Source organism: Coffea arabica, chromosome 5c, assembly GCF_036785885.1.
Source record: "Coffea arabica cultivar ET-39 chromosome 5c, Coffea Arabica ET-39 HiFi, whole genome shotgun sequence".
In the NCBI taxonomy this organism is placed as follows: Eukaryota; Viridiplantae; Streptophyta; class Magnoliopsida; order Gentianales; family Rubiaceae; genus Coffea; species Coffea arabica.
In genome coordinates, this window is record NC_092319.1 from 44,699,856 (window position 1) to 44,841,344 (window position 141,489).

At 37.3% G+C, this 141,489-nt stretch overlaps 13 protein-coding genes and 1 non-coding gene across 15 annotated transcripts in view; 10 read left to right on the forward strand and 4 right to left on the reverse strand.

The window, feature by feature from the left end:
- The first annotated feature begins 1,834 nt into the window (after positions 1 to 1,834).
- Positions 1,835 to 3,504, forward strand: LOC140007546 (uncharacterized). The gene is made up of 2 exons (XM_072050218.1): positions 1,835 to 2,311; positions 2,504 to 3,504. The coding sequence occupies exons 1-2, from the start codon at positions 1,850 to 1,852 to the stop codon at positions 3,398 to 3,400; spliced, it is 1,359 nt and encodes a 452-aa protein (XP_071906319.1). The 5' UTR covers positions 1,835 to 1,849; the 3' UTR covers positions 3,401 to 3,504.
- Positions 3,505 to 13,642: 10,138 nt separating this feature from the next.
- LOC113689556 (callose synthase 7) lies at positions 13,643 to 33,157 on the forward strand. Its single transcript, XM_027207317.2, has 42 exons — positions 13,643 to 14,466; positions 15,983 to 16,083; positions 16,863 to 16,969; positions 17,075 to 17,162; positions 17,256 to 17,366; positions 17,495 to 17,617; positions 18,065 to 18,154; positions 18,290 to 18,381; positions 18,485 to 18,608; positions 19,419 to 19,553; positions 19,638 to 19,714; positions 19,803 to 19,890; positions 19,982 to 20,107; positions 20,840 to 20,957; positions 21,152 to 21,483; positions 21,567 to 21,619; positions 21,847 to 21,907; positions 23,396 to 23,477; positions 23,568 to 23,617; positions 23,700 to 23,786; positions 23,888 to 23,992; positions 24,195 to 24,289; positions 24,493 to 24,574; positions 24,660 to 24,823; positions 24,956 to 25,079; positions 25,187 to 25,290; positions 25,406 to 25,508; positions 25,614 to 25,765; positions 27,378 to 27,487; positions 27,573 to 27,692; positions 27,794 to 27,862; positions 27,964 to 28,150; positions 28,235 to 28,346; positions 28,549 to 28,671; positions 28,734 to 28,852; positions 28,950 to 29,033; positions 29,713 to 29,825; positions 29,897 to 30,126; positions 30,872 to 31,669; positions 31,759 to 31,809; positions 32,182 to 32,367; positions 32,614 to 33,157. The coding sequence occupies exons 1-42, from the start codon at positions 14,256 to 14,258 to the stop codon at positions 32,851 to 32,853; spliced, it is 5,727 nt and encodes a 1,908-aa protein (XP_027063118.2). The 5' UTR covers positions 13,643 to 14,255; the 3' UTR covers positions 32,854 to 33,157.
- Positions 33,158 to 34,273: 1,116 nt separating this feature from the next.
- On the forward strand, positions 34,274 to 39,533 carry LOC113690324 (conserved oligomeric Golgi complex subunit 5). The gene is made up of 3 exons (XM_027208169.2): positions 34,274 to 35,567; positions 36,886 to 37,359; positions 38,245 to 39,533. Exons 1-3 carry the CDS (start codon positions 34,443 to 34,445, stop codon positions 39,169 to 39,171), a joined length of 2,526 nt encoding a protein of 841 aa, XP_027063970.1. The 5' UTR covers positions 34,274 to 34,442; the 3' UTR covers positions 39,172 to 39,533.
- A 6,636-nt stretch (positions 39,534 to 46,169) lies between these two features.
- Positions 46,170 to 46,242, forward strand: TRNAR-ACG (transfer RNA arginine (anticodon ACG)). The gene has a single exon. It is a non-coding gene; the product is annotated as a tRNA-Arg (tRNA).
- A 1,153-nt stretch (positions 46,243 to 47,395) lies between these two features.
- On the reverse strand, positions 47,396 to 50,380 carry LOC113690953 (GDSL esterase/lipase At4g10955). Its single transcript, XM_027209100.2, has 2 exons — positions 49,759 to 50,380; positions 47,396 to 48,566 (listed from the first exon to the last, which is right to left on the reverse strand). Exons 1-2 carry the CDS (start codon positions 49,935 to 49,937, stop codon positions 47,594 to 47,596), a joined length of 1,152 nt encoding a protein of 383 aa, XP_027064901.1. The 5' UTR covers positions 49,938 to 50,380; the 3' UTR covers positions 47,396 to 47,593.
- A 1,312-nt stretch (positions 50,381 to 51,692) lies between these two features.
- On the forward strand, positions 51,693 to 52,936 carry LOC113690842 (uncharacterized). The gene is made up of 3 exons (XM_027208916.2): positions 51,693 to 51,956; positions 52,308 to 52,373; positions 52,474 to 52,936. Exons 1-3 carry the CDS (start codon positions 51,788 to 51,790, stop codon positions 52,773 to 52,775), a joined length of 537 nt encoding a protein of 178 aa, XP_027064717.1. The 5' UTR covers positions 51,693 to 51,787; the 3' UTR covers positions 52,776 to 52,936.
- A 410-nt stretch (positions 52,937 to 53,346) lies between these two features.
- On the reverse strand, positions 53,347 to 56,126 carry LOC113690840 (cytochrome b561 domain-containing protein At4g18260). Its single transcript, XM_027208915.2, has 4 exons — positions 55,033 to 56,126; positions 54,726 to 54,887; positions 54,019 to 54,167; positions 53,347 to 53,903 (listed from the first exon to the last, which is right to left on the reverse strand). The coding sequence occupies exons 1-4, from the start codon at positions 55,153 to 55,155 to the stop codon at positions 53,594 to 53,596; spliced, it is 744 nt and encodes a 247-aa protein (XP_027064716.1). The 5' UTR covers positions 55,156 to 56,126; the 3' UTR covers positions 53,347 to 53,593.
- A 1,969-nt stretch (positions 56,127 to 58,095) lies between these two features.
- LOC113690836 (protein VACUOLELESS1) lies at positions 58,096 to 66,373 on the forward strand. The gene is made up of 15 exons (XM_027208909.2): positions 58,096 to 58,997; positions 59,113 to 59,403; positions 60,413 to 60,552; positions 61,667 to 61,772; positions 61,870 to 61,962; positions 62,749 to 62,838; positions 62,918 to 63,031; positions 63,173 to 63,280; positions 63,418 to 63,491; positions 63,630 to 63,684; positions 64,358 to 64,539; positions 64,902 to 65,031; positions 65,202 to 65,304; positions 65,442 to 65,539; positions 65,828 to 66,373. Exons 1-15 carry the CDS (start codon positions 58,224 to 58,226, stop codon positions 65,990 to 65,992), a joined length of 2,523 nt encoding a protein of 840 aa, XP_027064710.1. The 5' UTR covers positions 58,096 to 58,223; the 3' UTR covers positions 65,993 to 66,373.
- Positions 66,374 to 66,780: 407 nt separating this feature from the next.
- LOC113690838 (3-hydroxyisobutyryl-CoA hydrolase-like protein 5) lies at positions 66,781 to 71,570 on the reverse strand. Of its 2 annotated transcripts, none has more exons than XM_027208912.2 (16): positions 71,168 to 71,570; positions 70,815 to 70,887; positions 70,646 to 70,729; positions 70,483 to 70,551; positions 70,260 to 70,323; positions 70,091 to 70,164; positions 69,898 to 69,981; positions 69,692 to 69,776; positions 69,478 to 69,563; positions 68,789 to 68,910; positions 68,654 to 68,714; positions 68,476 to 68,574; positions 67,573 to 67,674; positions 67,440 to 67,481; positions 67,151 to 67,257; positions 66,781 to 67,053 (listed from the first exon to the last, which is right to left on the reverse strand). In XM_027208912.2, the coding sequence occupies exons 2-16, from the start codon at positions 70,845 to 70,847 to the stop codon at positions 67,008 to 67,010; spliced, it is 1,158 nt and encodes a 385-aa protein (XP_027064713.2). In that variant the 5' UTR covers positions 70,848 to 70,887; positions 71,168 to 71,570; the 3' UTR covers positions 66,781 to 67,007. The 2 variants fall into 2 exon arrangements, with proteins under 2 accessions (XP_027064713.2, XP_027064714.1); XM_027208913.2 differs by having other exon boundaries at positions 70,828 to 70,887; positions 71,168 to 71,247.
- A 28,375-nt stretch (positions 71,571 to 99,945) lies between these two features.
- On the forward strand, positions 99,946 to 100,844 carry LOC113688893 (disease resistance protein RGA5). Its single transcript, XM_027206713.2, has 3 exons — positions 99,946 to 100,099; positions 100,196 to 100,367; positions 100,515 to 100,844. The coding sequence occupies exons 1-3, from the start codon at positions 100,094 to 100,096 to the stop codon at positions 100,775 to 100,777; spliced, it is 441 nt and encodes a 146-aa protein (XP_027062514.1). The 5' UTR covers positions 99,946 to 100,093; the 3' UTR covers positions 100,778 to 100,844.
- Positions 100,845 to 113,923: 13,079 nt separating this feature from the next.
- On the forward strand, positions 113,924 to 115,068 carry LOC113689706 (heavy metal-associated isoprenylated plant protein 16). The gene is made up of 3 exons (XM_027207447.2): positions 113,924 to 114,063; positions 114,167 to 114,245; positions 114,397 to 115,068. Exons 1-3 carry the CDS (start codon positions 114,058 to 114,060, stop codon positions 114,696 to 114,698), a joined length of 387 nt encoding a protein of 128 aa, XP_027063248.1. The 5' UTR covers positions 113,924 to 114,057; the 3' UTR covers positions 114,699 to 115,068.
- A 3,854-nt stretch (positions 115,069 to 118,922) lies between these two features.
- Positions 118,923 to 120,069, forward strand: LOC113688986 (heavy metal-associated isoprenylated plant protein 16-like). The gene is made up of 3 exons (XM_027206815.2): positions 118,923 to 119,055; positions 119,159 to 119,237; positions 119,389 to 120,069. Exons 1-3 carry the CDS (start codon positions 119,050 to 119,052, stop codon positions 119,688 to 119,690), a joined length of 387 nt encoding a protein of 128 aa, XP_027062616.1. The 5' UTR covers positions 118,923 to 119,049; the 3' UTR covers positions 119,691 to 120,069.
- Positions 120,070 to 132,328: 12,259 nt separating this feature from the next.
- LOC113690960 (subtilisin-like protease SBT5.3) lies at positions 132,329 to 138,132 on the forward strand. The gene is made up of 11 exons (XM_027209109.2): positions 132,329 to 132,565; positions 132,687 to 132,796; positions 132,910 to 133,007; positions 133,110 to 133,274; positions 134,705 to 134,813; positions 135,460 to 135,994; positions 136,090 to 136,187; positions 136,300 to 136,545; positions 136,828 to 136,942; positions 137,058 to 137,271; positions 137,371 to 138,132. The coding sequence occupies exons 1-11, from the start codon at positions 132,485 to 132,487 to the stop codon at positions 137,907 to 137,909; spliced, it is 2,310 nt and encodes a 769-aa protein (XP_027064910.2). The 5' UTR covers positions 132,329 to 132,484; the 3' UTR covers positions 137,910 to 138,132.
- A 334-nt stretch (positions 138,133 to 138,466) lies between these two features.
- LOC113690196 (cytochrome P450 724B1) overlaps positions 138,467 to 141,489 on the reverse strand; it is a 3,918-nt gene continuing 895 nt past the window's right edge. Inside the window, exons 3-9 of the mRNA XM_027208022.2 lie at positions 141,404 to 141,489; positions 140,985 to 141,236; positions 140,771 to 140,857; positions 140,078 to 140,156; positions 139,794 to 139,900; positions 139,235 to 139,356; positions 138,467 to 138,844 (exon numbers count right to left, since the gene is read on the reverse strand). The exon at positions 141,404 to 141,489 is cut by the window's right edge and continues 67 nt beyond it. Coding sequence (XP_027063823.2) covers positions 138,751 to 138,844; positions 139,235 to 139,356; positions 139,794 to 139,900; positions 140,078 to 140,156; positions 140,771 to 140,857; positions 140,985 to 141,236; positions 141,404 to 141,489 — 827 coding nt within the window. The 3' untranslated portion in view covers positions 138,467 to 138,750. The remainder of the gene's footprint in view (positions 138,845 to 139,234; positions 139,357 to 139,793; positions 139,901 to 140,077; positions 140,157 to 140,770; positions 140,858 to 140,984; positions 141,237 to 141,403) is intronic.

Here is a 141,489-nt window from a genome sequence, read left to right on the forward strand (position 1 = left end):
TTGAAGAAGGCGCAACCGCAAACTCCCACGAGAGCCATATTATGGCTTGAGGAGTACAAAGGAGATGGCGCAACCAAAATTTGAAGAAGGCGCAACCGCAAACTCCCACGAGAGCCATATTATGGCTTGAGGAGTACATGAAGAATGGGACATGATTACCTAATTCAATGAAAACTCACCAAAATTCAAGAAGCCTTTTTACTACTTTCACTCCTGCTATTTTAACCAAATTTTCCTTTTCTTGCTTTCGCTGCAAGTTGATCTTGATACGATGGTGATTTTCAAGGAAGTCATGTCTTCAGACGAAAAGTATTTCCTTATCGCCGACAGCGATGGTGACTCTGGTGATAAAGGAACGAAATTATTGGTGCATCCCCCTATACAAGGATCTTACTCGGGTAAGTGGCCTTCTCACCAGTACCCAGAATTGAAGGACTGGTCACTTGAACTTTCTCAGGATGACGGCACGAAAGTCCACTCCTTGAGATCCCTTATTCACAGTAAGGAGCCAAGGACAACTCCCTTTCAGACCCTTGGCAGGCGGATCATAGACGGAGATGCACACTGGGGTCCTTCCTTGAGACTCAATGGTGCATTTGGTTACATCGAGAATTACTGGAAGTGGTTGGAGGATATTCTCGGCAGAAGCAAACAAGTGCTCCGTGAAAATTACTTGTTTGACGCCTTATATGCTTCACTTTTCACATATGACAGGAATCCCCATGTACTTAGGGCATTCTGCGAGGCGTGGTGTTCGGATACTAATACCTTGCATACATCTGTCGGGGAATTGTCTCTCTCACTTTGGGACTTGCACAAGTTAGGAGGACTTCCAATCATTGGGGGTATCTATGAAGAGGTAATTCCATGCGCGGAGGAGTTGACTGGAATAAATGAAAAGAAATTAAGGCATATTCCACAAAACTGTGAGTATTTGTTCGCAGCCTTACATCATCTTCAACATGGAGAATCCAACAAAACTGGAGTTTCTGCTGCCCAATGGATTAAGTTTTGGTTTAAAGGCAAAAGCAGGTACTCAAAGCCAAAGCAGAGAAGGATAAAGAGGGCATCTCGTGCTCAAGCGACCCAAAATTCGGATGGCGAAATTGGACAACCACGCAAATTTTCAAGTCAAGACAATGGCGTATTTGACACCATCGGAGTTAAACTTCACTTGCGGGAAGAGACCTATCTTGCAGCATTTATATCTTGCTGGCTCTGTGTCTTTGCTTTACCTGATGAGGACCTCCATTATATTAGACCATCTACTTTTAAAATGACTAGTATGATGGCTGCCGGTTGTAAGACTTGCCTTGCTGTTCCTGTCCTGCTAAACATATACCGTGGGCTTGATAAAATTTCAAACTCAACTACCCCAGGGTGTGCACGCGCGGCTTTTCCGGTGCACTATGTATATGCTTGGTTAGCGAGTTATTTCTCCACCCATTATTCGACTCCCAATACCATGCCTGGACCCACAATGACCAACTTTTCTGGAGAGGGTGGTGCATGATATTTTGATGAAAATAGTGCTCGCGACCTCATTCATCATGGAGACAAAGCAACTTGGGGAAACACTTTTCTTGTGAAGAACCGCAATGAACTTTTTATTGACAATGGCAAATTAGCGAATCTCGAACTAAGTTATTTTGTAAGTGCCTGTTCAAATTACTTAGTTTCGCATGCTGAAGGGGATTTCCTTGTTGAGCCATACAGTCCATACAGATTCGCGCAGCAATTCGGATTTTATCAAGTTCCTCCCCAGGAACTCGGGGCAGATGTTCGTTCCACAAATTATGACTTGAGTCGAATACTCTGGCGCACTGCCATTCGCAGTAAAACAGAGTCAATGGTACTTTTTCCTAGCTATCCTTTGAATGCTAGCAAACACGCATCTTCGGGCTTTCGGACATGGTGGGCTATGGTGCATGATGATCATCTCCTCAAAGGGCGTGATGCTTTGATTAAGAGTGTCCAATCAAATGGGGAGCAGAAGAAGTCGAAAGGGAAGGAACTTGCAAATCTGAACAATGCTTCCAAGGTTGGCAATAGTTTTGAGATGAAGCAAAAGACTATGAGAAGCGAGAAGGAGATTTTGACGAGTTCGAACAACAAGACTACTTCCCCTGAGGACCTTACTCCTAATGAAAGATTTTCGAAGGGTACTTCATTTCATCTTTCTTCAAACATTGTGGAAACTGTTGATCATGATTCTTGCAATTCACATGAGAAGAAGAGGAGTGAACCTTTTAATGAGGAGGATGAGCAATCCACCAGTACGGACCAACATTGGAAGCGCAAGAAGTCCAAGGTAATGACTCTCCCATTGGATGACATTGGTTTAGATCCTAAAGAATTTTTTAAAGACATTCCAGATATATCCGTGCCCGGTATAAGCCGTGCCAATATTGTAAGGACCCTCCTTGCCTTCTTTAATCTAGCATTTGAAATTTGCTTGTTAATTTCATATTCATGCTTTGTCTCACAACGTTTTTTCCTACAGTTGGATGATCAAGACTTGATTTTTATTGATGATGGAGAACCAAGTCAAGTATCAGTTGAAGGACCTACTGCATTTGAACTTTTGGCCAAACAAGTGGTCGGTTCTACCCAACAAAATGGTGCTAGTGAAAATTCCAAAAAAGCAATAGATGATGAAAATGTGACTCAGCAAATCATGGCACAGAAGGCGGAGCATATGACTCCACCGGCCAAAAGGAAACTCAAAGTTTTTGATCCACCATCGTGGCCAAGGGCACCTCGAGTATCTGAATTTTGCTCCCAAAATGTGATCTCAACATGCCGCCGAAACTACATCCAAATGTTGTGGAATAACTTGAGGGTGATGATATCTCAAACAGTCTTGGAGCGCATGCCAGCTCTTGAAATGAAAGCCAACGAGATCATGGAGAAAATGCAAAGCTTCAATGCCACGGACATCTCAAATTTGCAAGGCCTTTTAAAGGCTTTCTTTGCAAATGCAGCTCGTTACGTTGCAGTGAAATCTTCTCTCTCAAATAAAATTCCAGTTGAATCATATGATGAGTTGCTTTCTACGGCCACCCAACATCTTAGAGACGCTCAGAGTAAGGAGAGACAACAGGCGGAGAAGATCTCAACACACATGTTGAAGCTTAAGGAGATCGATCGCGAAGAAGTAGAGTTGAGAAAGCGACTTGAGTTCTTGGATACTCACAGGAAGGAGACGCTTTCATTGTTACGAGAAGAACAAGATGAACTTACCCGAGTGCAAGGCGTGATGGTCGACTTACAAAACGAAGTTCGAAAGATTGAGAATTCCCCGCCCCTACTTGCTGAGGAGAGTCAAACTTTGGACAAGATGCAAGCATTACTTGAAAACAACCGAAAGGGGCTGTCGTCATTTGAATTCGAGGAATAGTTGCCATCTTTTATTTTGTTTCAAATTTCATCTCTTGTTAATTACTCAAAGCGTGCAGCTATGAGTACAAGCACTTCATAATGAAACTTTTTTTTTTCTTTTCATCACATTCTTGCAGACGTCCTCGTCTTTACTTGCTTTTTTCGATAGCCACCATATTAGGCTATCAACCGTAGTATGAACAATTCTATCTTTGCATAATTTTGATCACACTTGAAAAGATAATTATACAAATAATTTGGTAATCTGAATAATACACTTTCAAGTATATGTCACAAAATAATTCGAATTGTCTTAAAGATGAACGTTCTTTTTTTTTTTATCAAAAGAATCATCCGGGCAAAAACTTTTAGTTTTATAAGGTTGTAACTGAACTTAGAAATTGTCTTCTAAGCTGCCTACGTATCCCAAAAGGGAATCAAGTCACACGTAGTTCCTACCATTCACAGTTTAAACTCTTGCGGGTCAGGAGTATCCTTTTGTTTACCACCTTAGATTTGGTGGAGTGTTTCAGCAGTTTAACCACGTGCTACACTATTGGTGGTTGTTATCCACAGTTTTAGCTCATGCGGGTCTGGAGCAACAGGCAGTTTAGACTCATGCGTCGTGGAGTATTTTACTTTTTTTTATGGCATGTATAGCTTCACGAATTTCCCATTTATAGGACCAACTTTCACGCCATCTTTGTCCACCAATTTGTACGCACCATTCGTGTAGACTTCTCGAACAATGTACGGCCCATCCCATTTAGAGACAAATTTATCTTTAGTGCGATGAGTCATAACTATTGACTTTCGAACGGCAAGTACCATATCCCCGACTTGAAAGGAGCGACGTCGAACTTTCTTATTAAAAACTCTAGAGAGACGGGCTTGATAGCACTCCAGATTTTGTTGGGCCTCCAATCTCTTTTCATCCAAAGCTTCCAATTCTTCAAGGCGCAGGCGAACATTTTCTTCCTCCGTGAGCCCTTCTTGGATAGCAATTCTCAAAAAAGGAATTTGTTGCTCAAGGGGCAGAACAACTTCTACACCATAGACCAACGCATATGGCGTGGCTTGCGTCGGAGTTCGGTATATGGTGCGATAGGCCCAAAGAGTTTCGCCTATCCTTTCGTGCCAATCCTTCTTTGACTTTGCCACCACTTTCTTCAACAAGTTACATAAAGTTTTGTTGAATGCCTCTGCGAGACCATTGGCGGGGACATTATACATGGAGGACTTGCGTCGCTTGAGATTAAATTTCTCATATAACTTATCCATCAAGCCATTGGAGAAGGATTTTTCATTATCAGTGATAATGTACTGGAGAACTCCATAACGGTAAATAATATTCACACGAATAAAATTCACCACATCTTCCTTTCTAACTTGCTTGAGCGGTATGGCTTCTGCCCATTTAGAAAAGTAGTCGGTCGCAGCCAATATATATAAATGTTGACCGGACGACTTTGGTAATGGCCCCACAACATCAAGACCCCAAGCATCGAAAGGCCAAGAAGCAACGGTCGGGTGTAACGGCTCAGGTGGTTGATGAATGTAATTTGCATGAAACTGGCAAGTTTGACATCTTTGAGCATATTCTATGCAATTTTTGAACATAGTAGACCAATAGTAGCCCATCCTTTTAATCCGAAAATGCAACTTGGGACCGGACTGATGAGCTCAACATATTCCAGAATGTGCCTCGTGCATCGCCCGATATGCCTCGTCTTCGCTCAGACAGCGCAACAGTACACCTTCAAATGATCTTCGGTACAGTGTGTCCTTGTACAAAATAAAACGAGGGGCACGGCGACGGATGTCAGTTCTCCTACGTTGCTCCTCAGGTAATTTTTGATACTTGAGATAATCAACGAGGGGTTGTCTCCAATTTTCTTTGTCAATTTCATAGGTTGAGACCACATGAGCGTCGCCTCCTTCAATACCTTCATCATCAATTAATGATGGGACTACCCACTTTTGGCATACACGAACTTGTATCTCATGATCCGGCATGGCAAGTGAAGAGGCTAGCACAGCTAATGCATCAGTTTGCTTATTTTCCCTTCTAGGAACATGCTTAATACTTGCACCTCCAAGCCGCTTCATAAGTCGCGTTGCATATTTGTGATACGGAATTAACTCGGACTTTTTGACTTCATAACTCCCCAAGAGTTGGTTGACCACCAATAGAGAATCACCATAGATTTGAATGTCCAACTGTTCCATGTCGACCGCTATTTCAAGTCCGAGTATGAGCGCTTGGTACTCAGCGACATTGTTTGAACAATGTTGATTTAGAGTAAAGGAGTATAGCAATATCCCTCCATCAGGAGTCATGAATACAATCCCTGCTCCAACTCCATGACGATGAGCCGCACCATCAAAATACATCTTCCATGGTGGACGAATCTCAATAAGGAGTACATGCTCATCTGGTAGGTCATCACTTAGTTCCCATTCAGCAGGTATCGGGTGATCAGCAAGAAAATCTGCCAAAACTTGTCCTTTCACAGCTTTTTGAGACACATAAATAATTTCAAACTGTTGTAGTTGAATATACCATCTAGCTAGACGGTCGGAGAGCACTGGCCTGCTCATCACATATTTTATGGGATTCGCCTTAGAAATGAGCCTCACACTATGCGCTTGAAAGTAGTGCTTTAACTTCTGTATTGCAAAAATAAGGGCTAAACACAACTTTTCAATTGGCGAGTAATTCAGTTCGTTGGGGGTCATCATTCTACTTAAATAATAAAGTGCAACCTCCTTTCCTTCATTATTTTCTTGAGCGAGCAATGCCCCCACTGACCGTTCTTGGGCAGCAATATAAAGGAGTAATGGCTTTTCATGAATAGGTGCAGCCAACACAGGTGCTTTCATAAGATAAGACTTAATGCTATTGAAAGCATTACTACATGCCTCATCCCATTGAAATGACACATCTTTCTTCATCAAACAACTAAATGGTTGACACCTTCCTGCTAAATTTGAGATAAATCTTCTCAGATAAGCTAATCGCCCTTGAAAACTTTTCAATTCATGAATGTTACGAGGTTCAGGCATCCTCAATATAGCATCAATTTTGGCTTGATCAATTTCAATACCCCGATGGCGAACCACAAAATCAAGAAATTTTCCCGACGTGACTCCAAATGCACACTTGAGAGGGTTCATTTTAAGTTGATACCTTCTCAACCGATCAAATACTTGTCTCAAGTCCTCCAAGTGACTACTTTTTTTCTTTGATTTAACAACTAAATCATCCACATAACACTCGATATTCTTATGAAGCATGTCGTCAAAGATACTTTGCATTGCTCTTTGATATATGGCTCCAGCATTTTTGAGACCAAAGGGTATCACTTAGGAGTACGAAATGCAGTGAGCTCCTCATCCTCCGGTGCCAATCGAATTTGATTATATCCAGAAGAGCCATCCATAAATGACAAAACTTCATGCCCCGTAGTTGCATCAATCATGAGTTCAGTGATCGGTAAAGGAAAGTCGTCTTTGGGACAAGCATTGTTAACATCCCTGAAATCAACGCAGATACGGATTTGTTCATTTTTCTTTCGCACAGGCACGATACTCGAAATTCATGTGGAATATTTAATTTCGCGAATAAACCCGGGTTCAATGAGTTTATTGACTTCAATTTCGAATCAACGGAATCAAATCGGGTCTAAATCGCCGTTGTGCTTGCTTCACACGTCGAACTCCCTTTTTAACAGCCAAATGGTGGACGGCCACTTTTGGGTCTAAACCCGGCATTTCTTTATAAGTCCATGCAAAAACATCTTGATACTCCCGCAAGAGTTCAATATATGCCTTTTCTTCGTCAGGACCCAATGAAGCACTTATATATATTGGACGTGGGTCCTCTGAAGTACCAAGATTGAACTCCTTTAGGTCATCCACAGTGGCCCTAATACCTTCCTCCAATTCAAGTGGAGCGTCTTCAGCATCTTCTTCTTCTTCAGGCGAGTCACCGTCGATTATGGTTATATGATTGCATGAAGCAACACTCTCTTCATCATTCTCCTTTGGTCTTGTGTACACCACTGTATGCTCCCTGACCCTCAATTCAGTCCCACACATTATTACAAGGTCTGTGCATCTTCTCATTCTCGAAGGAATGATGCTACCGAATTTATGAGGATAATCAGAAGGTTCTTCAAGATTTTGCAATGACTTTGCCATTTCTCCTTTGCTCTTATGTAAGTTTTGAGGTTTTCGTCTTCTTTTTGGTCCTAATCTCTTAAAAACAGATACCCGTGGAGTTTTATTCTCCTTTTCGTGAAAAGTTTGAAATTTACCAACTATTTGAGAAGACTCATCCTCCACAGCAATACATTGGCTACTAACTCTATTGATCTTGATGCGGACTGGTGTAGGAGAGGAGTAGCCAAGGCCAAATTTGGGACTTTCAACGGTGTATCCCTTTTCCTTCAACATCTTTTGGGTAGGATTCAACCCATGGATCATGTCACTAGTAGATTGACGAGATGAAACATTTAGCACCGCAGATTCTTTGAGATCGTATCCAGCCTTAGCGAGAAGCTTATAAGCGATAGGATCAAAACCTTCTTTGGTTCTTGACTTTGGTATGGTGTCTTGTTCAACTTCAGATTCTTTGGTTAAAAAGTTAGACCTTTTAAGTTGAGAAGATGACACCTTTTTTGTATCAAGATGAGCTATCGGAAGAGTCAAATCTTTTAGAGTTTCATGCTGAATCGCAGGTGACTGTCCCTGTTCCATTCTTGATTTGGGAGGGCAGCAAAAGACAACTGATTCATTATTTGGCAATGAAACATCAGTTTCTTCATGAACTTCCTCTTTTGATTTCGAAGTCATCACTTTCTCCCCTTTTGCATTTGGAGATTCGGGGTTCTGGATTTTATCCCCAGATAGAGGTTGTTCAGTTTTATCTTTCGCAATGTACCTTTTGATGTAAAATTTAGCATCTGCGATATATGCTTCCGCCTCAGTGAAAGGATTATCATCAGTTTTCACACTTCTTGCCACCCCGTTTTGACAGTACTTGAAGCATTGATGAAGAGTTGAAGGTACAACTTCATTTTCATGAATCCAGAGCCTTCCCAACAATACATTGTATGTTGTTTTAGCATCTATCACATACAACAGTGCTCTGGACGTCATGTCATCAATGACTATCTCCAAATTTAGTGACCCAAGAGCTATTTGCCCTCCTTGATTGAAGCCTTGAATCATCAGTCGGCTATTGGAGAGTTCATCAACCGGAATACCAAACTCCTTCAGAGTTTTTAAAGGGAGAATATTGACTGCGGAACCTCCATCTATCAACATTCTATTCACTTTTTGCTCCTTTGCATAACCAATCACAAATAAAGGACGGTTATGCGGTATTGACCCAAGCAACAAGTCTTCACTAGTAAAAGTGATACTTGTGACATTCACCTCTTCATTGCTGGTAGGCACATGACCTTCTTCATTGCCAATGGACGCATAGACCATCTCACAGAGAGATTCACAAGCATTATCTTTTTGTTCCTCGATATGATCTACTCGCGTTATGTGACTTGCGACTACATCAACATCAAAGAATTCTTTTGGCAAAAATTCTTTTAAAGTGATAGGAGTTCGCGACTTTTGCTTGAAGATTCGACCTTCTTGAAGATTACGACAGTCATTAGTTTTCTTCACGCCCTTCTCTCTTTCCTTCCAGGTCACCATACTTTTTGTTAAGACCTTGCTCGCCTTACTGGATGGATAAGACTTTCGCCTCCTTCTTCGCATGACTAGAGTCCACCCTTCATCATCCACATCAGGCTGTAGCGTCTTTTCATCTTCATATACATGTTCCTGAAGAGTTGAATGAGCACCTTCTTGTTTGATTTCTATAGGATCAAGTGATCCAAATTGAATTATTGGCAATACAGACACCATGACCCTTTTATCCTCCATGGACTGCAGGGAACCAATGGACGTTTGATTCACACTCGCCTTGTCTTCTTCAAGGAGAATTTTTCCTTGTCTTGCCAACTCCATTACTTTGTCTTTGAAGACAAAGCATTTTTGAATGGGATGCCAGACCAATCGGTGATACTTACAGTAATTTGGATCGTCAGTATTCCTAGCCTCATCGGGTCGCTTCATCTCAGGAAGCGTGATCAAGTTTATACTTAACAGATCATCAAACATACCAGGGACATCAGAATCAAGAAAAGGGTACTCCTTATCCTGCATCTCCTTGAGAGTTGGTTTCCTCTTTCCTTGTTCTTGATGTGCATTGATCTTGTTGTCTTCTCTCCTGGTAGTTTTGGGAATAACCTTAAAGGGCGTTACACTTGTAGCCATAGCCTCCTTCTTTTCATTTTTAAATGGTGGCTTGCCCCCTTTCCTCGCTTCTTGTCTCTTTTTGGCCTTGTGAGGGTCAGGAACTGGCGGTTCTTGTCCATCAAGATTAATCTCTAACTTATGGGCTTTTGTGGACAATTCATCAAATGTTTCTGGTTGTACACCTTGTAAGATGTATCTAAGTCCCCAATACATACCTTGAATGCACATTTCGATCGCGAAAGATTCAGAAATTCGATCTTTGCAATTTAAGCTTAGTTTCCTCCAACGGTCGATAAAATCAATGACAGGTTCACTCTTCCATTGACGTGTATTAGAGAGTTCAGTCATGCTGACAGTTCTCTTTGTGCTATAGAAGCGACTAAGGAATTCATGCTCTAGCTGCTCCCAACTGTCAATGGTTCCAGACTCCAGATCCGTGTACCAATCAAAGACATTACCCTTTAGCGAGCGAACAAACTGCTTAACGAGCAAGTCACCATCAGTGCCCGCATTGTTACAAGTTTCCACGAAGTGTGCTATATGTTGCTTAGGGTTGCTCTTGCCATCAAATTGTTAAAATTTTGGAGGTTGATACCCCACAGGCATTTTCAAACTTTCCACTCTAGCGGTGTAAGGTTTGGTGTAACCACTATATGACTTGGTACCTCCACCAATCTTGTCCTTGATTGTACCTTCGATAAATTCCTTCAGATTGTCAACATGAATGGTGCCATCAGGGGAGATCGAAAATTCCTTCGCGGCTTGTGACTTCGCATCCTCTTTCTCCTTCTCCCTTGATGATGAGTCACCTTCATCTGGCACTTTGGATTTCTGTTTGGACATACTAAGGCTACTTTCGCCTATATTTTTCACCATAGTCATTAATTTGACTATTTTAGCATCTTGACTTTGAGCATGCACTACTAGCCCTTCGACAATTTTGGTTAGATTCGAAATCTGATCTTCCACAGTAGTGGTGTTAGTCATCATGACGGGCATCACCACAGAGGCAGCCGAATCACTTGGGCTATCAATAGATTCATCATGGGTTCCTTTCTTATTGGGAAGCATCTTGAGGTTTGCTTCTTCAGTCACAACGTTCGCCTTGGCCTTCTCTGCTAACTTCTTGGCCTGACTCCTTGTCAGAGGTGCAGTATACTGCGTCTCTTGAGTGGTTGAGACATCAGCAACTAAGCCTTCAAGAGAAAAGTTCACCTTCTTGAACTCCATTGAATTTTGAAACTGGTAAGTTGTTGGAAGAAAAGAGATGAGAGGCAGAAATGGTCCCATCGGGCGTGCCAGAAATTTGTAAGCACAAATTTTGTTGCCTAAAATAAAAGACAAGAAAACTTGCACAAATATCAAATTGATTAAGTCAAATAATAAGCGGGTTACAATCTCTGAAAATTCTTGAATCAAAGAAATTAATCCCCTGATTCTTTTCTTCGAATAGCTTCAATTGAAGGGGCGAAAAGACTTGTTCTCCAATCGAAAGGGTGTTTCCTACAATTTCGGCGTAGAAAACGATTGATTTGATGATGGCGTCAAACACTTGGAACTTTGAGTCTTCAACACTGACAGCAGGAGGATTTGTTTGACTTGACTTGGACTTGGATTTGAGGAAGAAAGCTCTTGAGGGAATTTGACAGAGTTTCTCCGAATGTTAGGGATTTTTCTATCTCTTTGCCTTGGGGGAAGACCTCTATTTATAGCCAAAATATGTAGGCTAGGTCTTCAAGAAAACCCTCAGAATCTTCCTGGCTTTTGGATCACTTGTTACCCAAGAAACCCATTTAACTTGGGCTTAAATAATGGGCCAACCCAAATAGTCCATTATGAATTAATAAATCAATTAATTCACTCTAACTTAAATGGGGATTACAAATTTAATTTGATTTAATAGCCCATATAATATTGGCCCAATTTGCCAGTCCAAAACATGATGGACTTCTGTAATTTAATTTAATTTAATCAAGATCGATTTAATTTAAATAAATCTTGACTAAAACAAATTAAATAAATTTTCTTTGTCTACAGTTAGAAAAATAAAAACTACTAACATTTGGTTAGATTACATCCACATTTAGCAAGACCTCGCCTTAGACCCAGATTAAGTTTTTTAGTTTCAATCTTAACTAATAGATTAAGAATTCATCGAGGAACTACGTAAATTTTATACAACAAAAATTATTTAGATAAGAAGGGTTAATGATTAAGTTTGAAGCTGTTTGGATTGTCATTTTTCTCTAAAAAAATGACAATGTAGCATTGTATTCTAAAAAATGACATATTTTAATAAAATCTCTTGAAAATAACAATACAAAAACAAAGCTCAAATCGTTTTGGGCAAAAAACTCCAGCGGCCATTAAACTGTTGGCTGGATCATGTTTTGACCATCGAACTATTTTTTGTCAATAATTGACCACTAAACAACTTAATCAGTAAACTCGCAACCATTTCGTCGGTAATTGCTCTTAATTTCTGAAATTAGCATTACATGTGGCAAAGTGCAGGGTCAATTTTGTCCAACAATTTTTCGACCGTTTACTTGCATAAATCCATCAACTGATAAGAAAAAAAAAGTGTAAGCCAATTAAACTAACTTCCATTCTCAAAATTCTCAGCCACTGCTCTCAAATGATCGTTGTCAAGATCAAGAGGCAACCTCAAATCAAGTTTTTGCACGTCAGCCCTGCTATGACTAATGAATTGAAGCAAGCCCTCTTTACTACTGCCATCGTAGACCAACAAAGAACTTAAAGAAACAGAGCCCCCTGCTAATTTTAATAAAACCCCATCCGCTAGAGTCCTAGAAGTCCTCAATTCCACTTCTTTGAGAGTCTCTAATCCCTTGATAAATGCTGAAAAAGACACGTTATCTCCCACGAACTCACAGCTTTTCAGCTTCAATTTCTCCAGTTTCTTGCAATTCCTCCATAGAAAATTGAGGCCATAATCAACCCCTTGAGTTCCACACAGGGAAAGAGAGTAAATTGAGTTTAGCATCAAGAACTGGAGCGAAGCCATTGTAGCTGAACAATTCGGTTTCACTTCCAGTTATAAAGACCGAGAGGTCTTTAAGAGGGCGGAGAGGTGCAATCCACTGGAAACAGAGAGGTCTGGAGAGACTGATGGGGAGCGAAGAGAGATGAGGGCAAGAATTGGAAAGGGAAAGCAGAGAGAACCCAGAAACGAGCTCAGCCAAGAAGCGGAGGTGACGGAGGTTGGGGCAAGAAGAGGCGAGGGACTGAAGGAGGTGATGGGAGAAAGAGGAGGAGGAGGAAGAAGAGGAGTCGGTGAGCGATAGAGAAGAGAGATAGGGATGGTGGGAGAGGAAAGAGGAGAGAGAAGGAATGGCATGGGGAGTACCGATGAAGGCGAGAGCGAGAGCGACGGTGGAGGAGCAGAGTAGACGGAGCCACCGCTTCGAGACTAAGAGACAGACACACTGCAAAAGATTTTCCCTTTCCTTCTCTTTGATGGTTTAATGAAAACTGAGTTATAGGGTCAGTAAATTGTTAGACAAAATTGCCCTTACGCTTTGCCACGTGTAATGCTAATTTCAGAAACTAAGAGCAATTACCGACGAAATGGTCACAAGTTGACTGATTAAGTTATTTAGTGGTCAATTATTGACAAAAAATAGTTCGATGGCCAAAACATGATCCGGCCAATAGTTTAATGGCCGCTGAAGTTTTTTGCCCAATCGTTTTTGTATAAAAACTCTCGAAATCCGAGTGCTTTAATTCCGATAAAGATAAAAAAGTAGTGGCCCAAATGGTATCCACATGTTGAAACAGATGGGCCCTATGACAACAAAATCAAATATAACAGCCCAATGTACAAAATCACCATTCCACTCCTAACCTGATCCAGTAATTCAAAAGTCACAAACTAAAGAAAGAGCAGTATCAAAACCGTACGAAGGTCAGCGCAGGTCTTTAGCTTAGCTGGCTTAGTTTAGTCTTCCCCAATCAACTAACCTCCGGACCCTGCTCAGGAATGCAACGGACAGTGACAGATTTCACACTTGTCCACTCCCGCCATGGTCAGAGCAGCCTTGAATCCCCAAATAAAGCTCCAATTGCTTTTCCTGTCTTTATAATATCCCTTCTTTTCTCTTTCTCAGTGGGCAATGTCCTTTGCATAACTGTACAAGATTAATAATGAAGATTGCAATTGCAGACACATTTCTGACTAAAAGCAAAGCACACAGATGCACAAAAAGCACTTCCTCCCACTCCAGAAAAAGCACGTATGACCAATCAACCAAAGAAAAAAAAACCAAAGAAAAAAGGGGAAAAATCCCATCAAAATTCGTTTCTTGCTTCTTCAGAAACCGAAAGAAAAAGAAAAGCCACTATTTGCCATTGCCCCGCCTTTTCGCCAAAGTATCTAGTGCTCATATATATATATACTTTCATGTTCATGTAGAGATGGGAATTTGCACTTTCTTGAGCATCACTCTAGTTATTGTTGCTCTGAATCTTCATCATCTCGATTATCATCATAATCATTTAGTGGTGATAGTGGTTGTGGTGGTGGAGTTATGGCGAGTTCGAGTGGGACGAGGAATGATGAAGGGGAAGGCGGGGGGCCTCGGCGGAGTTACACTAGGCTTCCCACATATTTGGACCAAAATGACGGCGACAGAAACGTAGCCGACAGCGAGTTGGTGCCATCGTCCTTGGCCGTCATTGCTCCTACTCTCAGGGTCGCTAATGAGATTGAAAATGACAATCCCGGGATTGCTTTTCATTGTAAGTAACTTTGTTTCATACTTCATACTTCATGCCCCACCAATATTGATTATACTAATGATATTGATAATTGCTGTCCACACTTTTATTCATTGATGATCAGGTCGCTTTTTGGTGCATAGTTTTGCTTTGTTTGTTTGATTAAGGGAAATGTTAGTGCTCAGTTGTAATGCGTAGAATACAGCGGTCATAAAAGTGTACATAACTATAGGAAAGCAAAAGGGAGTACAATCCGTGGATTAGTTTTGGTTTAGTTAGTTGATTTGTTTTAGAATTAGATTGTTTTAATAAATTGGTTCTGTTGAGAAGGCTAAATGAAGTGACAATGAGCATGTTAATATGTTGATGTTTGTATAAGCCAGGTCAATTTCCTCAAATTCTCAGTATCTAACAAAATCCCCTCTTGAAGATGGTTTGAGAAAATTATAAGCATGACGTCCGATGATGCTTGACTTATTGTGAGATTTCCGTGTTCATTACTTACTTCCAGGATCAGTTATCTTTTACCTTTTACAGGATTTTGCCGATCATGTATTTGTTCATGCCTTGCTGATGTGATTAACTTCCTTTAATCAAAATAATAAACCTATATGTTGTTGATATGTTTTACTTGCACATGGTGATTCATCAACATGTCTGTGGTATCACTTATTACAATGAAACATGCTAAAAAGGCTGCACAGAGATGCAATTTTATTCTTTTGTTAGACAGATTTGTTCATGTAATAACATTATGAAAGACAAAAGGAATGATTATGCACCTGAGGATCTTCAATTAACCCCTTATCATGAGTTAAGAAAGACTTTTGTACGATTGTGTTTAGGACTCTTGACTGGGCGGTGAAGCAACTAATCAGACATCATCTTCCTGAAGCAGCAATATCTTATAGAACCAACATTCACAAAATGTTAATTCAGGATTGGCTAAATCAAACTTCAATCACTCTTGTCTGAGCATTTTGAACTGCTGCTATAGAACTGATGATTTGGTCACTGTCTTTAAGCCTCCTTTTTAAGTTTTGTGCTTGTTAAAATTAAGGATGAAAGGCATCTGAAATGCCTTTTTAGAAAATAATTTGAGAAACAACGGTGCAATAGTGGTGCCTCTTCCTATGGGGAATGGATAATGGATAGTCTACAAAAAACCAAAAGGTCATTCTTGTTACAACCTTAGTGGGTTTACCATAGTAGTTTTACTCTCAGAAAGGATGTTAGATGTGGAGAATAATGCTTTGGGCCTGTGCACCTCTGAAATGATATAGAGCAAACATTAATCTTTAGTGATTAATTTTGTTTTTTTTTGGTGGCGGCCTGTGCACCTCTGAAATGATATAGAGCAAACATTAATCTTCAGTGATTAATTTTGTTTTTTTGGTTGCTTGCCTTCCTAAAATGTGTTGTCAGTTAGCCCATGTAAAAGTTTCATAGAAGGCATTTTGCTTGTAAGTACATCTCATGAATCGCTTATTCCTCATCAATATGTTTTCAGTTTCTTATGATTCTATTTTGGGATCAGGCCGCTTCCGTGCATTCGAAAGAGCTCACAGGATGGATCCAAGTTCAACTGGCCGTGGTGTTCGTCAGTTTAAGACCTACCTGTTGCGCAAACTTGAAAGGGTAGACCTGATATTTTTGGACTTCTTTTATTATGCTAAGCGTGGTCTTTTTCTTCTTGGTGATCATTCACTAGACATATGCAATCTCATTGTGCTATTCAAGTATCCCAAGTGTTGGTGTTCTTCCTCCTCATGTTTCATTTGGCTTAAAATATTTTCTCAGTGGAAGTTACTTCTAAACTTTGACCACTAAATGCTTATTCAGCTGTCATGAAAAGTGTAATTGTCCTCAATCCTTTCCTACATGTCCACTTTTACATTCTGCTAGCTTCTCTCAGAATAAAAATGGCTATATGAAAATGCTTAGAAACTTTGTAATCTCAGCCTTTTTTTTTTTGCTTCTTTTCTTTACCACTTCATTAGATCTTGAAGTACGACAATTGTTCTACCTGTGACATCGTCGAGGCTACTTCATGGCAGATTGGTTACAGTCAAAGGGTGCCACACATTTTAGATTTGGATGATAGTCAAGTGTATGCAAATGCTGAGCTTGGGATGGAAGAAATAGAACTTTGTTAGAATATTCTTAGATGCTTGATAAGGTTTTAGGAACAAATTTTCGGTTTTCCCAAATCTATCAAAATACTTCTCACAAAGTGAACTCCTTCTGATGAGACATGCACTGTAGAATAAGGTAGATGATAGCTCGGAATAGACATCAGTAGGCATCCAAGATGCGGTGCTTCCATTAAGTTGAGCACTTAGCTATAGTAATTTACACTTCCTGACAAGAGGGATAACGTTGAAACTGGAGCACGTCTAAATTTTTATTGTTTTCAGGATGAAGAACAGGGTAGAGGACCAGAAACTGATCCCAGAAAAGTCCTAAGATATTACAAGAACTACTATGAGCAAAACATTAGAGAGGGCCAGTATACAAAAAGACCGTGAGTAGTGATTAATTTTTGTGGAACAAAAACATATATTCTCTTTGATACTTACTTATTTTATTAATTGCTCATGAATTCTTTGTTTATCCCTGCTCTTTGAAGAGAGGAGATGGCTAAGATGTGCCAGGTTGCAACTGTATTGTATGATGTGATCAAGGCAATGCTACCTTCTCACAGGATTGACCCTGAGGTATGATTTATGTAGTTTTGCAGCTCTTCGTGAGTTCAAAATAATGTTCAGCTTGTGGTTTGAGAGTTAATAAGAACTGTTTGAGGCTTGTAGATACACCGATACGCTGAAGATGTTGAGCAGAAGAGAGAACAATATGAGCACTATAACATTCTTCCATTATATGCAGTTGGAATTAAACCAGCGGTTATGGAACTTCCCGAGGTTGTATTACAACAGTGCATGATGATCTTACTGTTAATAGTACCTTTTGACCAGCTCATTTTGAATGTATCTATCCGTGCTCTTTCTCTGTTATCCATCGTAATAACTTTTCTTATTTGCTTCATTAGATTAATGCAGCACATCGAGCTTTACAGAATGTGGTTAATCTTCCTCCAATCCGGATGCCAGAGAACAAGTATAAATCAGTTAACGATATTCTTGAATGGCTTTACCTCGTCTTTGGCTTTCAGGTAACTTCAAGAGCACACTTTAGACGACTCTTCCAGAATCAAGAATGCAATCACTAGGACCTGGTTTTTCATTTTGATGCTAAGTCCACTGCTTTATGGTGTTAAGTTACTTTCAGACTTCATTCCTTGTTTCTGGCTGTGATTGTGCTAATTTATTCAGAGCATATTGTTTCCCAATCCAGAACAACAGAGCTGCTACCTTGCATATGATTATCTGGAGAAGTCATAGGTTTTTAGGATTTAATAAGCTAATGTCAGTAGCATATTCATCTCTGTTTCAATGAGTTTGGCTTCCTGATCTGGTAGTGAGGATCAATACTCTTAGGATTGTTCATTTCACTTTATCTCTCTCTGTGAAATTCTTATTTAACTTCCCTGTTGAGTTTGACATTCAATACTGGTCAGCTTATCTTTCTATGTTGGCTGACCGCATTTTGGGGAATGTAGAAGGGAAATGTAGCAAATCAACGAGAACACTTGATATTATTGCTTGCAAATATGGACATACGAGATAGGGTGGATGACCATTATGAGCTGGTAAGACTTAGTTGTTGCTTCATAAGCATCAATTTGAACAAGTTTATAGAAGCAGGGAGAAACTATTTCCTTCTCTATTTTTCCCTTTCAACTTTCATTTTCATGCTTTGATGGTTCAAACAAAAATTGTTGCAGTTGGGTGATGACTCAGTCCAGAGACTACTGGATAAAATCTTCAAAAATTATCAGTCGTGGTGCAAATATTTACACTGGCCCTCTAATCTCATGTAAGCTGCTAGTTGTAGCTAAACGAAGCGGATACTAGATCCTACAAATTCAATATGGTCTGCCACAGTTCATTTTTTGACCTTTACTTTGTTCCTATCGCAGATTTCCTGATGGTTCAAACAAGCAACAGTTGCAGCTGCTATACATTGGACTTTATCTTCTTATCTGGGGTGAAGCTTCGAATATTCGTTTCATGCCAGAGTGCCTCTGTTATATTTTCCACAATGTATGTTTTTTGTTTTTTGCATATATTACCCGGAGTTGTATGTATATGACTTTTTTCTTCTTAGAATTATTTTGCCTTTTCTTTAGTTTCCTCTCTTATTTAATTGTTTCTTTCCATTGTTCTTCTCAACAAAATGATAGTTAACGAAACTTGACATCCTATTTCATTTACTAAACTTCTCCAGTGTAGTTCAATTTCTGATAATTGTAGCTTCACCCCATTATTTGATGCTGCAAAATTATCGAACTTCTTTGTCAGTGTAGGCATGACTCTTCTTGTTATCAAATTCAGTAGTGTTTATCTTTGTAATAGATTTCTCTGTTAAGAGGAAATCATCATTTCTTTCTTGGTATTTTACTGCTTGTTTTCTAACCATCAATCTGGCTTCACAAAGTACATGGACCTATTAAACCAGTAGGGTGTGTTTCTGGTTTGGTCTGCTTGGATGCCACTGGACAAGGGTGTCCATTAAGATCAATTCATCCTGTTGCTGCAAAAGATGCTTTCTATGGATACTAGGTGTAGTACAGTATCTTGATCGTTAAACCAAGAATCTTCAGTAATTGGAATTTGTTAGTTGAATTTCTTTTTAATGATTGCATCAGAACATGGATGTCAGAAATTGGAATGAAGTTGATGAACTATTGTGGTAAATGATTGCAGTTATATACAAAGTTTCAGTTTTAGTCTTTCATCTTGTTTTTGGTTGGAAAATCTTACTAGCTATCAGCAGAATCAGTCATTAATTCTGCTTGTTGCTTACTTTTGTCTCTTTTTATGGTCCTAATTTCTTGTTTTCTGAAAGTAAAGATGGCAAAGGAGGTACAAGGAATTTTATTTGATGATACTCACGCTGTCACTGGAGGTGCATATCAAGTAGCATCACGTAGTGAGGAGCATTTCCTGCAGGAGGTTATAACTCCTTTATACGATGTCCTGCGGAAGGTGATTAACAGAAAATGCTACCTTTTCTTTGATTTATGTATTAGCATGCTTTATCACCTAACGGAAATATCTTCACTGGAAAAGGAAGTCAGGAGAAACAGAAATGGAAAAGCAAGTCATTCAGTGTGGAGAAACTATGATGACCTAAATGAGTACTTTTGGTAATTTCTTTGACTAGGAGGATTGATCTTGAGCTTCATGTAAACTCTTGTTGTTTGATTTGTAAATTGGCCTTCCTTTCTTTTTTAGGTCAGGAAAATGCCATAAGTTAGACTGGCCATTGGATAAAAAATCACATTTTTTTGTGCATTCGGATGATAAACAGCCAGAAAATGTGGTATGTCTATATACATGGTATGGTGTTTTTGACATAGTATTTCTTCTCTTCACACCTTTTCTACTGTTACTGAGTGAGCATCTACTTGCAGAGTGGTGGTCACCATGTTGGAGCAAGAAAAAGAAAGCCCAAGACGAATTTTGTTGAAGTCCGAACATTTTGGCACCTTTACAGAAGTTTTGATCGACTGTGGATCTTTTTTATTTTGGCTCTCCAGGTACTGCCGAGTGCCATAAATATGATTTAAGTAACTTGAATAATACTTTGGGTAATTTTTTTTGGCCATTCCATCTTCTCAAAGTCATCAGCATAACAAATGAAAGAAGATGACACGAGAGAAAAACAAATACTCATTGTGAGGCAGAATTGGAAAAAACAATCTTGAATAAATAATTATAAATGTATATGGACCTATTAAACCCCTTATAATGTTTGAGAGATAATACTCATGGAAGCACTTCAAAGCTACTCCTAAAGCTACCATATCTTCTGGTTGAAATTGTATCGTCACCTTGGCAGGTAGACTCGATGACTGATAATACTTAAATTACTATTTCTGATGATATTGGCAAGCCTTTTGATATATAGGACACAGTACGGTCAGAGGGCATCTAGCAATGTGATTTGATGATGGTGCAACATTAGAATGGTAGCTCTGACAATCTATTAAACGTCCATAGATGGGACAGGGTCATCTTCCAACAAGCCTGTAGGAATCTTCCTGGTTTTAGAAGCTAAGCAAAATATATTGAGATGAGGAAGAAAGAGAAGCAAAATAAATATACGGCGATATTTTGAGAATAAAAATGCACAGAATAAGAGATTCATGAATTGATGTCTTAGTAATGTAGTGGAGAAAAGCATTCAAACTCCTTTAGTTTTGACAGTTTTCTTCTTATATTAGCTGACTCTTTTATCCTTCTTGTTTTGCTTTTAATTATGGTTTCAGGCAATGATTATTGTTGCATGGCATGGGGACGGGTCCTTAGCTGGAATTTTTGATGCAGATGTGATAAGGAGCGTTTTGAGCATTTTCATTACCGCTGCTGTTCTAAATTTTCTGCGAGGTATCAGCTAAAACTTACTCAGTACTTGTGTTTGCCTATGTCTTATATCACAATTTCAATTTGGTGATACTCTTCTTGTTTTCTTCTTACCATCGGAAGCCTTAAAGATTTTCTTCTTTATGAGTGTATAATGCCTCATTCCTCTTGAGCATGGATAACATCATTTTGTTTTCTTTCTGCCATTATTACTGCAGCAACTCTGGATATAGTTCTTAGCTTGCGTGCATGGAGGAGCTTGAAATGTAACCAGATATTTCGCTACCTCCTGAAATTTGCAGTTGCAGCTTTCTGGGTTGTAGTCATGCCAGTTGCATACTCTAGATCTGTTGAGAATCCAACTGGACTTGTCAGGTTTTTTAGTAATCTTGGAGGATCTTGGCTCTACCAGTCACTCTATAACTATTGTGTTGCAATCTACTTAATACCAAACATATTGGCTGCTGTCCTATTTCTGGTTCCTTATTTGCGGAGAACCCTGGAGCGTTCGAATAATTATGTCATTATCCTTCTAATGTGGTGGGCTCAAGTAAGAACACACAGCTCTTTTTGCATCTAGTGAATGTAGTTTCAATATGTATGGTTTTCATATGTGGCAACTTTGACTTCCAGCCAAAGCTATATGTTGGAAGAGGCATGCATGAAGACATGTTCTCGCTTCTGAAGTAAGATATAAGATTCTTCTATTTTGTCATATATACATACCATCATGTAAAATGTGTACTAATTTTATACCACAGCAGCAAGGATACGCATGTCTTACTGCTTCCTACTTTTTTTTTTTTTTTTTTAATCATGCTGTTGTTTGGATAAATATTGGGGGTTGGGGAAGGGTGTGTGTAATCATTACTTCTCTATAACCAAAAAATGAATATTTTCTTCCTCCACTCAGGTACACATTTTTCTGGATAATGTTGGTGATAAGCAAGTTAGCATTCAGCTACTATGTTGAGGTGATAATGTCCGCTTCGCTAGTTATTCATTTTTTTGACAAGCAATACTCATTATTTACTACCATAACCTGTATACAGTTAATATAGCATGAATATTTATAACTTCTCTTAGAAAACCGTTGGCATATACCTTGATGTGGAGATTTACCTAGGGGGCCAACATATGAACCAACGATGCAATTTTTTTTTTTAATCTTTCCAAATTGGTTTTTAGTTTCAAAAGCTATTCTATTCCTTTCTGGCTAGTCTTCAGCAGACTCAGGAAGCTAGTTGCCAAGCTTCTTGTCACTCTGATTCTTCCAAACTAGTTCTCCAGAACCTGAGTAGGTTCATTGCCTCACTTGGCTTCAGAAGAAGTAGATTTAAAAATTAGACCTGTCAGCTGCTTTATGATGGTAGACTAATAGATGGTCTGTATCTTCTCCAAGCATTTTAGACCAACCCCAACTGATTGGAATTGCTTTCCTTTTTCTCAAGTTCTTGGCCATATGTATGGCATACTTTGCTGCAGTTCTGCAGACAGATTTGCAGGGAAGGATTTCCTCCCTTCATTCCACTAAACTTCTCAACTGGACTTAACTGAGACACTGTCCACCTTAATCTCTTTCAGCTCCATATATAATTCCCCGTTACGTATACTGAGCTTCATTGAGAAGGCCAACTGAGCCTGAAAACTGCTCCTTTCTCAATCTTGTAATGCCCATCTGAACACCACACTCTGTCCAACTTTTTCTGCTTTGTTGTTCAATTATCAACCCTGGCTACCTTGTTACGGACAATTCTGCAAAGATTTGGAAGGGGTAGTTCAGACTTTATTGTCATCACTGCACATCCTTAGCAAACCTTATTCTAGCCCTACGCCTTACCATCAACTTGACGTCAGCTGTGAAATTTCCTATTGCTTATGTTACTCATCCAAAACTGCAACAAGTTTCAGTTGTTCTCCATCCTAATTGAGTGCCTTATCTTTCTGTGACCATTTTTTTCCATCAATCCTCTTGTTCTTTGGAAAATTTCCATGGAAGTTATGTAGAAGTTGAATTTTTAAGTACTTGCCTAAATGTTATCATTGTTTTGGAGTTGTTCAGGGGGCACTTAGTTTTTATCAATAGTCATGATGAACAACGAAGGATTTGTGATGTGAGGATCATGGTTTGCTGAACTATGGATACCAATTTTGATGCACTAACAATTTATGTTAGAATATAAAAAGGCATCTGACTCAACTGGATAGGTGTGAAGATTGGACACCATTTATCACCTTAACACTTAGATGAATTAAGGTTGAGGCTCTAAATTTACATTATCTTTGGAGCAACCTAACCAATTGTCGAAAAGACATCTATTATCCAGCAAGTCTTTAGAAACTAAAAGGAGATGGAAGTGTTTATTGGCACTTCAAAATGTTCCATATAACCTTCTGGATTTGCAGTTATGTCAAATTGCTCAAGTCTGACTTTACTCCATTGTTTTGTTCATTTTTGGTAGATTTTGCCACTGGTTGAACCAACTAAGGTCATAATGGATCTGAGAGTTGGTAATTATGAATGGCATGAGTTCTTCCCGCATGGTAATGTCTTTGTGGCCTTTTTAGCTACTCTGTACTTTGCTTTTCATTCTCAGGTGCAATTTTGTGAACTGGGAATTGGACATGATGCAGGTAATTATAATATCGGTGTTGTGATTGCTATCTGGGCTCCAATCATCCTGGTAGGTGCATAGGAGGATCATTTATCAGGAGGAAAGCTATTCCAGCATCTATAAATCATTAACAAAATTGATTGGTTCGTAGGTTTATCTCATGGATACACAAATTTGGTATGCTATATTCTATACAATTATTGGCGGTATATATGGAGTGTTCAGCCACCTTGGCGAGGTAAGTGCTATTTCTTGCTTACTTATTCCTCCTTTATATCCCTTGGTGGCACTATAATCTTGCTGTTTCCATCCTCTAAAAATACTTTTTTCAATTCTTAGATAAGGACATTGGGAATGTTAAGGTCAAGATTTGAAGCTATTCCTTCTGCTTTCATTGACTGTCTTGTGCCATCTTCAGAAGAGGAAATCAAACAACGTAAGCAGGTAGTTCACTTTCTCCTGACACTGTCCTTCATATTTCATGGTAGGCTTCAAATGGTGTAAATTGTTAAATACAGTGACAAGCATTTTTTCCCTTTGTTGCATCAAATTTTTGGGTTTAACATTTTCCTTTCCTTTCCTTTCCTTTCACTATTACAATTAGCCATCTGTTTCAATTTGATTGAGGCCCAATGGGTTCTGACAGGAAACTTCATTGGATAGAAAGAGTGTTTCAAAATTTTCTCAGGTGTGGAATGAGTTCATACTATCGATGCGAATGGAGGATTTGATCACCAACAGGTTTGGACTTGTTCTATAAGGTTCTTCATTTTCAATATTGCACATCATTTGCTTTTTACTCAAGTTCATCACCTATTTTTTAATCAATTCCAGGACTATCCATCTGCTTTCTCTGGCTTCTTGTCATTAGATATGCATCACATAAAGTCATCTGAATAAGGTTTTAGGAATAAATGATTTCTGTTTAAAATTCAAATTGTCAGGGAGAGAGATTTGCTGCTTGTACCATATGTGGCAAGTGACATCTCTGTGATCCAGTGGCCGCCTTTCTTGCTTGCTAGTAAGGTGAATAGTTGATGGTTACTGCATTTCATTTTGATAATACAATTCATGTATTTGGAAATCTCACATTCTTACCTATACATGTTAGATTCCGATAGCGCTAGACATGGCAAAAGATTATAAAGGAAAGGATGATATTGACCTGTTCAACAAGATTGCCAGTGATGACTTTATGCGTTCAGCTGTCACTGAATGCTATCAGACACTCGGATATATATTAGAGAGCCTTTTCAGAGAGAGCGAGGATAAACAGTATGGCACATTATTGGGATTTGAATGCTGAAAAGCTAGATCCATCTTTTCTTTCATGATAAGAGGCAGTATTTTTCATTTGCCTCGCGTTCATAATGCTTGTGACTCTTAGAGCTTCTTTTCTTATTACAGGATCATTACTCGGATACGTGAAGAGGTAGATGATAGCATGGAGGGAGGGAGATTTTTGAGCGAGTTCCAAATGAGTGGGCTGCCTTTTCTCAATGATAAGCTAGAGAAATTATTATTTCTTTTGGTGAGTTTAGCATTGTAGTTTTTCTGTTCCCTCAGCATTCAAATCTATTACCAGCAAAGCAATACATTAGGATGTTATCCTTATGCTTCTACTAATATGTTTTGCAGACAACAGATCATGAGGACGGGGAGCTATATAAATCCCAGGTTATCAATGTTGTTCAGGATATTGTGGAGATTATCACTCATGACATTATGTATAAGGGACATGAGTAAGCATGTTATCAGTAAATATGGGTTCTTAGTTGCCATATTTTGTATTTAACTATGTCTGCATTTGAGAAGTGCCCCTTATTCTTGATATGCTCTGGGTTTGTTTTTGTCTAGGATCGTAAGTAGAGGTCCACCAGGGAACCAGAATGAGAGAAAAGAGCAGAGGTTTGAAAACATGAACTTTGAGCTCACTGGGCACAGAGGTTGGAGAGAAAAGGTTTTTGGCAGTCAGTCTTTTGCTTCTGTTATAGTTTCCTTTTCTTCTATTGATCCTATTTATACTTAGGCTTCTACTTCATCTACATCCTTCTTCTGTGCATAGGCTGTCAGGCTTCATTTACTTCTGACTGTGAAGGAGTCTGCAATAAATGTGCCTACGAATTTGGAAGCTCGTCGTCGAATCACTTTCTTTGCAAACTCCCTTTTTATGAACATGCCAAGTGCTCCAAAAGTTCGCAACATGCTCTCTTTTAGGTTAGTTTTAGTTAAAGTTGTTTTGAAATACTTGCTTTTATGGTGACAATATCTGTCACTTTTATTGATTGTGAGTTCTCTTTGGTTAACGTCCTGAATAATAGCTGTCAGAGCGGCAAAATTGTCTCCATCTAAGAAAATCGAATTAAATTGTAAAGAAATAAAGAAAATGTAGCTTTACCCCTTTATATTGTAGATAGCAGAAGATATAAAATACAGGTTTTTGAAATAAGAAAAAAAAAACTGAAAATCTTCCCACTCTTATGAATGAAGTTTGTCTACAGTCTGTGCCATATTATCAACGACGTTGCCCTTTTCAATAGAAGGGAACGGTGAAGGTGTTTCGAACATTGAACCTGCGGGAAAAATGTGTCCTATGTTGCCTTACTGTCTCGAAATAAAAGGGACATTTTTCCTTGAAAGAGATCTTATAACCATCAAGAAGAGAGAAAAGCTGTAGTGTGATTACTTCTGCAGTGTAAACAATAATTTCTTATCAATTTGATATACGACTGGTAGCTTTTTACACTGCAAGAATACTACCTTGTGCAGCACTTATCAAAGTCACCAACCGCTTAAGTGTTTCTCTACTGACCCAAAAGCCTGCCAAAAACACATGTAAAGGACTAACTACAAGTATTTATGTAAAGCTTAAATGTGTGACTGGATGGATGCCTGTGGGCCAAGCAGTAGTTGCTTCCAGCTGGTAAAGTATTTATGAGAGTCAAAATATGTACGTGGGACTTTTCCAGAGTTCTGGAATGTTGATCCTCCAACTTTCAACACATCTCTGCAGTCATAGTGGGTCGACCTTAGTTGTTGAGACAAAGTATGGCTAACTGTTGTTGCAACTGCTTACAAATCATCCTAGGATCACAAATGTGAAACATGAACAGAAAATCAAGGGAATTATGCTTTTCATTTGTAGCTTTTTGGCTTTCCTCTTTGCCAGTTTTAGCTTTAATTTGGGATGGGAGTTTCATGGCAGAGATAGATACTTTAAGATTTAACCTTAAATCTTGTAAATGAGATTCAGAAAGACAATGAGCATTAAACTACCCCAAGTAAACAAGGGAGACTGAGTCTTTATAAATTATAACCATAGATGCAGATGGTTTCTGACTTGTTTCTCAAACCAAAACTAGGGTAAGCAATCTGTGGCTTATTAAGTGGGCAAAGTGCTACAAGGGCAATCGTAAGATGATGGAAAAGTTTGACACGAATTATGTGCAGCATGACTTTGTAGGCAGCATTTACATATTTTTTGTAGACCAAGCGTACTGGAAATCTGACATGGGAAACTTTTGAACAAGATCCCCCTGGTGATGCTGTAGAGTTTAGATTAGAGTTCCTGATTTGGACTACTGAAACAGCTTCCTGTTGATGAGAATATTTTAAAATGACTTTGTTGTATTTTGTGGCTTAAGAAAATATAGGATTTTAAAGAGTGAAGACATAACAACTATATAGGGACTTTTCTTTCCATCCAGAAATCCTCGCATCATTTGCTGATTTACTTCTGGGTCATCACAGATGATTACCCCATGCATGTCACTTTTGGTGTATTGGAGATTGGAGCACTCTCTGACCCAAGTTCTCTCTTGTTATTCAGCATCTTGACTCCATATTATAGGGAAGATGTTTTCTATTCAGAAGAGGAGCTTAACCAGGAAAATGAAGATGGAATCTCAATTTTATTTTACCTTCAGAAAATATATCCTGGTAAGTTACAGTTTGACAGCAATAAAGTGCAGAAAAATTATTGGTTAAACAGACATTTTCATCAATTCATGTTGCATCTTCACAGATGAATGGAGAAATTTTGAAGAAAGAGTCAAAGATTCAGGGTGGGGATATACTGAGAAAGACAGACCAGAATTGATACGCCAGTGGGTATCTTATCGCGGGCAGACGCTATCCAGAACAGGTTCATAAATAGAGAACTCTTGCGTTACTTTCTCTTTCTTTCAGGGATATGATTATGTATTTCTTTATCATGCCAACTTGTTTCTCTCCATCTGGGGCCAGTCAGAGGGATGATGTACCACAGGGAAGCTCTAGAGCTCCAATGTTTTCTGGATGAGGCTAATGAGAATGGTTGGTGCTTCAGGAATCATGTTTCAAACGCTGGTTCATGTTACTGTGTGCTCATATTTGTGTAACACACTCATAAAACATAATGCTCGTTTCACTTGCAGAAATATTTGCCAGTTATCGTGCAGTTGTGCGCCATGAATCTCAAAGGAAGCTTAAGAGGCGTTCACAAGCTTTGGCAGATTTGAAGTTTACCTATGTTGTGTCTTGTCAAATCTATGGTGCTCAGAAGAAATCCAGTGAAAGTCGAGATCGTAGTTGTTATGTTAACATTCTCAATCTCATGTTGACGTAAGTGTTCAAGGTCTAAATTTAAATGCCTTATAACTGCAAATAATGGTTAAAATATTGACAGAAGTGTCCAAACTACTACAGGTATCCATCTCTTCGTGTTGCTTATATAGATGAAGTAGAGGACACAGTTGCTGGGAAATCTGTCAAGCATTATTATTCTGTTCTTGTTAAGGGAGGGAATAAGTTGGATGAGGTATGAAGTCTAACTATGCCAAATTGCAAAATCAAACACAGTTATTTAAAAGTTATGGTTAAGTTTTTATAGGATTATGAATTATTATATCTTCATTTTTTTTTTGTGAATTATTATATCACTGGGTTCCAATAGACAAATGCTCACCTTTTGTCATTATCAAGGAATATCTTCTTAATTTCATCATCTATTGGAACATCAGGAAATCTACCGTATTAAACTTCCTGGGCCTCCAACAGAAATTGGTGAAGGGAAACCTGAAAATCAAAATCATGCCATTATATTTACCCGTGGAGAAGCCTTGCAGACTATAGACATGAATCAGGTAGGTTCCTCATTTTTCCTTTATTTATATAAAGTGCCAAATTGCTTACTGTTTTCCTGTAGGACAACTATTTTGAGGAAGCATTCAAAATGAGAAATGTATTGGAGGAACTTCTAAAGATTCATCATGGACAACGAACACCAACAATATTGGGACTGAGGGAGCATATATTTACTGGAAGGTTGGCGTGCATTTTTGTCACCAAAGTTTGTCTTAATCTGAATATGTATTCGATTATAGATTGCTATATACTCACATTGGCTCTTCCCAATTTGCAGTGTTTCTTCACTTGCTTGGTTCATGTCCAATCAGGAAACAAGTTTTGTGACTATTGGACAGCGAATTTTGGCTAACCCTCTCAGGTAATGTTTCTTTGAAACCTCTTATTGCTTTAGTCCTCGGAAAAAGGATGTACCACGTCCAGTATGAACCAGGTCAAATGCTTCTGTCAATGTCTGCATATAAAAAAAAATCACAAGAAGGCGGTCTGAATCTGGTTTTGGTTTTTGCTGCGGTTTCATCGGACAAATAAGTGGCCACATAATCTCAATTCACTAGGGATATGATTTGCAGTACCTATTTCATGTATTTCTGCTGATTAATTTGATTCTTGTTTCCTGTCCAGTACACAAATTCTATTGCTTAGATGCTTCAGTGGGATTTTGGTGTGTACATGTACCAGGAGAATTTTAGGATTATCATTTCCACAACCATATGGAGGTTAAATAGATGCACAGTGTGTAACGTTGCAATGAATTCTTTATAGAATATTGTTTCATATTTTATAGCTCCCTCAACTTTTAATTTCTTGAAAGTTGGCAAATCTTAGATATCTATGATCTAATCTACTTGTTTCATAGGCCAGCTCTATTTGTAAAGTTATATATTAGTCAATTAGCTTATGAGAAAATGTGATATTTCTGGCAACAGAAAGTGCAATAAATCTAATGTAAAATGGCATTAAGTGATTAAAGTAAGTTGATTGACAGTATCTGAGCGTTGTTGCTTTCAGTTGATGTGATTACGTTTTATGTCTCACAGGGTACGGTTCCACTACGGACATCCTGATATTTTCGATAGAATCTTTCATATAACCAGGGGTGGCATAAGCAAGGCATCAAAAATTATTAACTTGAGCGAAGATATATTTGCAGGTTGTTTTTATTCTTTAAGACTAACCGTATGATAAGCATTATTGGCCAGCTGAATGGGTTGATTGCTTCAGGTTACAATTCAACTCTGAGAGGGGGATATGTAACGCATCATGAATACATTCAGGTGGGGAAAGGGCGTGATGTGGGGATGAATCAGATATCTCAATTTGAGGCAAAAGTTGCAAATGGAAATGGAGAACAGACGCTCAGTCGTGATGTTTATCGGCTTGGACGTGGATTCGACTTCTTTAGGATGTTGTCATTCTACTTCACTACTGTTGGCTTTTACTTAAGTAGCATGGTAAGTAATAGCTGTCTCAATTGCACTACTTTTCTTCTTTAATATCTAAAAATATACAGTAAATCTTTAGATTCTGACAATATAAAATGTTTAAATCTGGAAAAGTAACTGTTGTAATTTCAGGAGCTAATTTGCTGTAAATTATGCTTCTTTCCTTTAGGGTGTGGCATATATGAATTAAGTACGTTTTATATGGATGTCGCGTATCAACCGATAAAGAAACAAAACAGAAAAAAGAAATCCATAAAGAAACGATCACTATGAAAATGCTTGTCCAGCAGGACCTCTACATCAATTTGGATGACTGCAGATTTAGTCTGTGAGGTGTTCTATGCATCAGTCAAGAAATTAACAACCAAATATTGCTTTTCACACATTGTTCAGCTCATAAAGTTAATCTGACAAGAGCATTAATAAGACTCAATATTTAGCTAGTTGCTCCGTGAAAAATGTTACAATGATTCCTCTTCCTCACGCGTCCTTCCATTAAATGGCAAGATCAGCATATGATGATGGTTGTTTACTTCCAATTTGCTGCTTTTGTTTCTTGAAAACTTTATTTTTTTCTTCAATCAACTAGTCTTACTAAGCTTTTTCATTGCTTTACAAATTAAGCTTGATCCTTTACTTCTTGAACTTGCTCATTTTAAGAATTTTTTGTTCTACATTTTACTTTATAGTTTTCTTCATGCTGAATACTTAGGTTGTGAGTAGATCTTTGATTAAAAGTTTATCTGTTTTCCAGGTAACTGTGCTCACTGTATACATATTTCTATATGGGCGTTTATACATGGTGCTTAGTGGGTTGGAAAGACGTATTTTGGAAGATCCAACTGTTCGCCAGAGCAAAGGACTGGAAGAGGCTTTGGCTACACAGTCTGTGTTTCAGCTTGGTTTGTTACTAGTGCTGCCCATGGTTATGGAAATTGGCCTGGAACGAGGATTTCGTAATGCCCTGGGTGATTTTATAATCATGCAGCTTCAACTCTCGTCAGTGTTCTTCACATTTCATCTTGGAACAAAAGCACATTATTTTGGTAGAACAATTTTGCATGGAGGTTCTAAGTACCGGGCTACTGGTCGAGGTTTTGTAGTTTTTCATGCAAAGTTTGCTGAAAACTACAGAATGTATTCTCGCAGTCACTTTGTGAAAGGCCTAGAATTGTTGATATTACTGATTGTTTATGAGGTCTATGGGAAATCATATCGCAATTCAACTCTATATTTGTTTGTTACATTTTCAATGTGGTTCGTTGTTGGTTCCTGGTTGTTTGCCCCTTTTGTGTTCAATCCATCTGGATTCGATTGGGTGAAAACTGTGGATGATTGGACAGACTGGAAAAGGTGGATGGGAAATCGTGGTGGCATTGCAATATCACCAGATAAAAGTTGGGAAGCATGGTGGGATGGAGAACAGGAGCCCTTAAAATCCACAAATATAAGGGGCAGAGTGATTGAAATAATCCTTGCACTTCGCTTTTTCATATACCAATATGGAATTGTTTATCACCTTGATATATCTCATGGAAGCACAAGCTTTCTGGTAAAAATTCTCTGCTTTTTTTTTTTTATCTCACCTCTGTACTCTATATGTCACACCACCTTACAATTTTCTGAAAATGATGTTTACAGGTTTATGGACTGTCTTGGTTTGTCATGGCAACTGTACTCCTTGCTTTAAAGGTTCGCATCAATTTTTACAGCTTTGCTAAATAGATGAATCTAATTATGTCTACAGATACTTTTAATACTGTCTGATAAGTTAAGGCTTATTGACAGTCAGACCTTGCCATTTCACACAATCCCATGGCATCATTTCTCCTTATTATACTGTCCCTTTTTGACATAAAACTTTCTTTATCTTTTTGGATCACATTTTAACTGTCCATATGTACGCAACCACAAAAATGCATGTATAATCCTGAGTGCTATCACCTTAGCCTTTATGGACGAGGAGCATGCACTTTCTAAGGTTGCTTGAAACTTATTGTTCGTTTTATCTATTAGTCATTTGGGCAGCTCTTAGTTTCTTTTTGCGTAATCTTCTTTGAGCAGATGGTATCGGTGGGCAGACGAAAATTTGGCACAGACTTTCAGCTCATGTTCAGGATCTTGAAAGCTCTATTGTTCCTTGGATTTGTATCAGTTATGACCGTCTTATTTGTCGTCTGTGGCCTCTCCATAAGAGACCTATTTGCTGCTATTCTTGCCTTCACGCCTACAGGCTGGGCCATCCTTCTAGTAAGTTCAGTTCTTTTTTGCTTTTAGGTACTTTTGCAGAAAATTCTGTAGAAATACAAGTATAAGGTTGGTTTCTTGTAGCTATCAAACATGACCTGCATAGTTAGTGATATTCCAGGAACACAACACAAGTATTAGACAATATTTGCTCGCAACCTTTCAATTTATGAATTCGGTCAGTTTTTACCTATTGAACATGCTGTCACGTCATTCGTTGTGATCTAACGCCTTGGGTTCTCCTTTAAGATCGCTCAAGCAATCAGGCCCTGTTTAAAAGGAATAGGCTTTTGGGAATCAGTGATGGAGCTGGCTAGAGCATATGAATGCATTATGGGCCTCGTTTTATTCGCGCCGGTTGCTGTATTGTCCTGGTTCCCTTTCGTATCAGAGTTCCAAACACGGCTGCTCTTCAACCAAGCATTTAGCAGGGGGCTTCAAATTTCAATGATTCTTGCAGGAAAGAAAGACAGAGCATTATCCACTTGAATACTACTTACTATGTTTCGCTTGCTATCGTTTCGAATTCTTGTCCCACTTTTTCATATCAAGCTTATGGATTAGAAGATCCTGTACTCCATAACTACAGAAGATGAATGAAACATTCTCAAATTTCATTAAGATCTCTGGTTGAGAGTAGGCACTGTCATATTCTTTCGGATGAGATATACATCGTCCATGCAGTAGCCAAAAGCTGTTATTACTTCTGAACAGAGAATTTTACCTGCATATCTGGTAAGCTATTCCTAAGCTGATGTATCCGAGAATATACTACTTTCCACTTTCCATGGTATCCCATATCCAAACTCTTTAGAGAAAATTCAGACTTGAAAACATTCTACATATCTGCTTGTCGTTCCAAGGTTTATACTACAACTTTTGCCCCCTGTTCGTACCTCATAGCATCCCTGGTCATAACATTAGAAGAAACGTTTAAACGCATGCAGACATCCATCCATGCATAGACCTTTTTTACTTGTTATATCAACGTAGATCCTGTCATTTGCGTTGCGTTGATCCTTATTCCTCAAATCAACCCTGATAAGATTATTGGTGTTGTATGCCTTGGAGAAAAAGGAAAACCACAAATACAATTCGGATTCATTTTGCCATCTTTGCTTGAATCAAGGCGCTGATACATTGCTGCAACACATTAGTGTAATAATCTACTGGTTAACATGGTCGGTTTGTTATTATCAGAATCAATTAAAACTAGTATGATCACTCCTAAAGTGCTAGTTAATTGGTGCTCATTGTTTGCTAGTCTGAGACCAGACCAAGTTTTTTGCCACCAAAGTGAAACGGATCGCACACAGCCGCGCGCGACCACGAGGTGTTGGCTTGTAAGAAAACAAGCAGCCCGTGACAAGAGGAATAAAGGCGTGCTTCATTCTTTCTCACCACTATCATGCCAAACTAACGAGGAAGGCTTCAGACAATACATTATATATATTATAAGAGAAAGCAAGCAGGAGTATGAATCAAGAATGAGTCTAAATCCTTGTATGAATCAAGAATGAGTCTAAACCCCCTTTTCTTTTTTCTTTTTTTTTTTGCTTTTTCTTTGTTTTCAAATGTTAGTACAAAATCCACCACAAAATAAGAGCACTTATTCTTCTTTATTGTAACTATATATTATATTAGGATGTGTAATATTGGGATTTGGGATAATGCACATTTATTTATGCATAGTTTACATACTTAACATTTGGTAATTTAGTGAGACTGCCAATTTAGCTTTAACGTCTCAAAAGAAAATACTACTGACACTCGGGACTTAACCACTACTCATTACCTAAACCCTTCTTGAACACACAAGTAATTATTGGTAATTAGTTAATTACTAGTAATTATAAATAATAGTCAATAAAACCCATTTTCCTCCTTCAAGAAAATAAAACTCTTCTTCCTCAGAAAAAATAAATAAATAAATGACAAAACTTTACATAATGGAGATGGACTCCTCTTACTAGTACTATAAACTTCCCGGACCACCACCGCCATCACCACCATCCGGTCCACCACCAAGTTCCACCGCTCAAATTGCTCCCTTTTGGCTTTGAAATCCCAGATCAGGCATGGCCTCTCCGGCCATCCAAAGATCCCCACTTCAACGGCTCTCCACTTTCAAAGACACCCCTCCACCAGTCACCACCACCGCTACCACCGCCACCCCAACACCGCACAGCACCACCCCAACCCCACTGTCCCCTGCCCCTTCCGCTCTCGACTCCTTCTCCTCTGACCCCATTTTCTCCTCCTTCCTCTCCTCAGATTTTGATTCCACCCGCTTCTCCTCCGCCGCCCTCTCCTCCGGCTCTGCCGCCTCCCGCATTGAAAAGCTCCAAGAAGGCCTCCGCCTCCTCGACTCTCAGCTCCGCCATGATGTCCTCTCCCGCCACCAAGACCTCCTCCAACAGCTCTCCTCAATTAAAGCCGCTGATTCCGCTCTGTCTTCTCTCCGGTCGTCTGTCTCCTCTCTCCAATCCTCCGTCAAGAAAATTCGGTCCGAGTTATCCGAACCCCACCGGCTAATTTCGACAAAAACCCTTCAACTTTCCAACATTCATTCAACTGCTGAGCTGCTCCAATCTACAATTAGAACTCTCAGGCTATCGAAAAAGCTCCGGGATTTATTTGATTCGGCCCCGGATCCTGAAAAGCTCGATCTTTCGAAGGCGGCCCAGCTGCATTTTGAGATATTAAGTATGTATAATGAATCCCATTTGTCTGGGATCGATGTTGCGGACTCTGAGCTGAAATGGGTCTCCGAAATTGGGCAGAAATTGCGAGCTGAGGGAATGAGAGTGCTCGAAAGAGGGCTTGAAGGGTTAAATCAGGCGGAGGTGGGGGCAGGTTTGCAGGTGTTTTATAATATGGGAGAGTTGAGAGGGACTGTGGATGGATTGGTGAGCAAGTATAAGGCAATGGGAACTAAGAGTGTGAATGTGGCATTAGATATGAAGGCAATATCAGGTGGCGGCAGTGGAGGTGGTGGATTTGCAGGGCCGGGAGGGGTGCAGAGGAGTGGAACACCTCAGATTGGCGGTGGAGCTAAAGCAAAGGAGGCTCTTTGGCAGAGGATGAATGTTTGTATGGATCAGTTGCATTCTATTGTCGTTGCTGTTTGGCATTTGCAGAGAGTTTTGTCGAAGAAAAGGGACCCTTTTACGCATGTTTTACTCCTTGATGAGGTCTTGCAGGTAGTCAATTGTGGATAATGTTCTTTTCAAGGATTCATTTGTACCAGTTATGTTGTCCTCTTCAATTGTTAAAGTTAGATAATTGCTGCCTGTCCTACATATTAAATTGTTTATGGACATTATGTTGTTTGTTGAGCTTTACATGCATAGTATTCTAGCTGTTCAACTTAATTGGTAGTGTGAACTCTTAAGATTTATGAGTAATGGTTTTAGCAAGGTTGCAGTAATGGGAATCTAATATGCAAAATAGTACATGTATAGTCCATAAATTCACGATGAAGGGACCAATGAAAACGAGTTCTTGGAGGAAGGGGGTGAACAGAAGTGGCATTTGACTTAGGGATGTGAAACATGAGATTGGCCAGTACCTGGTATTCATCAATTTGTTGCTTCTGCTTACTATTGAGGATATCTAGGCTAACCAGTAGAAAGTTGAATCAGAGATAGGTGACAGATTATGACTGAATAATAAGTTTAAATAATGTTTAATGTTGGGAAGATGCCTCATATATCAATATGCAAAACAGGATGTGAATGTAGTTGTATAATAGCTTGAAATGGCACCCTGGAAAATAGGTTACTAGGTTTAGAATTTAAGAAGATATCATGCTAAGAAGCCACGTTATGTAAAGTTGAGATGGAGATCTTCGTCTGGTCAGATGCACAAGGAAAGGCGAAAAGAAAGGATAACCATTATAAAATAGTTGCTTTGTCATTATTCTCATTTGTGCTTGGTTGTTGATTTTCAGTCATAAGAAACAAGAAATGCGGGGGTTTCTAAGTTGATACTTGTGCCATTCATGTTTCGTGGCCTAGCTTTGTCTTGTCTTGCATAGGTAGTAACCGAATGTAGTGCACTTAAAAAAAAAAAAAAAAAAAGAGTCTGATAGACTTAAGAAGAATGTGATCTATAACTGCCTGAGGCCTTCTTTGGTTTCAGTGGTTTTCTACTACTTTTTCTCAATTTATGGGTCCTTAAAGCATGCTGATTTGTATAGTGACTGTTTTGATTTTTTTTCCCAAATGAAAGTATCTTGCATTATGTTAATATCCAGTGGAACAGTCATAGATCTTAAGCTTGGAGAATTTGTTTCACTTGGTAGTTTCTAATATTTTTGCTTGAATTGATGCAAATGGTTATTTATCTGAAACATACTGTAGGTGTGCCTAAAAATTCTTATCACTTGCACATCGTAAAATGAGGATAAACAGTTGTAGCCTAGGTAGAATCTTAAATTCTTTTCTCGGTACTTTTTGCATAACTTTAGCCTTTACCTACATCATTCCATGGATGTTTACTTTGGTTCTTGTTCCTTAGGAAGGGGATCCTACGTTAACAGATTGTATTTGGGAGGCACTAGTTAAGTCTTTTGCCAGCCAAATGAAGTCTATTTTTACTGCATCAAGCTTTGTGAAAGAGATCTTCACTGTTGGGTATCCAAAGCTCTTTGCCATGATAGAAAATCTACTTGAAAGAATTGCACGTGATACAGATGTCAAGGGAGTTCCACCAGCTCTCACTCAGGAAGGAAAGGATCAGATGATATCTGCCATTGAAACCTTTCAGACAGCATTTTTAGCCCTCTGCCTCAGTCGCCTCTCAGATCTCGTTAATTCAGTCTTTCCAATGTCTAGCCGTGGAACTATTCCATCCAGAGAACATATGCTGAGGATTGTATCACGAATACAAGAGGAGATTGAAGGAGTACAACTGGATCCGCGTCTAACTCTTCTTGTCTCGCGTGTGATCACTAAAGTACTACATCTGCTTGCTGAAAGAGCTGAGTACCAGGTACTTCACATTTCAATAGAAGTTGTACTAGGGCATCTTAAGATAGCAGTCGTGCGGCAGATCTTTTTGCAATTTTTTATATAAAAATAGGATTGCTTTCTCTTAATCTCTTTCCATTTCTTTCTTTTCTATATCCCCTTTTGACGTGGGTTCCAACTTCCAAGTGGTTCAATCTGTGCTGGCTTACATTTTTGTATGAAGTCCAGCAGTTTAATCCACATTATCTCATACTTGTTTTTGGTGTGCATTTTTTAAATTAAAAACAAATTCATGGACCTGATAACCTTTTTATTTATTTTTAAGATCTTATATTGGGGATTGTTAATTTGGATGTTTCAGAACTGTATAACTGTGTTGTGAACATGTTATCCTATCCTAAGCTGCTGAACCAGTTGTCAACTGATCTAGCATGGCCCATTCTGCCACCTTACCTCTCTTATTGATCGTTTTTGTAATAAAGTCAAAAAAGATTAGGAGTTGACTTAACTCTTCGGACACACGAAAAGCTTCCAAAAAACTTAACAGTGCATGCTTCTCCAACTGTAGTTTAGGAAGGATTAGGTGTTGTAGGCTGCTTGGAGTGCAGTGAGACTGTATCCCTGAGTTAATTCATTTTTTCCAGGTTGCGTAGCAACACCCTTGTTGAGGTGAGCTTACCTTTGTTATGATCATAGGTTTGTGTCAAAATATTGTATTTTTATATGTGGTGCAATTGATTCTTCTTAGAAGGATTTGCAACTTCTTGTAAGGATTGTGCACTATATTTAATGGCTCTATTCTGAGTATATGGCGAGCCAGCTGTCCTTTCTTTTAACCACTATAAATTTGTAACCTCTACTTCATTTTGCATTCTTGTGTTAATAATTCCATCATTATGCATGGCAGATATCAACAGGTCCTGAAGCACGCCAGATAATGGGACCTGCAACTGTGGCGCAGCAGAAGAACTTCACACTATGTCAACACCTGCAAGAAATTTATACACGTCTATTTTCCCTAATGGGAGGATTGCCTGCTATCGCCGTTGAAATTATGTCTCCTGCACTTGACGCTATATATCGTGTTGCATGTGATTCAGTGACATCCTTGTTCCAAGCCATGCGAGAACGCCTAGAGTCCTGTATTTTGCAAATTCATGAGCAGAATTTTGCTACACTTGGCATGGATGCTGCTATGGATAACAATGCATCACCATACATGGAAGAGTTGCAGAAGAGCATCCTTCACTTCCGTGCTGAATTTTTATCTCGGCTGTTGCCTAGATCGGCGAGTGCTGCCTCAGTGGGGACTGAGTTTATATGCACTGGGCTTGTCAGGAACCTGGCTTCTCGGGTTTTGATATTTTTCATTCGACATGCTTCACTGGTTAGACCACTTTCTGAATCTGGCAAGTTGAGGATGGCTAGGGACATGGCAGAGCTTGAGTTAGCAGTAAGCCAAAATTTGTTCCCGGTAGAACAGCTTGGGGCACCATATCGAGCACTTCGAGCATTCCGACCTGTTATTTTCTTGGAAACTTCTCAACTGGAGGCATCGCCACTTCTTCAAGATCTACCACTGAGTGTCACACTGCACCATCTTTACTCACGAGGACCAGAAGAGCTACAATCACCTATGCAAAGAAACAGACTTACACCTCAAAAGTATTCATTATGGCTGGATGAGAAAGGGGAGGATCAGATCTGGAAAGGAATCAAAGCTACTCTAGATGATTATGCTGCAAAGGTAAGGGCCAGAGGAGACAAGGAATTCAGTCCTGTGTACCCTTTGATGCTGAAACTGGGATCATCTTTATCGGCAAATGAGTCATGACCTTGAATAACATGGAGTAAATCTTTGACCAGTTGCCTTCTCCACAAGTTTTTGCTTAAAGAATATCGTTACAGATGCTATGCAGATGCCCTCTTTTTATATGAATTACCATTTGTACAAGCCATTAAAATTATAGAAGGAGACACCTCTTGATTTGTTTCTCTAAATTGATATTGTAGAATGGTAGAATAACCAGACACTACAAATTCTTCTAATCGTTAGATATGTACTCTTAACTGTTTCACCTCGTATGTTTGTTGATAGGGGTCTCTATATCTGTATAAAGCTGAATTCGTGCATTTTACTCGTACAAATCCAGTTTTTGACATAATGAACAGTTGCCACGATACTTTCATGATAAACAGCTATTATCAGTGTAGTATTTGATTACAAGTTTCAAGTTATTCTTACTTTCTTCATCTTTTGGAGTATACTCCGGTATGTTGTTATTCTTCTGGCTCTGGCCTCTCCTGAAAAGCAGTCTGGTGAGTAGAAACATTTTGCTTCCTTCTGTCGTGGAATGTGGGCATATTAACTGCCTGAAGCTAATAATTGGTGAAGATAAGCCCTACAGAAGTGCCAAGAATTTGCTAGTCCTTTTCCATGGCACATGAAGTATTCGTTTTATGTGACCTAGAGATAATTTTAAGGGCAGGTTTTGAAGTTACAGCATTTGTCTTCCGGCCTTCGATTTTTTTATTCCGGATGTCCTTGTCATGGCATTTTTGCAAACAATTTCCTCAGCATTGTCGAAGTTTAGAGTGGAGCAGCGTTCCGTTCTCATCCGCAAAAGGTCCAATCGATAGTTTACTGGAAAGGTGTTCTTGACTAAACATATAGATTTTAACAAGCCATCTACTCTTTTATTCAAGTGTTCCTGGCGTTCACCAACTATAAAAATCTTACAGAAATAGATATAAATTGCTTTTGAATTTCATGAAATGACTTATGCTCGACAGTGGATTCTCCAGAATTTCAGGAGAATAGGTTGTAAGTGACGACTTCTTGCACTGAATCTTTGTTGCTTGGGGGTAATCCAACATGAACAATTCTCAATCCTTGAAGTTGACTATGGACACTATGCATCTAAAGCAGCAACACCTGATATATGCTTTTACTTTTGAGGCAGTCTGAAATTCTGAAAAACTCTGACATGGAAGTTAGATGGAGAGCTAAACCCTATTGAATTGTATCTATCAAAAAAACTAGACTAGTGACTGATGAATATCTAGTCTTCATCTTTGTGTTCCGTTTGCCAGGTACAAGGATTGAACAACCCTGCCTTGAGTTTGTATTTTGTAGGCTCCACATTTTTTCTGCAAGGAGCGAGTATAACTTTCCTGGAATCTGAGCAATCTGGAACCTGGCAAGTATCTAACTGCAACATCAAGGAATTAAAAGGCATCTCTAGTTGAGATCAGAAAGAATGAATACTGAAACTTTACCTTGAGGATTCTGTTTAAAGATCCCAAATCCAAATGATGCTAAGAATGGAGGGAAAGAAACATGGACAATAGCCCTTGATGAACATCTAGTCTAATTTCTACATTCACAATGAAACCTTATCCTCATTAGATTAGGCTTCACATACGGGAGTAACAGGACTGATCAGATGCTATTGTCCATTAGATTGGAATCTTGGGTACTCGTCAGAGGGTATATGCTGGTCAGATGAAACCTTGTTTATGTTCTAGATGGCTTGATGCACAAAACTCCACCAGTATTCTCTGATGGCTTTTCAATCACAATCAACAGGAGAGACAGCCAAAGCCAAAAATACAGATTCTGATGATGTGTCGTTGGAATCCTCCAGGGAAGAAAGTGAATGTGTAGCGTGTACAATGATAGAATGTCTAAATCCTTTTCAAGCTGATAGCAAGTCCATAACAAATATTTGTCCTTGCTGTAGGAGCCGAAGTCTTCCGTATAAGCATTTAAACATCGTTATCATCAGTTAAACTTAATTATCATCTTTAATCTAATTCACATTGATGACTAACCACTCAGCCAGGTTTGTAAGCGATTGATGTCGAACTTTCAGGTTGCGTTGGCATAATGTATCTGATCATGTGAACCAGGTTAGGTTAATTGAAGTTACGGACAAGCATTTGAGACATGATTGTAAAATCAGGTTAACTCAGGTGAGTCCCATGAGGGCTTCATCACCACCCCTAACCTCCCGGAGGGTGAGTTAGCGTATAAGGATTTTTTATGTGCTCAAGTTTCTTGCTTGTTACCAAAACCTAGGAATTAACATGAGTTTGTAACCATGGTCTTGAAATTCGTCCTTGCTTTTGAAGTCCATATGATAGGGCCTCAATGTAGTCGATTGGGGCATCCTTTTGAGATGTGCATACAACATGGTTCGCAATCGCGGGTCGCGGTCGTGTTGCTGTCTCGTTGTTCCACATCCGTTGCGGCATATTGGTTGAATATCAGATGATACGCACATTATAGCAACTGAAATTTTCCAAAAATTTTGAAAAAATTACTAAAATTAGAAAATACAAAAAAAAGGCACAATTTAAAAAAAAATCCGAGTCGATTTCAAGTTGACTCGGATATATCGATAAATATCATGTATCACGGATTCGAATCAATTAATATCGGCCGAGTCAAAGAGAGTCGTCGTGAATATGGTAATATCCGTGATTCAAGAATCGGTATCATACCGATCTCCTCCGTTCTGATTACGACACAGCCGATACCGATATGAATTGGCTGATATTGCGAACCATGGTATACAAGTAAGCCAATATTTTACTTTTCCATCTTTTGGAGTCTCTGTCTGTGTGTGTTTGATGTAACTAGAAGCAGAAAAAGACAATCCTAAATAGTGTGCTGCGTACCCTTAATGTTATTCTAGTCATTGATTAATCATCTTGATGTTTATTTTATACAAATGAATGTCCCTGATTTCAACCTCATAATTGACGAATGTCCAATGATAATTTAACTACTTAATAGTAAGACTAGCGTCCATGTAATTACAAACCTTAGCATATTCCTGATGAATTCACATTCTACAGTGACTCCTAGAGAGCGATAGAGGAAGAGAGAGTCAAGAGAAAGAGATAGGTACTGGTGGGTAGGCAAGGACTCCAATTTACATACCTTAGTGTAGAAGTAGAAAATACATCATTTTCAGCATCTTTTACGTCTGGTTGCTTCTTGTTATATATCCTCAATTTCTCCTTTCCCCTCAACTATATCAACTCCCTCGAGCCCTCATTTCAGGTACTGCTTAGGATTTCCCGATTGTCGAGCAAGGAAAGTGATCAAGGGAGTTGATTTCAAGGTCTAAAACTCCAGCTCTAGCAACAAACATGGGGAAGAAACTAAGTCAAGCTTCAACAAAAATATCTAAGAATGACAAGAAACAACTGAATAGCTTGATCAAGGTTTTGCGGCCCAAAGTTTACATCACGGATTCATCAAACTTCAAGAGGCTTGTCCAAGAGCTGACTGGCAATGGAAATCCAATTCCATCTGTTCCTCCTTCAATCCCGGAACCTGTTATGCAAGTTCCTATCATAGAGGTTGATGATCATAGTTATCAAGAGCGCAGCCTGGATTCATCTGTTGATTCATCAGAAGCCAGCATGCCAACGTCTTTTACTACTGCAATGGAAAGTCCCGAGCTTTGTGTATCAAACACCTTCAATGTGTTTGAAAGTTCATTGGCAAGCCATAAGATGGATTTTTCGGTGTACGGAGATATAGAATCATGGCTTTTGGAGACTGAAAATTCATATTCATACAATTGTGATGTTAGCATTCCCACAATTCAGCAAGAGGGTGGCGCATATGGCTATGATTTCTCCGACCTGATCATCTGATCATACACTTTCATCAGTCTTAATTTTCTGGGACTTTCTGATCACGTCTTCTAGTATTTTCTTGTTGACGTTTGATTTCACCTTTAGGAATAGTGTATATTGTGTTTTCCTGATTTCTAAGCCATCAGTTTGTATTTTGTAGGATTATCCATGTAAATATCTGTAGAAGAGAGGCATAATATATCAAACAAAGGTTGTATATTTGTAGACATTTCTCCTCTATACAAGTTCATATTTACTTCAGATACCTTCAATCCACTGTTCCTGTTAACAGACGAAGATTCCAAACATTGTCCCCTAGTCTCTTCACATTTCCCTTCAAACAGATGAGGTGTGTCTTTAAACAACAGACGTGTTCTTGTTCCAAAAATTATAAACCAACGATTCTTTTCTGCTGGTATTTTATATTCTCTGTTCACATTTACTTTTCTTCTAATCTGATTTTTCTCACTTGCTGACATTGCTCCAGTTTCTTCATCTCATCAGTCTGAATTTTATACGAGGACTAAAGTTCTTTCTTTCAATTTTTTTTTGTGGTGGTTATCAAACTCTTGTGTCCTATTAACCTACATATAGATTGACTAGGTGAAATATCTCGAAGTAAGATTACCATCCAAGCAGAGGCAAAATCTTAAGGGTGTCCAAAGCCCATGAAAGTCGAGAAATAATTGTCCAAAATTGACAAAATGAGCATTTCTTGATGTGAATTATTTACATGGCAAATGTAGATTGCCTTCTGGCAAATACCGACTCAGTACTATAGTAGGACTCCCATACACAAATATCAGCTTGGGCGTAATCGATTCAGACAAGTGATCAATAATTCTATTGATATAAGATCACACCTTATCATTCGCTCTTTTGAATCCTGTGAAACTCTCCTCCTGCTTTGTTGAGCAACTCATGCTGGACGATTTTCAATAAATTTATTAATACAATCTTCTCTGTTATATAAAAAAAAAAAAAAAGAATTAATCTTTCCTACACTGACAGTGTATACACTGTCAGCAGCGTTTGATGAATGACAACTATGTAAAATTTGAATTTGAAATTCAACTTTTGTACGTATATCATGAATTCAACGATGATAGTGTATGCACAGTAAGTGTAAGAAAGATTTACTCAAAAAAAAAAAAGAAAAAGAAAAAAAAAAGATTACAATTTACACCTTATCATTCTTCAAGTATTAATGATCCATCGTTGATTCTGGTCCAAGCGACACATTCTTCACATTTCAAAATCTTCCTACAGATTTCGATCAATGATGACTTGAACAAAGATTTCAAACTTCTCATACCATAGGATAGTGTGTAATAATGGCATACTTCTTGGTGGCTACCAAAGCCTAAACAAATAAACACAAAAATAAGTACGAACCATGATATGAATAGTGGGCCTTAAATAATAAATATTAGTAGTGTTTATTTCCTCTTAACTATGTACAATTGGAAGTAGCAATTCGTTTGCTTACACATGCATGCAGTGTGGATTAAGCGTGTGTGACTGCGTGTTTCCCAGTGATTAGTTGATTCTTTGTTTTGTTTTTAGCCTTGGCGCAGGCTGTAAATTGGCTCATCCCAGGTACCTTTGGATCATCTCCACCAAAAGGATTAAATCCAAGAAAGCCATGTCTTACTCAATTTGTCTTTCATCTCTAACTGATGAGACAAAGCCTGGTTGCTTTGTTTCCTTTCGTTTTTTTTTTTCTTTTTGGGTGTTAATTTTGATGGCTGCTGAAAAACTACAGAAATGAAGCTATAAAAAAAAAATCCCTCCCTTTGTCCCGGGCAGACATGCTCTAACTCTGCAAGAAAGGCATCCTTTAGTTCTGTTTATCTTCACCTTGATATTTTAATAGAATTATCCACGTTTAAGTGTGGAAAAAATTGGAAATGAAGGTACAAAAAGTAATTCTTCATATTGTCTCTGGTGAAGTTGTAGATGAGGGGATCATTATAATTAGGAAGAAAATTTTCATCAAAAAAAAAAAAATGAGGCCATTAGATCTCTTTCTTTAAAGATTTTAACATTTCTCATATGCTGAGATGGTTCATTTTTCTTTTGGGATAGGAGCATAATAATCCATATATATTTTCTGTAATTACAAGGATTCACGTATAGTAACACTTGTAATCCACGAAGAATGGGATTAATACTGGAGCAAATCATCGGGTAGCCGCTAAACCTTTTCAATAGTCAAAATTTGACCACTTGAGTATTAATAGTATGTTTTTGCCCACTGAACTATTATAAATGTGAATCTTGGGCAATTCTGTTTGATTCCAGCATTAATTCTGCTAGATCTGAGGGTTCGCATGATTCAGGAGACGTACTATTAATAGTTAAATCTGACAGAATTAATGATGGAATCAAATGAAATGGTCCAAAATTTACACTTTTTAATAGTTCAGTGGATAAAAAGATATTATTAATAGTTAAATGATTAAAATTCGACTATTCAAAAAGTTTATTGGCTATGTAGGTAATTTAATCATTAATACTACTATGGTACGTTAGACAATCACTTACCGTTGTGAGATTTAACGCAAGATATTTTAATAATATTTTTTAACGTAGTTATAAGCCATGGTTATGAGAGCTGAAAAGTATTAATTGTTTATTAACTTTCACATTCTACATTAAATGATTGCAGCCCTCCAAAACTAATTGTCCTTATATGTGTGTCCGGTTTAGAAGGAACTCCCACTTTCTTGTTATCGCGATGTCTATCTCTATCTTAATCCGATGCCTATGTTCATTTGTTGTTTCTCTTGTCAAGATAAACAATACATAACTCATTTTCATCTTAATATAATCACGAGCAGTACCAAAATGATTTAATCCTCTAGTTTTGCTCATAATAGCATTTAATTATAAGAGTGAATTTTTTTATGTACTATCAATGTATACGTTAACTATACTGATGGATCTAAATATAACAAAAAGTAATTTTTCAATACAACAATTTGTGTGTATTTTTTTAAAGTATTTTACCAATAACGATGTGGTATGGTAGAGAAAAAAATAATTTACAACTTGTATGTGGTAACATGTACTTGTATTATTATTATTCTCCTCAAAAAGAATTTAAAATAGGTAGTGATATTGTTTGGTCCTTTATTTATATTTAAATAGCTTGAGTGGCACTGGACATTATAGGACTCCATGGCCCAATGGATAAGGCGCTGGTCTACGGAACCAGAGATTCTGGGTTCGATCCCCAGTGGAGTCGTTTTGCCGCAAGTCATTTTCTCTCCCCGGTTCTCTATTTTTTCTTCTCCGTCTCCAGCCAATATTTTTGAACTTTGAACAATTAATTTCTTCCGAAAGGACCCAAACAATAAAGACTTTGAACATAAATAATTACAATTTTGCGTTCAACACTCCTTGAAGTTGGATTAAGGTGAGTTTCAATTTCTTCCAAAATATATAAAAACATGGAGCCATGAATAGTTACTAATTTCTGTTCAACACCTTTTGATGCTGGATTAAGACAAGTTTGACCACCAAGCATTTGATGCTAAAATTTGCTTTCTTGCCAGGGCTTTCAGTTCTTTCACAATCCCACTTCACTTTCTTTTTTCCCCAGCAGAGACCAAGATACTGGTCTCTTGTCTTACATTCTTTTATATTCTATTCTCTGCAGCAATGTCTTGACTCTCAAGGGTTGACTGTCCAGTGTTCCAATGCCAATAATATAGCCAATTCTTAACATCTTCTAACTCAAAAACAGAAGATGAGATGACATGTTGTTATACATAAGAAAACAATACATAAGAAAACATAGCATGGAACACATTCTTGTATACGATACTGAAATTTTCAGAGGATGAATAGTAATAGTGGACCAAGTACCTGGTACTTCTAGTTTCAAGAACATAACATTGCCAAGCAAAAAGTCATCATAACAATTCTTCCATTAATTCTTTTTTCATTCATTGATAAATTGCTAGTTCTTGAATTAAGCACCAAATGCAGGATGCAAAGTTATAGTTTCACTCATTGGAAACAAAGAATATTTAGAGTTTGTGCTCGACAGCCACAATAATAGCTTGTAAGTAGAGATGATGAAGTAGGTAAAAATTACGTGTATTGCTACTGTGTACTAGGCAAATATGGCAACAGACATCATTGTGCAACTTGCGTGGTGTTTTCTGTGTACGGGTCTCATGTTCCAACACATCTCTACCACTGCATTTACAACAGATCATTGCCCAAAGCATATAACAAGCACATTTTCCTCTAATAATACTCCATTATAATGACTGAAAGCTTATTGAAGGAAAGCTTGATCTGTCATTGGCGTCATTAGCTGAAAATAAAAGCTTGAACTCTTCTTTTACACTTGCAATATAACAATGTAATTGAAACATGAAAACTAAAGGTGGCAATCAATGATCTGTGGTTGTTTCTCTATGGAGCATGTATTAAATGACAGAAAAAGATTGAAGCAATCTCAGGATGAAAGCGAATTTGGTAGATCTTTCCTACCAACACCCAATCAAATGTATATGGAGGAAAGGAATAATGGTTTGAAAATGAGTTATTAAGCAACACATCTATAGCAGCCAGCTGCTCTGCCATTACTGAAGCTTGCCTTGTGTTTGTTGAGGAGGGCCGCTGTATAACGATTTCAGCTGTCTACTTATCAGCTTGCTATGCTGGACAGCCATTTGCATTTCCAAGTCATCAGACCACCACTGCTCCAATCCATGTGCCTCAAGAAACTTTTGGTTGCCCTTTGACATCACAAAAAGTTTGGCAGCAAAATTTCCACTGCAAGGCCTGGTGTTTTCCTTTTCAGTCTGGCTGTTTTCTGCTCCATCTGGGTCAGTATAATAGCAACAAATGTAGTCACTGTTATTGACATACAAATGTGGCACCCATTGCTTCATTCCTGCGATTATCGAGGTTGCAGCTGGATCAGTGCTGCCTTGATTTTCACTGTTTAAAGGAAGCATCGACTTTACCCTCTTCCAAACAAATCCAGCTTTTTCCCCAATGTTTCTAAAGCTCATAGCTAATGAAACTGATGGTGGATTAAACAGATGAGCTTCCACGTATATTCCTTCTTTAGCTAATGCTTTTCCCACTTGAAGTGCAAAACCAGCACCTAAGGAATGACCTGCAATACATATGCTGCTACTTCCATATTTCTCAGCAACAGATTTTAATGCCTTCATAGCTCCATGGAATCTAACAGATCCTTTTAAACTTTCCCAAGCTAGGAAACGGAGATCGTCCTCAATATCCCGTCTAATTGTTGGACTTTTCAGAAGTGTTCCTCTCAGTGCTAGAACAGCTCTTGGAGCACCACTAGGTCTCATGAGTACAAAATCAGCCAAAGCAGCAGATCGATCCCATTCAAGTATTCCACCATATATGGATCCATCTCTTTCATCTACTAAGGTCTGGACCAGCTTGTACTTAAAGGGTATCCACCATTTTGGAGCAAGAGCATTTTCTGGGGTCCTCTTTTCCTGTCTATCAAGTTCAAGCAAGTACACAGCTTGTATAAAGCAGGCAATGACTGTTCTCTTGTAATTACCATCTTTCCTGCATATTCAATTTACTGAGAATGTCAAACGTGAATTTCTAGTTTTATGGCATTTACATTTTCCTATATGAAATGACAGTTAGATGCATAAACGGGCGATAAAATTATCTATCAACCATTCCAAGAAGGAATAGTGCATCCTATTAAAGAAAAAACATCACATTTTCTATTAAAAAATGAAAATCTGGAGGCCTTAGTCACCTTCCAGCTCAAAGATCTGAAGACTGCCCAAAGTTTGGTATCTATGGGGTAAACCTAATTGACAAGCGTCCCTTCAACTCACGGGTATCTCTTTATAAGGACAAGAGGCATGTCATAGTAATGTATCACGTTGTTAACTGACATACAAGAGAATTGGAAAAAATGCCATTGCTTAAGACATTCCAAACAGATGGTTTACTTCAGGAAACAAGTCCCCTATGATCAAGAGAACCCAAAGTCCAGTGACAATAAATTTCTTGGGAGAATAATTATGCTTACCACCTTAATTCTCACAAGCAACCTTTTCATTAAGGAAGCCAAGGAGACAAAGTTTAGAAAATTATTGAAAAAAAAAAAACAAATGCCTATCAAAGAACCATATCTCAAGTGTACCATTTGACAAACCAGATGTTGTCAAAGGAGTTTATGAACCTAGCTGAAATCTTTTTTCGTTTTTTCCTCTTTTGATCATAGTTGAAACGAAACTTATGGGTTTTGTGATACTAAGATTATACTACACACGTAATCAAGTTGAAGAGTCAGTATACAGAGTTTCAAGAAAGGAATAAACTAGCCATCACCAAAGAACTACAAATATTGTTTCCAAACATGTTGAACCAAAAATGTGGCCTTGAATATGTCGTATCCTCACTCTTTCGAACCTATATATGGGCCATTCAAATGCCAGTAACCACAGAGAATCAAATTGCCTGTAAATACAAAGAACTCAAAAGCCACAATTGTATATAATTCTCCTCATATTACCAAGTGTATGTTCGCGTCTTTGATAATGTACGTCCCACAATTCTAGCAGATCAGAATTACATAAATCAAAATCCTGCAGACTCTAGATCAAACCAAAACCAATCTCAACCAAAAAAAAGGACAAAATCTTCAGAAAGTAAGTGGTGACTGTAATAAATTTCACAAACCCACAAAGGAAAATGAAAGATCCGAGTAAATGTGCTGAAAAAGTTTTGAGGCACTAACCAACTGGAACTGATGAGGTCCCTCCAGTTTGGTGAAGAAACATTTCTAGGTCCAGAGACATGAAAAGCATAAGGATGATGACCCTCTTCTTTATTCTCCATCAAAACTACTTTCTCTCCTCCCTCACTACCACCACCACCTGTACTCTTCAAAATCTCGTCTTCCCCCAACTGTGCCATCACCAAAGTTCAAATCTTTATATATTCACTCCACAAAAACCCCACAGAAAAGAACAATTCCCACAACCAGAACCCACTATTTTCTGCTTTTATTCTTATTCTTCTTGCTTTAACTTTTCTCTGAGTTTTTCTTTCTGTATCACCCCACCTAAGGATTTCTATCTATTTTTTCAGTGACCCCAGAAAAATAAAGTGAGAAAAGAGTGGGCAGAAGTGACGGGATGATAGGAAAGTTGGCTTTTTTGACAACGGGGAATTGGATTCTAAGGAATTAATGAGGATTTAAGATGCAGGTTAGTGTAGTAATGGCGTTGAGGAGTGATGATTAATTATGAGAGAGGCATATGGGGAAAAAAAAGGTCAAAAACAACGCCTGAGAAGAAAACGGAACTCCAACGGTCATATTCCTTTTGGGATGTTGCTGGCAATAGGCAAGTTGCATTGTGTCCACGCGGTCTTTTGCTTCGTATAGTATCCCAGTACATTTCCCATACGCAGGTGGCATCTGGGATTTACGTTGGATTTCTTAATGATTTATGCCTTCTCCTAAAATTTTAAAAAAAAAAGGGAAAAAAACAAAGGAAATAGATTAGGAGTATATTTTTGAAGTTTTTCCCAAAAAAAAAAAAAAAACATAGTTCCATGTTTTTGGAAAAATTGGAGGAAGAAGAAAATGGATGAGAGGTTAGTTTTTAGAAACAGACAGACTGATCTCTATTATTAAATGGGTTGAGGATCCTTGTGTTTGGTTTTTTATTAGAGTGGGATTTAGATTAAGATTTAAATTTTGCCCTATAATTTGTGTTTAGTTATTATGCAGTTTCAATAAAAATTCAAGCATATGCATAACCAATATTAAAATGCCATTCCAATTTTGACCCAAAAAAAAAAACACAACCATTAACCATTAACAATTATCTAATTAATGGGAGTTGTTAAATGTGTTTTTTTTTTTTTTTGAGGACATTCCATTGTGACTATTTTTCAATGTAACATGTACAATATTCTACTCAAATTCAAAATACAAAAAATAAAAAGAGCATGACATTATGAGATAATCAAATGGTGAAGGAATCAAAATTTTTGAATTCATTTTCTCTTCTTTCTCTGTATTTTTTAAAATCTCACCATGTTCCTACTAAAAAAGGGGGAAAAAATGAGGCAAAAATGTCAATGTCTGAGTAGCATGAAATGTTTATCAAGCAATGTATGTCAACGAAATTTGCAAATTCAAGAAAATCTATGTTATGAGTGTCCTACAATCACTAGCAATTATGTACAAAATATTGAACACAATTAAATTCTATTAATTTTAATCTACTAGCTTGAATTGACATCCGATCAATTTGTGACTCCTTTTTTGTGAAAAAAAGAAGAGAGAAAGAGAAAAGAAAATTACCCTTTTTTCCTCGTTGGAAAAAATGAGAGATAAAAACAAAACACAAAAAACCAAAGGGCATAAAAAGAATATGAAGTTTAATTAGTATTAGTTTTTCTTTTCTACCTCTAGAATTAGGAAAAATCAGGCACGAAGCATTTCAACAGATTGCCGAAATAGTCCAAGAGAAAACGTGGACCCATCAGTAAAACTATCAACACGCTTTCGATATCACTTGTGCTCTGCTCTTTTTTTCCAGCAAGCGACTTGTGTTCTGCCCTGTCCACCCCCAGACACCGGAAGAGTCAACTGGGGCCCGAACGAAATATTTGTGGAGCAGCTATTTCCAACTGCATTTTAAATTGAGGCACCAAAAAATTGGCGAACTTTCTTGAGAAACTTGAGGCAAAAACGATGGCAACTCAAATAACCTTCCAAAATCATCCTCAAGAAGAAGGCTTCCATTTCTTCCATGGCTTTAAACTTCAGCACTGTTCCTTTATACCAAAAACCCAATTCAATTATTGTTCCAAAATATAAGCCCTTTTTATGTTCATCTCCTTCACCTTCTTCTGCCATAGCTGCTGTATCTGAGAAAACAGGTGGTGGAGTTGCAGAGGAGGACCGTCCTGCTGTTTCTGGTACACTCTGTTGTTCTTGAATGTTTTTTCTTTACATTTCTTTCAACTAATCTAAATGAACTAGGAAATATGTCCATCTCATGACCGCAATTTTCTTGTTTCTTGGCAATTTTGCTGCCACTTTGAAGTAAGCCAGTTGTTATATTTTGCGTGTGTGTGTGTGTGTGTTTTCTTTCTTTCTTTTATTAAGAAGCCTCTTCATTATTTTGACTGGGAAATGTTGCTTCCTGATTAACGAGCCTGAGCTGCTGCATATTCCAGTCCATTTTTGTTACAAAAGAAAGCTCTAGTTTTTGTTTAACTATTGATTGACATAGTTTAGCTGACTGATTACTTCCACTTTTCTCAAAGGGTCCTCTTCTACTCGGATGCAACTGGATCTCTTGGAGCAACTCACTGGTGGCTCACCCGTTGATGGTACTTCAACTCAAATTACAATCTCAACTCCAGAAACATGAACATAGATTATTGAATACTACTACATTACATTTTATATCTGTAACGACATTTGCTGTAGGTTATGAGAGTGATGGGAGCTCCCCTGGACTAACAATTCGGGATCAGCTTGCTAATTTGGTTGGAGAGAGAGATGACGATTTTATCGTTCCACTTGGAAAAAATCTGAAAAAGGTTAGCCCAAAGTTCTTAACTATTTCACAGAAGAGGAACATCAAAAGACAGGCTTACCTGGATGAAGTATCTCAGAGGAATGATTCAGTTTTCTTTGCTACAATTGGAGCATTTGTAATCCTTCCACCTGTTATTATCTTAGGAATTGCTGTAGCAACTGGCTATGTCCAGCTTTTCCATGACATATAAATGTATGGTATGTTGAAAAATCACTCTCAACACTAGCATGATGAAGTAGGCAATGCTGCAAAATGTTCTGAAAGATCTTCTGTTATAATTGGCATTCACCAAAACAGTTGCGTCCTTATTCTAAACCTCTACAAGAATAGATGATTGTCTTTACACGTGAATCTTTGGCATCTTACATCTTCATGGCTCAATTGTCTACGTGTACTTAAATATATGGCTTATCCAGATTGTAATTGCATATGAGTACAATATGAAAAGAATATTTGTGTTGTTGCACCATTTTTTAATCGTAGCAATATCTAAAACTGATTGGCACTTGGTTCGTCCTGATCTTTTTCCTTCCTTCCTCTGTTTCTTCCTTTGTAATTATAGTTTCCATAAAGGTCTGAACTTGGTTTTTAGGGTGATAATGTGCTGGTGCATATAAGTTCTCGTGTAAGATGCTTGTCTTGATTGTTAAGTTGTTTGCCAAAAGCATCGAATCGCATAGCTGCGATTACTTGGCATCTTACGTCAGTCTGCTGTGTAATCCACTGGTCATCTAAGATTGAATGTGCTATAGTAATCTAACTACACTCAAACATCAAACTGTTCCTTGTTTTGCAACCGAAGTGTACATGTTTGTGGGAAATACATGATATTGGAAGTCTGGCCGCATAAACTGAGGGAGCAAATGACGCCTTAGATGTATAAAGTGCAAACCAACGAATACTCCGCTTTTCTAGCGGCGTCAAGCTATCACACTGGAGTTCAAAATGAAGAATGGTTAGAAAGAAATCCCATGTCAGTAGAAGTAAGCTTTTTCCTAGATTCTTCTGTCAACAAGGCTCTTCTGCTGTTTCCTTCTGCTTATGTGTTGGTGAAATCTCTTGTTCGGTAGGTTGTACAGGCTCATTGCCTAAAATTACTCCCTGTTTCTGAATGTACTCCCATTTTTCTTGGAAAAGATAGAGTAAGGCGATAATACAGATTTCCGCTGTGAAAAGAATGGTCCAGATTCGTGCACTTCTTGAAGTTTTCTTACCATAAGCTTGTAAACCAGTGTATATATTGATGATTCCCAGCACAGAAACTGCAGTCCCTAGTAACCAGTGAACAAAAAACCATCCACTCCTTGCGTTGCTGCCTCTGAAAAAAAACATGGTAAATGCACTCAGAAACTAAATGTCCCTAATCAATTGCATCTCTGAAAATTAAAAAAATATATGTATAATTTCTATGGTGGACATATCACATGCTTTACCTATGTGGTCGTATTATACCAACCAACATTTGCAGCCAGACAAGACCGTAAAGCGCTAATCCCAACCTTTGATGATCATTGTTGAAAGCGTTCTCAAAGTTTATAAAGGACATTATTGCTCCAGCTGTCAAAAGGAGAACTGACAGTATCTGCAGAACAGAAATATTATCTGTTAGATGATGATGAAGGATAGCTTGTAATTCATACCATTGTATGAATAACCTGGGTCTATTGATCTGGAACAACATAAACATGCTAACGTTTTATGTTAATCAGGAAATTCCTGAACTTAGCGTATTAACTGTGTGCAATGTATACGTGTGTATTACAGCTTATGCCAATTAAGAAACCTAAAAAGTTCTTTATGGCTTTTAAACAACAGAATTTTCATAATTGCCTTTTCTTCGTCTCCAAGTATCCATTATGAATAACAAAAAACATCTTTCCGGATTAAGAAATATGAACTAAGTAATTATTATCAACAGACGGTGGGTAAGATTAATTATTTGCAACATGGGAATCATTACTCCTTTTTCTTGAACCATCATGAACCAAGAAAATCAATCTCACCAAGAAAATTTTCTAGCAGACAATGTTTAACATAATTATAGTTGTCATGCAATTATCTGGAGGATAGCAGTTAATATTGAAGTGAAGAATGGCAATCAAAAGTTAACTGTAACTGAAAACAACCAACTTTGACTTGCCTGTAAAACACCATGAATGTAGAGTAAGATTTTTAGCCGTCTTCCACATTCCTCTCTGTTTGACTTCCTCATTACAAGTATTCCAACAGGCACCAAGAAACCCATGGAAGCCCATAACAGAAATCCGTGGATCGCAATCTCAGATGATAGTTTAGCAGTCATCTAATTGATAAGGAAAAGTTTTACCGTAAATTTCTTCAAAAAAGGATTACTTTATACATGAATTCCTTATCGAAATGATCTAAATATTAATGAATCCAAACCTAGAATTAGAACACCTGATATGCCATGCATGAAAATGAATTACCTGTGTTTTGTTTTTGCCGCTTGAATGAGTATTGCCTGTTTTTATATGGACGATAGACGAGCACACAACTAATGGAAGTTGAGTAAGAACAGCCAGGGGCAAGCTCCTCTGCTTGTAAAGCATGATCAAACCCTTCAAGGACCAATACTGCTTGTCTTGTGTTTTGAGGCTTCAAATTACCAGTAAAAGCTGCAATTTAATTTTGACTCTTGAATTATAGAGAGAGCAGCGGCCACAGAACTTGTTCTCTTAAATACATATATTCTCCTAGGCAGGCTCAACTACATTGCTTTTTCCACCACTGCAATGCCCATCTTTATGACAACTAGTTTATTTGCTGTTGTATAGAGAACATTAGGGGAAGTTGAGCATTAATCTTCTCGGAGGAGCATCTCCTCTTTCTGTCTAAAGAAGCTAAAGCTGGACCTCTGTGAATCAACTATTTTATGCACATTCCTTTTGAAATCCACCGGCAAGACTTTTTATAGCCAAAGAAGCAAGAAATGGTTGTTTGGACATTGGCTGTTGTTTCAACCTGGTGGGACCACTTTAACAGGCTTTTTCATTTGATGGGAAGAATATTTGATTACAAAGTAGAAGAATGTCAGTAGTATGTCAAAACTGAAAAGAAGATGACTCAGTAGTCGACAGAAAGTAATACAAAATATTATCCTTTACGAGTCCAACGTCCAGAGATCACTACAGAAGGTGTTAAACTTTTGTCTTCCTTAATGCTCGAACAGACTGGGGATGTGTATACCATCCCTTTGTGGGATTTTAGCCTCTGCTGGAATGAACGCTACTTTTGACCAAATATCTTCCAATTAGACAGACAACTTTTCTTGAAAATCAACACGTCTTCATAAACTTGCTCCCGGTTTCTGATTTGCATCCTATTTTATGTTCTTTTCTTGAAGTTCTGTTGTGGAAGTCGATAATGTGGAGAGGCTTTATGGCATAATCAGGCATAATTGTTGATGTAGTACAGATTAGATTGTTTCTGCTGTACTTTAAATCAGTGGCATAATATGATTACTTCCGAGGCATCTCGCAGTTCAAAGACACCAGCAAATAAGCTAATCTAAAGTTCTGTACTTAAATCATTATAACCACCATAATGGATAACTATAGAGGTATTTAAGTTAGATTTTCAGCTCATAAAATAGGTAAGAAGTACCATCTTAGAATCATTATGTGGTTCTTACAACTTTGCATATCATGTATTCGTAATCAACTGATCAGGTTACTGAAATTGATTTGACACAGCACCCCCTCTTGAAAAGGTACGTGGCCCGGAAAAGCTATGGCTACTACAGCACAGAGAGCATGAAGAGAATGGTTGAGCATGATAATTTAGCTCTTTGCAACTTTTTTCTTGGGGGGGGGGGACCTCCATTATCAAGCACTGGATTTGATTCTTGGATGCCATGATAACAATTTGGAGCCTACGTTGTTGATGCATCTGTTTGCCTTTATGTTTCACGTGGTCCAGATCCAACAATGCACTAATTGATCTTCCAATGCATGGTTTATACAATCCAACGACGTACCTGAGGAGTGAATTGTCTCCATCGAAGTGATTCAGCAGCATTACAGGGAGGAACCAGTTTCCTTGAATGTCTTATATTAGAAGAAGTGCAACAATTTTGAAATTTACCCTTCAGCTCCTCTATAGCAACAAGCTCGTGATGGTTGGTGAAGACTGAAAAGAGTGATGAGACTAGAAAATTTGCAGCGGTAATAATAACAGTAGTAACAACAAATAATGATTGTAATAGCTAATCATGATGACAGAAACAGGACCATGCATGAACAAACCAAACCCTGGTATGCATGCTCTTGTTAACTGTCAATTGATTGATGTTTTCTCGTATGCATGGTGAGTAAGTATACACATCAATTATTCAAATAAGCCTTTTCCTTTTTTCTTCTTTGTTTTTGCCTTTTTCCACAAAATATTTGAACGCCAAATTGTTAAGCACCATCAAGAAAAAAGTCTCTGGTGCCCAAAGCTGATTAGCATTGTTCATATTCCCTTTTTCTACCACCCGACACATTCCTCGCCAGACGACTCATATTTGATGGAAATCAAACTAACTAGAGCTTTCTTACTATGACTGCACGTAGTTGAACAAACTATCGGATTACAACTACAAAATCAAGATGCAAAAATGTGGTAATATATATGTAGGAAGAGGAGCGTGATCTTAACCAAATTGGAGGAACCTGCGAAGGCTTCAACTTTTGGAGTAGGTGTCACGTAAGGGTCGGAAGCAGCGGCGCATGGTTTAGACTTGAGACCGCACACATGAGCTAATAATTTCATCTTTTGCAAGAAGGGGATGGATCTGTTAAAATTCGATCCCACCACTACTTTCTTCGGTCAAAAAACTTAATTAATAATAAAATTTCTTCCACTGGAATTATGAAAACTTAGGTCCCATTTCGATTGCTATTTTTTAGAGATTTTATCAACAAAAAAAAATTATTATACCGATTTGATATATATGAAGTAAATGATGATGAATGAAAAACGTATTCACGACAAAGTTAAAAATTTTTCTACGAAAAAACTACAATCTAAACATCAACTTAACGAAGAATTAGGACCCACGTGTTCAGCTAACTTTTTTTTTCTCCTTTTATATGTATTAAAAAATGTTTTCAGATAAATCTTAAGAGGAACGGCAATTCCAGACCAAAAATAATACCTTCTTTTTTTAAAATAAAAATAATGCCTTCAAACATGGAAATTTTTTTGTTGAATTTTATAAATCAGCCGTTGGTATATTATTTAAAAAATTATACGTTTAATCACTTTTTACTTTTAAGTACTTTTTTTTATTTTACATATATCATACGAACAAAAAATAAAAAAAAAAGAAAAAAATGCACCCGTGGCCATTACCAATTGGTCCAATTCAAGGGGAACTTCGGCTCAAGGAATTTTATCATGCAGTACATTCTTTCTTTTCCTTCCTGGAGGACAAAATTAAGACAAAATTTTACTCCCCGACCCGTAGTTTTTACTATATTCTTTTAGAACCCCCGATTTTTCTTGAACTTTCTTTTCCTGTTTTTTTGTCCTTCTCTTTCCTACAGCACTCTCCAGTCTATCAAATTTCTCAGCGATCACATCTACTAAATTTCCGACCTTGACTGATCGCCGGCCACTGGTAACCACCGCAATCATGGCCGCAGTCTCAGTGGCGGCGGAATGGCAGCTCCTCTACAACCGCTACTACCGGAAACCCGAACTGTACCAAATGCAATGGAAGCATGTGGACCTCACGCGGAACAAGGTCGCCTGCGCACCCTTCGGCGGTCCTATCGCAGCTATCCGCGACGACGCCAAAATCGTCCAGCTCTACTCCGAATCCGCCCTCCGGAAACTCCGTATCTTCAACTCTGCCGGCGTCCAGATCTCCGAAACTGTCTGGAGAAACGCCGGCGGACGGTTAATTGGCATGGCGTGGTCCGACGACTTAAAATTAATTTGCATAACCCAAGATGGCACCGTTTATTGCTACTCCTTCCACGCTGAGCTCATCAAGACCCTATCCCTTGGTCAAGACGGATTAAAACACAGCATTGTGGAGTGCGTTTTCTGGGGAAACGGCGTCGTATGCATCAATGAAGCCGTCGAGCTCTACTGCATACCCGATTTTAATAATCCGAGCCCAATAAGGCTGGCGGATACGGGTTTGGAAGATATGCCGTTGTGTATGGCCGTGATCGAGCCACAATATACGATGTCGGGAAATGTGGAGGTTTTGTTAGGGGTTTCGGATTCTGTGATGGTTGTAGAGGAAGATGGGGTGCAGCAGACTGGCGCCGAAATTGGGCCAATTCAGAAAATGGTGGTTTCCAGAAATGGAAAGCTTATAGCTTCCTTCACTCATGATGGAAGGCTTCTTGTACTCTCCTCGGATTTTTCCAACATTATTTTCGAGTACACTTGTGAGGTAAGGCTGTCTAGCCTGCTGCTTACATGATTATTTGTTTTTTTTTTCGCTGTATTGCCAATTAAACGTTCGATCGGAAAAATGTTGAATTGGAAATATTTTTTGTTGTTTGTAGTCAGCATTGCCTCCTGAGCAGTTAGCTTGGTGTGGAATGGATAGCGTGTTGCTTTACTGGGATGATATGCTTTTGATGGTTGGTCCTTATGGAGATCCAGTTCGCCACCTTTATGATGAACCGATTGTGCTTATTCCGGAATGTGATGGTGTGAGGATACTTTCCAATACTAATATGGAGTTCCTGCAACGTGTTCCGGATTCTACTGTATCCATTTTTCAAATCGGTAGTACACAGCCTGCTGCTTTACTATATGATGCCTTGGATCACTTTGACCGCCGAAGTGCTAAGGTGAGGGTCTCCTTTGTCAGAGTTTCTCAACGTGTGTTCATGTGTTCTAGATATATAAGGCTGAAAAGATTTTACAGTAGTAGGTTTGTCTTAAGGATCTGTTTGCTGTTAGGTAAACAGGGAAATATGTGAGGAACGTAGCTGGATCACTTTTCCTGTTTGTATATCTAATTTTGAGTATCATACGCATCATTGAAGAAAGAAAATGTTCTAATGGAAAAGAAGAGTTTTTTCAACCCTTTTGTTTATATGCATGGTTTTGGTGATTAGACTGTAATTTGATCCTCCTTCATTTGGGAAGTTATGCGGCTATATGGTGTTTTCCTAGGAGCCGCTTCAAGAATAATATTATGTTTTGTGAAATCATTTTCTGCAAAGGCACCTATTGCTAAGTGGCTTAAACTGCTTACTAATCGAGAATTGATCATTAAATGGCAACTATCCTACTGCTGATTAGCAAGGCGTCTGCTTTTGAGGATAAAGAAGAAATGAGGCTACTTTGGTACCCTGCTTCAGTTGTTTCATAGTTTCCTGCTGGTCTCCTCTTCTCATTTCTCTGCCTTTGCTTACTTTCACTATAGTTAGCAATTTTCGGATAATGTTCTTTTAGTAAGTAGAGCCTAGACACACCGCAAATGCTCCATAAATTGGAAATGTATTGTTACGGCAGTAGAAGACTAGAAGTCGATCTGTATTTGTGTTCTATACTTGGATAGAATATTTTCATTATACACGTGTCTTAGAGTGCTGTTGCTTCTTTGTAAATGCCTTGTTAGTTTATTAACAATTTTCAGAGACTTGTACAGCTAAATGTCTTCTCTTCATGAATACACACAGTATTTTCCATGTCCTTGCATCATGAGAGCGTTGTTTTCTCAGTTTTGTGCTAAATCTTCGAGCAATATGTGTTCATCAGATGTTCCAGTGCAAGAATGGAATACTATGGTATTGTAACAGTATAATTTTGTTATCCATACAAAGAAATCTCAACAATGAAATTTTCTTCCAGGCAGATGAAAATTTGAGACTTATTCGCTCTTCGTTGCCTGGGGCTGTTGAAGCTTGTATAGATGCTGCAAGTCATGAATTTGATATTTCACAACAACGAGCGTTACTCAGATCTGCAAGCTATGGCCAAGCCTTTTGCAGGTCAGTGGTTATAATCTTATTGCAGTATGTGAACATCAAATGTCATCTATGATGAGAAAATTGGGTTTAGGCTTGAGAGTGTCGTCTTTAATTTAATGCCTCACATGGATGAGCTATTCAAATTATCTTCTTTCCATTTGTCTTATGTATGAAAACTGTATGTACTTCAACACAATCAATTATATAAGCTAGTGGGAAAGACACAAACCAATATGTGCATACTAGAAGAAAAATGTATTAGAAATTAGCAAGGTGTGGAAGTTATTGGAAGTTACCATAAGTTCATGGTTTTCTGTTGGTCTTTTTGTTGTAAATAACAATCAATGATGTATAAATGGAAATCTGAAAAGTGACATAAATGATAACACCAATGCCCTCATGCCTTTGCTGTATCTATGGTATATATGGATGATTAAGCGTCAGGCTGTGGGTAATGTTTTGTGTCTTACCCTTAATATTTTCAATACTAGCAGATGACATCTCTTCTTAATTAAGACTCTTAACTTTTTCTTTGATTGTTTACTCAGGTGCTCTTCTTTGTTTTTCTACACCCCAGTCAAATATTAAAAAATTTGCATATTGTTAAGGTGTTCTATATTATTGACTGAGAAAAACCAAAGTTTCTATGTCCACGTTTGAATACTTTATGTTGCTTCACATCATATGGTTCATGCATTTTTTAAATCTATTACCTAGACTTACACCCCTTCATTACAGTCCCTTTTACATGGAAAGGGAGATAAAAAAATTGGATTGTTTAATGCCTTGAAACAAGAAATATTGGATTATTCCATTCAGTTTCACTAGGTATGCAAACAGTGTAAAAATAGGTAGAGGCTATGATGACATGCAACAAGTGTATACAAAACTTGCTGCTACTTTGCTTGATATTTTCCAACCTGACGTTTCTCATTCTGAGATTGAAATTAATAAATAAATGCATTTATATTCATATATTGTACTCAGCAAGCTAGAGAAATGAAGGATAAAATGGAGTTGTTTCTTTCTTTTACCCGTGCCACAAAACTTCAGTTGGATCTCTTTTCCATGCTGCTGGAAGAAAATTGTTTTTCTGATTCTTGTCTTGATAATGATAACCAGTTGGCTTTGGCAGCCAATTTCAGCGCAATCGCATCCGTGATACGTCTAGAACTTTACGAGTTCTGAATGCTGTACGCCACCCTGATGTCGGGATTCCACTCAGTATTCAACAGTATAAGGTCCTTCTTGCTTCACATGTTAATTTTTTTTGGAATTTTTAACTATTTTCTATAATTGTTGAAGGCTATCAAGTTGTCTTTCTCTGTCTCCTATCAGTTGCTTACACCATCAGTTCTGATTGGACGTCTGATTAATGCTCATCAGCACCTTATAGCTTTGCGGATATCAGAATATTTAGGGATAAATCAAGTAAGTTATGATGTTGTTTCTGTTATCAGTATATTGCATTTGACTTTTTCCTGTAAGCTGAAAAGGGCGAATCTATTGGTAAACTTATTTCATCCAAGCCAAGTCTGTGTTCTGTATGTGACGACAGTATATAACTATACCATTTTTTTGTTCTTTTCACATGTTAGTAATCTATCGTGTGTTTATTCTCTTTTATTTTTTGAACTCAATGATATCTTTTCATTCTTTCATTTGCATCATGTGCAGGAATTAATAGGAGCCTGTAGGGTATATTCTTCTGCGGTTTATTGGATTTTCAGTGCACTAACTTTTCTTTGTTAAGAGCCCATTCAATGTCATGATTCATTTTGTAGGTTAATAGTACTTTGTCACTGTTTGGCCTCAAAGTTTTCCGATCTGATTTGTGTTGAGGGCGGATGTTTTGTTGGGTTTAAGATAGTGAAGTTGTACTTGGTGTGATACGTTGACTTCTTCTTTTCACCCTTCCTATTACCCTCAACACTTCATTTTTTGAATCTTTCTTCTCATATTCATTATTTGATCTTGATTATGTGATGAAAATAGTTTTTGCAAGCTTGCAGAAATGGCTTTAGATAGAATGATCACAAACAAGAAAGGATAGATAGAATGGTCTACTTCAACTATTTGTTTGTGCTAAATTATAAAACTACAACTGCTCCAAATCCACTTTTATTTTAATTCTTTATATGGGTTATTTTTCTTTTCACGTAGCATATGATTCCATACTAGGCTTTGTCCTGCTTACTCTTTTGGGATTTTCTGCAGGAAGTCGTCATCATGCATTGGGCGTGTAACAAAATAACTTCTTCATTGGCAATCCCCGATGCTGATCTCCTTCAAATCTTGCTCGATAAGGTCTTTGTTCAGATTTAGTAATTTCTACAATCTTTTCTGCTCATAATGTGTGGCTTAATCAATTGTTTGGCAATTGCAGTTGAAGTTGTGCAAAGGTATATCTTATGCGGCAGTTGCTGCCCATGCTGATAAGAGTGGCCGCAGGAAATTAGCCGCCATGCTAGTTGAACACGAACCTTGTTCCTCCAAGCAGGTTCCTTTGTATTTTCCTTGTATAGTTCTTTTGTGAAGTATGCTTGCTATTTTTTTTTTTTTTACCATGTTGGTATCTTCAATGTGCCTTGCGGTTTCTAGATGACTGCTGTGCTTTTTCTTCTGCATGATGCTTGGTTAGGTTCCTCTCTTGCTTAGGATCGGAGAAGAAGTTACTGCTCTAGCCAAGGCAACTGAAAGTGGAGATACTGATCTTGTTTATCTTGTCCTGTTTCATATCTGGCAGAAGGTGCTTGATTACTTTAAGAGTAGTATTTTATCCCTCAATAAATGTTTATTTTATTATTGAGGAGTACTAACTTGTCAAACAAAGAATATCCATCACGTGATGACATTTTGTTTGTCCCTTTACTGCTAATGTTCCAGGGACCAACTATGGAGTTTCATAGAACAATACATGCCAGGTCACTGGCACGTGATTTATTCATATGCTATGCAAGGTATGTGTGTTCAGTGGGTTTAGTTTTGTTTTGTCCTCTTTCTGCTGCTTCAAATTTATAGTTGACATAATACATGAAATTCTTTTCTTTTCTATGGTGTCAAAGTTGTAGTAATACTGGCATCTTTTTGTTCTTCAGGTGCTATAACCATGAATTCCTGAAGAATTTTTTCATATCGACTGGAGAAATTCAGGTTAGTTTAGATTAGCTTACTATCAAGGGTTAGTTTTCATTCTTTTCGGAATTAAAATAATGTGTTTGGATAGGAGTGAATTTGAAGTCTTATTTGGAATAATTACTGTAGCACTTTTTGTGATGTGATGCATATGAGATGAAAAGGTGGTTGGGAAGATAAAAGGGTGTCTTGGAAAACGTGTTTGTGATGCAGGCAAATAATTTTTGTGCAAATGTTACCTATAATGTAAGAAATAATTCTATAGCGTTGTTGTATGTTATGTCAACTGGGTTCAGTTGAGAGCTGTCACCAATCGTGACTCTTCCTGTTTAATGATGCTTGAACTCATGGTTGGATTATAAATAAAATTTTGTTTGTCAACCACTGGCTGACATTTCGTTTGTATCTCCAATATTTAGTGAGAGAGAAACTATTTTAGTAACTTAGCAGCTGCAATTCCATGGAGGCTGTTATGATGTGTGGGAAATTTTGTATCAAAACACGAATTACATGAGATTTTTCATTGTTGGGGTGCAATATAAATTGATTTAAATTGTTGAAGCATCCAGCTTTTACTGCTTGTTGTCGATGTATACATGATAGTTTTCTGCGTTTTGTTGCCTCAGTAATTGAGGTTATATTCCTTCCTTCAAAGGTGATACAACAGTTCAAGGTTATATCATTTTTCTAGGATGCGGCTTTTCTAATGTGGAAAGAGTCATGGGAATTGGCAAAGAACCCAATGGCAAGCAGGGGATCTCCCCTTCAGGGTCCTCGGATAAAGCTCATTGAGAATGTGCAGAAACTTTTCTCTGAAACCAGGGAACATGTTTTTGAGTCAAAGGCAGCTGAAGAGCATGCAAAGTTGTTGAGGTGACATTTCATCCAGCACATTAGAATATGATCATTTTTTGACTTCCTCTGCCAAGCTCTTGTTAATCGATATGAAGCTTCAAGTTTGAGGTTATTGCCACATTGTGCTGTTAGTTGCTTTATTATGAGAGTGACACCAGAGATGATGCTTGCATTGCATACGTCAATTAGCATATTAGCTTTAGATAAAAACTTCTTTTGCTACTGTTAGACACACATGACAGTTTGTACTAGGAGGCTACCAAACAAAGTCCTCTTGTCCTGTGGACCATAAAGCTGTATATTTTTTCATTTGATTTGAAAAATATATTTTGATTTCTTCTGCTCTTTGGATGGTAATGCTCGATGTGTATTAACTGCAGGATGCAACAAGAGTTGGAGGTCACCACAAAGCAGCCTATTTTTGTGGATTCAAGCATCAGTGATACAATTCGAACATGTATTGTACTGGGAAATCATCGGGCTGCTCTGAAAGTTAAAACAGAATTTAAGGTCTGAAAATGTTTGTATTTTCATTTCCTTCTATTAATTGGATAAGATTACACGTGAAGGAAGATGTTGGGATGATACATCTCTTCCTTTCTCATGGACTGTCATGTTAGTTATCATGCACTTTCTCAATCTGGACATTGTGATTATGAAACTTGTGTAAAATGATTTAGGTTTCGGAGAAGCGTTGGTATTGGCTTAAAGTATTTGCTTTGGCAACAATCAGGGATTGGGATGCTCTGGAGAAATTCTCAAAGGAGAAAAGACCACCCATTGGTAAGCTGAAAACGTGTGTCCAGAAGCATTTACAATACCTTTTTTGACTTTGTTTGTCTTGAAGTATATGCGGTGGCATATGATATTCCTTTAATTTGATGAACTCCCTCATCCCCTCCATTTCCTTCCATTTGTAGGCTATCGACCATTTGTGGAGGCATGTATTGATGCTGATGAGAAAGGTGAAGCTCTTAAATACATACCAAAGCTGTCTGATCCTAGGGAGAGAGCTGAGGTAAGCATGGCTGGGATTTATATTCAGTGTGACTGCATGATGTGTCCATTACATATGTTTTTCCTTATAGTATACATTTTATTTTCTTTTTTAGTTGCCCTATCAAATGTGGAAATGGTATACCATTTACTATAGAGTCAAATCACCGTTTAATGTTAGTAGCTGGTTTGAAAAATGATTTCAAACAAAGAAGAAAAGACAGATACTCATAAGGGGAGGCATTTGTTTTGTTTTGCCATTATGCATCGTTTTCAACAATTAATAAAAAATTTTGACATCCATGAGCAGGCTTATGCTCGAATTGGAATGGCAAAGGAAGCTGCTGATGCTGCATCTCAGGCTAAGGATAATGAATTACTAGGTCGATTGAAATTGACCTTCTCGCAGAATGCAGCAGCTTCATCAATATTTGATACCCTTCGAGATCGGTTGTCCTTCCAGGGGGTTTCTTAGTTTTGCTCTTTCGGCTCTGGCATTTCACCTCTTCGTTGATTTTGGAAGTATGGAGCTGAGTGATGGCGTTTGTTAATATGTTGATATCATGGTTAATGTTATGAAGCTTCCAGAGCGAGCATGTGACAGGCTGCTTGCTTGTTCTGGTGACCACCCTGTCAAAGAGCCTGATTACTGCCCTTGTATCTTCTTCTTTTAAGCTATTGCAGTCTATGAAAGAACACGTACAAACCAATTGGTTTAGCTTCACTGTGGGCAGCGGGCAGCTCGCTTTGATGCATAGTTTTTGCCAATGTAATGTTAACATCAGTTTGTAAACAAAACACAACATGAACGGTATAATATGGCTTGCAACCGCTCAGTGTGGCTTTTAGTTATTTATATACGTGTTATTGCAAGCCTTCTGTTATTTTGCAATTTATTCATCCGTTCTGTAATCTACTCATTCGTTTACTTCATCTGCTAATCAGAAATGAGCAGCTTATGATGCCAACGCTCTCTGTGGTATAAACTTTCAAATTGCTACTTCATCCTCCCCCGTTTTCCCATAGCATTTAATATGCAATCGTAAAGATGCAACGAAGAGCACTTCTCTATACGAAATTGTAAAGATGCGAGTCATTACGACGTCCCGGGAGGATCCGTTTCTACTGTCTTGAGACCCGGTTCAAGGCTCAGCTGACCTCACTAGAAAAAGGTTGGAATAAGCCTTTTCAATGACTTGATATTGTTGCTAATCAACCCTATAAACTGATAAAATCTGGTGCTCCGTCATGGAAGAGGATGAGTTTTGTGTCTGATACAATCTGGTGCTCATTTATGTAAGAGAATGCAATTTTTGTCTCATGTTATTGCAGTGGTTTAAACGAATACATTTTTTGAGCTAGAAACCCTGGAAGAGCAAGGCAAAATACCAGCGCTCATAAATGTGTGGAAACAGGGAAAAGTATGTTATGTGGCTCGGACGGTCGAGAGGCTATTTCAGATGGTAGCCAAAAAAACTTTGGTTCATCGCTCACTTTGGAACTGCATAAACTGAATTCTCGTATTTTCCTTCCCACCTGTGAATCAGATTAAAATGCAACGATGAAAATAATAACAGAAACTAGCGGAACCAAGTTATTAGCTGTTCAGGGTCGAAGGCATGCAAAACAAAACCTGCAATCTTCTCTTTCTGGAATCTTGAGCTCCAAATCTTCTTCAAATGGTTGGAATACAACATTGACTCTCTCATCACCCACTCTATCAAAAGTTGAAGGATCCCACTGTTATTTAAGGAAGGCATGGCAGCAATATCTTGGTCAGCATTCTCATTTTGATACAGCAAGAGTTCTTGTAACACAGACGGCACAGAGGGAGGGAAAAAGGATAAAAGATGGTTGCATTGGAACATTCAAGAATGTTTGTGTGTGTGTGTGTGTGAGAGAGAGAGAGAGAGGGAACATACTTTTGGAGAGTTATCCTTGTCAATTGTAAGAGCTCTGATACCCTTTAGAAGAAACGAGAGTAGACTTCAGAGGTAGAAAGCAACACATCACTTTCTGTTGTTGCACTATAAAACTGAAGTAGCAAGATATTACCTCATAAACATCACCGGATATTGCCGTACGAAGAATGTTCATAGTGAGACGAAACTCTTTTTTCAGGCATTCAGGCAGTGACTGTTTCCTTCCTTCTCGGATCTAGAAATTGTTTAGTACCGATTTTAGAGCAGAGAGGATACAGCAAAGTTGAGAAATTGCAATATGAAAACTATCAAATAGTAGAAGCTTCAGACAAAGCTGTACAACTTATAACTCAAGCAGCAAAACGTTATTCACGAGTTCAATTTCTGGTGTTGAATATGGAGAATTCCACGAAATCTTATAAGAACTGAACTAAGAACTTTGAAAGTTACACAAGCCATATGAAGTCTCGCACTGACATGATAATAATCATGTTTTTATTTTGCAACAAGTGTATTCAAGCTTCAAAGATGACTTTGAAAAAGACAAAATCCATCACTGCTACACGGGGATATAAATGTCAAATATTCAAACACATTTTTGTGAAAAATGTACTCCGTTATATTCTCTGAAACAAAACCTGTTTTCTTAACTTCTAAATTACATACGCTCAGTAGGATAACTAGAGTTAAAATTTCAATCTTTCACAAACATTAAAAACTGAAAAGAAATTTACTTTTAGACAGTTGATTTAGCAAGCAGGGAAATGCAAAGAGAAGAATGAGATGCAACTCCCACTGCAATGACCATCCCACATCAAGCACACACAAAAAGATCAAAACAGATAAGAGAAAGAAATCAAGCATGAAGAGAAATGGATGTATAAAGAGAATGAGAAAGGATCACTCAAACTCTCACCAAGAAAAACTGCTGTTCAAATTTTTGATACTTCTAAGTATGTTATATATTTGTACAACTATCCACCAGTTCAGATTAATATCAACTGCTGAAAGAGGAGGTTCTAGGGAATTCCATTACCGATCTCAATGTTATCTTTAATCCTGTCGGAGATGATCTCTTTAATCCTTTAAGCACTGGAACAATCCAACCATTTCCTTCTTTGGTAGCCTCAGCTTCCTGAGATTGACTATGCACATTAGGTCCTGTAATTTTATAACACGCAAGACTTTTTTGAATCATGAATATTATCTCTTACAAGGGATTTTATGATCTCCTCCACAGAATCCTTAGAAAAACAATCATCTATCATTTTTTGTCTGCAAGTAAACCAAACAAGATTAATCCTGTGAACATTTCTGAAATAGTAATGCAGTAAACTGAGATGACTTACTTCTTCAAGACACTTTCTTCATCAATCTGAACATCAGAGGAAAATTCTTCAATGGTAGATTTGACAGCAGTCTCTGCACCATTATTTAAGCTCACCAGGCGTTTCTCCAGTTCAGGCAGTTTCTGGATGCAGAACATGGCTTAAACGTAGTCAACATTTGATATTCTAACTTACTGGACAAATCTGATGCAACTAACAATGTGTCTTATCCATTTGAGGGATTCTAACAGATGATGGATAAGGATTTGATAAGCAATAGAGCCAATCTGGTATTTAGCAAAGAATGTCTATTGTCTAAGACAATAATAATCTTTAGTTAATAGTGTCTTCCTTTTTTTTTGGATTAATAATGTCACGTATTGGATAAGACACTAAGATGGACTGACAACAGTTCCTCTTTCCCTTGACTTCCTGACCATGGATCCTCTCTCCCTCAACTTCTTTTACCTCTCCCCCTCCAAACAACTGAGGGGATATATCCCATTTTCCTAATCAACCCCCCGCTTAGTCGCTATATGAGCCCTTAAATTACTATTATGGAGCACTCAAGGAACTAAAAGGTGTGTTGTCATGAGGAAGCTTGTTGCTTTTACAATCAGAAAAAAGATTTCCCAGGAACATGCTCCTTCAACTACTCAATCTGACACAGGACTAAAGTACCTAAAACAACTTTAAAATTTGCAATGTACCTCGGAGGGGACAAAATGCGTAGCCAATCCAGCGGCAACCAACTCTTTACCACTCAGCCTTGCCCCTGTTAGGGCCAAGTATTCCCCTGCATATGAAGTTCCACTTAGAAAGTTGAAGTTGACCTTATTGTTCTTACGACACATGCAGAAGGAAAAACACTTCAACTATTGGATACATAATGTGTAATGAAAATCTGGTCTAGTTGAACCTTACCTAGATGCCCAGGGAGACGTGAAAGCATGTACGAAAACCCACAATCAGTGTGAAACCCAATACTTGCTTCTGGAGTGGCAAAAACCTGTAATAAACATGCTCAAAACTCATCATGGAAAGAAAGGAGAATGAAATAGAGAGAAGAAATAGAGCTTCCTACAGCCAAATGATCAGGAAAGTATCTATGAATCACATTTGATACTAACAGCTTTTTCTGTGACTACAGAAAACTTCAACGGGACCATCAAAGATGCACCTCCCCCCATGGAAATTCCTTGAACAAGAGCAACCTGCCAAAAATATCCACAAGCAGGATTGGAAATGCCAAAATGTGGGCTTCACAAATTCTTCCAGAACAATAACTTCTTGCCAACAAATGCTCCATGAAATTAAAGCAACCTGTGTTTTCTTATAAGTGTGAATGTGGTAGCAAAGCCAATACATCCTGTAGACCACTTCAAGACACGAATCCCCTGACAATTGACAAAGAGAAATACTGATGCATAAGTTAACTTGAAAGTGAAAATACAATCTTGCAAGCATTACAGTATCAGCAGAAAATGATTACTCGAGGTCCTGCCATCATAAAACATTCTCAAATCCCCACCAGCAGAAAAGGCACGGCCAGCACCCTGTGTACACAAGCAGTTTTATACAGTTTCTTTTCAGCAAAACTCCTTAACTTGAAGTCTTTCAGTCCTATATTTAATTTATCAAATTCTCCTTGAGGCAACATTTTGCTAAATAGACTATGATTGTAGAGAGTCAACATTTTGAAAGATAATACTTGCCTTAATCAGTATGAGTTCTGCATTGTCATCTTTTTCCCACTTTTCCAAGTACTGAGCAAGTAAAGACACCTAAAGCAAGAGAATTTGAATGACCCTCGAGTAGAAAAGGCAACGTAACAATTCAGAAATCATGCTACTAGCAATCAAGAAGCATCCAACTTACCACCCTCGATGAAATCACATTCAATTGGCGAGGCCTGTTCAAGGTAATCAATCTCACGTGGCTCATTTCTTCAGCAAGAACGACCTGATCATTATTGATAAAATCATATTGCTAATTAAAATTCTCCGTTACAGACTTAAATATGGAGGGAAGTAAAAAAATAAACTACCTCTTCATCTTGGCTGTTTACTTGTTGAGCCATCTAAATTATCCCTCAGCTAAGCCTCTCAAAGCAAGAAGAGCTACAATTGCAATAAAGAGTCAAAAAGGAAACATTTAGGAAAAAGGGAGCATAAACCATGAAGAAACTTAAACAAAATATCAAACATATTATCCGAAACAGATCAAATTTATACTGCAGCCCAAACAAAACAAGGACAAGAAAAGTAGAAAGAAGGCATTGTAGCTTCAAAGTTAATCATCCAACAACAGCAAATAAATTCAAGAACACTAATTCTCTTAGATTCTGCGCAATTCATAATAAAAACCATTTCTTGAAATAATCAGAATCATTTAGCTTACCTTTAGTAGCCTGTGGAGATTAAGGCTCTGTTCTGTTCTACAATTTCGAGAAGCGAAGCAGACTGCAGAACCCGGATTTTAAAATGGTGAAGATTAATGTAGGCCTTGATTTTTAGCTAGCTCGGTTGGTTGGTAGCTACCCAACTATTCTCATCAGTGTCAATTTTATGTGTACCTATTGTGGGATCTTTCTTCCCCTTTTTCAACAGCTAAGTTTCTTTTCCTTCTGCTGCACCTACCACGTTTCCCCCACTTCCATCCATCCATCCATCCTACCTATGTTGTTTTGCACTGTGCAAAAATGATTTTTTTTTTTTCACATAGCTAATTGGGTGATCGATGTGATGTTATCAGTATACCAACCTAATCAGATGTAATGATGTGAGGTTTAGTTGAATCATGTGATTTCCAAAACCACTCATTCCTGTCTTTATATTCTAATAAGGAAAAAACTAACAAAAAGTTTATAACTTTACAGTTCATGCTAACAGTGGCTTTTTTTTTTACCTCCATATGCAATGAGACCTCAGCAATTCTGCTGACTCGTTATTATTTTCAGTGTTTAAAAAGAAAAAAAAATTAAATTTAATTTAAAATTAAGCCTCAATTTTTGCACATATATAATATATCATCATACATCCTGACTTGCTTCTGTGTATACTGACAGTCACAATTATAAGAAAGATTAATCGGTTTATTTATGTGAATTGGAATGACTTAATACATGCAAAAGATTTAGAATTTATTTTATATATATATATTGACTTGCTAATGAAAGAAGATTAATTTGTTTATTTCTGTAAATAAATAAGAATCTGAAAAAAATGAAGGGAGGAGGGGGTTTGGGCCATGCCAGCAGCTGCCGTGTGATTGTTTGTGGTTGTGCTGGATATTCGATGGGGCTAGACCTCAACACAGTATTCTGACGTAGAGCCCAATTATGAATTTTTGATGTTAAACCACAACTGTAAGCTTTGCTATTGTGGACCGGTGAGATTGAGTACACACATTTTCTTCTTCTTTGAATACATATATTAACGGCCTCGCTGGGTTGATCTGCTGGTGAAAGTAGCCTCCTTAGGTGAGTTTCACCTGGATTTGATCCCGGGCAGCAATTCAGTTGTTATCTTCTTCAGCATCGGTCGGGCCCGCTCTGCTGGAGCGCTGTGAAATTAGTCGGATGTAGACCCGGATACCCACAATAATGAAAAAAAATACATATATTAACGAGTTTTACAGTAGAACAGTTAACCATTATTCGGTTAAGTCACTTCAGAAACCAAAAGAGCCTGCTTTAAGGCTCTGCTTTCCTTGGTCTACATTCTAATATTCAGGATTTCCTAAAAAAATTGGGTACATAAATACCAGTTTGGATCGATGGTGATTCATCGGACTCTCCTTAATCTGTTTAGGTCCCCCTTCCTCTAGTGTTGAAAAAAAAAAAAAAGAAAAAAAAATAGTCACTTCAGAAAATTTTTCCTTCATCTCCCGCTCACATTTGGGAGGATTTCAAATCATCCTTAGCTCTCTCAATTCAAACTAAACTTTATACATTTTGGTTTAGCACATGTACGTCTTTATTTATTTATTTACTCCCCCACCCATCCTCACATCCTTTCTGTCTCCAATTGTCAAGACTCATACCTTGCGTATCTATCTGACAGTAGCAGCAGGCAGGAAGAACTCTAAGAGCTCTCTCCGCTGTCCGCCTTAGCACATATGCTTCTTTCAGAACAACAACAAGAATCCTATCTGCTGCAAGTGTGGTCGAGAAAATTCTTAATTTGTGATGAAAAACAAAAGTTATACTACAAAGGGGGTGATTAGTGAAGCAGCTTTCACAAATGTGATCTTCGCATTTGTGAAATGCGAGTTCAAGTACCTCGCATTTCACAAATGCGAGGTAGGTGCTTTTAAAAAAAAAGAAAAACAAGCTACGGTTCTTCAGTTGAGAGCTCAAGAGCTGGCATATACAAAATGCGAGCTTGTTTCCTCGCATTTAAGAAATGCGAAGTACTCAAGCTTTGTTGACCGAAAATTGGATTCTGACCGCAATTGTCTAAACTCAAAGCTTCACCTGTTGAAGCATCAGTTCAACCCGCTTCAGCCTCCAAGACACGCTTCGGTTTCCCGCTTCAGCTCAATTTCGAATCTCATTTCTCAGCTGGTACCCATCAATTCATCGCAGCTGGGTTTTGGTTGTCCCTTTGTCCGTCTATTTTCGTTTCATCTTCGCCGCTTCACCACACTCTTCGCCGCCGCTGCATTTCTCAGCTGCTACCCAGCTCAGATTATACCAGGTTTGTTTATCCTTGTTCCCTTTTTTTGTTTAAGTTATGTTGTTGTTGATTACTGGTTTTTGGTTGCCCTTCCGTCCCGTCGGCCCTCTGTATAATGAATATGTACTGTTGTAATTTTTGGGCGTATGATCCGAGGTCGCATCTATGAAACCCAGAAGGATCCGACCTCGGATTGTATGAAACGCCAAAAATTAAAACCGGGGATCCGAGCTCGGATCCTACAAGTTCCTGTTGGATCCGAGACCTCGGATAAACTTCTGTTATAGTTGATCCGAGCCATGTCGGATCCGAGGACTTTATGAACAGATACGGCCTCGGATCTATTTAGGTGTTGGTACTAAACAGCTAAATTCCAGTACTTCACTGCTAAATTCCACCAAAGGTCTAAGTAAAAGCCTTTTTGTTTTGGTATTATCTGAAAACTGGAGTAAAGTAAAAAAAAAAAGCCCTCGGTCTTGAAGTTCGACAGCCTATGTAATGGTTCCTTCTGTCACTTAATTCAGTAATTGAACCATGCCATTGTGGAGTTGTATTATAATCTGATATTGAAGCATGTAGAAAGTTTCCCTTGCTTCAAGTACTTTCATTTGGTTCATTGGGACGATATTTTGACACGATTGGTTACTTGGTGAAGTGAAGTGAGAATTTGACAGAATCTTCCAAAACATGTTTTTCAGTTGTTGAACACATCTGCTTGTTTGTCTTGCTAGGTTAGTATAACAGGGTAACATAGATTTAATAAGCATGACTCGTTCAATAATAATCTCTGGCTACCATTTGTCATAGTTGCCGGTCTTTCAATCTTTGGCTGTTATAGGTAAACACTTAATCCTATAATTAGAAAACTTTATTAACCAAAGTGCAGTGACACAAAGATTGTATGATGAAACATGATTTGATTTTTTCTGTACAGGAAGGTTCTTTTCTTTCTTTATCCAAAACTTTTCGTGTATAAGACAAAATGTTTATACATATGCGGTTTCTGTCGTGCAGTTTATTTTCTTTTTAATGGACTGACTATAACCATTACTTGCCAATTGTCGATATGAAAATCATGCTATATATATCAGATTCAAGCCATAGTTAAATTAGTGGGCATCAAAAGTGAGGGGGTTCCAATTTCATACTACAGAATTTTTTAATATGTCAAGATACAACTTTTGCACCAGTCCGGCCAGTCTGATCTTTGCAATTCTAATACTTCTATTGGCTATTGGATTCTCTATGATGCTTTTCACGTATAGAAACAATAAGCAGCCGGAGGCCTTTGTGTAAATTGTGTTTGACAAATTTGCAATTTGATGACGAATTTAAAAAAATCCATGCGACAAGGGTGTTTTATGTGAGGACTCGTAAAATTTACTTATTTAATCTCCTATTTCTAGCTTATTTAATTATTTATTTGGTCTTTTACTCCGAATATTATTTTCTAAGCTCTTGAGACCTAATTACATGGAAATATAGTTTCATTATATTTTTAAAATGACTTGTTTCAAAAATTAATTTCCGAAAGCCCGATAAGTGAAATAGTGCACGTGCATTTGGAACGATAGCCGATTTGAGGATACACTGAGCTCAGAAAAATTGGAGATACGTGCCTTAGTCTTAAAATAGGAATTTTAATGTTTAAATACTCAAGTGGTAGTTATTAGTACTATCGTTATAAGAATTTCTCGGAAGTTTCGCGTTATTGCGCTTAAATTGGAGATACGCGTTTTCACACGCGCAATTTAAATTGAGGAACTTTAGACCCTTATTTTGGGACAATTAAGAGTGAATAATATTTATATGAATATAAATGCATTAGAAGTTTAGTACACTAGTGAAACAAACGCGAGAGGAATCGAGCACAAAACGCGCGCGTGCGCGCACTTTTTGCGGTTGACTTTTGTGCACCCAATCCTTAGTCATTAAGCTTCCTTTGGAAGCCTCATTTCAGACCACACTCTCTCTCTTGCTCCCTCATTTGGCCGGCTAACAAAGGAGAAAAACAACTCAAATTCCATCCAAATTTCTTCACCAAATCTTCTCCATTTCACTTCAAATTTCAACCACTCTTAGCTAATTACTTGGAGATTACATCAAGCTAAGAAAGAGGGCTGCTATCCACGGTTTTCTTGAGCATCTAGGGGACCGAAATTCTGTCCTAGTTCATCAAGAGAGGTAATGGACGATCAACTCCTTGAATCTTAGCTTACGGAAGCTCTATTACACGTATAAACTCTTGCATGCATGTGGGTGGTCTTGTTTATGGTGGATTTGTGTTGTGTGGGCTCTATGAACTCCCACTTTTGATGGAAGGACTGATTTGATGTTGGATGATGAAATTAATGGTGGTTTAGTGCTTATATTAGTAGATTAATGTTGTATTGTTGGTAGAAAATCAAAGGAGGTGCTTGGAGCAAAAGTGACCGTTTTACCCCTGCCTTGTCCGACCACTTTTGTGCAAATTTTGAGGTTCTAATGACTTGATTATGTTGTTTACATGTTATTGTGAGTGTGTACAAAATTTCATTGAAAAATAACATGATTTGGTTGGTCAAATGAGTTGATTTCCAAAGTTAGCAAAACTGGAAAATGAATCCCGTATTGCCCAGGCAGTCATTTTGTATCGGCTATAACTCTTTACTCCGATGTCGAAATCAAGTGCCGTTTGCGGCATTGGAAACTAGACATTCCTAGCTTTCCATCGGTACCAATTTCACATTCTGGTTCCACTTGAGTGAGCCACACCATTCGATTGAATATCACTGTCCTGTTTCGTTGCTCTCCAGGAGACAGGACAGAAATTGCTTCTTGATGCTCAAAAACGAGCTATTTGTGAATGAAATTTGAAAATGGTTTCTTCTGAGAAAATTCAGCTTTAGAAGAGAGCTTTCCAACGCCATCAACCACGCCCAATTCCAAGTTGAATGGAGTGAGTTGTGGCCAAAGTTTGAAACTGCTACAGTGATAGAATTTTCCACTTGGACAGATTTGTAACTAACAATGATTTGGGACTTGTTGTTTTGGAAAATTTGATGTCCAACACCTACCAAACTTTAGATTAGATGTTCCTTGGACTTTGTTTTACAAATAAACCAGATTTGGGTTGGTTGCTTTGGACAAAATATTTAAAAAGGAAAGAAGAGCTAGAAGACAGTTTTACCTTGGGAAATTTCCTGAACTTTGATGGTTTAGTTAACTACCTTCCCGTGTGAATTTTCAAATGAAATTTGATAGAAGAGTAATCCTCATATGGAGGTTTGATTATACAAAATTTGGTAATATTCTAAGACCATTTTGATATGCAAATGATGTCACAAAATTCGCTCATCGAATCTGGAAAACTTTTCGTTTTCTCTTAGCCAAATGGTCAAATCTGATTTGGAGAGTTTTATTTCTAGAATTTGGATGTCAATGGTCTTTAAATTGCTCAGTGGATGTTTATGAACTCTTGGTTTCAATAATGGAGAGATTTGAAACTGATTTCATGGTACAAAAGTTTGTAAACAAAAGAAAAGTGAGAAGGTAGTTTAGCCTTGAAACTCTTCATAAACTTTGGTTGTTTTAATGACTACCTTACCGTGAGAGTTTTTGTACGAAACTTAGTAGAAATATTGTTCACACATGGAAGATTTAGTGTACCAAGTTTGATGTATTTCTAATGCCAACTTGATGACCAAATGATATTTCGAATCTAGTTTTAAACCTGGAAAATAGCCCAACAGTCTTAACTTTTTCAGCAACTTGGAGGTACTATATCTTGGTGCTCGAAACTACGTTTCTCGTTCCGCTTGTTTTGTTATACTCTTGGATTGCAACACTAATTGATTTCCAAATTTCAAAGGTTAGTTCAAAACAAGTGAATTTTGCCGAATTTCTAAAGTTGGCCAAAAACCAACTTAAATCTGTCTTGGTAATTCAAGTTACCAACTTTGAGCCAAAATTTGAGTGTCTTTCACTTGCATTCGTGGAAAAATGTCTTCTAAGAACTTTTAGTACTTTGAAAGAGGATTCCAACAGTACCAAGTTTTCCAATTTTGGACTTGTAGAAAATGAAATATGATTTTTCAAAGATTGCTTGTTAAATCTGAAATTTTCTAAGGCAACTAAGGGTCTCGAACTCTCCATTTTCTTTCAATGTCATTTGATCGTTTTACATTTGATTTCAAAGATGGAAATCAGATTTGTCTTGTATTTTAAAACCCACTTTTGAACCTCGAGTTACACGAACTCTTAGACTCGTCTCTGCGTTAATTTCTTAGATTGTACTAGTGTACAATTTTCCTCGATAATTAGAATGATTTTGAGTGGTAGTTGATTATTGTTTGCTCAGGCACTCGAGGGAATCTCCCAGAGGAACTCGGAGCGGACGCCTAAACGCTTGTTTGAGAACTACTCGCTTGTTTTGACTAGGTGAGTGTTCCATATAGGAATATGTAATTGAATAAGTCTAGGACATGCTTATTTCATGATTATTAAGTGTTAAGTACTATGTGTTAAGTATTTACCATACTCATGCCTATTTAAGGAATGTATACTTGCATTGTATATCTACATGAATTGGTTAAATGATTAACCATATCAAATGACCATATAAACTCGATACATGCTTAACTTGCTAGATTGCTAGCTTAGCCTACTCGATTTTGAAAAATGGAGTCGAGTGTATACTTTATCGCACTCGTTCTCCTTTGAGATGAATAACTCATGCTTGGAAATGCTCGAATAACATGACTTGGTATGCTATGGTTGCATACGTCGTTGGAGTGAATCTCCTCGACTCTCACATGGTAAAAATGGGATAACGGCCAATGATGGCCTATTAATATGGCAAATGCCTGTCAATTAACCGTCACTACTCAACCGTTAACCGTCAACCGTTAATCGTTAACCGTTAACCGTTAACCGTGAATCGTTTACCAACCCACATGACTACCTGATTACTTGACTATTTGCTCACATGATTTTCAATCTGCATGACTATTTGATATCCGTGAATTACATGCTCCCCTGAAATCAACTTGTATTGCTTACGTGCTTACGTGCTAAGTATCCACTTGATTACTTGATTATCATGAATCACATGTTATATGAAGCTGTCCATCATTGTTAGGCGAGTGTGTACTTTACCTCACTTGACCTACTCAAATGATGAATTTTACCTTTTGTCGAATTACTTGGTTACCTATGCATGTTGTAAGCTCTAAGCTGAACTTGGGCCCTGCCCTTGGTTACTGACCTACTCGAGCCAAGACTGGGCTCGGTCGGGTAGGTTGGAACCCTGGGCCACCGTTTCGGTATACTCGAGTATTACCACTGGAGGGATAAAGCGATGGCCAGACCGTACCGTGGGGATCAGAAGTCATAAGGTGCAGATGACCGACAGAGTTCCACTGGAACACCGTATCCTACCGTATATGTTTACCTTGTATCATGATAATTGTTTCATGCTAAAATGTCAACATGAAATCCTGAACTATGCCTGTGATAGGCTCCATACCTGTTACCTGACCAATGTACTTATATCATGATACCTGTCTCATGATAAATGTCTCAAATTACTCGTACAATGATTATCACCTCATGATAACACGCCATTGTGTAACATTGAACCATGCATATGATATGCCCAACTTACTTGATTTATTTGAACTGTTAGAGTGTATTGGAACCTCACTGGGCTGTGTAGCTCATCCCACGTTGTGGTTTTCTTTTACAGGGTTCGAGACCAAGGGTGCTCGTGAGTAGTACTAGATTGTTTTCTTTTGAAAACTTTAAGTTATATTATAACGGATGGCTATTGTACCCTTTTCCGTTGGGTTGTATTTAAGCTTGGAAGCTGCATAATTGTAAGTGTGAGATATTTGGAGTACTTTAATTATGTATTGAAGTTACTTAAAGTATTTCGAGCTTTTGAATGATGGATTGTAGTGAGTCCTGGCGAGAGCTGGGCAGGCGTCCCGCGGATACCCTTTGGTTCGCCTTAGGGAGAAGTGGGGGCGTTACAGTTGGTATCAGAGCTTAGGTTTCAGATTTTGTAGTGTATCCTAGGCTTAAATGTTTAGGATGCCGGACTGTGGGACTATTCTGAAAGTTAAATGATTGCTTGTAGTGATGAAATTTAGAGCCACTTCACGTGGTCTCTACAGAGGAGTAAGATAGGGCCAAGTGGTGTTATGGTCCTTACTATGTGATTGAGTAAAGACTTAAGTGCCCTTCTAGAAATGTAAGTTGTGAATCATGAATGTTATAGGTTGTAAAACCTTTATCTTGATGATTGGAGGGAATTTGATATGTATGTTGGGTAGGAATCTCGAATGTGGTGATTTACTCTTGGGACCGGCCGGCTCGAGATGTGAATTATCCTATTTTGGATTCTTGAACCCGAGTACTTGGGAGTGGAAAGCAACCATAGGGACTTTATATCTCCATTTGTGGGGAATAAGAATGAATCGATATTTCATGTGAATGGTTACAGGAAACCAATAATTGTTTGGTTAAGATGGTACAATAATTAAGAGTGGAAGATGGAAAATATCGTAACCCAAAAGATCTTTGTGTTGGGATTGAAATCGAGCATGTTAGGGAACGAGAATCGTCTAGTTCCAATTAATCTAGTGAATCTCTACTGGTGATCTTTCATAGTGAGACGATGAGGGTAGAACTTAAGAGTTGCGCCTTGGAGATGAATGTACTTGTGATAATCACTTGTTTATTTTTGTTATTGACTTTGACTTGGCATGAACTTTACTTGGCCATAATTTGTGTTATGATTTAATGAACTCTAGTTTGTGTTTACTTGCATAGTGATAATGTTATTTGTGAAAGTGTCTTCATCCTCTTTAAATGTTGCTACTGGTATATGAGTATAGTTCAATTTTAACTAAGTGTAAGGGTTATGCATGTGCGTATAGATTAGTTGTGGACATGGAAACTAGAGGACAACGAAAGGGACGTCAACCTAGACAACCCCGAAATGAAAGAGTAGCTAATGGGTCCGATATCGATCAAAACGTTGAGCTAAGTGCTGGGAGAGGAAATGACCAGATAGGACAAGTTTTAACTCGCATGACGGATATCCTAGAGCTCTTGGTAGCTCAACAAGGTCAAGGTGTTGGACAAGGAAACCAACGTGGAAACCAAGAGATAGGGGAGGATCGAGCTTTAGAGCGGTTTCAGAAATTCTCTCCGCCCAAGTTTGCTGGAGGGCCTGATCCAGAGGTGGCTGAGAATTGGTTAGAAAATATAAGAAATATATTCGATGCCTTGGATTACACAGAGGAGAGACAAGTCACATTTGCTGTATTTCAACTTGAAGGAGCAGCCCGAGCATGGTGGAATGTTATAAGAAATAAGTGGGAAAGAGATCAAACTCCGAGAATTTGGATAAACTTCGTGCGTGAATTTAATGAGAAATTTCTTCCTCCACTTGTCCAAGAAAAGAGAGAAGATGATTTTATAAAGCTTCGTCAAGGAACTTTAAACGTAGCTGAGTATGAAACACGCTTTACGAAGTTATCTACATATGCCCCAGAATTGGTGGCTACTGAACGGAAGAGAATAAGACGGTTTATCCAAGGATTAGATTTGGAAATCCAAGATGCCCTTGCCGCAGCACAGGTTGAAACATTTAGTGACGCTCTTGAAAAAGCGCAAAGGGTAGAAAGCACAAAATCTCAACTGAGAGCTTTCAAAAAAAGGAAAAGAGATACATCTGACAGTACACTAGGAAAAAATGGACCACCGCCCAAAGTTAGAAAAGAAGTGGATGAAGTAGGACTGTCACTTCCTGCACCACTCATGATAAAGGAACCAAAAGGAACTATGTCACGAGGGACTTCAGTAGGACAAACACGACCAAAGAAAACCTCGCAAGCAAGTCAGGTCACAACACCTCGTCCGACTTGTGGATATTGTGGAAGGACGAATCACACTGAAGAAAACTGTTGGTTAAAGGGACGAAAGTGTATGGGATGTGGGAGTACCAATCATAAAGTTAATGACTGTCCAAGGAGGTATCCACGAGAAACTACTGCTCAACAAGGAAATGGAACTGCCCCTCGACAAGTCAATGGAAGGAGAAACCGACCAATGGCATCTGAAAGAACGCATGACATGAACACACCACACGGTTTAGAGTTGTCTGAAATTACAGAAGGTATGAATTTCGAGGACGAAATTCTTTTAAGGAGGGGAGGTTGTGAGGACTCGTAAAATTTACTTATTTAATCTCCTATTTCTAGCTTATTTAATTATTTATTTGGTCTTTTACTCCGAATATTATTTTCTAAGCTCTTGAGACCTAATTACATGGAAATATAGTTTCATTATATTTTTAAAATGACTTGTTTCAAAAATTAATTTTCGAAAGCCCGATAAGTGAAATAGTGCACGTGCATTTGGAACGATAGCCGATTTGAGGATACACTGAGCTCAGAAAAATTGGAGATACGTGCCTTAGTCTTAAAATAGGAATTTTAATGTTTAAATACTCAAGTGGTAGTTATTAGTACTATCGTTATAAGAATTTCTCGGAAGTTTCGCGTTATTGCGCTTAAATTGGAGATACGCGTTTTCACACGCGCAATTTAAATTGAGGAACTTTAGACCCTTATTTTGGGACAATTAAGAGTGAATAATATTTATATGAATATAAATGCATTAGAAGTTTAGTACACTAGTGAAACAAACGCGAGAGGAATCGAGCACAAAACGCGCGCGTGCGCGCACTTTTTGCGGTTGACTTTTGTGCACCCAATCCTTAGTCATTAAGCTTCCTTTGGAAGCCTCATTTCAGACCACACTCTCTCTCTTGCTCCCTCATTTGGCCGGCTAACAAAGGAGAAAAACAACTCAAATTCCATCCAAATTTCTTCACCAAATCTTCTCCATTTCACTTCAAATTTCAACCACTCTTAGCTAATTACTTGGAGATTACATCAAGCTAAGAAAGAGGGCTGCTATCCACGGTTTTCTTGAGCATCTAGGGGACCGAAATTCTGTCCTAGTTCATCAAGAGAGGTAATGGACGATCAACTCCTTGAATCTTAGCTTACGGAAGCTCTATTACACGTATAAACTCTTGCATGCATGTGGGTGGTCTTGTTTATGGTGGATTTGTGTTGTGTGGGCTCTATGAACTCCCACTTTTGATGGAAGGACTGATTTGATGTTGGATGATGAAATTAATGGTGGTTTAGTGCTTATATTAGTAGATTAATGTTGTATTGTTGGTAGAAAATCAAAGGAGGTGCTTGGAGCAAAAGTGACCGTTTTACCCCTGCCTTGTCCGACCACTTTTGTGCAAATTTTGAGGTTCTAATGACTTGATTATGTTGTTTACATGTTATTGTGAGTGTGTACAAAATTTCATTGAAAAATAACATGATTTGGTTGGTCAAATGAGTTGATTTCCAAAGTTAGCAAAACTGGAAAATGAATCCCGTATTGCCCAGGCAGTCATTTTGTATCGGCTATAACTCTTTACTCCGATGTCGAAATCAAGTGCCGTTTGCGGCATTGGAAACTAGACATTCCTAGCTTTCCATCGGTACCAATTTCACATTCTGGTTCCACTTGAGTGAGCCACACCATTCGATTGAATATCACTGTCCTGTTTCGTTGCTCTCCAGGAGACAGGACAGAAATTGCTTCTTGATGCTCAAAAACGAGCTATTTGTGAATGAAATTTGAAAATGGTTTCTTCTGAGAAAATTCAGCTTTAGAAGAGAGCTTTCCAACGCCATCAACCACGCCCAATTCCAAGTTGAATGGAGTGAGTTGTGGCCAAAGTTTGAAACTGCTACAGTGATAGAATTTTCCACTTGGACAGATTTGTAACTAACAATGATTTGGGACTTGTTGTTTTGGAAAATTTGATGTCCAACACCTACCAAACTTTAGATTAGATGTTCCTTGGACTTTGTTTTACAAATAAACCAGATTTGGGTTGGTTGCTTTGGACAAAATATTTAAAAAGGAAAGAAGAGCTAGAAGACAGTTTTACCTTGGGAAATTTCCTGAACTTTGATGGTTTAGTTAACTACCTTCCCGTGTGAATTTTCAAATGAAATTTGATAGAAGAGTAATCCTCATATGGAGGTTTGATTATACAAAATTTGGTAATATTCTAAGACCATTTTGATATGCAAATGATGTCACAAAATTCGCTCATCGAATCTGGAAAACTTTTCGTTTTCTCTTAGCCAAATGGTCAAATCTGATTTGGAGAGTTTTATTTCTAGAATTTGGATGTCAATGGTCTTTAAATTGCTCAGTGGATGTTTATGAACTCTTGGTTTCAATAATGGAGAGATTTGAAACTGATTTCATGGTACAAAAGTTTGTAAACAAAAGAAAAGTGAGAAGGTAGTTTAGCCTTGAAACTCTTCATAAACTTTGGTTGTTTTAATGACTACCTTACCGTGAGAGTTTTTGTACGAAACTTAGTAGAAATATTGTTCACACATGGAAGATTTAGTGTACCAAGTTTGATGTATTTCTAATGCCAACTTGATGACCAAATGATATTTCGAATCTAGTTTTAAACCTGGAAAATAGCCTAACAGTCTTAACTTTTTCAGCAACTTGGAGGTACTATATCTTGGTGCTCGAAACTACGTTTCTCGTTCCGCTTGTTTTGTTATACTCTTGGATTGCAACACTAATTGATTTCCAAATTTCAAAGGTTAGTTCAAAACAAGTGAATTTTGCCGAATTTCTAAAGTTGGCCAAAAACCAACTTAAATCTGTCTTGGTAATTCAAGTTACCAACTTTGAGCCAAAATTTGAGTGCCTTTCACTTGCATTCGTGGAAAAATGTCTTCTAAGAACTTTTAGTACTTTGAAAGAGGATTCCAACAGTACCAAGTTTTCCAATTTTGGACTTGTAGAAAATGAAATATGATTTTTCAAAGATTGCTTGTTAAATCTGAAATTTTCTAAGGCAACTAAGGGTCTCGAACTCTCCATTTTCTTTCAATGTCATTTGATCGTTTTACATTTGATTTCAAAGATGGAAATCAGATTTGTCTTGTATTTTAAAACCCACTTTTGAACCTCGAGTTACACGAACTCTTAGACTCGTCTCTGCGTTAATTTCTTAGATTGTACTAGTGTACAATTTTCCTCGATAATTAGAATGATTTTGAGTGGTAGTTGATTATTGTTTGCTCAGGCACTCGAGGGAATCTCCCAGAGGAACTCGGAGCGGACGCCTAAACGCTTGTTTGAGAACTACTCGCTTGTTTTGACTAGGTGAGTGTTCCATATAGGAATATGTAATTGAATAAGTCTAGGACATGCTTATTTCATGATTATTAAGTGTTAAGTACTATGTGTTAAGTATTTACCATACTCATGCCTATTTAAGGAATGTATACTTGCATTGTATATCTACATGAATTGGTTAAATGATTAACCATATCAAATGACCATATAAACTCGATACATGCTTAACTTGCTAGATTGCTAGCTTAGCCTACTCGATTTTGAAAAATGGAGTCGAGTGTATACTTTATCGCACTCGTTCTCCTTTGAGATGAATAACTCATGCTTGGAAATGCTCGAATAACATGACTTGGTATGCTATGGTTGCATACGTCGTTGGAGTGAATCTCCTCGACTCTCACATGGTAAAAATGGGATAACGGCCAATGATGGCCTATTAATATGGCAAATGCCTGTCAATTAACCGTCACTACTCAACCGTTAACCGTCAACCGTTAATCGTTAACCGTTAACCGTTAACCGTGAACCGTTTACCAACCCACATGACTACCTGATTACTTGACTATTTGCTCACATGATTTTCAATCTGCATGACTATTTGATATCCGTGAATTACATGCTCCCCTGAAATCAACTTGTATTGCTTACGTGCTTACGTGCTAAGTATCCACTTGATTACTTGATTATCATGAATCACATGTTATATGAAGCTGTCCATCATTGTTAGGCGAGTGTGTACTTTACCTCACTTGACCTACTCAAATGATGAATTTTACCTTTTGTCGAATTACTTGGTTACCTATGCATGTTGTAAGCTCTAAGCTGAACTTGGGCCCTGCCCTTGGTTACTGACCTACTCGAGCCAAGACTGGGCTCGGTCGGGTAGGTTGGAACCCTGGGCCACCGTTTCGGTATACTCGAGTATTACCACTGGAGGGATAAGGCGATGGCCAGACCGTACCGTGGGGATCAGAAGTCATAAGGTGCAGATGACCGACAGAGTTCCACTGGAACACCGTATCCTACCGTATATGTTTACCTTGTATCATGATAATTGTTTCATGCTAAAATGTCAACATGAAATCCTGAACTATGCCTGTGATATGCTCCATACCTGTTACCTGACCAATGTACTTATATCATGATACCTGTCTCATGATAAATGTCTCAAATTACTCGTACAATGATTATCACCTCATGATAACACGCCATTGTGTAACATTGAACCATGCATATGATATGCCCAACTTACTTGATTTATTTGAACTGTTAGAGTGTATTGGAACCTCACTGGGCTGTGTAGCTCATCCCACGTTGTGGTTTTCTTTTACAGGGTTCGAGACCAAGGGTGCTCGTGAGTAGTACTAGATTGTTTTCTTTTGAAAACTTTAAGTTATATTATAACGGATGGCTATTGTACCCTTTTCCGTTGGATTGTATTTAAGCTTGGAAGCTGCATAATTGTAAGTGTGAGATATTTGGAGTACTTTAATTATGTATTGAAGTTACTTAAAGTATTTCGAGCTTTTGAATGATGGATTGTAGTGAATCCTGGCGAGAGTTGGGCAGGCGTCCCGCGGATACCCTTTGGTTCGCCTTAGGGAGAAGTGGGGGCGTCACATTTTAAGTATAGACTAATATTACTTAATTGGCCAAATGCTTCCACATACTTGAGTAATTCAACTAAATCGGTAACTGAAACGCCATAAACAAGCTCAATAGCTCTTCTTCTATCATACCAAGCTTTCATATAAGGAATTTTAGCGTTCAAATTTTTCGTCATGGAGGATATTATTTAGTTTTAACTTGACAGTCCTTAAAAACAAACCCCATTTTTTGGAAGAGAACAACTCATCCACAATTCTTTTTTAAAAAAGAAAAGGTGAATGTGAGGACTCACCTTTGTTGGGATTTTTGGTATTTTATTTTTTGTGAAAACATTATGGTTGGATTAAATGTTGGGCGTTCATCTGCATTTTATAGAAAAGTTGACAAAAATGATAAAAACAAGAAAAGACAATCATCATGATTTAGTCCTTGGCATCAACAGAAAGGAAACAAAGGGTTTTACAAAGTAAGAACAAATAATGAGATAAATATACACTCTTAAGTTGTTAATATGTGTGAAGGAATTGGTAAGGAGCATAAACTGAGAAATGCGAATATATGGGGGTCGCATTTAAAATGCTTGAACACCTCCCTTGTCGGAATGAGACACCAAAGTAACCCCCTTGCGTGGACATTTTTTTATTTTCTATAAGTATGTTTTCTATACCTATGTTATCTAGTTTACCAATGCATATTTTGTTTGAATTTGGGTGAATAGATCCAAAAAGGTATATCGGAACAAGCAAGATCTACGGGAACGAGGTGGTTCATTTGAACAAATCCCTCATTGCACCCCAGATCCTCTGCTCCAGTACCTTATCTTGGTTCTGTGTGATCTCCATCATATTCATATAGGTGCACTTCGAGTTTTCGACACAAGCCAGGAGATTTGAAGAGGGTTTGATTGGTACCACTAGGAAGTTGTCTGCACAAGTGCATCTTCAGAACCTTCGGCATATCATTGGGTAAGCCATGTAGTTTTCAAGTACATTTAATTGTAGACTTGCACATGTTCTAATTTATAAAACTTTGCTTGGATTCATGGAAAATTTGAATTCATGAATGTAATGTGAGACCTTGTATGATAGTATATTTTTTAAGTGCATGTTATGGTGGTTGACAGTGGAGTATACGAAATTATTGTTGTTTCACATTCTACTGTGTACATTATATTATTATTGCAGGCTTAAGGAAAATTCGCAGTTGCTTGTCTTCAATAAGATGGTTATTGTATGTCAAATTATTCTACCGTATTTGTAGTGCTGTAAATTATCCCATATTTGATGTCTTGTTTGAAAATCGATGTGCCTATGTTGGTTGGCAGGGAGTTTTCGCCCAGTTACAGGGGAGACTCTGTCAAATTTTTTTTAAAATATTTTTTGGTGTTTTGGTTAGTGATTGCCTTAAGAGTATAATAAGACAAATTGGCTGCATTATGGACTCAAAAGGGGGGGTGCTTCTTTCCGTTAAATAAAACAAGACATTCTCGGAGATATTACCTACTATTCAATTTAATTAGGAGTTGTTGAATAACTTTTTGGCATTTGGATGATGATGATGTATAGGCGGTTAGAGGGAACATTAACTTAAAATATTGACTAAAAATTTGTATACAAGACAAACTGGAATCACATTTGCTTGTACTACTACAAATGCTCGTATTTATTTATCTATTTGGTGTATCTATTTGGATGAAAACGTAATGTGGGCTATGCTATTGTATTGCATTTTTCAGTGTGTAATTCAGTGGTAAATTTGGACCACATAATTATGTGTTTGGAAAACTCAGTGGGTGACAGAAACACACATGAAAAATGACATGCTGACTACAGCACACGATTACTAACTTGTACCTTAAACGCACATGCATAATGATTAAAGTGACTTCTCCTTTGTATCACACTTGAAACAGTAACAATGGATAGGGATTGTTATCTGATGTATACTCTTCCACCGCATGAGCTAACTTATTCCAAAATAGGGATTCTTTCCACACGTATGTCTATAGAAAGACCTCTGCGCGTGTCTCTTTATTGGGGAGGTAAAATACACTACGAAGATGGGTCAATTTGTTACTTGCCTCGTATTTGCAACCGTACATTCTCATTACGATGCAGGATTGGATATGATGATTTGGTGGATAGAATCTATGAATATATGGGGGTCGATAGGGGGCTGTTCAAGTTGAATATATTTCTCCGCCAACCTTGTGGCCGGAGCTCTTATAACGTGTCCCCAGTGGTTGATGATGAAACTCTTGCGATAATGTACGATGTATGGAATGAAATTGTTCCATACACCGCAGAACTGTATATCGAGAAGGATGAAAAATTTCAAAATCCTCGAGTCACCGGGACATTCATTTCACCAAATACTAATTTAGGTCCGATGATGTCGCTTGTCCATGCATGCATGGATCCGACAAGATTTCAACCAAGTTCTAGTACAGCAGTACCTGAGACGGCATCGGTATCACAATGGGCACATGGAGATTGTGGTAGGGACTCGTTAGAGCCACGTCTTACATCAGGCTTAAGGACGCAAGTTGAATCTGTTCAGGGCCTAGACTCGATTCAAAGTTTTAGAAATCCAGAATCGCCGGATCATCTTGGTAGTTATGGCTTGGATTTCACCGCCGGTCCAAGCCATTGCAACAGCCCCCTAGATGATGATTTGGAGCATGACGTGGAAGATGTTGAGGAATCTGAGTCGGCTGATGTGTCAGGCAGTGACTCAGATGGCGAAATTGGACAACATGGAGTCCACCTGGATCTTGAGAACCAACAGCCTTTTGATGCATCTATCAATCCCTTGTATGCTCCACGAGGATTGAAATTCTTCTCTAACCTTGGAAACATAGATGAGGACGAGTATCTGACAGATGACGATGAGTTGGAGCGCATTGTGACATTTAGTGAGAAAAATAATAATATAAGGCTGCATATGAGATTTGAGAGCAAACAACAGCTAAGCAGGGCTATTAGAATGTGGTCTATCACTCATAATAGGGAGTTTAGGGTTGTTGAGAGCAAGAGAAACACCTGGGTTGCCAAATGTAAATCCGCAATTGAAAGGACCCTCACCACTGCAAACGACTCATCGGACCCTCCATGCGACTGGTGTGTCCGAGCAGTGAAGAAAAAGACACACGGATTGTGGCAAATAACCAGGTGGGTGAACGATCACAATTGTGTGGGTGATTTGATGAGTAATAGCAATGCTAGTCTAACATTTTCGGTTATTGCTAGACACGTTGTTCATAGCATCGAAGACGATCTTGGGTACAAAGTAAAGAACATAGTCAGTGATGTTAAAAAGGTGCTGAAGGTGGATGTTTCTTATAAAAAGGCTTGGTACGGCAGACGCAAAGCTATTGAACTTGTTTTTGGTTCTTGGGAAACAAATTTTGCCGAACTACCAAAATATCTTGACGAGCTTGTGAAGTCAAATCAGGGAACTGTTATCAGGTGGTTACACCATTCTAATAGTACGGATCATGTGAAGACATTTAAGTATGTGTTCTGGGCCTTTGAACCGGCTATTGATGCATTTCACATGTGTCGGCCGGTAATATGTGTTGACGACACTCATTTGCGTGGGGAATATAAGGGCAAACTATTTGTTGCCGTGACACAGGATGCCAACAACCACATTATTCCCATAGCTTATGCCATAGTCGACGAGAAGACCATTTCTAGTTGGTCTTGGTTCATGGAGCAACTTAGATACCACGTCGCCCGCGATCGGTATCCCATTTGTGTCATTTCAGATCGGCATCCCGGTATTATTCATGCTATGGCACATTTTGACTATTGGCAAGAATCTTTGGCCTTTCATAGGTTTTGCCTACGACACGTTAGGAGTAACCTAATGACTCACTTCAAAGGTTTGAACCTTAGAAAGTTGTGTTGGGCAATGGGAAGGGCCAGACAGTTGCGCAAGTGGAGGGCATTCAAACGAGAATTAAGGAGCACGTTTCCAGATGCATGGACCTATTTGTCTAACATTGAAACCGAGAAGTGGTGTCTAACTCATGACGGTGGCCATCGTTGGGGTATTCTCACAACTAACATGTCTGAAAGTTACAATAATGTACTTAGAGGAGCACGTCACTTGCTTATCCGGGCTTGTATTGATATGACTTTTCATCGGACAGTAGAGTTGTTCAGAACAAGAAAGGAGGACGCCAGACATTGCCGTAATCCATTTCCTCCAAATATTTGGCGAAAGTTTAAGAATTCGGATCAGAAAGCGGGAAGCCACCGGGTTGCTGAGTTCGATGGCTCTTCCGGGGTGTACGAAGTGGTGACAGGCCGCCGTGTGGACGGTAAAGGGGGCAATATACAAACGGTCAAGTATTTGGAAAAATCTTGCTCTTGTGGTAAGTGGTAGTGCTACCGACTTCCCTGTTCCCACGTGTTGGCCGTGTGCAGGCATCGCAGGGATAATCCGGGGGCGCTGGTAGATCCGCAGTTTACAAAAAGGCGATGGACAGTTCAGTATTCAGGAAAGTTTAACCCTTTGCCACATCCGGATACTTGGCTCCAACCGGGTTGGGAGTTACAGGCAGATCGCAGTAAATATGTTGCCCGTCGGGCGGGGAGGGTACGAACTAGAAGAATTCGAAATGAGATGGACGAGAGAGATCCGGAGGAACCAAGAAGGTGTACAAATTGCCAACAGTCGGGCCACAATAGAAGAAATTGTCCTAATTATAGAGTTTGACATCATCCGATTTAGGGATACGAAGCAGTGTACTAAACGTTTGCTATGTCATTTTGTTGGATTATGGAATTAATATGATTTATGACACGATATTCTGTTTATCAGTACTTTGGCTCGTAATATTTCAGTGTCATTTTTAGCATCCCTATATTTAAAGTGTTGCATTAGTTTTAGCAACTACCAGTCTACTAATTGAATGTATAGTAGCCTTATATGTTACATAATGCATTTGCAGCTATTATTTTTTGTATGGCCGACATTCCTACACATGCAGCCTTGCATCCGGGGCCATTCGTGTATGATATTATCTCAACAGGCACTGCACACTGGGCACATTCTATATTTCACGGCCACATTGTAGGTGAGCAGCTTGATGTCAGGCGATGTGATAGGCACTTTTGGGAGCATACACCTATCCCTGAGACCGTTCGACAGTATATTCGATTGGTTGGCTTTGAAGGGGTGCTTGACTGTGGATATATGATGCTCGATCATGCTCTGATCACTAGTTTGGTGGAGCGGTGCGGCCCGAGACGCATACATTTTATCTCCCCGTTGGAGAGACTACGGTAACCTTGCAGGATGTGGAGGTTCTGTGGGGTCTACTCATAGACGGTCCTCCAGTTATAGGGATTGATACTCCTCATAGTGTTGAGGAGTGGAGAAATTTATGTGAGGAGTTGATTGGATTTTATCCAGCGATGTCAGATTTTGACGGGCAGCGGCTCAAATTAGGATGTTTAGCTAGAGTATTAGATACAGAGTTGACACCTGATGCTTCGGATGTCCAATGTAGACAGCGGGCCCGTGTATACCTGCTCCTGCTATTAGGCGGTCATTTATTAGCAGATAAGTCCGGTAACAAAGTCCCCCTATTGTATATGCCATTACTACGAGATTTGGAAACTGTTGGGTAATATAGTTGGGGAAGCGCGATATTAGCAACTCTGTATCGATCATTGTGTAGCGCCACATCTCCCTCTAGATCGGCAATTGCGGGACCATTAGTTTTGCTTCAGATACATTAGTCTTTAGATTAAACGTGTTAAACTTTAACTAGGTGATGATTATACGGTCAATGAATACATTCAAATATTATAAATTACAACTATGGGCGTGGGAACGTATACCAACAATGCGCACTGATCGTGTGCAACCGTTAGAGCACTACCCTGGTCCATATGGAGCTCGGTATGTATATATCAAATATATTTCTGTAATACTAATACGAATCAACTATCTCCTTTAACACATATTGTTCTGGGCCAATTCGTTCCCTCAGGTGGAATGTTCAATTTGATGTACGCAGAGTGGCAAGACATGTTGTATCTGTATTCCGAGATCAGTTGACAGACTTACGTGCCCGAGAGGTACCCCAATTCGTTCTCTTTTGATGTCATTATTATTGGTCTTTGCCGTTATATTTCAGTAAGAGGTTTAAATTTATATATATATGTTGGTTGTATGGCAAAAAGATTATGCTTGAGTATCGTCAAAATGGTTGGATTGGCAGGGAGTTTTCATCCGGTTATAGGGGAGGGGCTGGGAAGATTTTTTAACTTTTAGATGTAAAAACGAGAATAACTGTTGATATGTATTGTACGTATGACGAAATGGAATAAGTATTGGCTTTGCAGTTTATATGGCAGCCGTACTCGGACGATATTCTCGCATCTCTGCCTGCATATTGTACTGCAGGACGCGGCATTTGGAGATCTGTCACGTATCTCATTTGTTGGGAAGTTGTCGAGCCACATCTTCCGAATCGAGTTATGAGACAGTTCGGATATCATCAGCCCCTGCCTGATCTAAGATTGACCGATAATCAACAGGCACTGCATTCTCTTGATCGTCGTGGCAAGGGGAATCAAGACTGGATAACTAGACATGCAGCATATATTGATGTGTGGACTGATCGGCCTATGCATGTGGAGGACGGTGCTGTAACTGAAGACCCTACCTATCCGTCCGATGAGTATCGTCAATGGTATCGCGAGCGGACAGTGCTATATATTTCAAATCTTACTAGGCATCCCGTTTATCCGGAGGGCTTTCAGAGTGATAGCGCCATAGCACAATATTTGGGAAGTTTTCCTTACAATTACTGAATGAGATCCTTCAAACAAACCCCAAGTTGTTAAGATTTAACTCTATTCTACCCGACTCATCCCAGCATTATATCTCCAGATGGATGCTATGTCTCAAGTATATTACATGGCTAAGACCTGTCTCGCACAGAGTGACGAACAGCACACGAATTATTTTAATGCCATGAAGGACTTTGCATCCATGACATTGGAAAGTGTAGGGGAGTCATCCCGACTTGCATTTCGCCCTCCACGAGTACCCCAGCAAATTCCGCAAGCAGCAGACCCGTTGAAAGAGCTCCTAGGAATGTTCACGGAGGTCAGCATGGTGGTGGACGCCGCCGTAGACTCCGGTCACCAGAACCCACCGTCCAAACTGGATGTGATGGAGGGTCACAGGCTACCGAGCATCAGAGCATCCCTAGGTCCATTGGCCATCCTAGGTCTCCAGTGGCTATGGCGGAGTTTACGCCCCTTACAGACTTACATCTTGTAAGTGGTGAACAACATGTAGGAGGTACAGATGAAGGCCCAAGTTTCCAAGCTATTGATGCTAGACTTGAGTCACAGATTACTCAAGTAGATGTTGCGATCCCAATCCAGCCACGTCGAACACAGAGAGTGCGCAAACCCAGAGGATGTGGCACTCATGGAAGACTTGGACATCATTGATATTCAGCACTTTAATTCTGTAGTTGTTGTTTGCTTCTCCTTTTGTTTATATTCTTTACTTTGGCGATCACTAGTTTTATTTTTTAAAATATTTGGACACGCTGCTAGAAATATTGGTTCTATTAAATGTTGTGCATTTTGGGTTTGCTGGCAGGGAGTTTTGTCCACTTTTAAGGGGACACTTTGTCAAAAATGTTTTTTTTTTAAAAATTTTATATTAATCATAATACATTTTTTGTCAAACATCTGAGTCGGTGCAATATCCATTGTCTAGCTTGATCTCATCTTTTCTCATTTCTAATTTAGAAATAATCACTCCATAATCATCTGTTAAAAAATCATTCCTACACATGCGAGGTACTCAATCTAAAAAAACATGCGAGTGTAAATAATATTTCACATTATTATTTAAAATACAAGGGCACGAAAAGAATGTTTTATTTTGTATCTCTTCTTATGATCTTACGGAAGTCACAATTGGAATGGAATTGTAAATAACACATTACAATCAGGAAATGTGATGATTTGAAATTTAAATATGATAACATGCGCATTAACTAACTACTTGAAAGGAAGGTGAACAAAGGTAAAAGCGAACTTAGCCAATTGAAGGTGAAGCTCTGCAAAAAAGCTGTAAAACCTGTGAGAAACATGTAGCAAAACGGCTCTGGCTGTTGACCTGAGGAAAGAGACAGATCCGCGCCTCGGATCTGTCACGTGATAATGGATACGAGCTCGGATCTATAGTATCCGTGGACTTTCCACCCTAGATCCGAGGTCGGATCCTAAACACCTCAATATCACTCACTGCAGAAGTACAGCCGAGGCCTCGGATCAAGCTTCTCAATTCGGATCCGTGCTCGGATCCTTGTGATCCGTGGACTTTCCATCGTAGATCCGAGCTCGGATCTACGATGACCTCGGATCCCTTTCTCCAGAAGTACAGCCGAGGCCTCGGATCTGTCTTGTTAACACGGATCCGCGCCTCGGATCCATGTGCAGCAATTCCCATGCTTTATTTTTTACGGCTATCCTATTTTTGTACAATTTTGCTCCCAATCTGTTGTACAGTTTATCCTCATAATTAGCCCTTACATTTCTTTCAGTTCGTGCATGAATTTGATACTTCAATAACCTTCAGAGTGTTAAGTAAATTAACGCATTAATCCACTAATTTGAATTCGTTTTGAACCCTAATATAAGCGAATGTCGATATTTGTAAATGGCAGCCCCCTTGTTACCCAGTACATGATTCATTGGAGCAGAAAATTAATAATATTATTCTTTAATTTAGGCATCAATTTCTTTTGTCATTTAAGCATAATTTTGTTGCAATTTGGCCGTATCGTGACTATATCAAGCACTTACTAACGAAATTAAGTGAAAATGACAAATATCATTAATCATGCAAATTTCCAAGTTCGAGGTAATTTTTCTTATTTAACCAAATATACTTCCTAAAAACTAAAAATCCTAATTGCATCATGGTTCATTCCAAGCAAAATGAGGACTAAATAAGTTGGACAAGATAATCCAAGAAGAAAAACTACAAAGGTTGTCTTAACAAAAGAAAAGCAAAATAGACAAATAAAAGATCCAAGCCGCTACGGAGCGTCATGGCTGCTCGGAACGAGGGTCTATTGCCTCCTCCGCTTCATGAGGACCCTGTGAGGTACCAATATGGTCCTCCTCCTGATGAGGTGTCGGAGTAGGCGACCGGCGGATGTTGAAGTGTTCTTCCATGGCCCGAAGACGGCGATCATGCCTGTCCAGTCGCTCCGTCATCCGTCTCTCCGTTTGATCGATACGCTCGACGACTCGTCCCTCCATACAGCAAATGGCATTTTGGAGCTCTTGCCATTTTGATCTCGGAGGAGGTGGTGGTGGTCGAGGAACAGGAGGAGGAAGAGCTTGCTGCGCCTCCGCCTCTCGAGTTTTCGCTTGTGATTCAGTGTGCGGAGGAGGCTGGGCTGAAGTCGATGCCTCTCCAGTGTCTCGAACCAGAGCAGCTCCAAAATCCGTAGCAATGCCCAAAGCTTTGAGTATAGAGGTATTAACCTCCTCGACAGACCTAGTGACGATAGCTCGCTCGGTTCCAAGAGGAACCTTGACATTCTCAAAAATGAGGGATAGCAGTCTTGGAAACCCGAAGCAGGTCTCGCCGGCCCTCATGCGAGCTGTAGTCCGCATATAACTGATGATAATGCTGGGTAGAGAAATGCCGGTCAGCTGCGCACCCACACCATGCATCATCTTGTCCAAAAAGTAGAGATCACTATTGCGGAGCTCCCGTTTTCCACTTTTTTTTGGTACCACATTGAAGCCAAACAGGTAGAAGATTAGGTGGTACCTATGCTCGAATGAATCGGCGTAAACTGTAAGCTTCTTCGCAGTTCCTCTCTCTCTATACTGGCCCTTGAGGCATCCAACCGCCTCTCCTACCTGCCAAGGGTCTCGCGCCTTGAACTCCTTCGTCAATTTGATATCTTGTCCTTCGTCTTTAAGTTTGACGAAGCGTCCCAGTGTATCCCGAGTAAGAGCCACTCTCTTGCCTCGAACCCACGAGACGATGAGATTGCCACTGTGGCTTTCTTTGTTTTCCACGTTGGCATAGAACTCCCGGACCAAGGTTGGGTAGTAATGCTTGGGAAGTTGTAAGATGTTCTCCCAACCAAGGCGCTTGAATGCTGTGGAGATGTGGTAGTGTGCATCCACTTCCGGTGCCAAGTGCTTCTCGATGATAATCTCCTTGTCTAAGCCGAATTCATACCATTTTTGGTTTTCAAGCGAGGTGAATCGAGTGGTATCGTAGTCCGGAGGTGGCTCGTCACGGCTAGTAGACGCGGTCTTCCGGCGAGAGCGAGGTGGCGGCTCTGGTGACGGAGATTTCTCTTCAGGTGACTCCTCATGCAAGGAAGGTGTGTGTTCCTCTGTCGACGAAGATGGAGGTGTCGGTGCTCTAGACCTTCTTGTGCGAGCCATAATACCTATACCAAAAGCAAGATGAACGGTCTGGATGAAATCGTAGAATCTTGCTCGCACGTATTAAATAAGAATTTAAAAAAATTTCGGCAGAGTTTCCCCTTGAAAAACGGCTAAACTACCTGCCAACATTTACCAAAAATTCAAGCAAAAAAACTACGTAAGACCTCACAAATACAATTCTCACATTGAGAATCAATATTACCAACAAGGTTGTCATGATACGCTAAATACTTCCAATACTTTGACAATTAAAACCATTTGTAAGATTGGAATAAAATTTGAAAGTAAAGTAGACTATCAATGACACTATGCTATAACATTAAGCTTCAAACATCAATTCATCGCAGCGTCTCCATATGCCTTACGAAAAACATCTTCAATTCAAACAATTCTCAACTTTTGGCACTTTCCTTCAAACCAATACATAACTACCCACTATACTTACCACAATTTATCATCAATTGTGAATAAAGATGCACTTATTTCAAGCAAACAAATGCAAATTGTACACGAAAACAAGAAATTGCAAACAAAAGTCTAGTGTGCTTTCATGAGAAAAATTATACAATTTCTCACCATATTAACAAATTTCTCAAATCTAAGCAAACAACCATAACTAAATGTATATATTATCACAATGTAATACAATTGTATCAAGAAATTTCAACAAATAAGCTTTTATCACAATTACTCAAAAACTTAAAAAATTATGCAAAAATAGGAATTATAAAATCTCAAAAGAAATTGCAAATTGTTACCTCAAATGTAAAGGAGGATGCTGGAGGATGATAATGATGAAAAATGAGGGAGAAACAAGTCCAATTTTACCCACAAATTAGAAGAATTCCGTGCGGCCCAAAATTGCCTTTTGAATATCAAAATCCACTTTTGATGATGTTTTGTGGTGAAATAGCTTACGGTTTATGATCATACAAGGGTTAGGGAGGTGTTTATGGTGAAGGATTGGAGATTTGATACATTAAATAGAAGATTGGAGAAAAGGGGGTAGGGTTTCGGTGAGAAGAGGGAAGAAATATTTGAAAAGTGCACAAACGAACCCTCGTTTCTGCTTTATTCGCGAACAGATCCGAGGTCGTATCTGTTCTTGTAGTCCTCGGATCCTACATGTCTCGGATCCACAAGTGCTGAAGTTTATCCGAGGTCTCGGATCAAACTGGAACTTTAATGATCCGTGCTCGGATCTCCTGTTTTAATTTTTCCAGCTTCAAACGATCCGCGGTCGGATCCTTCTGGGTTTTATAGGATACGAGCTCGGATCATCACAATTCTGCACTAATTACACCAATTGCAATTTTCCAAACATTTTCTCCCTTTTCCGACTAATTCCAAATAAGCTACAAAACTCATAAATTTTTTGATTCCACCAATCGCTATTTAAATGCAAAAAATGATTATTGTTAGTCTCACTGTTGTCGAGTGAAATGAAATTCACACAACTTTACAGCCAAGAAATCATAACTGTGACATATTTAGTGGTAGTGACTTTTAAATATTTACTAAAGTTAAGAAGTCCAAATACGTGTTAATCAAACGTCAAAAAGAATGAAGGAAATGACCTTCTATTGGTGGTTACTAACCTCGCATTTTGCAAATGCGAGGTATACATGACCTCGCATTTGGTAAATGCGAGGTATACATGACCTCGCATTTGTAAAATGCGAGGTTCGCTTCTTTTTTTTTTTTTTAATTTCTCTGGTCTCAAAATTCATGTGAACTTCGCATTTGGTAAATGTGAAGACCCCCAAGATAGAAAACCATACACAAAACGCCCCCTTTGTAGATTTTTTTAAAATTTCATCATATTTTTAGAAATTTCTCAAGTGTGGTCGTGGTCCTCATTAGGCTTCCAAAATTTGACAGGAGTGTGGTCTTGTGATATTTGCGACTGAACAAAGGATAACACTCTAAGTGTAACTGATGAATACAAAATGGGGGGAATAAGTAAAATTTGTTTGTGGTAGGAGCAATATAATAATATAAACCTCTTCTTCCTCTTCTTTCTTTTTCTTCTTTCTTGTCCTTTGCCCGAGAGTGGAGAAGATCGACTTAACACATTTTTGCCACCTTTTCTCCCGAGCCCTTTTGCCACTTTTGTGGGGATCAGCGTTCTCTCCTTTTTTTAACAGTAGTTTCCTGATTGTCTGAATCCGCCTCAATTCCTTCAACACGTACACATTATTGTTACCCATATTACAAAAACAAAACCCAAAAAAATAAAAATAAAAAATAAAAATTGTGAACACTCAGTAACAAAAGTATAGATGGATAATTTAATTTACCATCATAGCCTCTCAAGCACTCGACCACAATTTCCGCACAGCCTTGACTTGACGAGGAATATATTTTGATTCTTCTTGTTCTTCCTTTGTACCAAGAAAACAAACTCAAACAGTCAAGAATTCATATCACCTCAGTGGTTAATGAGTCGATGTCATTGTCGGTCTAACGCTTGGAATACCACCTCAAGATGTATTCTAGGAAACTAAACATTATATTCTTATTTTCCTCCTTTTTATTTTTTAATTTCATTTTCAATGTAGCTTTTTATTTTTGTTCCCTTCCCCCTCTGTGATTATATATATATATATATATATTGCTGTCTCCGTCCACAAACCCAATCAATCATATCGACCACTTTCTTTCCTGCTTCATCACTCTTGGACTTCCAACAGTAGTGATCAGCAATCCACATTTTCCTTGTTTTTTTGTCAATTTACATTTATTTATTTCAGGAGAAAATAAGAAAATGGAACAAAAATATAAAGTAATAGGAGCTCTCTAAGATGCGCAAGGAAATAAATACACATCATCCGCCGTTTTGGAGGTGTTGCCTTGGGGATGAAAAATGGTGATAAATACTATCATCGTTTTTTCTATTAGAAACCATACGATTATTTCAAAATTTTAAGTATTCATTTTAAACATTTGGGCTGAGGCTAACCATATAAATAAATTAATTCAGTATCATTGAATGAGTTGTGCCTCTCATTGTCCAACTTGACTGATGACTGACAATTAATACCTTAGTAGCCAGCCAAGTGAAAAATAAAAATAAAAATAAAAAATTGGCACAATTCAATTGAATAGTCAGACATCAAAATTCCTGCTTCCAAACACTTTATTGTCAGATATGAAATTACACCCTGGTTCCAGGTTCCAACAACCATCCATGCTATATATAGAGTAGTATAGCTATAGGATTAATGCTTTGTAGCATCTAAACTTGTCAGATCCCAAAAGTATAACAAAGGAGGATCACCTGCAACCTGCACATTCTGTTACGTACCTTATTTGCGCCACCCCAAAAGTACAGGATGAAGGTGTCAAATTGATGATATTCAAGAAATATTATTCTTCCCAACTTCCTGTGTATTTTCCTTATTACTATTACAACACTAATCATTCTTTTGTGGCAGAAAGTGGTAATTAAAGTGTCCTTGCATGGAGAGAAGTCTCGCCCCAAAGCCGTGGACATGTTAATCCAGGTAATGAAAGCTATGATGCCCTGCGAGTTGCTCTGGAACCAGCTGCAGCCCTCAGCAGCCAAAAACAAAATCAAGGCCATGCAAATCGTAGCACGAACCCGAGGTAATTTAATTACAGAAATTTATGGCCTATTTTTCTCATCCGTCTCGTTTCTAAATACACATTTTTGGGTCCATGTAACAACGTAAAAGTAAAACTTGTGGCGTAAAATCGTTAGGCATGCTCTTTGAAAGCGTGTTTTTTGTGTAGGAGTTGCATCGATAGCTTTAGATGGGGAGGAGAAGAACCAGCTTGTGGTTTCAGGAGATGATGATTTTGATCCTGTGAAGTTGGCTACGTTGCTCCGAAGGCATTTGGGAATTGCTAATATTGTGAGTGTTGATTCATCATATAGTGAAAAGAAAGAAAGTGAAAAAGTTGAGACCACAACTCATCATGTTTATGGTGGTGTTCCTAGTTTCCAAGTTGTTGAGCTTGCAGATAACCCCGGGTGCAATTGCAGCATCATGTGAGTGCCAATAGATGAAGATTTTGATAGACTTGAATATGCAATTACTTGTACTAGAATGTTATAAGCAATAGATGGATATATATATATATATATATATATATATATATGGTTTTCTCAATTTGCATGAGAGAGATTAGATATATGTATGTACGTCTGTAACCAAAAAATAATAAATAAAAAGAATGTTATTGTTTTGTCCTACTTTGAGGTAAAATAAAAGAAAATAATTTTCAAGAAAGATTCGTTGTTTGGTAGAAATCATGCATGGAAGGGAGAAATTAAGGAGGGCCCTACAAGGGGAGCCATTGTATAACGTAGGTTCAGTATTAATTAAGAGTTTTTTGGGGTGTTTTTAAAAAATTTTACTGTAACGGTAAATGCGAAAAACTTTTATCATAGATGAGTTTATGGTGTTTTTAAGAGTATTTTTAAATGTGTATTTTAAAGTATTTTTAAATTTTTTATATTTTCTAAAAATTGAAAATAACACCACCCACCACCACCGATCACCACGTCCTCCTCTCTCCTCCCCATCCTTCCTCCTCCGTCTTCCCTTCCTTCCCCCTTCATCTATTTTATATGCGATGTCAGTGATCATGTAAGCATATAAGATCTTTAAGTGTGACGGAATACAAAAGAATAAAAGATTTGTATTCCAAGGTTCATTGATTCTAGGAAAAGAAACAGGTGAAAGCTTTTTTTAATTTTTTACTGATTCTTTTCCTAGAATCAACGAACCACAGAACACGATTTCTTAAGCTTTGTATTTCGTCACTTAGACCGCATATGCTTACATGATCAGTGGCATCACATATGAAAAAGTTGAGGCCACCCGTCATGATTATTGATTTTCTTCTTTGTTTCTAAGGGATTAGGGATAATTTCACAAACCCCCTTGAAGTTTTTAACAATTACAGAGAGCTTCTCTCAAGTTTTAAAAATTACATATACCTCCCCTATTGTTATTTTTTAGTAATAATATAGGTCCAACAATATAGATTTTCTCACAAAATTCCTAAATTGCCCTTTAAACTAAGAAAAATATAGTATACTCAATTATTTTCTTCAACGCTTTGCACAAATCAATAAATCTAATTTCTAGCAACTATCCAAACATAAGTTTTAAAACCAAATAGCCGTCCAAAGGATCCCAAATTACATGTACAGTATCAATACTTGCTACGTAAAAAAAAAAAAAAAATAGTCACACACACACACACGTCCACAACCCCATTGACAACCAATTTTATACCCCAAAATTAAATATCAATGCTCAAATACCTTTTCAATATAAGTTAATTTGATTTAGAACCGCTATTATAAGCCTCCTATGGCCTTAAAAATACTAATATCTCAAAAATAGAGAATAAATTCTACCTCCACAATAAAATCATAATAAAAAATTTCTAATCCAATGAAAGAAATATTTATGTAATTATTGACATTTTATAAAAAAAAAATATTGACAACAAAGAAAATATGATAAATTCAACATCTTTAGTTCTTCTTCCTATTTCAATCATCAATTTCATTATTTGTTTCTTTATCACTGCGAGTATCTTCATTTCCTTCTAATTTGACGCATAATCTACTCCCTCGGTTGATTTTATAATTGCAACTTGCTAATATCCACAAAATTGAAGATAATAAAAAGATGTTATATTAACCAAAAAAAGAGAAGAGTGAAAATAGACAAGAAGCAGAAAAATAGATTTTTTTTGGATTTTGTAAATTTATCGCCTTAAATTTAAAATTTTCTACAAAGTGAAGGGCATTATAGATATTTTACTGTACCAATGGAGGTACGTGTAATTTTTTAAATTTGAGGGGAGCTGAGTGAAATTGTCAGAAACCTCCCTTGAGGTTTCTGAAATTATCCCAAGGGATTATTAGTTTGGAGGTTTCTGAAATTATCCCAAGGGATTATTAGTTTCTGACGGGAGCTTAAGTCAATATTCCTACTTCTATCAAGAATCTTAGACTAGTTTAAAATAAAATAAAATAAAAAGTAGGGTAACAATTTTAGTAATCTCAGTCTCGACTATGGCTAATTAATCAGTCATACCTATGACTATGGCTAATTAATCAGTCGACGCTTTCCCATTAGAGTCGGCGGCGCATTTTTTCAATTCCGGACACTCCCCTTCAAGTAAAAAAAAAAAAAAAAGGGGAAAATAAATTTGATGACAATTTCCATTGAATTTCATTTGAATTTGAAGAGTACACAAATTAAATAACATGTGCGCATTCATTTTCCAAAAGGACAGCAATTCTTCCAAGTCAAATGAGGGAAGGAAGTCTCCGTTCTTGGCTTGTCCCTTGGGGTACTCCTACTCACTACTCACTACTCAGGGCCAGGACAGATGATTCTATAAGACTACAATCTCAAATCGCAATCACTAGTCCTAATCGTTGTTTTGGCTGCAATAAATCCCTAAAGTCTTGGTCTTCGAATTATCGAATAGTCCTATTCAGGCCCCCCCCCCCCCTCTCTCTCTCTCTCTCCCCGGAATTAGACTTGATTAACATTTTGCAGCACAAAGAATTAATCGTTTCGGACCCATAAGAGTGGTGAAAAAGTAGATAGGATCTCATAAATTTGATGGTTGACAGCATCTCCTTGATTGGAAAGTTTGATAGTTGAACCACAAATTTGAGCGTAACCAATCCATAAATCAACCACGCAAGCATAACGATTTGTTATACGGAAGGAAGGCAAGGAGATCCTTTGTTAGGTTAAAGTGTTTTTTTTTTTTTTTGTCAATAAAGAATGAGAATTTTCATTCTAATGTCTACACTAATGGCACTGAGAGTGCGTTTGATAAAACTGAAGTTTGAAGTTTGAATTCATTAATTTATTGAATTGTTAAGTGTTAAATCGAATACGTTTGAGTACATATCACATTCAGTGATAAATGAATAGTTTATCACTTAATTTTATGAACAAGTTTTGTCTAGAAAATTCAGCGTTTTTTGTTATCAAACGGATTGAATATGTTAAAATCTGAATATATTAAATTTAAGTATTTAATTGAGTTATCAAACAGGGACTAAATACATCAAATCATATAGATCTGAAAATCAAACGATACAACATATCTAACAAAACTATAAATTTGATGATAACATTAAAGACCAAAAAAATATATATATAACAACGATACGAGGAATATCATAGAATTATTCTCAATATATGATCTAAGATGATCAGAGGATACGAGGAGGAGATACGCATTCTAACAACCATTGCCATTGCCATAAAGTAAATACTCAAACGAGAAAACTTGGCCAACCATTGACTTTGACGTGCATGAATGACTCAAAAGAGAGACCAGAAAGTAGAAACATGAATGGTGGTCTTCGCTATAAAAATCTACTTTTTTTTTTTTTTTTTTACTAAACTTCAATTCACATGGTGAAAAGAAAAATCAAACACTTTACGTTGAATATTATTCTTTAATAAAAGATGAATTAATGTGTCTCCACCACGCTGCTCTGTCACATAGAATAATAATAATATTCTCAGTGTGTTCGTTGATGTAGCAGTGGAAATTAGCCAAACGACAACTTGGCAACTCAAAACAAGGTCCGAGGATACATCATGTTTTTCCTTGGACAAAGACCTATCCATTTGCTGGTAATTAAATGCATGCGTTGGTATCTAATTACACTAGGGCTGCAAACGAATCGAGCGAGTCAAGCTCGAGTCGAGCTCGAGCTCGAGCTCAGAATATTAAGCACGTTAGCTCGCGAGCCGACTCGCGAGCTTGGGTATATATATATATTTTTTATTTTTATTTTTATTTAATAATAAAATTATGTATATTATATATATTTTTTTTTATTTTTTATTTTCATAGTAAAATTACGTATATGTCCTTAATATTTTATATTTATTAAGAAAAAAATATTATTTTTTTATTTTTTTTTAAATAAAATATTTATTATTTATTTTTTTTCGACCTCGAGCTCGAGCTCGGCTCGACTTGATTTGAGTCGAGCTCGAACTCGAAATTTGCCGGCTCGTCGAGCTCGAGCTTGGTAAAATTTAGTCGAGACTCGACTCGATTAGCTCAAAACTCGACTCGGCTCGACTCGTTTGCAGCCCTAAATTACACCTTATTGATGATTACAAAGTTCACATCTTGATGACTCAGTCCTTGCGAGTATGATGGTAACGACGACGCCAAGGGTTAATTATCTGCGCTATTTCAAGTATTCAGCATATAATATTTCATAAATTTATTTAGCTAAAAAAAAATACTTCGTTGATATTAAGTGAGGAAGGAAATTATTAATGGAAGGGAAGAACAGGTTTGGCCCCTATTCCAGAAGAGACGATACATGGGAAGCCAAGGAGACTGTTTAAAGACGATGGCAAAGTTAGGCTGCAACCACACACCCTCTTTGTTGTAGCTTGCGACCGAGTGTAGGAAATTATGACAACAGTCAATCATTTGTGGACTAAAATCCTCATGAAACAAATAATTGGACATCATAAAATTGAATTAGTGTACATAAAAAAATGGAATGTATATATGTATAAATAAAAATTGAAATTTATATACGATCAGATGGTAAAGTCGATTCGATCTCAACTATTCGCGCAGCCAAATTTCATTTTCTTGTAACTATTAGCATAACTCGTAGTAGTAAATAGACCCTTTGTTCTGGTAAAATTTTTTTTTTTTTTGTATAAATGGGAGAACTCGACTCTAAAACCTTTGCTCTAAATTTCTAATAAATCGATGAAGATGCCTACACAGTATACAGGGCATGACAACCAATGCCATGGCCATTTGTAATTTATTAGAACAGGATGCTAGGGGCTTGTAGCTGATGCTCAATATTGCTTCAATCTATAATTATTATCTTTCATGCCCAAAAAAAAAAAACTCTGCCATCATCCCCTCTTTATTATATATAATAAAAAAGTAGGTACGTACACAAGAAAACTGATCAATCATCATTGGCCGGGCGGTAGATTCATCACATTAGACATGCATGGCATTCTTGATTCTTCTAAATAATTATGCAGCCAATCAAATACTCAGAGAGTGAGACTTAGTGTCCACTATATAAAATCGTTTAACGGGTCTACTTCTCTTATTAAACTGGAATTCACATAGAAAAACGTCGGAAAAATATAACTTTCAAAGAAAATGAACTTCACAATTATGCTGTGGTAAAAGACGAAAGAGTGGTATTCCCGTCTTGTCTTGACCACGCTGCTTTGTGATAGCATGGAAAATTATTAGCGCTACGTACGAAGTTGATTTGATCTATTAGAATTAGACCCGTAAGGGCTTACGTAAGTTGTAAAGAATCACACCTAGCAAAAGTGTTTTTAAATTTTTCCAAAAATTGGATTACTTAAATTATCAAGCATTTTAAAACTACTTTTAATATTTAATAGCACTTTTTTTTTAAATATATAAATACACAGCAAAGCAACTCGTGACAGCACCTCATACTTATCCAAATGGCTTCTTGGCTATGGATACGCCTCTTTTTTCCTTCGGTGGACAATTTCATGGGGTGGGCCTCTTCCAATCCTGATATTTTTGGTTTTTGGTCACCCTCTCAATGTCACATTTTGATGTACCAGTCCTGCGGTTATTGCGCTAAGGGTTATCTTGAATTTGACGATAAAATGTGCACTTTATAAAAAAAAAAAAAAAATTTTCTATAAACCAAACGGCTTCTTGGCAATCCAGACGACGGTCCGAGGATACGCGATTTTCCTTGGACAAGATCACGAGGTGGACCTGTCCATCCCTGAGAAGTACGTGCCTTGGTATTTAATTACCCTTCAAAGTTGACCTTTTCTTGATCCCAGAAGAGACGACTTGTGGAAGCCAAGGGAGGATAATCACTCGTCTGCAAATGGTAGTAATAAATACTGGATACCTTTATGGTAGGAACCGTTGACCGTGTCTATGGTAGGAAGGCCTCCAGAGGCCGACACGTGTTGCAGGTGGATGGATTGCAAACGGAGACGTTAAGCCGTGGAATCGCACGTGGAGATGCAACGTTAACATGTTGTCCGCGGCTGCAAGGTAAAAGCACAGGTTCGAATATTGCCTATTATATGAATACAATAGTCAATTGTTTTGAAAGACTATTGTATTCATATAATTTCAATTGTCTGCCTAGATATTGCCAACTAATTAAAGATAACTTTTATTTAACATAGCAAATACATACTTACATATGAAGATGGTAATAAGAATACATAAAATAATTAATGATACTAAAAGTTATCCTTAGCGTTTGGGTTTTACATTCTTATTCAAATCTAATCAGGGTCAAATTTGGGTTAGATATATACAAATTAAGTAGTATTTTAGGGTCGAATGTTCTATATTTTTTTCTTAAACTATAATGTTACTTTTTTAAAAATTTTGGTAGAATTGGTGTTGTTATTATCATATTTATCAAAAAAATAAAAGGCCAGTAGTACTTTTTTTTTATTTAGTGATTTCATAATTTAGATTTCATGAATGGTACCATTCTTTATTTTTTAAATCCACGACATTATTTCCTTTTGTTTTCTGTATAATTTTGCTATTTTACTTAGGATTACTAAGTTAAAAGATAAAATATTATTATTTACTTTTTTACTTTTACTAAGTTTGGTAATGTTTTCTCTTTATTTACCTTCCCACTAATAAATTTCAAACCAAATTCCTATATAAGTGGAGCCACTTCTTACTTATTTAAATTAGAAAGGCATGGAAGGCACTTCTTATTTAGAAAAATGTTATTTGCACTCCATTTTTTATTATTTGTAATTCCACCATTTGTTTTATCATATAGTCTAATTAATGAAAACTACATGATCAAAATGATTATTGAAGTGTGAATAACAAAAATATAGTGTAAATAATCTTACTTATTTAAATTAATAAGAAAGCATGAAAGGATGTCATATTTGTTATCTCTTGTTATGGTCTTATAGAAGTTTTAATTGGAGTAGAATCATAAATAACGCAAGGTAATCGAAAACGTGATAGGTTGAAGTACAAATAAGATAACATGCACATTAACCAACAATTTGAAATGAAATGATTTTAAAAAGTAACTAACAGTTTCAAATGTGAAGAGTAGATGTGGAAGTTAAGAGAAATATATTTTATAAATTAAATTAAATGTGAAATGCTAGAAAAATAGAATTGGTAGTGGGAAGACGTGTGAAGGCTTGTTGCTAAAAATTTTTTCTCAAATTTATATATATATAAATAGATATAGATGTCTTTTTTTTAGTGGTTCAATCTCATATTCATGAACTATCTGCAGAAAAAAAAATTCTGGACTATACTAATTTTGTTATACCAACTCTGTTATTCTTATTAGTGTATTAATTGTTACGCTATTTCTCTCATTTTGTTGGGTCTACATTAATACAAGTGTAATTGTTATTATGTCTCGTGTCCCAGAAAATACATAATATCCTATTCAGGTGGATACGTGCAACAGATAATCAAATTGATGGTAAAAATTTAGAATGAATAAGTTGCTTTTGCATAACGGTTGTAAAGGTTTCTTGAGACTTTATGAATTAGGTGTCTTGCGTTTGCAAAAAGAATTTCAGAAGATTTTTTGTATTGGAAATAGAGTTAAAACTTGCTATAGGTTACTTTCCTGTATTTCAATCTTATCGTAAAGGGTAATTTTCTGTTGAACCTAATTTTTTTCTGATTATATCCAACTAATAAATTAACTTAAGAAAATAGATAATTTATGGAGGAAAGGTATAAGTAGCTGGTGCTTATTTTGAAAAATAGATTTATTTTTATTTTATCAAATAAATAAATTAGTTTATGAAAAATGGGTACTCTGTTCTTATAATGGAGGAATGTCTTAAAGGGCTAGTGTTTTATTAAAAAAGGATCTATTTTTATTTTATCCGATAAATAAAATTTTTGTATGCAAAAATGGGTACTCTATTCTTATAATGGAGGAAAGTCAGGAAGAGCTAGTATTTTATAGAAAAATGTGTTTATTTTTAGTTTAGCCGATAAATAAAATGTTTTATTTATAGAAAAATGGGTACGCTGTTCTTATAATGGAAAAAAGTCATAAAGAGCTAGTGTTTTATTGAAAAACGGGTTTATTTTTATTTGATCCGATAAATAAAATTTTTTATGAGAAAAACGGGCACTGTGTTCTTATAATGGAGGAAAGTCATAAAGAGGTAGTGTTTTATTGGAAAATGGGTTTATGCAGAATTTTATTTTATCCATAAATTTTTTTTATGGAAAAATGTGTACTCTATTCTTATAATGGCGGAAAGCCATAAAGAGCTAGTGTTGTATTAAAAAACAGGTTTATTTTTATTTTATCCGATAAATAAATTTTTGTATGGATGTCTAGATAAAATTTATTGATCGGATTAAAAGAAAATTTATTTTAACACTCATTTTTCCAAAAACAAATTTTCTTTTCGAAAAAAAAAAGAAAATAAGCCCGTTTTCTAATAAAACAGTCGCTGTTTATGGCTTTCCTGCATTATAAGGAAAGAGTACCCATTTTCTCAAAAACAAATTTATTTATCGAAATAAAATAAACATAAAGGCGTTTTACAGTTAACCACCCACTATTTACGGCTTGCCTCCATAAATTATCCACTTCACTATTTTTCATAAGTTAATTTACTAGTTGGATAAAATTGGAATAAAATTAGGTTGAACAGCAAATTACCCTTTAGGATAAAATTGAAATACAGGAAAGTAACTTATAGCAAGTTTTAACTTCGTTTCCACTACAAAAAATCTTCTGCAATTGTTTTTGCAAACACAAGAAGAATAATTCATAAAGTCTCAAGAAATCTTTACAACCGTTATGCAAAAGCAACTTATTCATTCTAAAATTTTAGCATCAATTTGATTACCTATTGGACGTATCAACGTCAATAAGATAATATGTATTTTCTGATACACGAGACATAATAAGAATTAAATTTGCATTAATGTAGACCTAACAAAATGAGAAAAGTGGCGTAACAAATAATACAATAATAAGAATAACATATTTGGTATAACAAATTTAGTATAATCTAAAATTTTATTTTTTTTCTGCAGATAGTTCACGAATATAAGGTGCAACCACTAAAAAGAATGACATGCATATGTAATGTAAAAATGAATATAAAATGAATGTAGTTACATTGTGTCATCCGGTATTCGGGTCCACAGTGGAAGCCGAACTTCAATAATGGAAAGCCAAAGTTGAAGCTTACTTCAGACGCTATGGAGAAGAAGTGGGGTCACCAAATATTTGGTACAAAGGAAAGACTTGCAATAACATAGTATGGAAGTCAGTCTGCTGTTTGCTTCCATCCGTACACGCTTCTACTTGATTCCCTATACACGCGCTCTCCAACAATTTAACCTCTCCGTTTGGACCATTTTGCCCCCAACACGTGTCGCTCTCTGCCGGCATTCTTACCATAGGCAGGTTCCTACCATAAACGTTTCCAATAAATACTACCTAAACGACAAAACTGGTCAATCAATCAGCTCAGCTCAGCTGGCGCTAAAATTCATCACATTAGACAATGCATGCATTATGGATTCTTCTAAATAATTGTGCAAATTCATCAAAAGCTCAAACAGTGATTAAGGGACTTAAGTGGACCTCGCAAAATCTTTCGAGGAATCTAGGAATGATTTTCAGAGACTGCACATTGAATACCATGCTCCAGTAAAAGACGAGAGAGACCGTCTTCACCACGCTGATTTATGATCACGAGGAAAATTATTACTCCCTCCCATTTTTTATAATTGACGTATAAGAAATTTGCTCTTAAATACTTTTATCTGTCGTTTTATTATCCCCATGCAGCATTAATTATTTTTTCATAATTTTACCCTTTTATCTCTCTTTTCATAATTGGTGGGAGTTAGTTTGCATTGCTTTTGGCCTAGTAAAACAGCACCATTTAATACTCTAGTGAGAGAAAACATGGGTGAATTGGATAATTAATGAGGGTACAAAAGAAAAGTAGTGTATAGATTTAAACAATGAAAAACTTTTCTTAATTGGTGTGCAAAACCTTAAACGTCAGCTATAAAAAAAGGGAGGGAGTACTACTGTTTTAGTACTATTCTGTGATACCACGCCACGTTGATCTATAATTAAAATGCTCTTGATAAAATTGGAATTTAAAAACTGAAATATGAAATCTAGAGTCTGAGTCCTTTGAATTGTTGAATTATTAAATCTGATACAGTTGAGTGTATATTACATCATATTCAGTGAAGAGTGAATAATTTATTATTTATTTTTTAAAGCAAATTTTGCTTTAAAAATTTACTATCACTTAATTAATTCAGATATTTTATTTTTTATTATTCAATGTATCTGAAATATATTAAAATTTGAATATTTTAAATTTAAATGATGAAGTGATGTGTCAAATCTAAAGTCGTAGACGCAAGGACTTCTCGGCGACTCAAAGAAGATCTGTAGTTAAGGATACGTTGTTCCAAGAGGTGGGCCTCGCCATAGTCCATTCTCGCTAGCTGTCCGATTGGTTTTTGGCTACCCTATAACTTTCACGTTCTAATGAAAGCAGTCCTATGGGTGTTAGTGTTCCTACATCAAAGTAGTCATCAGTTCACATATTTTCCAAACATAAGGAAATGAAATTAGAACTTTTGATAAGTGTCATACACACAACACGACCTAATGATACATTAATGATATAGGGTTCACGGCATATTTTATCTGATTCCAATGAATGAAAGGTGAGACAATAATCATATAGCTTTGCAAAATCGGTCCTTCTGTTTTGTGCCTGGATTAAGAAACGGCTTTGTTTGGATTGAACTTTATTTCTCAAAATTTATTTGCTTACATCATCATTACAATTTTCAATACACCTTTTTACCTTCCCAATTACCTTTTTATCTCACATACATCATATCATAAAAAGTGTTACAGTAAAAATATCTCTAATAATTCACAATCCAAACAAACCCGGGTTCAATTTCCTGCGGTGTTCTTGTTAGACAAATTTCTGGGATTGAACTTGAACTCATGTTTATTTCAATTGTTTCGCTTTTTTTTTTTTTTTCTCTGCAATAGTTCTTTTGTGGCCAGAACATTCAAGACATTAATTAATAAAGGGAAAATTTCACTTTACCCCCCTGTGGTTTAGCGTTTTTTCACATAATCCCCCTATGGTTTCAAAAGCTATACATAACCCCCTTATGGTTTGGATTAAAGTGTCAAAGTAACGGAAATAGTCACTCGTAACGGCGTCACCTAAAATGTCAAAAATACCCTTATGCAATGTTGAAATTTATGTATTAACCAAGGGGGGTTATGTGTATATTTTGAAAATCATAAGGGGGTTATATGGTAAAGTATTAAACCATAAGGGGGTTATATGATAAAATATAAAAATCATAGGGGGTTAATGTGTCATGTATTTATAAGGGTAATTTCGACATTTTTAGAAGTTCCGTTACGAGTGACTATTTCCTTTACTTTGACACTTTAATTCAAACCATGAGGGGGTTATGTATAGCTTTTGAAACCATAGTGGGGTTATGTAAAAAAAGGGTAAACCACAGGGGGGTAAAATATAATTTACCCATTAATAAATGTTGAATCCCTCAACCTACAGCTAGTCAAATTTGTTTCCATTGGAGGGCTGCTCCTGAATTTCACGCGTTCACGCGTTCACTGTTCACACACAAAGTTGACGCGTTTAGGAGAAAGGACCCGGCTAAAGTTGAAGGCTACTCAAGGGTGTGAGAATTTTCCAACTAATGGATTCAACTTATCCTTGTTTGAAAAAAAATGACACAACTTTTTGTTGAATATTGGCCCCAACTAAAAGCCATTTATTAATTTTAAAGTAGTGTTTTTTTTTTTTTTGGTTTTTTGGCTCTAATCTTCAGAAAGAAACAAGGTAACTGATAATTAAGAGTCCGTCGTGTATATCTAATTTTAAATTTTTTTGTATAAAAAAATTAAAACTGCCCATTTGGACTGCTATTTTTTGAAATTTTTGCAAAAAATATATATATATATATATTATAACGATTTGATGTACGTGAAGTAAAAAGGTGATTGAAAAATATATTCATAAATGAGGTAAAGCTTTTTTGAAAATAAATGGCAATCCAAACAAGAACAAAGTACTATCGCTTATTCACTCGTATTATGAATCTCAGATCTGTTGTTGGAGGAGATTGATGATTCAACAAATTTTCACATATTGCGCCCTCTTCTTGATGCTTCCCCCCGTTTTTACCCTTTTGGGTATAAGGTTCTTCTTCAACTCTCTCTGATTGAGTCCCAAACCCCTCGAAAACGACATACTCTTGCTATGAAACAACTCTTCACATCCTGCTGCGGAGTACAAATGATCATATTTGGCATAACACGATAGTCTTCTAATTCATTTTCACTTCTTCAGCGAGTTTGAAATTGATTTACAACCTGCTATATTTGCTATCCCAACCGACCTTTCGCCTAATTCGGATTGACTTGAGTTCAAGTAACTTGATTTGCTCAAATACTCACTACTGGATCTCAAGTTCTATAATGTAAAAGCCAATTTCAACAACTTAACTAGCATCAAATTCTATTCAATAAGGAAGGTTTACTCAGTCGTCACAAAATTCTGGACGAGTTTCTGATGAGACCAGCCCCACCCGAATACCAAGTCGTGTTTTCAGTCTACTTGGTGCATATCGTCCCACGTTCCACCTTCTAGGTGATAGCACTGAAGATGACCTTTGTTGTGTCTATGGAACTGATCATTGACCGTCAACGGCACGGTATTGTCTTTTTTTTTTTTTTAAATAATAATTGTTATATAATCTGTTCTATTCTATTCTATATTAGGAGAGGGGACGAATCTGAGGAGATCTAACGATAATCCGAAAGAGATTGAATCACTATCGAATCAGACGAATACACTACACATTCTTCTAAATTTTTTAAGCAGCGCTATTTAATATGGTAATCGGGAAGCTAAAATTTAATCATTGACCTCACACCCCACCAATCTTTAATTAATGCCAAGGGCAGGTAGTTGGCACGATATCGTCATTGTGGGTCATCTTATTTAGTGATGTTTCTTTGTATCTTCTGAAGCTGTCATCATCTAAGCAAAGGGTCTATAAATAGAAAGAGCGGCACTTGACTAGCACGGCAGAATAACCCATTCTAAGGCCGAGAGAAGAACGACTTCTGCAGTCTCTTTTCTCAGCTAGAGCTGTTCATTTTTTTTTCAGTCGTTTTACTTGCGGAATTAAGGCAATGAAGGTGATGCTCTGATTCATTTATTTAACTTGATCTTGTGCCTTGTCTGGCAAAAGATATGTAGCTAACTAATTTCAATTTGGTTCCTTGATTTTGTTAACTGCAGCAAAAAGTCGTGATTAGACTTTCTATGAGTGATGAGAAGTCCCGCAAGAAGGCCTTCAAAACTGTTGTCGGTCACGCAGGTACAGAAGAAAGTTCAATTTTTCAAGAATTAGATTCCGCAAAATACGTGATAAAACTGATTCTATTACCTTAGTTCTTGAGATTCTAAGAAAGAATTTGGCTGAGATTCTTATACAGATTCTGATCATCATTCCTCTGCTTTATCTTCAGGTGTGGAATCTACGGCTTTGCAGGGAAAGGAAAAGGATCAAATAGAGGTTGTTGGAGATGGGATTGATGCAGTGAAGCTTGCAACTTTGCTCAGAAAAAATGTTGGCTATGCAGAGCTTGTGACCGTGAGCCCAGTTGGTGAGAAGAAAGATGGTGATAAAAAGGATGATGGCAAGACAGATCCCAGTTCTACGGAGCCACCTGTGGTTTGGTCCACTTATCCTTATGTTTACAGCAGCGTACCTCACCATCTCTATCAAGCTAGAGACCCCTATTATGACTCCAACTGCACCATCATGTAAGAAAGCAGGACACAAGAAATTTGGGAATTTTAGGGTGACCGATCTTTTTCCCAGTCATACATGGAAAAGTGAAGTTCAGGGGTGCTGCTAAATTTTAGGCATGGTCCTCCAGAGAACTGGAATAAAGATGAGAATTCAATCATAATAAGGTGAAGGGAAGATACTTGGGTCCGTAGGGGGAGGACTCTCTTTCCTGGGGCTGGGGCTAATAAACCAGTTGGAGCTATTGCCTAGGTCTAAATTTTGGCTTGTTTCAAGTAGTTGGTTGGTTTGTATATTCGGTGGTTGTATTTGAGATCCTAGGAACAAGTGTTTCGATAACCAATATTTTGTTTCCAATCATAAATATATTTTTTAATTCACTTTTTTATATCACTTTATTATATTTTCAATCCATCTTTCGTGCTATTTTTTTATATCATAAAAAATATTAGTATAATAATTATTTCGAATAATATTTTAATTAATACTTTATCCAAATACTAATATCCGTGTGGTACCATTTTTTTTCGCCCTTGTTTTGTAAGTTTGATTTGTTTTTGCAGAGAGAAAGTTAAAGCATATTAGATTTATTTGCGTAATTGAATTAATGAGAGAGTTTTTGACATTCCAACGAGTTGATCCTTAATTAATTAAGCTTCGTTTCTCAACCATAGAAATCAAGATGGTAGTTTGTAGCACATGGTTTATGCAAGTTATATTGTACTTAAAACCTTGGGATGCAACTGAATCGAGCTGCTCGTTTGGAGTTGATCAAGATGAATTCGAGTTCAAAAATTTTTAGTTCGTTAGCTAGCGATCCGACTCGAGTATATATATATTATTTTTTATTTTAATAGTAAAATTACATATATATTTTTTAATATTTTATTATTTGTTACAAAAATTATTATTTTATCTATTTTTAAAAATAAAAATAATTATTTTTAATTTTTTAATTTCGAATTTGAACTTTACATTGAGAGCTCATCGAACTCGAATTAGAGTTCGAGTTTCATAAAATTAAATTGAGATTCGACTCGACTCGGCTCGTTTGCACCCCTGCTTAAAGTCACGTCAAGGGGTTATATCCATTCGGTAACGAAATACTAAACAACAATTTAACAGTAGTATAATTTGATGTATGATAAGATTATGGATGACTATACGAATATGCTTCCTTGAACCAAAAATAAAGAGAGTAAATTAACAAACCTGCAGCCCAATTCTTTATCCATCCACTAAGAAAGATTAGGGCCTGCCTGACTCCTCTGATGCCAAACTAGGAAGAGTCAAGAAATCTTGACAATGCTTTTCTTAGATGGCATCCAGGGAGCCAGGCAGACCATTTCTGCCTGCATTTATTTGGATGATGTTGGTTTAGCTGATATCCTTCCTCAACATTATTGTTTTCTGCATCGTGCAACACGTTCTAATGAAAAAAGTCCTATGGCTGTTAGTTGTTACACAATCGATTCATAAAATTCTGGAATTTTCTTAAATTTGACGATAAAATGTGCACCAAAGAATTTTTTTTTTTTGTGGCCTTTCTTTCTTTTAATGTTCCTACATCAAAGTAGTCATCAGTTCACATATTTTCCAAACATAAGGAAATGAAATCAGAACTTTTGATAAGTTACATACACAACACGACCCGATATAGGGTTCACGGCATATTTTATCTGATTCCAATGAATGAAAGGTGAGACAGTACCTTCTAAAAAGACTTTTCTTTTACTCCTCCTTTTGTGTTCGAGAGATTACCCCATATATTATTATTTTTCCGTGTTGAATTTTCCTTAGTCGAAGTAGTCAGCAGTTCGTATATTTTCCAAACATGATATAATCATATACTAGCTTCGCAAAATCGATCCTTCTGTTCTGTGCCTGGATTAAGATGTTGTTGGGTTCAATTTCCTGCGGTTTTCTTGTTAGACAAATTTCTGGGATTGAGCTTGAACTCATGTTTATTTCAATTGTTTCGCTTTTTTTTTTTTTTTTTTTTTTTTCTCTGCAATAGTTCTTTTGTGGCCAGAACATTCAAGACATTAATGCTTAAAAAGATGTAAGAGGAAAACCTCCTCAACCTACAGCAAGTCAAATTTGGTTTCCATTGGAGGACTGCTCCTAAATTTCACGCGTTCACGCTTCACACACAAAGTTGACGCGGTTGGGAGAAAGGACCCCGGCTAAAGTAGAACCGAAGGGTGTCAGAATTTTCCAACTTGATTTAGGCTCTGTTTGGATTCAGATTTTTTTGAAAAATAATTTTTTTATCTACAATGGTACAGTAATACACAAATAAAAATAATTTCAAATACATCATATCTATACAATATATAAAAAATAACTCCAAATATACAAAATAAAATTACACAACTATCCATCACTCTCCACCATCACGGCCACCACCCCCACACTCACGACTCTCTCTCCGCTCATCTTTCCTCCGTCTCTCCTCCTTTTTTCCTCTTCCTCTATCTCTTTCTCCTTCCTCCTTTCTTCTTTCCCTTTCCCCGCCCCCCAATTTTCTTCTTCTCGACTGATCGCACCCTTCTTAGTCACAATCAAATCTGATTGCGACTGAAGCCGTGACCAAAACGATCGTGGTTAGAATGGTGACTAAAGTCGCAGCCACCACTAGCGAGCAAGAGAGGGGTTTGGAGTTGGGGGGAAGGAGGGGAGGGGGAGAAGGAAGAAGGGGGAAGGAGGAGGAGGAGGAGGCAATAGAGGGGAAGAGGAGAGGAAGAGAAAGGAGAGAGGGGGAGGAAAAGGGAGGGGATAATGGTGGGTTGTGTAAAATTAAAAAAAATTCCAAAAAAATTATAAATTATAAAAATATTCAAAAATATATTTTAAAAATATCTCTAAAAATAATTCAAAAAACATCTACAGTAAAAGTTTTTCATATACACAACTACATTAAAGTTTTTGAAAAATACCTCAAAAAACAGTTAATCCAAAGAGCCGATTGTTTCAAAAAATTGCACAACTTTTTGTTGAATATTGGCCCTAACTAAAAGCCATTTATTAATTTTAAAGTGTTTCTTTGTTTTTTTTTTTGGCTTTAATCTTCATAAAGAAACAAGGTAGCTGATAATTAAGAGTCCGTGGTGTATATCTAATTTTTAATTTTTTTTTTTGTATAGAAACAATTAAAATTGTCCGTTTGAATTGCTATTTTTTGGCATTTTTGTAAAAAAAAAAAAAAAAAAAGGGTACTGTAACGATTTGATGTATGTGAAACAAAAATGTGATTGAAAAATGTATTCTTAGATAACGTAAAATTTTTTTGAATATAAATGGCAATCCAAACAAAAACAAAAGTACTATTGCTTATTCACTCGTATTATGAATATCCGTTGTTGGAGGAGAGTGATGATTCAACAAATTTTCACATATTGCGCCCTCTTCTGCATCCTTCTCCCCTTTTGACCCAAAACTTTTGGGTATAAGGTTCATCAACTCTCTCTGATTGAGTCCCAAACCCCTCGAAAAGGCCTAACACGATAGTCTTCTAATTCATTTTCACTTCTTCAGCGAGTTTGAAATTGATTTACAACCTGCTATATTTGCTATCCCAACCGACCTTTCGCCTAATTCGGATTGACTTGAGTTCAAGTAACTTGATTTACTCAAATACTCACTACTGTATCTCAAGTTCTATACTGTAAAAGCCTATTTCAACAACTTAACTAGCATCGAATTCTATTCAATAAGGAAGGTTTACTCGGTCGTCACAAAAGTCTGGACGAGTTTCTGATGCGACCAGCCCCACTGGAATACCGAGCCGTGTTTCAGGCTACTTGGTGCATATCGTCCCAAGTTCCACCTTCTAGGTGATAGCACTGAAGATGACCTTTTCTGGGTCTATGGAACTGATCATTGACCGTCAACGGCAATATAATATTTTTTTAGACGATAATTATTGTATAATTTATTTTATTTTATATTAAAAAGATCGGATGAATCTGAAAAAATTCAAAAATAATTCGAAAGACATCGAATCACCACAAAATCGAAACAGATGCACCACACATTCATCTAAATTTTTAAGCAGAGCTATATAATATAATAATTAAAGAGAAAAGATTTAAATAATTGGCTTCCCAACCCACCAAGCTTGAATGCCAAAGGCTGGTCGTTGGCACGATATTGTCATTGTGGGTCATCTTATTTAGTGATGTTTCTTTGTATCTTCTGAAGCTGTCGTCATCTAAGCAAAGGGCCCTATAAATAGGTAGAGCGGCAGTTGACTAGCACGGCAGAATAACCCATTCTAAGGCCGAAAGAAGAACGACTTCTGCAGTCTCTTTTCTCAGCTAGAGCTGTTCATTTTTTTTTCAGTCGTTTTACTTGCGGAATTAAGGCAATGAAGGTGATGCTCTGATTCATTTATTTAACTTAATCTTGTGCCTTGTCTGGCAAAAGATATGTAGCTAACTAATTTCAATTTGGTTCCTTGATTTTGTTACCTGCAGCAAAAAGTCGTGATTAAACTTTCTATGAATGATGAGAAGTCCCGCAAGAAGGCCTTCAAAACTGTTGTCGGTCACGCAGGTAAAGAAGAAAGTTCAATTTTTCAAGAATTAGATTCCGCAAAATACGTGATAAAACTGATTCTATTACCTTAGTTCTTGAGATTCTAAGAAAGAATTCGGCTGAGATTCTTATACAGATTCTGACCATCATTCCTCTGCTTTATCTTCAGGTGTGGAATCTACGGCTTTGCAGGGAAAGGAAAAGGATCAAATAGAGGTTGTTGGAGATGGGATTGATGCAGTGAAGCTTGCAACTTTGCTCAGAAAAAATGTTGGGTATGCAGAGCTTGTGACCGTGAGCCCAGTTGGTGAGAAGAAAGATGGTGATAAAAAAGAAGATGGCAAGAAAGATCCCAGTTCTACACAGCCACCTGTGGTTTGGTCCACTCATCCTTATGTTTACAGCAGCGTACCTCACCATCTCTATCAAGTTAGAGACCCCTATGATGACTCCAACTGCACCATCATGTAAGAATGCAGGTCACAAGAAATTTGGGAATTTTAGGGTTACCGATCTTTTTCCCAGTCATACAAGGAAAAGTGAAGTTCAGGGGTGCTGCTAAATTTTAGGCATGGTCCTCTAGAGAACTGGAATGAAGATGAGAATTCAATCATAGTAAGGTGAAGGGAAGATACTTGGGTCCGTAGGGGGAGGACTCTGTTTCTTGGTGCTAATAAGCCAGTTGGAGCTATTGCCTAGGTCTAGATTTTTGCTTGTTTCATGCTTAAAAAAAAAAAAAAAAAATATTTTGGCTTGTTTCAAGTGGTTGTTTGGTTGTTTTGTATATTCAATGGTTGTATTTGACATCCTAGGAACAAGTGTTTGGATAACTCAATTTTGCCGAATGATATTTCTTCAGTGTCATAAACATATTTTTTAATTCATCTTTTTATATTTTCAATCACATCACATATATCAAATCACAGAAGGTAGTACAATAATTATTTCAAATAACACTCTATCCAAATTAATATCTATGTAGTACCACTTTTGGTTTCCCTTGTTTTGTAAGTTTGATTTGTTTTTGCAGAGAGAAAGGTGAAGCATATTAGATATCTTTTGCGTAATTGGATTAATAAGAGAGTTTCTGACTTTCCAATGAGTTGATCCTTGATGAATTAAGCTTCGTTTCTCAACAATAGAAATCAAGACGTCGCACATGGTTTATGCAAGTTATATTGTAGTTAAGACCTTGGGATGCAACTGAATCGAGCTGCTCGTTTGGAGTTGATCAAGATGAATTCAAGTTCAAAAATATTTAGTTCGTTAGCTAGCGATCCAACTCGAGTATATATATATATATATATATATACATATATATATTATTTTTTATTTTAATAGTAAAATTACATATATATTTTTAATATTTTATTATTTGTTACAAAAATTATTATTTTATTTATTTTTAAAAATAAAAATAATTATTTTTTAATTTTTTAATTTCGAATTCAAACTTTATATTGAGAGCTCGTCGAACTCGAGTTTCATAAAATTAAATTGAAACTCGACTCGTTTGCATCCCTGCTTAAAGTCACATCAAGGGGTTATATCCATTCGGTAACGAAATACTAAACAACAATTTAACAGTATAATTTGATGTATGATAAGATTATGGATGACTATACGAATATGCTTCCTTGAGCCAAAAATAAAGAGAGTAAATTAACAAACCTGCAGCCCATTTCTTTATCCATCCACTAAGAAAGATTAGGGCCTGCCTGACTCCTCTGATGCCAACTAGGAAGAGTCAAGAAATCTTGACAATGCTTTTCTTAGATGGCATCCAGGGAGCCAGGCAGACCATTTCTGCCTGCATTTATTTGGATGATGTTGGTTTAGCTGATATCCTTCCTCAACATTTGTTTTCTGCATCGTGCAGCACGTTTTGTCACCACATTAACACTGGAAGATGCATGCTACAAATTGAAGCTATTACTTAAGTAACATATTTTAAGTGTTAACTCAACTTGCCAGCCATCCCAAACATAAACTTACAAAGAAGAAGGAAGAAAAAAAAATAACTTACAAAGAAGGATGTCCCTACATCTTTAGTCTTTTACCTATCCATTCAACTCCAGCTAATTAGCAAAGGGGAAAGTGCGGGCCAAGAAGGACCAATGCACAGAATCTGACATGAAAATGTTATTGGGCTTGAAAGGCACTGAAGTATTCAAACCTTATCTAGCAATATGGATGGTTGTAGTTTAGACTTCCTATCCAAGATAGATAACTAGTTTGACTCCTATTCATGGCTTAAAATGAAAGGGAGATTGTATGTTTATGATTTCCTGGTGCTGTCTTACATTGCTGTTGATCAAGCCTTGCTCAGTTCTAAAGGAATCTAGTTTAGCACACCAACTGCTCTCTGAATATGAATAAAATTAGTATATATACTTGATGGTTTTCATGATTGTAATATAAAATTAGTACACTTGGAACTCAATTGAATAATACAGTTAAGATTGACATTGCATGTTAGGATCTATAGCCTCAAGAAACTTGGTGCTAAACCATACAAGAGTGTCCAGAAGCTAAACAAGTGTGCAAATTATTGTCAATGACTAAACAGACGTCCACTTACCAGCGATCCTAGAGTGGCAAAGAATGCAGCATCAAATGAAGAAGCAAACTAGAAAACCCTCCTCCTCCATCCTTCTTGCTCATGTTCTATTTTCAAAGATTCATTACTGCTCTCCCTATCTCAAACATACTCGAAATCGGAATTTTTGAGAGGATGGAAGTCGAATGCGTACAGGGATTGCTATTTAAACTAGTTTTGAAGAGGAAGGACAAGAGAAGATCCAAGCACAAGTTTGGATGGACAGCTCTTGGGGGCAGGCGGCAAAGGCTTTTCACAAATGCAAACACATTTTCTATAGCCTCACCTGTAGGGTGGGTGATAGGACCAAAGAACAAATTTAGGTTGTTTTGTATGCGAATTTAACAACTTTGGCTGGCTTTCCCTCTCATTGCAAATGGCCATTTGCCCTATCACCTTCGTTGTGATTAAATTATTGAAAAAGCCTGATTTTGCACACTCAGTTATTTTGCACCTTCATTTTAAAGAGTCAATAATGAAAAGGGTTAATTTTGCATACTTGTTATCGTTTAATCTTAAATTGTCTACAAAACACTAGTCCAAAAGCAACTCTTTAGTGTTTCTACACCAACCTCAATGAACAAACTTTTTTTCCCCCCTATTTTGAAGCTTGTCGAAGAGCAAAAAAAAATTCAAAACTTTGATTTCAGTTGTTACGGCCTATTGGATCCAAAGATTTTTTTTTTTTTCTGGCTATTCTTTTTTCCGCATTCTTCTGAGATAGAGCCAAAGAAGTGTAATTATGTGGAGTTGTTTACCATAATCCCATTAAGAAAAGCATTTGACTGGCTGATGTAGACAGGGCCAGAGCCGCTGCATGAGACAAAAACACCCTTGATGTGGAAAGGGATCTTGACGGATTAACTCATATTCATTCAGCAAATAATACACTATTATTGAGTTGATCTCAATAAAGTATTTTTGTTTCGATAGGTTTAGACTTGATCCATCTTAGGGGTTGACGGAGCGTTCGTGAGTTGGAGATCTGCAAGATCGAATTACTTGCTAGAGCTCCAAGATCAAATTACATGCTAGAGCCTTATTAGGAAGCAAGTCCAGGGACCGTAGCCTGCTTTTGTGATCATTGACAGATTCATCCAAAAATCCAATGTTGGACGATATTTGATTGCAAATTGAAGGATTCTATAATCAAATCATGTACAAGTTTTTTTTATTTTTTTTGTTTTGAATTGGTAGAGGTTCTAGAGTTTAACTTGTACGGTTGTATCCTTTTATTGGAGCCCCATCACAACAAAATTAATTTGGCCATAATTAGTGATTCTGTTCTTTGTTTTTGTTGTGATTCAATTGATTACATGAGAAATTAGTGCGAATTTATAGCATCTGTGACGGATTCAATATATTTTCTGTCGTTAGTGCAGATTTCATTGGAATTGAAAGTATATCTTGTTATAAAAAAGGAATTAGTTGATTTTGGTAAAACTCATTACTAAGATGTAATTCAAGAAACAATTTTAAAGGAATTGTGGTGATGAAGTATCAATATTCATTTGGTGGCAATCGAGACAAGATTAGAGTTGATACATTTCAATTGTTAAATTTCGTGTTCAATAAGGTGATGATAACGCGATAGATAATCGAGATTGTCTTACCCCCCCGTGCAGAAAGTAAACATCTTTGTCAAATCATTGGTCAATCAATGGTCAATCAATGTTCGGGATTAGTTATTTTCGGCACTTGAGAGTTGAGAAAAATGCTTGTCAGGAAGGAAATTTCAACACAAACTATTACGTGAAGGACTCATCAAGTCAAATATCAAACGAAGTCGTACACAGTAGTATCACTATTTCTTCAGAGAAATCAAATTTTAATTGAGAACACTTCCCGAAGCATTCGTTCACGTAGAACTCTTCTGTCAACGGAAAAGTGTGTTTGATAAAGGTGAAGTATAAAAGCTGGAATTTAAAATTTTGAATTCATTATGTTACTGAATTGTTATGTATTAAATGTGATACATTTGAATATACATCACGTTAAATTTTGTCTAAAAAATTCAGTGGCTCTTAATTAATTTAGATGTTCTATTTTTAACTATCAAATGCGTCTCTGTAAATGTTAAAATCTGAACCTATTAAAATTAAGTGTAGAATTGGTTTATTAAACAGGGCCTAAGTATACAAGGGATTCTAATTTATACAAATTATTTCTTTTTTGAAAAATATTTTGGATGAAGAATGTCCATTTGGCACTCGTTTCAGGAGGTCCAAGTGTTAATTTTTTATTTTTTATTTTTAAAAAGTGTAGTTAATTTGGATCAGTATTTTAAATGCGAAGGGTGTAACAATTGCATTTGTGATTATATACTTTCACATGAAAAGTATTTATGTATGCTAACGAGTACTTATTGGATACCTATTAGAATAATCTTTAACGAATAACCCTAAAACATCTCAAACAAAACGAAGATAAAATGATTGATAAGCAAATATACCTCTTCTCCTATGTTCAAATTCTTCAAAAGAGAAACAGACAAGCTAAGGCGTATCCCATTCCGATAAAATCATAAAGATGTATGCCCATTTTTTTTTTCTTTAGGATGTACGACATGCATAAAACAGAACCATCAATTCTTCAAGGAACAAAATATTACTCTGCCAATGACCTAAATGGAACTTACAAATTTCCTTGATCTTCTCCTAAATGGAATTTGACATAACGCTTTGTTTTTCCCTTTTTTTTTTTTTTGGTTAGTGTGGAAGCATTATTACTGACTTTTGTGTACATAATGGACTTCTATAAAACCACACATTCCTCAAATTTCTATGCAGAAGACAATTCTTACATCAGTAATTTCTTTATCTGCGAATAACAATCTTCTTCTGATTCGATGCATGAAAATGTTCACAGAATCAAAGGACATTGAATGGGGACATCAAAGGTATAGAATAAATGTAGAAAATCTCAGTTTCATTTTGGTTGCTCAGTGGAAATTGGCAAGAAATCACTGAATTGATTTGGTGGTGAAATTTTTTCACGTTCGATTTGGTTGTTTTACTTGCTCAATCAGGGCAGGAAAACAAACAGCTGGCGTGCAATATTAGGCCCGGAACTCAGGAAGCCCCAAAGTCCATGCGTCTTATTCTTTTAGCCAGGTGGGTGGACCTATACCAATTATGAATGTGATAAGACCAACCACTGGGCCAATGGCCTTCTTGAGCTATAGGTGAGGTTCGGCGAAAAACATCTGAGGATTGCAAATTGCAAAATGGTCCCTTGTGAAAGGAAAAGCAGAAAAAACGATACTGACCAATAGAGAAAGCTTGAAGATAAACCTCCTCAAGAACATTCGCTATAAGGACCATTTCTCAGAAACGTTAAAGCAAAGCAAAATTATAAAAGGGGATCTAAGGCATGCGGAACTGCAAGCACTTACCCAACACAACTATTAGGGTTGACATTCTTTAAAGTTGAAACTTTTTACACTCGCTTTTTGTTTTTTCTTTCTTTTTTTGGGGGTAAAAGGCATCTGAGTCCATCTCAGAAGCTCAGTAAGGGTAAAAAACAAATGTGACATGCCATCCCATGCCAAATGCTGCCAAAGTGGAGTGGAGGAAGAATATGCAGAAATATTCATCAGTGGGCTGTCACATTCATCTGCTCAAATGATCCCTTGCATCATTCCAAGTGAAGCGGGTGGGGACCAGGGGCAGGAACGGTGGTTGCTCTGAAGGTTACGTGCATTTTGCACACGGCGTAATTCTGTTTGCACATGGAATAACTTACTTTCAACAACGTGTAATTTTTAAATAAAATTTTGTGGGTCTTACGCATGTTATTAAAAACGAGGTACAAGATGAAATTTGAACCGTATAATTTTTTTTTTTGCTAAATCTTGACCGTGAACTATCGGAAACAGTTGCTTCCTGCAACAGTTCTTGCCTCTCTTCCAGCAGGTGTGGATGGTCATCAACGCATAAGAGGCTCGAAATAACATGCTTGACGTGACCACATATGAGAGAATAATAATATAAGTGCAAGGTTGGAACTCGGAACTTCAAAATATGCTCGAGACCCATACATACATACATATATATATATATATATGTGTGTGTGTGTGAGCTCATGCACTCAAAAGAAACAAAGAAGCCAAGAAAAAGGATCAATCGGGAGGTAATGACTGTAGAATTGAGAGGCAACCAGGCTAGCAAAGTAGCAAACTCTTCAAATCTCTGCCTCTCTCCCGAGCAGACAAGGTAGTAATGAATAATGATAAGGGCCATTTCTGACAACATCGAAGCGCAGCCTAATTGAATTGGTCTGTTTCACTTACAACTAACATAATTGAATTGGTATGTTTCACTTACAACTAACAGGTCACAGGTTAAAATCACTAAAGAGATAAATGGGAAATCATTATTGATCATTTAAATAAAAAAAAAAAAGAAGAGGTTCATATCCTTGGTTAACAGGGTCGTATCCCAAATTCTAGTAGTTCATTTAATTGAAAGAACTTTAAAAAAAATAAATAAAAATAAATAATTGTGCAATTTCACTAGATAGAATGACAACCTTGTAAATGGGGACATTGAACTCAAGTTAGAATAACCTTATCTTTGTGGAATTTTATAAGTAACTTAATAGTTAAAGCTGTATACAAGTCAGATCGCTTGCGAGCAATTCGAATCAAAACTCAACTTAACCTCAATCAACACCAAATTTGAGCTGATCAAGTCGAATTCGAACTCGAACTTGATTTCAAAAATACTCCATTCTCAATTAGACCGAATCTCAACTACTCGACTTGTTTATAGCCCTTCGCCGGTCCAAAAAAAAAAGGCATTTCAAGTCACATAGTAAAGTTGACAATTTAAAAAACGATTATGTTGCACTCTGTTGACAGTAATATGCTTAAATTAGCTTATGATTACCTCATTTGAATCTAAATGCTTCCTTCTGCGATCTTTTTGTCTTAATTTACGTGTCCAAGACGCGAATTTCATATTCACGACTTTTTTTGAGTTTGTTTTTGACAAATTCTGAAAGCAATGGCTGTTCTAGAGGAAAAGAGAAATCAAACAATTATTGGGAATTGGTGGTCTGCTCTCTACTCAACGTATTAGTGGTTGGATGCAGATTTTTCCTCCTTTTTACTTCTTCTGTAAAAGCTGTACTCTTCTTAGGGGGGAAACAAGAACTTAAAGGGTCAAAAGAGCTATCAATGGCCGCATACATTAAAAGAATTGAAAATTCTCAGAGTATGCAAGTGAGGAAATCAAATTCTAGAATTTAGTATGTCAGCGTTTACGTTAGTTTTTGTACAACGCTGTAAGACTTTCAGGTGTGATTTTATTTAGAGAATTCACAATAGATAATTTTGACCGTAATGTATAAATTGACATCTTTTTGGAGGTGTGACAAAATTAAAAATTGCCTTCCAATTTTTACGCGCCTAGAAGTGTTATTGATAAAATGGCCGGTTTGCCGCAACGGATCTTCTGTCTCACGCTCTGTGTCACTTTCTGTCTCATTTTTTATTATATTGCTATTTCAACTACATAAACATCATGTTTTAGTTTTTTTTTCTTAAAATTTAATAACTATTAATTGAGTAAAAAATAAATACAACAGCTTCAAAAAAACAATATATAACAGAAAATTAAAAAAATATAGCAGAAAAATCATAAAAAATCTCATTTTTTATGCATTTTGATTTTTTGAGTTTTTTAAATTTTGTGTATTACTCAATTAATAGTTATTGGATCTTAAGAAAACAAAAAAGAACTAAAACATGATGTTTATGTAGGAGAAATAGCAATATAATAAAAAGTGAGACAGAGAGTGGCACAGATTGTGAGACAGAAGATCCGTTGTGTCGATTTGCCATATTGATGCCTATGCCAGATCTCCTCTGAAATTGACTTTTTTATGTTCATGTGCAAATAATTAGAGCAAGCTTCACAAATTAGAATTGACAATTACTTTTAGATGACTGCTAGCTGGCCCTATATACATACATATATATATATATCAACAATGGTCCTGAGTTTTATAAATAAATTATCTATACAATCTATAAATATATTTTTGTCACTTTATACAGTTTCAATTTTGCACTCATTAAAATTACTTATTACTTTACTAATTAAACACAAATTGCTAAAATAACTACATGGAACTGTTTTTAACCATAATTAATCTAAACATATCGTGGCAAAATGACGGCCTCTAACTGTCTAAGCGTTGTAACTATTAAAACCATCATTTGATGGGTGCAAAGGTTAAAATATCACAATTTGCTTTATTAATGAAAATTGTATATAAAATTAATTGGCAAAGAAAAAAATCTGAATTACACACACATCACGCGTGTCTTTAGCACTAGTATTTAATAATACAACTAATACACACAAAGTAAGTTGAATGCCAAGGAGGCTTTAACCTAGTGGTTAATATTGAAACTTGCAGCAGAGTTAGAGCTTTTGGGTGCAAATTCCCCCTCCCCACTTCTTAAATTCCACGCCCCCCCGCTAGATTAAACTTTTTATTTAAAAAAAAAAATGGTAAGCTGAATATTGGCATATAGTTAGTGAAACTCGCATAATGTTATAATTGAATCCAAAACCTTTGATTCTTGGTCCAAGATCACTTGATAGGCTGAAAAAAAATTCTAAATATAAATTGAAAGGTGGGAAACAAAAATGAGAACAAAAATGAGTTTTCACGATCTTATTTTTCTAGGATGTGATGATTTTCTAACGTGAATGTCAAAAATGTACTACAAGGAAGCAGTTGTGATGAAGAGTGTGCATATCAAAACAAAAATGAGACAAATTGTGGACACAGCAGAGACCAAAAGGATAGAGAAACAAGAACAACTTGGGATTGATTAGCAAGTACGGTTCCTACCACCTTCCAAATTCCAAGCTTCACCTAGAAATGTTGCCTATGGAACTGAACTAATGGAGTTATTTACTAGTATTGATCAGTGACTCTAAAAAATCTACATATCATTAATGAGCTGCAAGATCTAAGGCGTCTTTGCATGTGTGCATTGCGCATCTGCATGTGCCTTCTTTGTAGCCGTTGATGATTATTAGACAGATTTTCTGCCTTTTCAACTCTCACATTATTGATTGAATGGTTTCCTCCAGTTCATCGTTTTCTTGAATTGTTGGCGTGAGAAAACCAATTCATGGTCTCAAATTTCGCAGCGTCTGATGGCAAGTTTGTGGTCCAGTCATATATATGCTAGTTCCATATATCAAAACCGAAGACCTACCAAAACTTGCAATTGGAGTTGACAACACACAAATGTAGACAGAAGATGGATCGATCTCACTAGCCGTTTTTGATCGAACAGAAGTCAAATCTCTCCTGCACCCGAGGCAGATGCCCAAGAATCTTTTAATGGCTTTCAACCTAAATAGTTGCAAGTTCATAAAAAATGATGCTAGATTCTTCTTTTTCTCCCCCCATATTGGTGATCACTATAAACTCTCTTCTTTCCTTTTCTTTTTCTAGCCCCTCTTGTTCGATATAAATAACTAACTCTCTCTTAATTGGAGGGCAGATTCGACAAAAAGGCACTTTGGCCCTGCGCAATTGCAGTTAGAACATTTAGTGTAGTTTATGGTCATTGGTCATTGTCCTTCAATTTTATATTGCCCAAGAAATGCGCATCTTGATGAATGCTTTCGGAACTTCTAGAGATGGGATCCTAATTTCATACATTGCGACTGACGATGCTATTGATGATAAGACGCTTTGGATTTGGTCAAAAATCCCTTCAATTGGTGGAAACAATACATGAATCTATTCTCCTAAAAATTGGGGACTTAATGTTGGGGGAGAATCGATGTAAAACTCATGTTCTCGAATTCGAGATCCTCCACATGAATATTCGCAAAGAAGAAAAAATAAGGAAAAAATTCAAACCATAAAATTTAAAAATAGAAAAAGGATGTGATATGAAGGCCTCTATAATTTATTTAGATGTTAAAAACGCAGAAAATTCATTTCATAAATCCCAAATTTCATACAAGCAAGCAAGGCCACATTTATCAGTCAAATGTCAATGAATGACATGAGATGAGACGATGACTAAGTTATGGAAGATTCTAAATCGGATTCAAAATTCAATTAGAGGTTAGCCGAATTGAATTGCGAAGGAATCTTCAAAGGTCTCTCTATCCCATATTCCCATTTCCTGTTGCTGCCTGCACTTTTTCAACTTCTATCCGATCAAGGCACAATAACAAAAGATCAAGGGCCCTAAAAGGTCTCACGTATATCTCAACTGTCAACACTTTTTTTTTTTTTTTTTAATCGCCAACTTTTGTTTTAACTCTATCCTGCATTAGGGAAGAGGCCAATTGAATCAAGGTTTTTTCTTTTTCTTTTTTAGGGTTAAAGTAAAGGGGGAAGATTTCACGTCTAGACCAAATCAATGTATTACTGCACGTCTTCGCCAAGTGCAGAGATTTGAATTCCTGAGTTGCAGTTGGACCTGCACCTTGGTTAACTCGCAGAAATTTAAATTCCTGACCTGTAATTGGACCTGCATCTTGGTTAACTCTCAACTATTTATATCGCCATTTTTTCCCTTTTGTTTATGAGGAAAGAAAATGCCATTTTCCTTAAAACTCAGTCTGATTCCTTTTGATCAAAGATCAGCAGCGTTGGCATTTCTCCACATCTAGAGCAAAATTAGCTGTACAAAATTGGTAAGGCCTTTCGGCCAATATTCTTGCCGTTCATCTGTCCAGAAAGTCGTAAAGAAGTTTTGTGATTATCTTCAGAAGTTATAGGCTTACTATTGTGCAATGCTAATGCACACCCGATATCGTGCAATTAATTGTTTTGATGAAAGAAAAAAATTTGAAAGCAGAAAGAGAGCAGAAATTACGAGAAGAAGTCAAAGATAATAGAGAACTTTTTTGTGGATAAGTGGAGGAGAAGTATAAGTGGTTAGCAGTTGTGGGGACAAAAAAAAGGAGAAATATTATTTACGCTCCCCTTTTTGTTATTTGCACTCTCGCTATCATTTTTATTATATAGTTTTCATTTATTAGATTATATTGTATAACAAATTATGGGATTGCAAAGAACAAAATATGGAGTGCAAATAACATTTTCCAAAGAGTGGATAAAGTCGTTTAAGAAATTTTAAAAATTAAAATTTAGTATATCTTTTTTGCTAATTTTGGAACCATCATACAGTTAATAATACAAGAAATTTTAAAAAGTTACACTGTGTTGTATAGTTCATGCATGAGGGTCAAGTCACAACGCCCTTTCAGCAAGAACCATTACACTAACTTATTTTCTTCTACTTTACGTGGTTAAATTTTTTTTTTTTCCTTAGTTCAAAAGATGAATTATGCGTCCTGCCAATTATTACATACAATGAGTGACTGAAACTAATTTCTTGCTTCATATTGAGCAAAGGGACCATGTAAATTGTAGGTTTGGCCCAGTTTTACTGGTGACGCCACTAGCAATGTTGGACCACGGGGTTGGTCATCACCATCCACTATGCCTAGTAAATTTTTTTTGGATAAGATAAAATATTTCATTCCATGAAATCTGCATCAACGACAGAAAATATATTGAAAATATCACGGATACAACTAATCTAAATAATTACTACTAGATTTAATGACGGAAAATACGATGAACATTATCACAGATACAACTAATCTAATAAATCACTGGATTTAATGGCAGAAAATACATTGAACATTTCATACGTACACAACTAATCTATAAAATCATTGAACATATATCACGGATACAACTATTCTAAGAGATCGCTACATTATCTGAAAAATCACTAGAGCTAACAGATACAACTAATCTGAAAAATCACTACATTATCTAAAGATCACGAGAGGTAATAGATCTAGCAAATAACAAAATGATAAAGATTATGCTGTAAAACTCCAACAAATCGGGATCACGAATAGCCCAATGAATATCTAGTTTGGGAGGTTTGTTAGACTGAGATAGCCATCCTGAGAGACGAGAATTGAGACAAGATCTCCAAGGAGATGCTTGCAATCAAATCTCCAACTGTGATTGATGAATACATGTAGATATAGATTTTGCAATTGTAATCTAATTTCAAGAGTATCAATCGCATCATGTGGCAAGGTGCAAGATTTAGATACCATGAAAGGATAAGTTAAACACATGTACATGCCAATTGGAAAGTTTCTTTCATGCAAATTATTTACAACTTTTTCAGGGGCAATTCAGTGGATGCATGTATCTACGCAAATCCTTAATGCACCGAATTTCTTCTTCTTTCTGCTAACTTGTAGGATTTGGAGCCTTTCGAACCAAACGAATAACCACCACAAAATTCGAGTCAATATGTAATATACTACAACAACACAAGTTCTTATACGGTGAAATTCTATAGGAGCCCTTCAGGATGTAGAGTTTCTTTAAGCAAAAGACTTTTAAATCACACCTTATTACGAGTTAGCGGAAGAGTGTTATTCCAAATGGTAACGGTTCTCTCCTCCTACTTTATCTCTCTTGATAAAAAGAAACATAAAAAAAAAAAAAAAAAAAACCAATGCCAGCAGCAAAGCAAAACAGAACACTTTAAATAGACTGGGGCTACATAGGAAGTGCAAAGGAGAAAGAAGAGGAAGTAAAGGGGCGCCAAACAAAGGGAGCAACATCAAAGGGAGGCACAATGAGAGCTAGTGCTTCAACCATTTACTTCATCTCACTTCTTTTATCATTGCTTCTTAGTCCCACTTTTGCTATCAAAAAGGTCAGCATATAATTACTTGACAGCCTTCTTCAATAATTCAATTACTATACTATCAGTGCCTTGTTTTTTCTTTTTCAGTCGAAGTAACATGGTTTTTGTTTTGTTTTTCATGTGTACTTAGTCTTATGTGGTGTACTTGGGAGCTCATTCTCACAGACCAGAAGTCTCATCCATCGACTATGATAGAGTAACAGATTACCATTATTCGTTTCTTGGGTCATTTTTGGGGAGGTATAACGAAATCTATATGCATGTACATATTCAAAATCCTCTGCTTTTTCTTGTTTTTGCTCGAGATTCAGTGACTAATAGAATTTTCATGCTTGGACTTCAAACAATAACAGTAAAGAGAAGGCGCAAGAGGCAATTTTCTACTCCTACACGAGACATATTAATGGTTTTGCTGCAATACTTGATGATGCAGAAGCTGCTGAGATATCTAGTAAGCAATTTGGATTAGTGGTTCTTCTCAATTTCTCTGGGCTGTTTTATCTTTAGTTCGTGTTCGTAACCGTTGACATCATATTTTCCTCTTTGAGTACAGAACATCCAGAAGTTATATCAGTGTTCCTGAATAAAGGAAAGAAATTACACACCACCAGGTCGTGGGAATTTCTGGGGCTTGAGCATGATGGCAAAATTCATCCCAGTTCACTATGGAAGAGGGCAAGATTTGGTGAAGGCACCATTATTGGCAATCTTGACACTGGTGAGTTTGGCTAGGTCCAATCCTACTTATTTGGCATTCTTTTTGGAGTAAAGCAATGTTGATCAATTCAGCATTGCGGTTCAGTTAACTGCAGATTGTAAGTTTTGCATATTTCATCTAGGAGAACTGTTAGTATTTTGCAGATTTAGTATAAAGTATCCAGCCTTTTCCTTCAGTCTCTTCAGTTTACTGTTGATATACTGATTCTCCTACAAGTAGGCATAGAAGTTCTTTTTGGCTTTTTTATGTAGTGCAAGCAAGAAAGTTGGCAATTGATAACTTGTATCCGGATCATTGACTTGATGATTTAACCGGATCATTGACTTGATGATTTAAGATAAATCCTTTTTATGTCACACTTAAACTGTTGTAATTTGTAATGACAAACATAAAAGGTTTGGAGTCCTAAAAATAAGCAATAGTAAATGATTTATTGATTTTTCAAGATCTCGCCGGGATGCTGGCATGACCAACCACTTTCGCACAAGACAAAATGTTTATCTAATTGAGGCAGTCGTTATTAAACATTGGTTGACCAATTGCCTAGCTTGAAAGATTATTTTATTTGCAAGTGTTGATGTACTTGATTGATTTTCAGTGGCTGCAGTCTCTTCTTTCCCCTACAGCTCCCGGGGCTCTACACGATGTTTGCAATATACTTTGTCTTCTTTTAGGAAAGTAGGACCGATACCACTTAAAAATTTGGCATCTATTCAAAACAGTCATCGAAGTTGTAACTCTGCATTCACTGCAAAATAGTATTTTGACAGTTTAATTGGTGGCGTTCTAACTCCTGGACAATGCAATTGTATGCCGTATTACCATAGAGAAAAAACACAATATTTGACAATGGCATCTTGGAATGAAGTAGCAGAAGCTTCCCAGCTGTGAAGTTGTATCTTGGAATGAAGTAATTTGTTGCATGCAATTTATCACTCTGTGGCACGAAAACTTCGGACCATGGTTACCCTGCTTTGAAAGAATTCTGTTATTATCATATTACAGCACAAAACCATCCCAGCATCCTCAAATTTGTTTGTAGAAAATTGTTCCTTGGACAAATGAAGATGCAAATGTGGGCATTTTAGTCCATAAAGTTTATCTAATATCTTCATACGGCCAACAAGATAGCAACAATAAGCATATTTTCGTAACTGATTGGGCTATTTGTGTGCTGTTGTTTGGCTGGGAAATTCTCCACTCAAATACCAACTAATGCTAATGAAAATTTTTATGTTATTCTGGCAAATCAGAATTCAAATTGGAAATTTATTTTCGTAAAAATTTGAAGAGATTGGTGAAGGATGGCTCCTAGTGTTAAACTTACAAGAATTGCATTTGCCAGGTGAAGGATGCCTCCTAATGTTAAACTCCTAGTGTTATTCTGGTTTTCTCCACTCTTACTAGATCCCTTTATGTGATTGAACCAGGTGTATGGCCAGAATCAAAGAGCTTCAGTGATGATGGGTATGGTCCGATTCCAGTGAAGTGGAAAGGAACTTGTCAAAATGGAGAAGATGAAACATTTCACTGCAATAGGTAATATTTGTGTCTATATCTGTTGCAGCTCTTCTTTTTCTTGTCACTGTTTACAGTTATTCTGCATATGCATGAAAAGGTTTACAAGTTCAACTAATAGTCATGGGTGGTTGATTATACTTGTGAAATATTCAAGTATTGGAGGTCGATGAGAATAGCATATACCTCTACCTTGATTTTTGGGGCGTGCAGCTATATGGACATAACTCCTATCATGGTTTTCTCAAATTCCTTGAGAAACTTATTGAATTTCTGAAACAGTTTTAATAATGCTATGCCTCAATTTAAGATTGGGGCTTGAAGAAAGTGTCCTTAACTTTTACCGCTTAGTGGCAGAAGTCACAATGTCAACTAACAGAGCAGATAACCAGATTTAGCGTCCATACTGCTGTGCAGATTTATGCAATTTAAAGTTTCCTTGTTCTTGTTTTTGTCCTAGAATTTGTAGAAGTGCCAGGAACTTGTAGAGTTTTGGGATTGAAAAAAAAAAAACTCAAATTTTCAACTTCAGAAAGGCTTTTTTGCCCTAACATGTGACAGACTGAGAATATCATAGGCATCAGCCTACTTGAGCATAAGATAAACTTCTAGAATGCATAAGAAACTGATGTGCTTTAATTAACACGGTTACCTGTTATGTCCGAAGGAAACTCATTGGGGCAAGATACTTCAACAAAGGATATGCTAGTGCTGTAGGAAAGCTCAATTCCACTTTCAACTCACCACGAGATGGAGAAGGCCATGGATCCCATACCTTATCAACAGCTGGTGGCAATTTTGTAGTTGGAGCAAATGTATTTGGATACGGAAATGGAACAGCAAAAGGTGGATCACCAAGAGCTCGAGTCGCAGCTTACAAGGTCTGCTGGCCTCCAGTGTCAAATAATGAGTGCTTTGATGCAGATATTTTGGCTGGCATTGATATGGCTATCCACGATGGTGTTGATGTGATTTCAGTATCACTTGGAGGAGACCCTGTTCCCTATTTCAATGACAGCATTGCAATTGGCTCCTTTCATGCTGTTAAGCATGGTATTGTAGTGATCTGCTCAGCTGGCAATTCTGGACCTACTCCTGCCTCTGTTTCCAATGTTGCACCCTGGCAGATCACAGTTGCCGCAAGCACCATGGATCGACACTTTCCGAGTTACGTTGTTCTTGGCAACAATATGCGCTTCAGTGTGAGCTTTTTCTTCTTTACTTCCATTTTCTAGTATTGGTAATTTTTATAGGCCTATATAGTATAATGCAATTCCTGTAATTTTTTTCTCTGTAGGGAGAAAGCCTTTCACAAGAAGCATTGCCAGATAAGAAGTTCTTTCCAATTGTTGCTGCCAAATCTGTTAAAGCTGCTTATGCATCAGATAAAGACGCGTAAGCATGGGATATCTATGTTTTATAACTTGTTCGCAATTCCAATGTGCGCTGTGGTTCCCTCAAAGAACTAATGTGACTACAATATTTGGTATCTGACGCGTCCTTGCAGTGAGCTTTGTAAGGCTGGAACACTAGATCATAGTAAAGCAAAGGGGAAGATCTTGGTCTGCCTGCGGGGAGATAATGCAAGGGTTGACAAGGGCCAGCAGGCTGCTGCAGTTGGTGCCGTGGGAATGGTTCTCACCAATGATAAACTTTCTGGGAATGAAATTATTGCCGATCCTCATGTTCTTCCTGCATCACATATCAATTACACTGATGGACTTGCTGTATTCTCTTACATCTATTCTTCAAGGTAAGAAGACATCCAATCAGGAACTTAAACAATCTCCATATTAGTTTGGTAGAAGATCCAAGCACAGAATACCAACTAAAATTAGGAAAATAAGCTATTCCAATGTAACAATGAACTCTAAACCAAATAAAGATGGTTTTTTGTTTCCTTTTCTTTTTTACTTCAATCAGAAGGTACATAATGTTGTTCAAAAGGCTGAAAGCCGGGATCATATTTGTAGTTCACATATTCTTTGTTTCTCCATTTTTTGTTTACTTTGCTGAATGTTTTAGTATCTTACAGATCTCCAAAGGCTTACATTACACATCCAACAACTGAATTAGGCACGAAGCCTGCCCCATTTATGGCAGCATTTTCATCCAAGGGACCTAACACTCTTACGCCAGAGCTTCTCAAGGTTATTCTAGATACTCGGATGGCTTTTTCTTGTTCATCTGATTCTTGAAACTGTGATATGATTTGCAACTCATTTGTTCTTCACTTAACAAAGTTTCTTCTTTCTGCAACATCAGCCTGATATCACGGCACCAGGAGTCAGTGTGATTGCTGCTTTCACCGAAGCACAAGGGCCAACAAGTGAAGGTTTTGATAAGCGTCGAGTTCTCTTTAATTCAGAGTCAGGCACCTCAATGTCATGTCCTCATGTTTCTGGCATTGTTGGCCTCCTAAAAACTCTTCATCCAGATTGGAGTCCTGCCGCAATCCGGTCTGCAATCATGACAAGTGGTAAGACCTCATCAAATTAAAACTGCAATGCAACACATTCAGAGCATGCACTTTCCAAGTACATGCATTTTAACATTGCCGTCAAATTCTATCTTACAGCAAGATCAAGGGATAATGCTTTTGAGCCAATAATAAATGCATCTTATGTCAAGGCTTCACCATTCAGCTATGGAGCAGGACATATTTGGCCAAACCGTGCAGCGGATCCTGGACTGGTTTATGATCTAACAGCCAATGATTACCTGACTTTTCTGTGTTCACTAGGCTACAACGAAAGCCAGATTGCATTGTTCACCCAAGTCCCCAAGAAATGCCCCAAGCCAATTAGTCTACTGGATTTGAATTACCCCTCAATCACAGTTCCAAAACTTCGTGGTTCAATCACAGTGACTAGAACTCTGAAGAATGTAGGTGCTCCGGCAACTTACACTGCCAAAATTGTCAGCCCTCCTGGAGTTTCGGTCGATATTCAACCAAAATCACTTACATTTGCAAGAATTGGTGAAGAGAAAAGCTTCAAACTTACATTGCAGTTAAAGAAACCAGGTGCAGCCAGAGATTATGTGTTTGGGAGGTTGGCATGGTCTGATGGGAAACACTTTGTAAGAAGTCCCATTGTAGTTAAGGCATCATACTAAAAATTTTCTCAAATTCTTAAGATACTCTTATTCATTTAGCCTACATTTGATTGATCCGCCACTTTCGAACAGTTTTTTTCTTTAAAATCAAAGAGAGAGAGAATTAGATGATCGTTTCTGACCCTTGATTTTTTTTGCTGTTTCTTGCTTGAGGCATATGTGTAAGGACTTTGATTTCATTCAATTGTTGATAATGTCATGGTGATTTGCAATTTTACGAGGATATGAAGACCCAAGCCCTTAAATGGTGCAAGCAATTAAATTTCTTTTCCTTTGTTCTTTACTTTGTAGATAATAGATGAGGCAGTCTCTCAATTTTCACACAAGTATTCGACCAAAATTTAGTGTTTTGGGCAGTGGATTTCAACTGAAAATCCAACAAAATAAACCATATTCCCAAGCATTCCTCTTGGTTCCACAACTTCGAAAAAGCTCCTCAAATACTCTCGATTGTCTTTTCAAAGGTGTTTTGAGTTGGAACCACACGCCCCTATATTTGTATCAAGAACTCTAGTCTCAAAAGATTTTTGTCACTTGCAGCCAGCAAAAGCAACGAAATGTTGTATTGCTATGTACGAGGAATACAAAAAAGGAATAAAATAAAAATAAAAGAGGAAGAAAACTCTACAAAATTTAGTACTTCATTGGATCCAACTAAAAGCATCGATTTCCAAGAAATGGATTTCTTTTCTGCTCATACAACAAGATACAATTCGTGGGCTTTTTCAGTGAAATATTTCAACCGTGATATGATTGTAATTTTGTGCCTTAAACCGACTCGGTAACTTCTTCTTGGAGTGAAATCACCAAAAAGCAGAGCCTTCAGATGGAGACCAAAGCCTCATCTGGAGCAGTTAGATATATTCAGTGTCAAACCCCTTCTGAACTCTACATACGGGTATGCCATTGGTTCTTCACCATCCTCTACACTCCACCTATACATATCAAAACCACTTCGTATACACTATTAGGGATTAAACTCACACAGATATGGTAAAAAAGAGGCCAAAATTTTGCATCACCTTTAAACAATATGACAAAATTATGGGAGTGCATTTCGTTTTCATAAAAAAACTTGTATGGAACTTTTGTTTTTCAACCCTCTAATATATCGTGGATGCTTATGACACATAGTGCATGCATGATTTCGCATCCGTAAAGAAATATATAAACTAAGAAAAAACTTGAAGTTAAACAAGTAATAATTGATTATTTAAAGAGTAATCATCCTTAGATTATTTTGATTATTAATTTAACTTTTAGATTATATACAGTGTCAGTGTATAGAAAATTAATCCTTGTTTAAAATATTTACAATTAATTACCTGTAGTTTTGTATAAGGTGGTGGAGGAAAAATGCGACCTCAACTTTTCCAAGTTCAGATCCGGGACAACAACGAGACCCCCCACCGAAGGGTGTAAATTTCTTGCATGTTTGATCTTCATCCTGGAAGGCATGGCGCCACTCATAATTCTCAGTTCTCAAATGTATACATGCCCTACAAAAGAAGAAGTTTTTTCTTTTTCTTTTTCTTTTTTTCTTGGAATTCTTTAACCTTAATTTCACAACAAAACCATTCTCAGGATAATTCGATATTAATGACATAATGGTGAGCATAAAAAAACCACTGCAACTAGATGTCAAAGAAAAGGTTTTCTTTGTTTTCTTTTACCCTTTTTGGGTAGTCAAAGAAAAGTACTCCATATATAGTAGTTGTGTTGTGATAAGAAACTGAAATAAACTATAAACTTGTATATATAGTGCCAAATTAAAAAAAAAAAAAAAAACACACACACACACACACACACATTTGTTTGTGGGACATGAACAGGACCATTTTTTATTATCGAGTCTTGAGAAATAGAATATGGAGTAGCAATTACCAGCCATCTCCAAGGATTAAATTGGAAAGCGCTGGCATGGATTGAAGGGTCCAAGTGAACTGCGCTAAAAATAGGTAGGACCTTCCAACCGGCTGGAATTACATAATCTACAGAAACAAATATATGAAAAGAGAGAGTTGAGTGCTGAAAGGAAAGCATATGCACATTGCCAATAGCTCATGCATGCATAATTGGGGGGAAAGGAAAAAGCATTCTCTTGCTTTTGCAGCAGTTGTTTGTTTTTGTATGTAGGTTCTGGACCATTAGAAGTGATCAATACTGACCTTTGAACTTGACATCTTTAAGAGCCTTTCGGTGGACAAATTTCACAATGTTTCCACTTCTCAGAGCTTCATTAATGACCTACAATCAGTCAAAGTAATAATCTCAACATATATATATATATTGCATAGTAAGTAACTATCATGGTTTGGACACACTCTTTTTATTTTTTGTTCTCTTCTTTTTTTCCCTTAAATATGGTTTCCAGCTTCAAAGTGCATTTTTCTTTATAATGATCTGAAACTCATTGTAATTTGGTGTGCTTGTATTTCTTTTAATTTTTTATGTACACTTTACATATGTATTTTTCTTGCTTTTTGTGTACATAAATAAAATCCACAAAATGCAAAATTCACGCGTACAAGAGATAAAATAAGTGTATATCAAAATATTTAACAAATACAATAATTGGTACATAATCTGATCGCACCTGCCACAATTATACTTGCCCTGATTCGATACTAATATATATATACTCCAATTAATCTGTGTTCATCTTTTTTTAGCATTGTTTAATAAAAAAGGTGGCCTTTTCAAAACTGTTCAAGAAGTTAAAAGGGTTGTTATGGAAGTTTTGAAGGGCAAAAACTAGTATGGTAAAGCTAGAGGAAAAGGTAGTTTTACTGTTGTAGCTAGCTACAAAAGCATGTAATGTAAATAGTCATCCAGAGCACATAAGAGGCTAGAGCGCTTACGTGCTGAGTGAAAACCATCTTCTTGTAGTCTTCCCAATTCAGGTATTCATCTTTGTCCTTCACTTTCCTTATGCCCTGGTGCTCTAGCTATATGTTTAATCACGAGAGCACAAAACTAAAAGCTATAACCATAAAATGTCAAATGCATGACAACTTTTATTAAAGACAGGAGTGCAATAAAGTTAATGCATGACTTGTTGTCAGTCAATGCTACCTTTAATTGTTCAAGTGCAACTTTGGATTGTGCAAGGAAGTAAACCACCATGGACGTTAGCAGGAATGTAGTTTCATAGCCACCCAGTAGGGAATCAAGGACAAAGCTAACTTTTTCATCTTCAGATAAGGTATCAACACAGAGCAGTATCTCAAGGAAATCACTCCTTTTACTGCTACAATTTTCAGCACCAGCATTTCTCCTTCTTTCTTCTATTATTGTTTCGATAGTTGAAGAGATTCTACGTCTAGCCTGTAAAGATGTCACCACAAAAAGGTTGATCGCATGTGCATCTTTTCGCAACAAAAAGCAGAAAACCAATATTCAACTAATAGTAGTATTAATTAACGAGAGAGGTTTTCTTTTGCAGTTAATTGTTGGATAGAGTAAAGAGATCAATGTTGAGGGATGCGGAGGACCTGAACAGCTCTTGCATATGGAGTCCCCGGAATATACAGTGGAAACGAGATCAGCCCTCTCATGAAAGTAAGAAAATCTTGCAGAA

Bases quoted from the DNA above. Each gene is read 5' to 3' on its own strand.
- LOC140007546 (XM_072050218.1), top strand. From the start codon at position 1,850: ATGGTACTTTTTCCTAGCTATCCTTTGAATGCTAGCAAACACGCATCT. The intron at 2,312-2,503 runs GTAATGACTCTC...TTTTTCCTACAG, and splicing joins GGAAGCGCAAGAAGTCCAAG to TTGGATGATCAAGACTTGAT.
- LOC113689556 (XM_027207317.2), top strand. From the start codon at position 14,256: ATGGCGAGTTCGAGTGGGACGAGGAATGATGAAGGGGAAGGCGGGGGG. The intron at 28,347-28,548 runs GTATGAAGTCTA...TTGGAACATCAG, and splicing joins GAGGGAATAAGTTGGATGAG to GAAATCTACCGTATTAAACT. The intron at 30,127-30,871 runs GTAAGTAATAGC...TCTGTTTTCCAG, and splicing joins GCTTTTACTTAAGTAGCATG to GTAACTGTGCTCACTGTATA.
- LOC113690324 (XM_027208169.2), top strand. From the start codon at position 34,443: ATGGCCTCTCCGGCCATCCAAAGATCCCCACTTCAACGGCTCTCCACT. The intron at 35,568-36,885 runs GTAGTCAATTGT...CTTGTTCCTTAG, and splicing joins TCCTTGATGAGGTCTTGCAG to GAAGGGGATCCTACGTTAAC. The intron at 37,360-38,244 runs GTACTTCACATT...TATGCATGGCAG, and splicing joins CTGAAAGAGCTGAGTACCAG to ATATCAACAGGTCCTGAAGC.
- LOC113690953 (XM_027209100.2), bottom strand. From the start codon at position 49,937: ATGGCACAGTTGGGGGAAGACGAGATTTTGAAGAGTACAGGTGGTGGT. The intron at 48,567-49,758 runs GTTAGTGCCTCA...TTGAATATGCAG, and splicing joins GACCTCATCAGTTCCAGTTG to GAAAGATGGTAATTACAAGA.
- LOC113690842 (XM_027208916.2), top strand. From the start codon at position 51,788: ATGGCTTTAAACTTCAGCACTGTTCCTTTATACCAAAAACCCAATTCA. The intron at 51,957-52,307 runs GTACACTCTGTT...CTTTTCTCAAAG, and splicing joins GGACCGTCCTGCTGTTTCTG to GGTCCTCTTCTACTCGGATG. The intron at 52,374-52,473 runs GTACTTCAACTC...CATTTGCTGTAG, and splicing joins TGGTGGCTCACCCGTTGATG to GTTATGAGAGTGATGGGAGC.
- LOC113690840 (XM_027208915.2), bottom strand. From the start codon at position 55,155: ATGCTTTACAAGCAGAGGAGCTTGCCCCTGGCTGTTCTTACTCAACTT. The intron at 54,888-55,032 runs GTAATTCATTTT...CTTATCAATTAG, and splicing joins GCGGCAAAAACAAAACACAG to ATGACTGCTAAACTATCATC. The intron at 53,904-54,018 runs GTAAAGCATGTG...GTTTTTTTTCAG, and splicing joins GGTATAATACGACCACATAG to AGGCAGCAACGCAAGGAGTG.
- LOC113690836 (XM_027208909.2), top strand. From the start codon at position 58,224: ATGGCCGCAGTCTCAGTGGCGGCGGAATGGCAGCTCCTCTACAACCGC. The intron at 58,998-59,112 runs GTAAGGCTGTCT...TGTTGTTTGTAG, and splicing joins TTTTCGAGTACACTTGTGAG to TCAGCATTGCCTCCTGAGCA. The intron at 63,492-63,629 runs GTATGTGTGTTC...TTTGTTCTTCAG, and splicing joins TTATTCATATGCTATGCAAG to GTGCTATAACCATGAATTCC.
- LOC113690838 (XM_027208912.2), bottom strand. From the start codon at position 70,847: ATGGCTCAACAAGTAAACAGCCAAGATGAAGAG. The intron at 70,552-70,645 runs GTAAGTTGGATG...CTCTTGCTTTAG, and splicing joins ATGTGATTTCATCGAGGGTG to GTGTCTTTACTTGCTCAGTA. The intron at 67,258-67,439 runs GTATGTTCCCTC...CTTAAATAACAG, and splicing joins ACAAGGATAACTCTCCAAAA to TGGGATCCTTCAACTTTTGA.
- LOC113688893 (XM_027206713.2), top strand. The intron at 100,368-100,514 runs GTAATTTAATTA...TTTTTTGTGTAG, and splicing joins AATCGTAGCACGAACCCGAG to GAGTTGCATCGATAGCTTTA.
- LOC113689706 (XM_027207447.2), top strand. The intron at 114,246-114,396 runs GTACAGAAGAAA...CTTTATCTTCAG, and splicing joins AACTGTTGTCGGTCACGCAG to GTGTGGAATCTACGGCTTTG.
- LOC113688986 (XM_027206815.2), top strand. The intron at 119,238-119,388 runs GTAAAGAAGAAA...CTTTATCTTCAG, and splicing joins AACTGTTGTCGGTCACGCAG to GTGTGGAATCTACGGCTTTG.
- LOC113690960 (XM_027209109.2), top strand. From the start codon at position 132,485: ATGAGAGCTAGTGCTTCAACCATTTACTTCATCTCACTTCTTTTATCA. The intron at 132,797-132,909 runs GTATAACGAAAT...AAACAATAACAG, and splicing joins CTTGGGTCATTTTTGGGGAG to TAAAGAGAAGGCGCAAGAGG. The intron at 133,008-133,109 runs GTAAGCAATTTG...CTTTGAGTACAG, and splicing joins AGAAGCTGCTGAGATATCTA to AACATCCAGAAGTTATATCA.